The sequence below is a fragment of the Melanostigma gelatinosum genome (genome assembly GCF_949748355.1).
Source record: "Melanostigma gelatinosum genome assembly, chromosome: 3".
NCBI classification, from domain to species: Eukaryota; Metazoa; Chordata; class Actinopteri; order Perciformes; family Zoarcidae; genus Melanostigma; species Melanostigma gelatinosum.
The window spans coordinates 30,731,370-30,875,548 of NC_136636.1; the positions used below are offsets into that span (position 1 = coordinate 30,731,370).

General features: G+C 41.1%; 1 protein-coding gene across 4 annotated transcripts; it reads left to right on the forward strand.

Moving 5' to 3' along the window:
* The first annotated feature begins 2,814 nt into the window (after nt 1-2,814).
* Nucleotides 2,815-118,500, forward strand: LOC306775199 (dihydropyridine-sensitive L-type skeletal muscle calcium channel subunit alpha-1-like). 4 transcript variants are annotated; one of them, XM_079265502.1, is made up of 40 exons: nt 2,815-3,130; nt 3,382-3,487; nt 6,473-6,612; nt 8,633-8,775; nt 9,022-9,174; nt 13,487-13,692; nt 17,836-17,939; nt 18,088-18,233; nt 37,362-37,440; nt 38,194-38,354; nt 44,320-44,545; nt 45,773-45,980; nt 46,113-46,233; nt 46,358-46,472; nt 48,197-48,299; nt 48,391-48,460; nt 48,548-48,680; nt 56,246-56,375; nt 56,516-56,575; nt 57,676-57,782; nt 57,933-58,020; nt 58,118-58,225; nt 58,305-58,357; nt 59,932-60,078; nt 60,241-60,442; nt 62,964-63,122; nt 68,208-68,318; nt 72,673-72,756; nt 75,672-75,719; nt 76,747-76,773; nt 76,868-76,993; nt 77,075-77,140; nt 79,367-79,458; nt 85,065-85,224; nt 85,315-85,442; nt 95,754-95,850; nt 97,969-98,071; nt 100,325-100,426; nt 103,151-103,281; nt 117,897-118,500. In XM_079265502.1, exons 1-40 carry the CDS (start codon nt 2,943-2,945, stop codon nt 118,038-118,040), a joined length of 4,875 nt encoding a protein of 1,624 aa, XP_079121628.1. In that variant the 5' UTR covers nt 2,815-2,942; the 3' UTR covers nt 118,041-118,500. The 4 variants fall into 4 exon arrangements, with proteins under 4 accessions (XP_079121628.1, XP_079121629.1, XP_079121630.1 ...); XM_079265503.1 differs by lacking the exon at nt 117,897-118,500 and adding an exon at nt 112,762-112,892; XM_079265504.1 differs by lacking the exon at nt 58,118-58,225.
* Nucleotides 118,501-144,179: the final 25,679 nt, after the last annotated feature.

Below are 144,179 nucleotides of genomic sequence, written 5' to 3' on the forward strand. Positions count from 1 at the left end.
ATCCGCTGCGGATTGGTCCAACAAATGCCGCTTCAGTTTTGACGGCTTCATGCTTTCTTGTGCCAGAACCTCACAAAACACACTGAGGACAAAAGAGGGAAAAAACCTCAATCTAAGAAAATCCATGTCTCATGTGGTCGGTGTCGTACTTGTGTTTCACCATGCTCAATTAGCATGAAAACAAACTGTGTGGGTGTTATTCTATACTGTGAAATGGCGGGTGTCTACTAGCATTACAAGGCATTAACGCCAAATACTGTTAAGGAGTGTGAATAACTCCGCTGATAAAAAAATCTGCTTCAAAATAAAAGCACGAGATTATTATTAGGGCCCGAACACCGACGAAGTCGGGCGAAGGCCCTATTGTAATTCAAAGAATTATTATTATTATTCTGTTGCCTCTAAAATCACATTTTTCAGAGCTTTATCACACTCAAAAACTCCCCAAATTTGAGATTTTAAGGGTCGCATGCTCATGTATGACAAAATGGCGCCCCCTACAGTTTCACAGGCCACGGCCCTCACCCAACATGTCCGATTAACGTGAAATTTGACACACATATTCAGCTCCATCTGCTCTACAATCAATGGACTCCAACTTTTTAGCTCCGCCCATTCAGATTTCCACCATTTAAACTTTTGTGAAAAACACATTTTTGTAAACTGCTCCTAAACGCTGTGTTCGATTGCTACTACATTTGATGTGGATCAAATTTGGACAGTACAATCCAAAGACCTTCGTGATTAAAAGCTATCAAAAGCTTTACGTTTGGTGGAATCGCGTAGCCGTGGCGTGGCGGTCATTTTATGCAACTCCCATTAAACTACGTTTTCAGGCTTTGTATTTTAAGAAACTCCTCCTACAGAGTTTATGCGATCAACATCAAATTTGGTCAGGACAATTTAAAGACCTTTATGATGAATATTTTTCAAAATGGTGAGTTTTCATTGAACGACCTTGACGTGGCGTGCGCCCACTTCACTCCCATTTTGTGCCATTCGCTATGAAAGAGGGAGTTGTAACTCCAAGGTACATTGTCCAATCCACCCCAAGTTTCTTATGCATGATGCTTGTTCAGGCTTGAGCAAATTTCCGTGACAATATTTTCAAAAAGTCATAGCGCTACCTTCTGGCAAAAGGAAATGATACGTTTTATACTTTGATGTACTCCTCCTAGCCATTTATAACATAAATAACTCATATGGGGCTTTGCCTTTTCTATCAGAAATTGCCTTGACAGCGCCCCCTACTAATATTCAAAAGAGCAGCCCCAGCGGTACATTTCACCTAGATGTATGATATTTAGTCGGCACATGAATCACATGGAGACTTAAAAAAAGTCTCTTGAGAATATGCTCTAAATCAGGGGTCCCCAACTGGCGGACCGCGGTCCGGATGCTCTCGAAGAAGTTCACCAGGATCAGAGGAGACGTGTGGATTTTCTTCAGTCTCCTCAGGAAGAAGAGACGCTGGTGTGCCTTCTTGACCAGGGTTGAGGCGTTGAGGGTCCAAGAGAGGTCCTCTGAGATGTGGACACCCAGAAACCTAAAACTGGTGACACGCTAAACCTCCATTCCATTGATATGGAGGGTGGTGTGTGCAGCGTTTGGTCTTTCTGAAGTCCACAATAAGCTCCTTGGTCTTAAGGGCCAGGTTGTTGTTGGCACACCGACAGGTGCCGGACCTCTTCCCTGTAGGCCGACTCATCGTTGTTGTTGATGAGGCCCACCACCGTTGTGTCGTCTACAAACTTGATAATGGTATTGGAACCATGTACAGGCGTGCAGTCATAGGTGAACAGGGAGTAGAGTAGAGGACTCAGCACACTGTGGAACGCCAGTGTTCAGGGTGAGGGTAGAGGAGAGGGGATTGCCTAACCTAACATACTGGGGTCTGTTGGTTAGGAAATCCAGTATCCAGCTGCAGAGGGAGGTGTTGATGCCAAAGTCACCTAGTTTGGTGATCAGTTTGGAGGGGATGATGGTGTTGAATGCTGAACTTAAATCGATGAACAGCATTCTCAAATATGTTTACAGCAGCAAATTAGCCGCTTGTACTGAAGAATATCACACAATTATCTTAGTTTAGCTGGAGCTGTGAAGGTACGCTATCGGACAACAGGCAACAGGAAGTGAAAAAATATGCTTACGTCATCACAACTGCCCCTAAACAGGGTTCCACCAAAACTTTAAAGCTTTTTCAATTGAGCATTGCAAAGGTTTTAGGATTGTGCTGACCACATTTAAAGTCAATCTGGTGAAATCTCTAGCAGTAGTTTGTTAAATTACAGTGCCTGGAAATGGCAAGAAATGCCTGCAAACAGCAAATTAAATTCAAAATAGCTGCCTTCCTGTTGGGTTTACGGTATACCTCCAAGAGGCTTTTATAGAGAGTCTCCAAGTTACATCTGCCTACCAAATGTCATATATCTAGGTGAGATCCTCCAGAAAGGTTATGAAATCATATCATCTTTACAACTTCATAACATCTGACAAATCTGACACCATTAAGTCTGTGGTGGAAATACTTTTTGTGCCAAAAGGGATTTCTTAGTTGCAGTACCATGTTGTCCCATTTATAATTTATTTAAAAATATCCTATAGTCAGATTATATCTGTGCGAATGTCCTCTTTTGTCACCCCATGTTACAACAGCCATGCGCATTGTCTATATTTATTCTCTTGACCACACAGCTGCTCAGTAAACCAATCCCCTATAAGTAGAGGGGACAGCTGCCATTCCACAGATATAGACAGAGAAAGAGGGGGAGCTCAGTCAAACCATCAGACAGAGAGTGTGACAGAGATGATTGAGAAAAGTTGAGACGGGTTACGAATGAGGGGACAGAACTAGCCAACAGCTCTACTGCATTTTAAAAAGGACCTCTTGGAATACCACCTCCAAATCAAAGTAAACTTGGTGCAAATCTCTTGAAGCCACAATGGCAGACAGCAGCAGTCCCCCATTGTCATCCTACATCATGGATGAGGAAACTCTGAAGAGAAAACAAAAGGAGAAGCTAAAGAAGCTGATGTCGACAGGAGGCAACCCGAGGCCTGCACGTTCTCTCCTCTTCTTGACACTCAGGAATCCCATCCGCAAGGCATGCATCAGTATTGTGGAGTGGAAGTATCCTGCTGTCGTAAAGTGTCCCTATACATTACATTTTACAATGGCATTTGATGTAATTGTAGCTACCTTACACCATATTTACTTTCAGTAGTCATTAAATGGTATATGTTTGGAGTTCTAGTAACAGCACAGCTGTAGGTGTATGTGTGAGTGTGTGTCAAGGTGCTTGTTATTTAATTTGTGTAATGTGGGAAAATCTATGTGAGCTATGGTGATTAGCCTGGAAGCTTCCTATAAATCACCTTCAGACCTTTTGAAATCATCATCCTACTGGCCATCTTTGCCAACTGTGTGGCCCTGGCAGTGTACTTGCCCATGCCTGAGGAAGACAGCAACAACACCAACAGCAACTTGGTACGTCAGCATGCTTGTGTTAGTTTTTATAATATACTGTAGATGCTGATGGTGGTTTAGGCCAGTGGTTCTCAAAGTTGGTACCCTGGGGTGCATTGAGGACGGGCCATTACAAGGTTTCAATACATTGCAACATTTACATCATCTATGTTTTCTGTCACGTTTGCAAACAATCAAAATAGAAGAAAAGATCAATACATACAATTGACCACATTGGTAACTGTTTAATGCAGTAGAGTCTCAGCTGAAGACATGACAACTCGCAGTGACTGGTTGTCATAGAAACACCACACATTTTATTGCTCCGGAGTTTTTCAGGAGCTCAGCAGTCAGAAAAATAGTGAAGATAAGAGAGACGTCAACATTTACAGAACAATTTGAGGTGTAACTTTGCAGTAGTAATACAATGCAGTACATTTGATTAAACAGTGTAGAAGACTGGGCATGTAAACAAGCAGGGGAGCTTTAATCTGTCTGGGTAACAAGCACCATAACTTTAAAATGTCTCCACCAATGTCAAGGACTCGCTTTTCTATTCAATGATTTATGATCGACACAGAGAAGAAAGAAGGTTTTGAGATAGTTGAGCTATAATTGCTGCTCGACCCATCACAGCGCCATCGTACACTCCTCTCTTGAAAGACTACTGATGGCGAAGAAGACAATGTGGCGTCTATAATTAACATAGCCCTATATGTCTATGCAGCCCAGAAATACCAGGCTTAAAATCACAAAATGCAAGCTCAGTGCGCAGCAGGTAGGTTACCAGGCCACGACACTGCTGCCGAGACAGACGAGAGGAGTCCCTGCACCGTGGAAACTGAAAGAGAGGAGAGCACCGACTAGATACAACCTGTCAACACATCATGCTACAACTTTATTGCTGATTGCCGCAAAAAGAAGCTCGCTGGGTTCTCTTTTTCATGACAGTGTTTCCCATTAATTACATACACTCTAGGTGGGCCCGCCACAGTATCAACACTTCCTGGTTGGGGTCCACTCTCTGCATGGGACAAAAACAAATCCTGAAGACATTATGAGAAACTTTAAATTCAAATCCAGTTAAGGATCACCCATTTACCGTACAGTTTTGAGTCATTTTTAGGGCCCCATATTTCATAAATTGAACATTTCAAATAAATTCCAATTTAAGATTACCTAGCGAGTTTTGAATAATACAATTTGTATCTCCTGTTCCAAATGTTGATGTTTTTCATATCATACAATATTTTAGCCCTCCATGATTATACACGTTCATTCTCTGCCTTATGCTGTGTTCACACCAAACGAAAAGTTTGGTTGCTTTGCTAACTTTGTAGCTGCTCCATCAACACTCAAAATAACATCATATTGGTGTAAATATGACGGCAGCGTTATTGTTTTACAATGCGGTTTATACACACATTGATACACATAGTTTTGTCTGGCCTCTGTATAAATATGAGGTATCGTAGAGATCTGGGTGTCCACATATGGCTACAATATTTTTTTCCTCCATTTCTGATTCAAGAACGTCAATGATGACAGGATTAACATCTTAACGCTGAGAGGCTTTCGCGACACAGCGTCACATTATTTGTTGCTTGAGTTGAAATATTTGAACTACGCATTCGATTTTTCTTTCTTTGGATTCTTTTGTCCACTCGCGTCCATTTCGCTGCTTTGCATTGACTTTGTATGTAATCTCCTCACGCAAAATATTTGCTTTGCATTTGGTGTGACCACAGCATCAGACTACTTTTATTAAAAATAGCATTCAAGCTGCATTACATAATGTTTGTAATCTTATTTTACATTATAATACACTCAAGCAAAGTCCCTCAGTTTTGCCGTACAAACCTTATCTTGGTTCTGCTTTTCTGTGGCTGGAGACTAAGATTGAACTCAAATACTGTATAACGCCAATGCAGGCACCACAGTTCATGTCTCATTCAATATTTGGGAAGTTGAATGATGCCTAATTATAAAAAATATAACCTGTCAATAAAATAATATTATATATATATATATCTATATATATATATATATATAGATATCTATATATATATATATATATATATATATATATATATATATATATATATATATATATATATATATATATATATATATATATATCACGTGTGTATGGACGAAGACATCAATTTTGGTTGGTTATTACATAATGGACAGTATTATTACATTTTATTTTCAAAGAATTGCAGATCCCGCATTTTGTAACCACTGCAATATGTAATGATTGATCATTTATTACTTATTGTGTTTGGACCTTTTTGTTGAAGTTACACATTTCCAACAATGTCAACAAAAGCTGAACGTTGTAAAGTTGGCAACGATAGATCTGGTGTAGCTGTTGTATTGGACGACATGAGGTTGTACAGATGTACCCACTGAGGTTATAACTTGACATCAGAATTCCTACAAAACAACGAATGATCCACCAAGAAGAGAACGAACTACTATGAACGATTATTTTGCATTACAATGATTAATGAGCTAATTTGAATTAATTTGATTTGATTATACCCAAGGACAATGATACACGGACAACACTAGGCCTGTGTATCAGTGGAACTCCTGAAGGGCACTGTGTGTGTGCTGCGCCTTTAAAATAGACATTCACTGAATACCGTTGCTGAAATGGGAGAGGCCATGAAGCCTCTCAGTGGTGTGTGAGGTTGTAAGTGACATGAATAGACAGAAGTTGATAAACTCTGATAGAGAAACATGAGCAGGGAGGTGACTTCACTACTCAACCTACAGTGTAGGCCCTGAGTGAAAGCAACACCTTGACACTGACGCCTCATCAACACAGGCACAACAGGAGAAACAACTCGAGAACTTCTAACATGTTCAAAGAAATTACTGTCAGAAATTACTGTCAGAATACTGTCAGTAAATATAAGCAACCAATGTACTCAAACAAGTTATTTGAGACTACAAGTAACACAAATTCAAACAAAAGCCATTGTGTTTGTTTTGCAGGAAAGCCTGGAGTACATCTTCCTCATCATCTTCTCTATAGAATGCTTCCTGAAGATCGTTGCCTATGGATTTCTATTCCATACAGATGCTTACTTAAGAAACTGCTGGAACATTCTGGACTTTGTTTGTGTCTCCGTGGGGTAAGTGGATGCGTTCCTGTTGAGGGCATTGCGTTTGTAATGGAATGTTCTGAATGGCCACATTACTATATGCTGTTCATGTTGTGTCATTGCTTTGCAAAATAGTGGTGAAAAGGTAGTGATAGTGCTTGAGTCAGCTCATTCCAAGAGGGACGTGGGTTTGATGCTGACCCTGGTCCATACTGCCTGTGTTACATGTTCTGATGATGATTGAACCTTTGCAGCTGCATCTCTCAGATGAACCTCAGATAAGAAACAGACTCTTACTGCCTTCATCACATGATCTAGATATGCTTTGGTTCACTTAGCCGGGCTGTGATTGGGTGCTGGTGGTTTTTCACCGCTCAGCTTAACACAAGTATTTCACCACTATCAATAGATGAAAGCTCCCTGGTTTCTAGTGTACCACTCCTGAGACCATGTGTATCTAAATCCAACATGCCTGTAGGCTTCATGGACCTGAAAGAAAGCACAACTTATTGGATTATTTTTGACTCCAACAAATACTCAGATGAAACCTATTGTGCTGTTCATCATCGACTAGTTTGTGTCAACATTTAACACGGACATTTGTTTTAAAACGCTTTCAATATTTTTAGTAGTGGCACAAAACAGCATCTGTTGTGTTCCCATCCATCATTTTATATATAAATAAATAATTTAGCTGCACAGAATCAATTGTGAGTAAGATCTCAAAAACTCTTTATATGCCAGAGCTGTGAGAAAAGCTCTATATTATCTATGTTGTTTGTGAGAATGCCAAGAGGTAGCGCTCTGTGAGTCAATGTTCCAGTCGGGGTAGCCATGGAAAGCAAGAAGGGGAGTGAGGTGTGTGTGTGTGTTCAAGCACATGCACATGGGGGTCTAAAAGAGGAGGTGTGTCAATCTGATGAATGGGCCTGAATCTTTTGTGATGCACTACTAGTCACCATTTCATTTGTAGTGAGTGTGAATGTAACCTCTGTGAAGATGTCTCCTGGCTAAATGAATCTCTCGGGGCTGGTCAGGCTTGTGGTAACATCAGGTTTATTCCACATCTGCATTTACGACAAAGGACAACATGGAAGAATGGGTCATCTTGCGGACAACTGCGCATGCTCTGTCTTCAGTAAATCCTCCGTTACGTTCAGGATTACCCATAGTCCTTTGCGTCTAGATTACCTCATAGTCCTTTGGGGATATTCAGTGCAGGTACACATTTATAACAGCAGGTGGCAGACTTTTCCCATTTAGCGGGATTTAACCTGAACCTCTTCAACTATGTTACACGAACACCACACCCCACATTTCATGAACATTGTCTCAATGAATTGTGTGTTGCGATGCCTTGTGGACAAAGTCATGGAACCTTATGACAATAACATGAATTTCATGAACACAGCTGGAGGGTTCACTTTCTGTGTGTCAAGTAGAAACTATCCTCGAAAGATATGTTTACATTATTTTGTCTTTCCTAAAATAAAATTGGCTATTGAATTATCTATGCACATTATTCAAATCATAATCTGGATAGTTGGATAATAAATGTATGAACAGAGTATAAATGAATGCACGTGCAAATAATGTATCAATGAATTGATAACCTTGTTGCTACCAGCAGTAAATGGATAGATGCTTGTAGAAGCACACTCAGGATATGTGATGTTGTGTTTGCCATGTGAGAGGACATAAATCATGGAGACAAACTAGAGCACCGGCTGTGGTAACTGTGAACGTCATCACTCAGCATGGACACTTTAAGCTGTGAAAGACTAACAGCTGATCCAGTTGTGCCACACTCATCACGATCTGACGTCCCTTCAGATTACGCCTGAGAGAAAGGAACATGTCATTTTACTAAAAACAGGTTTTCCCCATTCCTTGCCTCTTTTCCTGCATCACTCACTCACATCTTCAGCAGGTAGGACAGAGATTAGAGGAAAGGGAACATGGATGCACCAGGAGAAACACCAGTTAATGAACATAGTCAGGAAGGAACGTTCTAAACAACCATCTGATATTTATGTTCGTATCCCTCTAGCTTGTTCAGTGTGCTTGTGGATGCCTTTAACCACATCAGTGGAGTGGAGGCTCCAGTGGGAGAAAAAGGTGGTGGCTTTGACATGAAGGCTCTGCGGGCGTTCAGAGTCCTGCGACCACTCCGACTGGTCTCTGGAGTCCCCAGTGAGTAATCAGATACTTTCAACCGCTGACATTATATCATTTCATCAAGCCTAACATAACTGTACCATCTTTTTTAAGTTATTCTAGTGGTAGTATTTATATTACTATTAGGAATAAAGCTTTATGTCAACATTCTACAGACGTGTGGCACTAACTTCACTCTCAGTTGTTAAACGTCGATGAACGATTGCTTGCTTGGAGAGAATGCTTTAGGAATACTGATCTGTTGTCCTGTTTCCCCTGAAGGCCTTCAAGTGGTGATGAACTCAATCCTGAAGTCCATGCTGCCTCTTTTTCACATCACCCTACTGGTCCTCTTCATGGTCACCATTTACTCCATTATGGGATTGGAGCTCTTCAAGTGCAAAATGCACAAGACCTGCTACTACACAGGCACAGGTAGAGTATGCAGCACAACAGTTATACATGGCTGTAATACTAAAGATAATACCATATTTAATGCACCAGTCTGATTGCTAGATTGAGGCCAATACTGACCTTATTTAACATGTGTTTGCAGATAAAGTCAGAATAAATGTCATTCTGACTTTACTTTACATTTCAGTCATTTAGCAGACGCTTTTAGCCAGAGCGACTTACAATTCAGATTCTATCACACGTAGGGTTGGGTACCGAAACTCTGTGCCAACATGGCACCGGTTCCTATACGTCCGGTATCTACCGGACCGAAACGCAACCCAGATTTCGGTGCTTCCTTTTGGTGCCTGAGCCGATTGAAATACTTTTTTTACACTACTCTGATGACTCCGTCCTGGCAGCAGGACTCGGTCCTCCGCTCCGCACTCACAGTATTATTACAACGGGGAACTTAGCGCTGTCGCTCATAAGCACAACAACACAGGCACGCCAAAGCTTCTTCTCCTCCTTTGAGACCAACTGGCGGTTGGAAAATGACGAATTGGCGCATTACCGCCACCAACTGGTAAAATAAAATAAGTCATGAGACGTGTCGTATTTTGCCAGAGAAGGAAAATATGCTCATATTTCTGCAAAATAATTGCTGAAGTTTGAAGCTGTAGTGTGTGTACAGAGTGTGTGTGTGTTTTGTATTTATTTATATTTATTTAAGTATACTGTAAACTGTTAACAGTTAACATATTGTTCATAGTTAAAAAGTTTGAACCTATAGTTTGAAGCCAAGTGTTTTGTATTTATTTATATTTATAGTATACTTTAAACAGTTAATATATTGTTCAATTTGAAGAAAAAAGTATCGGTTCAGGCACCGTTTCGGCACCGGTATCGTTTTAAAAGTATCGTTTTAGCACCAGTATCGGAAAAAACCCAAACGATACCCAACCCTAGTCACACGTAGGCTCAGCTATGGGAGCAGTTTTGGGTTCAGTGTCTTACTCAAGGACACATCGACATGCAACTAGTGGAGCCGGAGCCGGGGATCGAACCGCCGATCCTCTGATTTGAAGGACGGCCCTGCTCTCCACACAGTCGCTCCACTATGTGACATGTGGTGTCTTTGCTGTCCGAGGTAGCATACAATGGCAATCACTTGTTAGTTGTAGCATTACGTTACTTCTCACTACTTGAAGTGAGCCATTTTGTTACCAAATAGTGTTGTTTTACCAGAAGCCCGTTGTCTTCTTTGTGTCTGCTCTTTGCTGCTGAAGCGTAATGTAATGTTGATGGACATGTCTGATACTAATTCATCACTTCCAACATGTGCCTCACGAGAGCTTCATTTTGATGTTAAACTGAAATGCCTGTACGTAGGCCGACATAGAACGACTGGTTGGTGGCTGTAATTGTTCTTCGCCACACTGGACGCAATAAGAGATCCCTTCTAAAATCCAATCCAATGTAAGTGATGGGGACAACATCCACAGTTCTTCTTTATGTGGGTTTCTACCCCCATCGATACAATATAATTACTTTTTAAAGGGATCTCTTCACAGTCAGTAAGGAGAGGTGGAACGATCACATGCAGGTATGTGCAAGTGAGTAGTATATTAAAGTAGATTTCCGAAAACGCTGACTCAAAGATATGAAGTCAGTGGTAGGATGTTACTGGGCCATAAGTTCTGAAGTTTGACTCTGATTTTTGTTGCTGTCATACGTAAAAATATATATAAATACAGCTGTACGTATATGTACGTATACGTACATATACAAAGTTTCCCATGAACCTAGACTGTGGCGGGCAGTCAAAGTCTATTTTATGGACCGAATGAACCAAAAATATTTTACAATTCTCAACAGTGGGCTGTCTGTCTCTCTGCGTGCACTTTTCCTCTGTAGCATGTCAGCTTTACAGCAATGCTAGCCCGGACTGTGCTGCGGTTAGTGCTCGCTGAGCCCTCTCTCCCTGCGGGGAGCGACGGAGCCCTCTGTTCCCGCTGCAACTTGGCAACCCAATCAAACAGTCTTGAACACGGACCCCTTCACGTTCATCACTCTTGACTTTCATTCATATTCATACCACCTTTATGTTTTATTGATTTAGTTGTTTTCTAGAGCAGGGATTCCCAAAGTGGGGTGCGCGCACCCCTGGGGGTGCGCGAGCTGCCTCTAGGGGGTGCGCGAGAGGAAAAGTGTAATGGCGGTCTGATGGTGTAATAATATTAAATATTAAAAAAATATGTAGTTTTAATTTAAAAACTGTCAGGTGGGACATCTGAAGCTATCAGTCGTAAAAGAGGAGAGGGACAGAGAGAGAGAGAGGAATCGGAGGTGAGGGGAACGGAGAGGTGCGTTGGGGAGAGACCGGGAGAAGAAATCGAGTCAGAGGAAGATGAGACGGAGGAGACTGGGAAAAAAAGAGGAAATATGATGAAAAGTCTCTGTGTCTGGGCTTCACTTGGATTGGCAATGCAGATTCCCCAAAGCCACAGTGCGTGGTGTGCAGCGAGGTTCTGGCTAACAGTCTGAAGCTCTTATTTACGTCGCCACCTGAACACCAAGCATGCCAGTGCAAGTCAAAAGCCCCTTACATTGTTTATATCGAAATTGGAGGAGTTACAAAACAGCCAAAAACAACTGGAGTCTCATTCATGTGTGGGTCTATAAATGACGCACTACGGGCTTCATATCTGGTTACAGAATAGCGAGAAAGGGGCTACCGCACACAATCGCCGAAGACGTGAGCTTGCCAGCTGCCAGAGAGATGGTGGAATGTATGATTGGGGAGAAAGAAGCAAAAAAGTTGGACATGATCCCGGTGTCCAACAACACTGTGACGCACCGCATCGATGCTTTGTCCGAAGACATCCTGGCTACATTAGTCGCTCATTAATTGTAAATGAAATGTGATGCAATCTGCCTCTGAGCCTGTGCGTGTGTCCTCGCCATCCGTATTGCTCTTTAAAAGTGACGCCTTGTGTCACTGAAAGTTATTGAAACTTTGTTGCAGTGTTTCAGGGCGTTTTCACACCTTCAGTTCGTTTGCTTTGTTGCAGTTGCTCCTTTGTTCGGTTTGTGTTCACACTGCAACATTTAACAGCGGACTAAATCTTGTAAACAAATGCCACGCGCGAGCAAACTGTTCTCTCATTGGTCCGATTCTTATGCGGCTATGAAGGCTTAAATGGCTCTGTTGCTTCTTTTTTTTTTTTTTTTTATTAAGGGGGGGGGGGGGGGGGGTGCGCGAACCCGGTCGGGATGTAGAAGGGGGTGCGCGGCCTAAAAAGTTTGGGAACCGCTGTTCTAGAGCAACATGTAAAAATTCTGCTGCAAGTACAATTCCTGCATTCAAAATGTTACTTACATAAATACAACGTAAAAGTATACTCATAATAAAGAAAGGCCCGTTTAAAATTAAATATTTACTGTAAGCCTATAGTCACACATATATTTTATATTAAGAATTTGCAAAGTAGCCTGAATACTATTATTTTCAAATAAATGCAGTGAAGTTAACAGTTAAATATTTCCCTCTTGCAGTGAACTAAAATACTAAGAATAAAATGGAAACACTCAAGTAAAGTAGGTGACAGGTACATATATATATATACTGTATAAATATATCTTTTTTTTCTTAACTTAATCTAGAATTTGTAATCTTATTGACGATTGATTTGTAGCAAGTACATTTAAAAAAGTCAGTTTAGGTTTGTTTGGTTTACTAATACCGCGTGTTAGCAGAACGAACGAAATGCAGCACTGATTTATTTCAAAGTAAAATGTCAAAACACCCACAAGGTTGTTTAGCTGTGTCACATTGCCTCTACTGAGTTTCCTTTCTGCTACAAGCATGCTTCAGCAGATATGTTGCGCCGCATCCGTGCCCTGTGCATTTCGGCTGTCACTGTGCTATGCATTGAAAAATCCATGGAGCTGTTGTACTGGTACGGCCACCCTAAAAAATTAACAAATTGCCTGCATACAGGGTACTATAGGGTGTTGTTTGAGAGGTCACCATTAATACCATATGAGGAACTATGTGTGTTAAATGTATTCGACAAGTTGAACTGAGTGTTTGTTTGCCCTCAGGACACAGAACCATAGAGTCGAAAATGTGCAAAGATTAATGTGTATAAACAGCCGTTCTCATGGTTAAGAAGTAAGCTTCATATTTTCTCCCTCAAAAAAGTGTGCATCATACATTTTCATTTGAGAAATAAAGAGCACTTATATGAGACTTGTACTCTATATTGACAAATGTGGAAGTTGGCATTGGGGGAGAAAAAGGGAGACAGGTTCAACCAAACCTTCAACATTACCCTCCTCTGGCCTTCAGATATTATTGCTACAGCGGAGAATGAAAAGCCAGCTCCATGTGCCCAAGCAGGGAATGGTCGTCGTTGTACCATCAATGGCACAGAGTGTCGAACTGGCTGGCCAGGCCCAAACCATGGAATCACCCACTTTGACAACCTCGGCTTCTCCATGCTGACTGTCTACCAGTGTATCACCACACAGGGGTGGACTGATGTCCTCTACTGGGTAAGTTAATCGTCCAGTCTAAAGAAAACTGGTTCACACTCAAAGAAAGTTTCTGAAGTAGTCTTTTGAACTTCTTATTGAATGACAAGTTTGAATTAAAGCTGCAAGCAGCATTGATCGAGCCCTCGCAACTTCACGCATGTCGAGGGTACCGGCAGGACTCTAGTTGACCCGGCCATGCATTTCTGTTACCGTCATACACTGCGTGCATGAGTTAGATGATATTTCCTGCGTCGACCAGCAGCGTAGCAAGATCATGTTGTCATGTTTTAAGCCTCAAATTTTTGAGTGTACCTCTGATTCAATCATAAATGTTACGATCAGCTCCATCACCAAGAAGGCTCAGCAGAAGATGTACTTACTGAGGCAGCTGAAGAAATTCAACCTGCCAAAGACAATGATGGTGCATTTCTACACAGCCATCATTGAGTCCATCCTCTGCTCCTCCATCACGGTCTGGTACGCTGCAGCCACTGCCAAGGAGAAGGGCAGACTGCAGCGCATCATTCGCTCTGCTGAGAAGGTGATTGGCTGCAATCTGCCGTCCCTCCAGGACTTGTTTGCTTTAAGAACCCTGAAGCGAGCACGAAAGATTGTTGCTGACCCCTCTCACCCTGGACATGAACTGTTCGTGCCCCTTCCATCTGGCAGGAGGCTGAGGTCCATCAGAACTGTTGGGGATTTACCCTCGGGCAAATAGCCCACCTTATAATCTGACTCCAAAAGACTACACCTTCAGAAGGACCCCGCGCAGATCGTTTGATTGGAATTACATTTGATTAACTGAAGACGGTAGACGATCTATAAGTATTAACAATTTAATAAGTCAAGCATCAAAGCAACATAGATCTATGGTTTCACAAAACACAAGAATTGATTAAGTATCCCTAGCAACAGACAGAAAGTCGGAGCTCGGTCCACGCATCTCTCCTCTCAGTGTTTTGTGAGCCCCGTTCTATCATTTCCATGTTTCTTTATTCATTCTCATGAGGAGTTGACCTTGTCCTGCACAGGTACGAGTTATCTTCACACACACACACACACACGCCAGGGTTGGGGCCGCTGTGTGTGGGAGTCCAGTCGTTCTCAGGACAGCGAAGGTGCTGTTCCTGCAGGTTGCTACACAATATCTCACGGACTAACCCGCTTCACAACACATCTAGTTACGAGTTTAAGCTAAACTACCTGTGTGTCAGAGCGTCTTCTTTGTACGGGAAGCGCATGCGTGCCTCAACCCGGAGATTCAAACCTTTGCTCTATGACACACGCAACACTATTGCAAATGAGCACACACATAATACTTATACGTTTAATGCCTGTAAATACCGTCAGCATATTTCTACAGAACCAAGACCTCACGCCACATGAACAGTTTCTTCCCGTCCGCAGTCGGGCTCATTAACAGAGCCCGGGACCCCCACTGACTCCGTCATCCCCAGGACAAATTCCCACCGGTCACTCCCCTGCACATCCCTTCTATACTACACTTACATCTCTCTTGTTTATAGTCCTCTCATCTGTTCGTTGTTTATAGTCCTGTTATCTGTTCGTTTGTGCACTTTATTTTATATTTCCCTTTATTTTATATTTCACTTTATATTATATTTCATCCTTGCACTGATTGTTGTTGATTGTTAAATGTTTGCACCTCCCGTCACGCCAAATTCCTTGTATGTTCAACATACCATGGCAATAAACGGTTCTAATTCTGATTCTGAAAATGAATGTGTGTGAATGTGCTTCAGTGTTTGTAACATCTCTGGACAGATCATTTATACTAATGCCCACTGACATGGTTTGAGAACCACTTTTGCTCTCCAAGCATCTTAGTTTGCACACCTTTAGATCAGAGAAGTCTTTTTCTCATGGTGTGCCCACAAACCCTTTCAATAAGTTCAGTGTTTGGGCCGCTGTAATTATAGAATCCTGCATACGTCCGTGCTTACCATTAGGTGGCGCTATGACAATGAGTTCATATTGGCATGCAGAAGTCCTGAAGCCATGACAGTCAACAAGTTTGGGACAGTTTTGACAAAGTACAGTTGAGTTACAACAGCTTGATGGATGATGGTGAACCATGTAAAATGGCCATCACACCATATCCACGTCGTTCAATGAAACCTAAAGCTTTTAGTAACTTTTAATCGCTAAGGTCTTTAGCTTGTTCTGACCAAATTCCAAACTGATCGGATTAATTCCCGAGGAGGAGTTCGTAGTACAGCACCTGGCAATCGAAAAAAAACACGACAAATTCATACAAAATTCTAAATGGCTGACTTCCAGTTGGGTTTAGAGCATGGACCCCTTAGACTTTTTTTAAGTCTACATGTGATACATCTGCTTACCAAATTGTATACATCTAGGTGAAACGTACTGCGAGGGCTGCTTCGTTGACATTTTTTAGGGGGCGCTATTGAGCCGATTTGCCACTCTGAACCAATAAAATCATATTATATAACTACATTTTGGGCTTTAAATGTGTATGCCAAGTTTCCTTATGTTTCGAGCATTTTTAGCCTCTCAAAAGCACCTTCGATTTTCACGGCAACAGCAATCGACGAAACATCAAAAGCTTCATGAACTGGCATGATGAACTTCTTACATTTGTGTGGAACTAACTTGATGTTGATCTGATTAACCTACTAAGAGAAACAAGGCAAAGTATAAAGACTTTAACTTACTGTTACCAGTAGGTGGCGCTGTGACTATGTGAAATCTGGTAAAGATCTGATGATGTGGAGTCGAGTTACATCAGTTTATTCGTTCATGGCGAAGGATTGAAATTCGGCGAGCCGCCACGTCGCCGCCCTTCAGTAACTTCTTACAATCTTCACAATGAAGCGTTTATTTAACCGATCATTTTAACACACGTGATGTTATAAGGTCGCTTATTTTGTTTTAACATTTGTATCGATGATATTCGAGTGAGTTAAAACCCATCGGCACGCAATGAATCTTGGGATATACTGGGCCGCGAAGGATATATCAGTTGTGTCCTCCGAATCTGGGACCAGAAGGCTGCATTTGAAGGAGTCTTCGAAAACATGCGAAATGGGACAGCCTAGTCGCAGCGCTGTGACGTAACCGGTCTACGAATGCAGCCTCTGAAGGATGCAGCCCCTGAATTGAGACACACCTTGTGTAATACATGGACGTAGTCTCAGTAATTATCTGAATTGAGACAAAGCTGTAGTCTTGTTCGTCCGTAAAGTTGTAATCGAATAAAAAGAAAATAATGGTCAAGGCAAGGCAAGTTTATTTGTATAGCACATTTCAACAACAAGGTAATTCAAAGTGCTTCACATAAAACCATTAAAATCATCAAAACATAAGGCAAAAGAAAAGGAGATTTAAAAACATGAAGTAGACCGGTCCCAGATGACCTGAGGGGTCGGGATGGTTCATAAGGTAGCAGCAGATCAGAGATGTATTTTGGCCCTAAACCATTCAGTGCTTTGTAAACCAACAGCAGGATTTTAAAGTCAATTCTTTGTTGGACAGGAAGCCAGTGCAAAGACATCAGAACTGGAGTGATGTGGTCCACCCTCCTGGTCTTAGTGAGGACTCAAGCTGCAGCGTTCTGAATCAGCTGCAGCTTTCTGACGGACTTTTTACAGAGACCTGTAAACACACTGTTACAGTAGTCCAGTCTGCTGAAGATAAATGCGTGGACAAGTTTTTCCAAATCCTGTTGAGACATAAGTCCTCTAATCCTTGATATATTCTTCAGGTGATAGTAGGCTGATTTTGTAATTGTAATTGTCAAAATGAATCCAGCAAAGGTTATCCTTGGTTTTAGTCCCTAGTATGTGTCAAGCTCCAAAGACTAGATTCTACACTTCCACAGGGCAACACAGGAGTATTTTCTGTAATGCCTGATACATTCCCATGTTTTACCAACTCCACATTTCTGAGCTAACGCTAATGACATCATAATGACAAGCAGTTTTCGACTTTCCATGGTAATTGGCTAGCAGAGTGGTATGCTTGGCAAAACATGTCCTAGATCTTATATGTATGCACACAGATTAAACTAATATTGATATCCTGCAGAAACTGCAGTTTTCTTTTAATTGCTGGTTATTACCAAATTTAAGTTACACATTCTTTGATAAAGATATAAAAGTGTGCTTTGTCATACAGGTCAATGATGCTATAGGAATGGAATGGCCATGGATCTTTTTTACCACACTCATTCTGGTTGGCTCCTTCTTCGTGCTAAACCTCGTTCTGGGAGTGCTCAGTGGGTAAGAATACCCCAAACCGAACTACTTCCCATCAGTTCATTTATTTTACATAATCATGGTTTACTGTTCATTTAAGACTGTCATTTCTTCACACTGCTCAATGTGTTCTGTCTCTTTAGTTCATATTGTTTGTCTTGTTTCCAACTAGTGAGTTCACAAAGGAGCGAGAGAAGGCCAAGTCCCGAGGAGAGTTTCAGAAGCTGAGGGAAACCCAGCAGCTGGATGAGGACCTCAAGGGCTATATGGAGTGGATAACTCAGGCTGAGGTTATGGACAATGACCAGGAGGCACAGGGTAAGACACAAGGCACAGAACACAATGCCGGTTGAACATAATAGAAAAATTATACAGTATATAACATGCCAAGGAAATGCTTTATTTTGCAGCTGTCGGAAACATTACTAGCATTCAAGATATGCATAAACCCAGTAGATTAACGTTGCTGTAAATATAATTTTTTTTGTAGTGCCACTCTGGTTGACATTCACTAGATGGCAATTTTTCATTTTTTCTTTCAACTGCAGCAATATTCTTCAGTGCAGTTCTGACCCAAATATAATTTAGTGCTAACATTCACTGGAAATACTTCCTCTGCCTTTTATCCTCTGTGTCTATATGTGGTCAGGGAAGAAATGGGTAGTAGGTACTCACTAAGTAATTTAATCAGTTGGAGACAGCCTCAGTAGGGGTCCCGATGTTGATGGCCCACGTTTCAAATGGTTTGTGTCCGGGCTGTAAGGGGTAGACCATAATCTTTCCAGCTCGCTTCAGGACCCTGGAAGGATACAGGGCTTGTAGGACTGGAGGGATGGCAGATAGCTGCCACTAATTTTCTCAGAGGACCAAATTATATGCTTAAGTCTGCCCTAGTCCTTGGAAGTGGCAGCAATGTACCAGATGGTGATGGAGGAGGTGAAGTTGGACAGTGATTGACTTTGACAAGTTTAACTTCTGCTGCTACTTCAGCTTCTGCACTTCAGAAAGTATAATCTCTGCTGTGCATTCATGGTAAGGGAGCTGATGTTCAGCTCCTAGTTGAGGTCCTGGGTGATGGTGCCAAGGAATCAGAAGGAATGGGTGATGGAGGCGGGTGGGGCTGGGCTGTTTCTGAAATCCACAAACATCTCCACTGTCTTAAAAGCATTGAGCTCCAAGTAGTTTTGGTTGTACCTGTTCACCAAATGGTCAATCTCACACCCGTAGGTGGACTCATCTTTATCACAGATGAGTCCAATGAGGTGAGAGGTGAGAGACACATTTTTGGAAATCTGTGATGATGGTTAGAGAGTCTAAGGGTACATTCCAAGTCTCTAAATTGCACCCCCGTTTCCGTCATTTCCTTGCATCTTATTCCCTCCCACCAGGGATGTATGGAGAGACGTAAGGAAACCATGCAAGGGGAGAGGAAACGAGGAAATATGTTTCAACATAAATTGAACATTCTGTCCTTTGAAGCGTCACGTGAAGCGACCTCTGTTTCTGATTACGGCAGCACACAGGAGAAGTTTCCCTTCACGGTTTTCTGCAAGAAAGGGTTTGATTTTAACTCAAACCATGATATTTTTCTAAACCTAACCAAGTAGGTTTGTTGCTTTAATAATATATATTATACCGAGAGCCCCCTTTAAAAGGGGCTAGGGGGGGCGACAGAGTACACACATGTAGTACAATTCACTTTTGCGAAACAAATAAAATTATATTTTATGACATATCATATACCTATGTAACGAAGAAATTCTGGGCGAAACAACCATGGGTAAGCAGAGTACCCATTTTACTCACTCAAAACACAGTTATACACAAACTAATTCAATCAACTAGAAGATTTACCACAATATCACGTATTTTTCGCCACGAATCGGCGACCTATCCACTCCGTTTGCATATCCCAACACAACGCTGGCCACTATCATGGCCGATGCATCGATCAGAAAGCACGAGGATTCGACCGCGAATCCACCCATAGCTTCTAAATTCCTCTCCGTGAAACCATTAAAAAGTTACAGCCAGAAAGCCAACGAACAACAAACAACCAAACAAACAACGAAATTTAAACGCGTCGTACCTTGAGATGATTTTCTGGAAGAAAAGCGCTGGTAATTGACGGTAATCCGTTTCAGACATGTTCTCTCCGTGTTCCTTTGTGTGTGTGTGAGAAAATGGCGCATCTGGGTGCAAGTATGATGAAATGGTCGGCATTTTAGGCTTGGGGGTGGCTAGGGAGACCAGACGTCCGGATTTAGGCCGGACAGTCTGGATTTTCAATGCCCTGTCCGGCGTCCGGCGCGTATTTGTCCTCCTTTTTGGAGTTCCACTGGGCCTAAAGAGCCGCGCGATAGAATATTTTGCTGGAACGCAGTCTAACAAATGATTGGTTAAAAGCGTTGTCAAATAAATATCCGATAGGCTTAGGTTAGGTTCTAGCCCTATATCATTGGTTAAAAACGTAAACAAGGCTCCGTGTGCTGGCTACGTCACATCTACGCACTGAGGCCGACTGACAGCTGATCAACTATTTGGTGAGTACACTAGTCTTATGTTTTATTTCCCAAACAGACATACACTATGATGATGTTGTGTCAGTGGCATCCACTTGATATGATGCAGTTTGTTTGCTGTGTATTTAATTGAGCAAATATAGGCTACTAATTTCCTGTAGGAAGCTCTTAAGCCAAATTGATTTCTAATGCAGCATTTTGATTTTATGAATGGGCTCCATATCATATGAATATTCATTGGATTGAAAACAATACAGATTTTTTAATGCTGATAACAGTATTGTTGCTATGTTGTTATGTGTCCCTGCAGGAGATGAACAGGCCCAGGCGTGGGGGGGGCTTGGCGACCATGATGACCGAGGTGCTGTTGAGCTTCTGCTGAGGGTGAAGGTGGAGTTTGCTTGAATACAAGTGGACTGCTGCACACATACACGGATGAAGACACTGCACACAAGTCCCCAATAGACTGAATCACTTTAGAAATATTTTTTGGCTCAGTCTGCAGTTGTTTTTGGAATATATTTTTTCATGAGGATATTATGTACTGCCTTTTCTTAAGTATGTTAGTATTCCGTGTTACTGTGTTCTTTTATTCCACAGAAAAGCTGCACAAAGCTTTTCTGTGACCAACAAAGGTCCCAAGGCCAAAGTCCAGTCCTGTTTTCAGTGATAAAGTTTCTCTTACACTTTTAAGGTGACATTTCAGAAAAAAACCTGTCCCTATTGGAAATGCGTCTGTTTTTTTGCCCTATTGGCTTTGGTTGTCTCTTTTCGCGTCCTGAAATATGTCTCCAGCACGCCTCTGTCCATATGTGGCACAAAGCTCGGGTGTCGGATTACACAGGATTTACATTTGTTATACTGTGGTATTGCTACCCTGACTTCAGAAAAGGATCTGAATACCTCTTCCACTTCAACATTAATTATTTGTTTTACAGCAACCATCAGTTGAACAGATAACATTCAAACTGGTGCGTTCAAGGACAGACATTCTGCATCCCTCTTTCTACCACTTGATCTGCCGATGGACAAATGAGTCTGATGAAAAAAGACACTGCACACAAGTCCCCAACAGACTGAATCACTTTAGAAATTCTTTGCTTTTGAGCCGTTAAATGTTGGTTTTCTTTATGCTTTTAAAACATTCATTTATCTGTTGATTATTTATTATTTATGTGACCTGTGATTTAATTTGTACATTTTAAGTCCACAAATGTTATGCTTTGTGGCACTCAGCACAGTGGTCAGTGTTTGAACACCACAATGTATTGAATAAATACAAATACTGTGAACAAAGACTTTTTGACTCTTTAAGACAATTTTTTCCGATTCTGTTACACATACATCATGTAGCAATCACACAAAGTTGTATTGTAGAGGGGAGCATGCCAGAGTCCGATGCAATTATTCACAGCTTCACTAAATACCGCAGAGTGTCCTCCTTTTTGGTGTTGTGGATATGGTCACCCTAAGGATGGCGCAGCACGGTTTGGGATTTTTAGATGCTAAAAAGTATGTCAATCTACTCAAGAGCCCGCCTACTGCTTTCCTGGGTCTCCTCCTCATTGAACAAGGTGTCACATGCTGAAATCCGCCAATCACAGGCTTAGAAAGGGCAACATAGACACAGACAGAGACGAGAACATTCCATGGAGGAGAGATATGAGCACCCCCAGAGAGCTCAAAGTGGCTCAAAATGATGCCAAACTGCTGTATGAGGATGTATTGAATATTAGTAGTGATAAAACAAGAATATATAGTTATATAGTGTCTAAAATTAGAATAGCACAGCGCAACAGCTGGTACCAAAAATGAGAATTTGGCTTGACCCTGCCTGACCTCTCCGTACTCAAACCTCTATAACCTTGGCCTGCTTCACTCAATCAAAGTAAAATTAGTTTGTGGAGACTTCAAACATGTTGTGCTATGATTGTGGCGTATTTTTAGGCTTGGATCTGCATTATTTCAAATAAATAATATCAATAAAAGTGCTTTTTTTCAGGCGAACCTGAAAACTTTCAATTTGAGCTGTTCCATCTTCATTTAGTATTAACCAGCAACAAATACTAATGGTAACACTTGTGAGATTTGCCCAGATGTGTAAATATCAGTGTATAACATAAAAATTATTCAAATAGACCTTGTAGTTAGAGATCTACACTCTCTTTAGTGTGGGTATGCAATTTTCGAGCAGAGGCCTAAAAATAGGGCTCGGGTTTAAGAGGGAAAATACACGTAAATTGTGAGTAAAGTGTCTTTATTCTTTGATCGCTGGGTCACCATCATCACCTGAGTTACAGCATCATAGTGATGAAGAGTAGAGCTGGGTCACCTTCATCACCTCTGAGTTACAGCATCATAGTGATGAAGAGTAGAGCTGGGTCACCTTCATCACCTCTGAGTTACAGCATCATAGTGATGAAGAGTAGAGCTGGGTCACCTTCATCACCTGAGTTACAGCATCATAGTGATGAAGAGTAGAGCTGGGTCACCTTCATCACCTCTGAGTTACAGCATCATAGTGATGAAGAGTAGAGCTGGGTCACCTTCATCACCTCTGAGTTACAGCATCATAGTGATGAAGAGTAGAGCTGGGTCACCATCATCACCTGAGTTACAGCATCATAGTGATGAAGAGTAGAGCTGGGTCACCTTCATCACCTCTGAGTTACAGCATCATAGTGATGAAGAGTAGAGCTGGGTCACCTTCATCACCTCTGAGTCACAGCATCATAGTGATGAAGAGTAGAGCTGGGTCACCTTCATCACCTGAGTTACAGCATCATAGTGATGAAGAGTAGAGCTGGGTCACCTTCATCACCTCGGAGTTACAGCATCATAGTGATGAAGAGTAGAGCTGGGTCACCATCATCACCTGAGTCACAGCATCATAGTGATGAAGAGTAGAGCTGGGTCACCTTCATCACCTCTGAGTTACAGCATCATAGTGAAGAAGAGTAGAGCTGGGTCACCATCATCACCTGAGTCACAGCATCATAGTGATGAAGAGTAGAGCTGGGTCACCTTCATCACCTCTGAGTTACAGCATCATAGTGATGAAGAGTAGAGCTGGGTCACCATCATCACCTGAGTTACAGCATCATAGTGATGAAGAGTAGAGCTGGGTCACCTTCATCACCTGAGTTACAGCATCATAGTGATGAAGAGTAGAGCTGGGTCACCTTCATCACCTCTGAGTTACAGCATCATAGTGATGAAGAGTAGAGCTGGGTCACCTTCATCACCTCTGAGTTACAGCATCATAGTGATGAAGAGTAGAGCTGGGTCACCTTCATCACCTCTGAGTTACAGCATCATAGTGATGAAGAGTAGAGCTGGGTCACCTTCATCACCTGAGTTACAGCATCATAGTGATGAAGAGTAGAGCTGGGTCACCATCATCACCTGAGTTACAGCATCATAGTGATGAAGAGTAGAGCTGGGTCACCATCATCACCTCTGAGTTACAGCATCATAGTGATGAAGAGTAGAGCTGGGTCACCATCATCACCTCTGAGTTACAGCATCATAGTGATGAAGAGTAGAGCTGGGTCACCATCATCACCTCTGAGTTACAGCATCATAGTGATGAAGAGTAGAGCTGGGTCACCTTCATCACCTCTGAGTTACAGCATCATAGTGATGAAGAGTAGAGCTGGGTCACCATCATCACCTCTGAGTTACAGCATCATAGTGATGAAGAGTAGAGCTGGGTCACCTTCATCACCTCTGAGTTACAGCATCATAGTGATGAAGAGTAGAGCTGGGTCACCTTCATCACCTCTGAGTTACAGCATCATAGTGATGAAGAGTAGAGCTGGGTCACCATCATCACCTCTGAGTTACAGCATCATAGTGATGAAGAGTAGAGCTGGGTCACCATCATCACCTCTGAGTTACAGCATCATAGTGATGAAGAGTAGAGCTGGGTCACCTTCATCACCTGAGTTACAGCATCATAGTGATGAAGAGTAGAGCTGGGTCACCTTCATCACCTGAGTTACAGCATCATAGTGATGAAGAGTAGAGCTGGGTCACCTTCATCACCTCTGAGTTACAGCATCATAGTGATGAAGAGTAGAGCTGGGTCACCATCATCACCTCTGAGTTACAGCATCATAGTGATGAAGAGTAGAGCTGCATCATAGTGATGAAGAGTAGAGCTGGGTCACCATCATCACCTCTGAGTTACAGCATCATAGTGATGAAGAGTAGCGTTGGGTCACCTTCATCACCTCTGAGTTACAGCATCATAGTGATGAAGAGTAGATATGCATCATAGTGATGAAGAGTAGAGCTGCATCATAGTGATGAAGAGTAGAGCTGCATCATAGTGATGAAGAGTAGAGCAGCATCATAGTGATGAAGAGTAGAGCTGGGTCACCTTCATCACCTCTGAGTTACAGCATCATAGTGATGAAGAGTAGATATGCATCATAGTGATGAAGAGTAGAGCTGCATCATAGTGATGAAGAGTAGAGCTGCATCATAGTGATGAAGAGTAGAGCAGCATCATAGTGATGAAGAGTAGAGCTGGGTCACCTTCATCACCTCTGAGTTACAGCATCATAGTGATGAAGAGTAGAGCTGCATCATAGTGATGAAGAGTAGAGCTGCATCATAGTGATGAAGAGTAGAGCAGCATCATAGTGATGAAGAGTAGAGCTGGGTCACCATCATCACCTCTGAGTTACAGCATCATAGTGATGAAGAGTAGATATGCATCATAGTGATGAAGAGTAGAGCTGCATCATAGTGATGAAGAGTAGAGCTGCATCATAGTGATGAAGAGTAGAGCAGCATCATAGTGATGAAGAGTAGAGCTGGGTCACCTTCATCACCTCTGAGTTACAGCATCATATTGATGAAGAGTAGAGCTGGGTCACCTTCATCACCTGAGTTACAGCATCATAGTGATGAAGAGTAGAGCTGGGTCACCATCATCACCTGAGTTACAGCATCATAGTGATGAAGAGTAGAGATGGGTCACCTTCATCACCTGAGTTACAGCATCATAGTGATGAAGAGTAGAGCTGGGTCACCTTCATCACCTGAGTTACAGCATCATAGTGATGAAGAGTAGAGCTGGGTCACCTTCATCACCTCTGAGTCACAGCATCATAGTGATGAAGAGTAGAGCTGGGTCACCATCATCACCTCTGAGTCACAGCATCATAGTGATGAAGAGTAGAGCTGGGTCACCATCATCACCTCTGAGTCACAGCATCATAGTGATGAAGAGTAGAGCTGGGTCACCTTCATCACCTCTGAGTTACAGCATCATAGTGATGAAGAGTAGAGCTGGGTCACCTTCATCACCTCTGAGTTACAGCATCATAGTGATGAAGAGTAGAGCTGGGTCACCTTCATCACCTCTGAGTTACAGCATCATAGTGATGAAGAGTAGAGCTGGGTCACCATCATCACCTCTGAGTCACAGCATCATAGTGATGAAGAGTAGAGCTGGGTCACCTTCATCACCTGAGTTACAGCATCATAGTGATGAAGAGTAGAGCTGGGTCACCTTCATCACCTCTGAGTTACAGCATCATAGTGATGAAGAGTAGAGCTGGGTCACCTTCATCACCTCTGAGTCACAGCATCATAGTGATGAAGAGTAGAGCTGGGTCACCTTCATCACCTCTGAGTTACAGCATCATAGTGATGAAGAGTAGAGCTGGGTCACCTTCATCACCTCTGAGTTACAGCATCATAGTGATGAAGAGTAGCGTTGGGTCACCTTCATCACCTCTGAGTTACAGCATCATAGTGATGAAGAGTAGAGCTGGGTCACCATCATCACCTCTGAGTTACAGCATCATAGTGATGAAGAGTAGAGCTGGGTCACCTTCATCACCTCTGAGTTACAGCATCATAGTGATGAAGAGTAGAGCTGGGTCACCTTCCTCACCTCTGACTTACAGCATCATAGTGATGAAGAGTAGAGCTGGGTCACCTTCATCACCTCTGAGTTACAGCATCATAGTGATGAAGAGTAGAGCTGGGTCACCTTCATCACCTGAGTTACAGCATCATAGTGATGAAGAGTAGAGCTGGGTCACCTTCATCACCTCTGAGTTACAGCATCATAGTGATGAAGAGTAGAGCTGGGTCACCTTCATCACCTGAGTTACAGCATCATAGTGATGAAGAGTAGAGCTGGGTCACCTTCATCACCTGGGTTACAGCATCATAGTGATGAAGAGTAGAGCTGGGTCACCTTCATCACCTCTGAGTTACAGCATCATAGTGATGAAGAGTAGAGCTGGGTCACCTTCATCACCTCTGAGTTACAGCATCATAGTGATGAAGAGTAGAGCTGGGTCACCATCATCACCTGAGTCACAGCATCATAGTGATGAAGAGTAGAGCTGGGTCACCTTCATCACCTCTGAGTTACAGCATCATAGTGATGAAGAGTAGAGCTGGGTCACCTTCATCACCTCTGAGTTACAGCATCATAGTGATGAAGAGTAGAGCTGGGTCACCTTCATCACCTGAGTTACAGCATCATAGTGATGAAGAGTAGAGCTGGGTCACCTTCATCACCTCTGAGTTACAGCATCATAGTGATGAAGAGTAGAGCTGGGTCACCTTCATCACCTCTGAGTTACAGCATCATAGTGATGAAGAGTAGAGCTGGGTCACCTTCATCACCTGAGTTACAGCATCATAGTGATGAAGAGTAGAGCTGGGTCACCATCATCACCTCTGAGTTACAGCATCATAGTGATGAAGAGTAGAGCTGGGTCACCTTCATCACCTCTGAGTTACAGCATCATAGTGATGAAGAGTAGAGCTGGGTCACCTTCATCACCTCTGAGTTACAGCATCATAGTGATGAAGAGTAGAGCTTGGTCACCTTCATCACCTGAGTTACAGCATCATAGTGATGAAGAGTAGAGCTGGGTCACCTTCATCACCTCTGAGTTACAGCATCATAGTGATGAAGAGTAGAGCTGGGTCACCTTCATCACCTCTGAGTGACAGCATCATAGTGATGAAGAGTAGAGCTTGGTCACCTTCATCACCTGAGTTACAGCATCATAGTGATGAAGAGTAGAGCTGGGTCACCTTCATCACCTCTGAGTTACAGCATCATAGTGATGAAGAGTAGAGCTGGGTCACCTTCATCACCTCTGAGTGACAGCATCATAGTGATGAAGAGTAGAGCTTGGTCACCTTCATCACCTCTGAGTTACAGCATCATAGTGATGAAGAGTAGAGCTGGGTCACCTTCATCACCTCTGAGTGACAGCATCATAGTGATGAAGAGTAGAGCTTGGTCACCTTCATCACCTCTGAGTTACAGCATCATAGTGATGAAGAGTAGAGCTGGGTCACCTTCATCACCTCTGAGTTACAGCATCATAGTGATGAAGAGTAGAGCTGGGTCACCTTCATCACCTCTGAGTGACAGCATCATAGTAATGAAGAGTAGAGCTGGGTCACCTTCATCACCTGAGTTACAGCATCATAGTGATGAAGAGTAGAGCTGGGTCACCTTCATCACCTCTGAGTTACAGCATCATAGTGATGAAGAGTAGAGCTGGGTCACCTTCATCACCTCTGAGTCACAGCATCACAGTGATGAAGAGTAGAGCTGGGTCACCTTCATCACCTCTGAGTCACAGCATCACAGTGATGAAGAGTAGAGCTGGGTCAACTTCATCACCTCTGAGTTACAGCATCATAGTGATGAAGAGTAGAGCTGGGTCACCTTCATCACCTGAGTTACAGCATCATAGTGATGAAGAGTAGAGCTGGGTCATCTTCATCACCTCTGAGTTACAGCATCATAGTGATGAAGAGTAGAGCTGGGTCACCTTCATCACCTCTGAGTTACAGCATCATAGTGATGAAGAGTAGAGCTGGGTCACCTTCATCACCTGAGTTACAGCATCATAGTGATGAAGAGTAGAGCTGGGTCACCTTCATCACCTGAGTTACAGCATCATAGTGATGAAGAGTAGAGCTGGGTCACCATCATCACCTCTGAGTTACAGCATCATAGTGATGAAGAGTAGAGCTGGGTCACCATCATCACCTCTGAGTTACAGCATCATAGTGATGAAGAGTAGAGCTGGGTCACCTTCATCACCTCTGAGTTACAGCATCATAGTGATGAAGAGTAGAGCTGGGTCACCTTCATCACCTCTGAGTTACAGCATCATAGTGATGAAGAGTAGAGCTGGGTCACCTTCATCACCTCCGAGTTACAGCATCATAGTGATGAAGAGTAGAGCTGGGTCACCTTCATCACCTGAGTTACAGCATCATAGTGATGAAGAGTAGAGCTGGGTCACCATCATCACCTCTGAGTTACAGCATCATAGTGATGAAGAGTAGAGCTGGGTCACCTTCATCACCTCTGAGTTACAGCATCATAGTGATGAAGAGTAGAGCTGGGTCACCATCATCACCTCTGAGTTACAGCATCATAGTGATGAAGAGTAGAGCTGGGTCACCATCATCACCTCTGAGTTACAGCATCATAGTGATGAAGAGTAGAGCTGGGTCACCTTCATCACCTCCGAGTTACAGCATCATAGTGATGAAGAGTAGAGCTGGGTCACCTTCATCACCTGAGTTACAGCATCATAGTGATGAAGAGTAGAGCTGGGTCACCTTCATCACCTCTGAGTTACAGCATCACAGTGATGAAGAGTAGAGCTGGGTCACCTTCATCACCTCTGAGTTACAGCATCATAGTGATGAAGAGTAGAGCTGGGTCACCTTCATCACCTCCGAGTTACAGCATCATAGTGATGAAGAGTAGAGCTGGGTCACCTTCATCACCTGAGTTACAGCATCATAGTGATGAAGAGTAGAGCTGGGTCACCTTCATCACCTCTGAGTTACAGCATCATAGTGATGAAGAGTAGAGCTGGGTCACCTTCATCACCTCTGAGTTACAGCATCATAGTGATGAAGAGTAGAGCTGGGTCACCATCATCACCTCTGAGTTACAGCATCATAGTGATGAAGAGTAGAGCTGGGTCACCTTCATCACCTCTGAGTTACAGCATCACAGTGATGAAGAGTAGAGCTGGGTCACCTTCATCACCTCTGAGTTACAGCATCATAGTGATGAAGAGTAGAGCTGGGTCACCTTCATCACCTCCGAGTTACAGCATCATAGTGATGAAGAGTAGAGCTGGGTCACCTTCATCACCTGAGTTACAGCATCATAGTGATGAAGAGTAGAGCTGGGTCACCATCATCACCTCTGAGTTACAGCATCATAGTGATGAAGAGTAGAGCTGGGTCACCTTCATCACCTCTGAGTTACAGCATCATAGTGATGAAGAGTAGAGCTGGGTCACCATCATCACCTCTGAGTTACAGCATCATAGTGATGAAGTGTAGAGCTGGGTCACCTTCATCACCTCTGAGTTACAGCATCACAGTGATGAAGAGTAGAGCTGGGTCACCTTCATCACCTCTGAGTTACAGCATCATAGTGATGAAGAGTAGAGCTGGGTCACCATCATCACCTGAGTTACAGCATCATAGTGATGAAGAGTAGAGCTGGGTCACCTTCATCACCTCTGAGTGACAGCATCATAGTGATGAAGAGTAGAGCTGGGTCACCTTCATCACCTCTGAGTGACAGCATCATAGTGATGAAGAGTAGAGCTGGGTCACCTTCATCACCTCTGAGTGACAGCATCATAGTGATGAAGAGTAGAGCTGGGTCACCTTCATCACCTCTGAGTGACAGCATCATAGTGATGAAGAGTAGAGCTGGGTCACCTTCATCACCTCCGAGTTACAGCATCATAGTGATGAAGAGTAGAGCTGGGTCACCTTCATCACCTCCGAGTTAAAGCACCATAGTGATGAAGAGTAGAGCTGGGTCACCTTCATCACCTCTGAGTTACAGCATCACAGTGATGAAGAGTAGAGCTGGGTCACCTTCATCACCTCTGAGTTACAGCATCATAGTGATGAAGAGTAGAGCTGGGTCACCATCATCACCTGAGTTACAGCATCATAGTGATGAAGAGTAGAGCTGGGTCACCTTCATCACCTCTGAGTTACAGCATCATAGTGATGAAGAGTAGAGCTGGGTCACCTTCATCACCTGAGTTACAGGATCATAGTGATGAAGAGTAGAGCTGGGTCACCTTCATCACCTCTGAGTCACAGCATCATAGTGATGAAGAGTAGAGCTGGGTCACCTTCATCACCTCTGAGTCACAGCATCATAGTGATGAAGAGTAGAGCTGGGTCACCTTCATCACCTGAGTTACAGCATCATAGTGATGAAGAGTAGAGCTGGGTCACCTTCATCACCTCTGAGTTACAGCATCATAGTGATGAAGAGTAGAGCTGGGTCACCTTCATCACCTGAGTTACAGGATCATAGTGATGAAGAGTAGAGCTGGGTCACCTTCATCACCTCTGAGTCACAGCATCATAGTGATGAAGAGTAGAGCTGGGTCACCTTCATCACCTCTGAGTCACAGCATCATAGTGATGAAGAGTAGAGCTGGGTCACCTTCATCACCTGAGTTACAGCATCATAGTGATGAAGAGTAGAGCTGGGTCACCTTCATCACCTCTGAGTCACAGCATCATAGTGATGAAGAGTAGAGCTGGGTCACCTTCATCACCTGAGTTACAGCATCATAGTGATGAAGAGTAGAGCTGGGTCACCATCATCACCTCTGAGTTACAGCATCATAGTGATGAAGAGTAGAGCTGGGTCACCTTCATCACCTCTGAGTTACAGCATCATAGTGATGAAGAGTAGAGCTGGGTCACCATCATCACCTCTGAGTTACAGCATCATAGTGATGAAGAGTAGATATGCATCATAGTGATGAAGAGTAGAGCTGGGTCACCTTCATCACCTGAGTCACAGCATCATAGTGATGAAGAGTAGAGCTGGGTCACCTTCATCACCTGAGTTACAGCATCATAGTGATGAAGAGTAGAGCTGGGTCACCTTCATCACCTCTGAGTTACAGCATCATAGTGATGAAGAGTAGAGCTGGGTCACCATCATCACCTCTGAGTTACAGTATCATAGTGATGAAGAGTAGAGCTGGGTCACCTTCATCACCTCGGAGTTACAGCATCATAGTGATGATGAGTAGAGCTGGGTCACCTTCATCACCTGAGTTACAGCATCATAGTGATGAAGAGTAGAGCTGGGTCACCTTCATCACCTGAGTTACAGCATCATAGTGATGAAGAGTAGAGCTGGATCACCTTCATCACCTCTGAGTTACAGCATCATAGTGATGAAGAGTAGAGTTGGGTCACCTTCATCACCTCTGAGTTACAGCATCATAGTGATGAAGAGTAGAGCTGGGTCACCTTCATCACCTCCGAGTTACAGCATCACAGTGATGAAGAGTAGAGCTGGGTCACCATCATCACCTCTGAGTTACAGTATCATAGTGATGAAGAGTAGAGCTGGGTCACCTTCATCACCTCGGAGTTACAGCATCATAGTGATGATGAGTAGAGCTGGGTCACCTTCATCACCTGAGTTACAGCATCATAGTGATGAAGAGTAGAGCTGGGTCACCTTCATCACCTCTGAGTTACAGCATCACAGTGATGAAGAGTAGAGCTGGGTCACCTTCATCACCTCCGAGTTACAGCATCACAGTGATGAAGAGTAGAGCTGGGTCACCATCATCACCTCTGAGTTACAGCATCATAGTGATGAAGAGTAGAGCTGGGTCACCTTCATCACCTCGGAGTTACAGCATCATAGTGATGATGAGTAGAGCTGGGTCACCTTCATCACCTGAGTTACAGCATCATAGTGATGAAGAGTAGAGCTGGGTCACCTTCATCACCTGAGTTACAGCATCATAGTGATGAAGAGTAGAGCTGGGTCACCTTCATCACCTCTGAGTCACAGCATCATAGTGATGAAGAGTAGAGCTGGGTCACCTTCATCACCTCTGAGTTACAGCATCATAGTGATGAAGAGTAGAGCTGGGTCACCTTCATCACCTGAGTTACAGCATCATAGTGATGAAGAGTAGAGCTGGGTCACCTTCATCACCTGAGTTACAGCATCATAGTGATGAAGAGTAGAGCTGGGTCACCATCATCACCTCTGAGTTACAGCATCATAGTGATGAAGAGTAGAGCTGGGTCACCTTCATCACCTCTGAGTTACAGCATCATAGTGATGAAGAGTAGAGCTGGGTCACCATCATCACCTGAGTCACAGCATCATAGTGATGAAGAGTAGAGCTGGGTCACCTTCATCACCTGAGTTACAGCATCATAGTGATGAAGAGTAGAGCTGGGTCACCTTCATCACCTCTGAGTTACAGCATCATAGTGATGAAGAGTAGAGCTGGGTCACCTTCATCACCTCTGAGTTACAGCATCACAGTGATGAAGAGTAGAGCTGGGTCACCTTCATCACCTCTGAGTTACAGCATCATAGTGATGAAGAGTAGAGCTGGGTCACCATCATCACCTCTGAGTTACAGCATCATAGTGATGAAGAGTAGAGCTGGGTCACCTTCATCACCTCTGAGTGACAGCATCATAGTGATGAAGAGTAGAGCTGGGTCACCTTCATCACCTCCGAGTTACAGCATCATAGTGATGAAGAGTAGAGTTGGGTCACCTTCATCACCTCCGAGTTACAGCATCATAGTGATGAAGAGTAGAGCTGGGTCACCTTCATCACCTCTGAGTTACAGCATCATAGTGATGAAGAGTAGAGCTGGGTCACCTTCATCACCTGAGTTACAGCATCATAGTGATGAAGAGTAGAGCTGGGTCACCATCATCACCTGAGTTACAGCATCATAGTGATGAAGAGTAGAGCTGGGTCACCTTCATCACCTGAGTTACAGCATCATAGTGATGAAGAGTAGAGCTGGGTCACCATCATCACCTCTGAGTTACAGCATCATAGTGATGAAGAGTAGAGCTGGGTCACCTTCATCACCTGAGTTACAGCATCATAGTGATGAAGAGTAGAGCTGGGTCACCATCATCACCTCTGAGTTACAGCATCATAGTGATGAAGAGTAGAGCTGGGTCACCTTCATCACCTCTGAGTTACAGCATCATAGTGATGAAGAGTAGAGCTGGGTCACCTTCATCACCTCTGAGTTACAGCATCATAGTGATGAAGAGTAGAGCTGGGTCACCTTCATCACCTCTGAGTTACAGCATCATAGTGATGAAGAGTAGAGCTGGGTCACCTTCATCACCTCTGAGTTACAGCATCATAGTGATGAAGAGTAGAGCTGGGTCACCATCATCACCTGAGTTACAGCATCATAGTGATGAAGAGTAGAGCTCGGTCACCTTCATCACCTGAGTTACAGCATCATAGTGATGAAGAGTAGAGCTGGGTCACCTTCATCACCTCTGAGTCACAGCATCATAGTGATGAAGAGTAGAGCTGGGTCACCTTCATCACCTCCGAGTTACAGCATCATAGTGATGAAGAGTAGAGCTGGGTCACCTTCATCACCTCCGAGTTACAGCATCACAGTGATGAAGAGTAGAGCTGGGTCACCTTCATCACCTCTGAGTTACAGCATCATAGTAATGAAGAGTAGAGCTGGGTCACCTTCATCACCTGAGTTACAGCATCATAGTGATGAAGAGTAGAGCTGGGTCACCTTCATCACCTGAGTTACAGCATCATAGTGATGAAGAGTAGAGCTGGGTCACCATCATCACCTCTGAGTTACAGCATCATAGTGATGAAGAGTAGAGCTGGGTCACCTTCATCACCTGAGTTACAGCATCATAGTGATGAAGAGTAGAGCTGGGTCACCTTCATCACCTGAGTTACAGCATCATAGTGATGAAGAGTAGAGCTGGGTCACCTTCATCACCTGAGTTACAGCATCATAGTGATGAAGAGTAGAGCTGGGTCACCTTCATCACCTCTGAGTCACAGCATCATAGTGATGAAGAGTAGAGCTGGGTCACCTTCATCACCTCCGAGTTACAGCATCATAGTGATGAAGAGTAGAGCTGGGTCACCTTCATCACCTCCGAGTTACAGCATCACAGTGATGAAGAGTAGAGCTGGGTCACCTTCATCACCTCTGAGTTACAGCATCATAGTAATGAAGAGTAGAGCTGGGTCACCTTCATCACCTGAGTTACAGCATCATAGTGATGAAGAGTAGAGCTGGGTCACCTTCATCACCTGAGTTACAGCATCATAGTGATGAAGAGTAGAGCTGGGTCACCATCATCACCTCTGAGTTACAGCATCATAGTGATGAAGAGTAGAGCTGGGTCACCTTCATCACCTGAGTTACAGCATCATAGTGATGAAGAGTAGAGCTGGGTCACCTTCATCACCTGAGTTACAGCATCATAGTGATGAAGAGTAGAGCTGGGTCACCTTCATCACCTGAGTTACAGCATCATAGTGATGAAGAGTAGAGCTGGGTCACCTTCATCACCTCTGAGTTACAGCATCATAGTGATGAAGAGTAGAGCTGGGTCACCTTCATCACCTCTGAGTTACAGCATCATAGTGATGAAGAGTAGAGCTGCATCATAGTGATGAAGAGTAGAGCTGCATCATAGTGATGAAGAGTAGAGCTGGGTCACCTTCATCACCTCTGAGTTACAGCATCATAGTGATGAAGAGTAGAGCTGGGTCACCTTCATCACCTCTGAGTTACAGCATCATAGTGATGAAGAGTAGAGCTGGGTCACCTTCATCACCTCTGAGTTACAGCATCATAGTGATGAAGAGTAGAGCTGGGTCACCTTCATCACCTGAGTTACAGCATCATAGTGATGAAGAGTAGAGCTGGGTCACCTTCATCACCTGAGTTACAGCATCATAGTGATGAAGAGTAGAGCTGGGTCACCTTCATCACCTGAGTTACAGCATCATAGTGATGAAGAGTAGAGCTGGGTCACCTTCATCACCTCTGAGTTACAGCATCATAGTGATGAAGAGTAGAGCTGGGTCACCTTCATCACCTCTGAGTTACAGCATCATAGTGATGAAGAGTAGAGCTGCATCATAGTGATGAAGAGTAGAGCTGGGTCACCTTCATCACCTCTGAGTTACAGCATCATAGTGATGAAGAGTAGAGCTGGGTCATAGTGATGAAGAGTAGAGCTGCATCATAGTGATGAAGAGTAGAGCTGCATCATAGTGATGAAGAGTAGAGCTGGGTCATAGTGATGAAGAGTAGAGCTGGGTCACCTTCATCACCTCTGAGTTACAGCATCATAGTGATGAAGAGTAGAGCTGGGTCACCTTCATCACCTCTGAGTCACAGCATCATAGTGATGAAGAGTAGAGCTGGGTCACCTTCATCACCTGAGTTACAGCATCATAGTGATGAAGAGTAGAGCTGGGTCACCTTCATCACCTCTGAGTTACAGCATCATAGTGATGAAGAGTAGAGCTGGGTCACCTTCATCACCTCTGAGTTACAGCATCATAGTGATGAAGAGTAGAGCTGGGTCACCTTCATCACCTCTGAGTTACAGCATCATAGTGATGAAGAGTAGAGCTGGGTCACCTTCATCACCTCTGAGTTACAGCATCATAGTGATGAAGAGTAGAGCTGCATCATAGTGATGAAGAGTAGAGCTGCATCATAGTGATGAAGAGTAGAGCTGCATCATAGTGATGAAGAGTAGAGCTGGGTCATAGTGATGAAGAGTAGAGCTGCATCATGGTGATGAAGAGTAGAGCTGGGTCATAGTGATGAAGAGTAGAGCAGCATCATAGTGATGAAGAGTAGAGCTGCATCATAGTGATGAAGAGTAGAGCTGCATCATAGTGATGAAGAGTAGAGCTGCATCATAGTGATGAAGAGTAGAGCTGCATCATAGTGATGAAGAGTAGAGCAGCATCATAGTGATGAAGAGTAGTGCTGCATCATAGTGATGAAGAGTAGAGCTGCATCATAGTGATGAAGAGTAGAGCTGCATCATAGTGATGAAGAGTAGAGCTGCATCATATTGATGAAGAGTAGCGCTGCATCATTGTGATGAAGAGTAGAGCTGGGTCATAGTGATGAAGAGTAGAGCTGGGTCATAGTGATGAAGAGTAGAGCTGCATCATAGTGATGAAGAGTAGAGCTGCATCATAGTGATGAAGAGTAGAGCTGGGTCATAGTGATGAAGAGTAGAGCTGCATCATAGTGATGAAGAGTAGAGCTGCATCATAGTGATGAAGAGTAGAGCTGCATCATATTGATGAAGAGTAGCGCTGCATCATGGTGATGAAGAGTAGAGCTGGGTCATAGTGATGAAGAGTAGAGCAGCATCATAGTGATGAAGAGTAGAGCTGCATCATAGTGATGAAGAGTAGAGCTGCATCATAGTGATGAAGAGTAGAGCTGCATCATAGTGATGAAGAGTAGAGCTGCATCATAGTGATGAAGAGTAGAGCTGCATCATAGTGATGAAGAGTAGAGCTGCATCATAGTGATGAAGAGTAGAGCTGCATCATAGTGATGAAGAGTAGAGCTGCATCATAGTGATGAAGAGTAGAGCTGCATCATATTGATGAAGAGTAGCGCTGCATCATTGTGATGAAGAGTAGAGCTGGGTCATAGTGATGAAGAGTAGAGCTGCATCATAGTGATGAAGAGTAGAGCTGCATCATAGTGATGAAGAGTAGAGCTGGGTCATAGTGATGAAGAGTAGAGCTGCATCATAGTGATGAAGAGTAGCGCTGCATCACATGCTCTGACTGTGATGAAGACTCAACACACACATGTAGATGAACGTGTGAAACATGTTGTTCTGTTCACATCAGTGGAACGTTTCACACACTGAGCACAGATATAGAAGAGATAGAACTGGTAATAGAAAGCCAGTTACCTGACCTAAATATCATCTCCTGACAAAGACTAACATAGAATATGTAGACTGATCTTAACATGATCTAAAGACCTGTTCTGTGTGTGTGTTTGTCTCTTTTCATCAGGCCTGCTCAACACAGAACATGGATCAGAGACTGGAAGTGTCAACAAAATGGACACCATGCAGATGATCATCTATTACTAGTCAGTATTGCCTTGTTTAGCAGAATGTATTTATTCACATATTGTCAACATTTTAAAAGTCTTAGTATCATACTTTCGGAACTCCTTTTATTAAACTGAGTGTATTAACATGGACATGAGTATACTGGTTCTGATCGGGTTTCTGAAGGATCCAGTTTTTGTGTTTGAACATGCAAACATTATATCCTGATTTTACAAATCTGGATAAACCTCATCCTATTGTTGAGATCCCAGCATATGCTAGAAACCCAAATAATGGCAATAGCTCAAGCAAGAAAATGAGTTTCGTCTTATGTGGTTGACGACCCTTCATTTACTGGAAGTGACAGTGACTATGAGAAATATAGTTGTAAGAAATAGCTCAATGTGTAGTGTGTGTAACAGTGGATGGGCTCAGAGCCGACAGGTGTTGGCGATCGGAGCAGAAAAAGAATAAGGAGTAAAGGTATCAAGTGTAAATGTCCTTGAGTAAACCTTGCAGGTGGGCTTATCATCCACGGTCTGGAAGCTAAAGCAGGAAAGGTTAACATGGTCTGTATTTCCTCTCATCACCCATGCCCAATGCCATGCAGTAATCAGTAACCGGGATACTAGCATCATGTATACAGGGACGTGAATAACCTCATCTATGTGTTCCATAACAATAAAGAGGGGGTCATCAAAGTAATTTAAAAGTCATGCTCCTTTTTAGGGCCACTATGAAGACTCAGCATTCATCGGAATTCAACTTGTCTTTCTTTGTCTTTTGTGCAGTAAAATGGCTCGTAAGTGGAATCGTTGGTTACGCCGTAAATGCAGAGTGTATGTGAAGTCCAAACTGTTCTACTGGTGGGTGATCATGCTCGTCCTTCTTAATACGCTGGCCATTGCAACGGAACACCACAAACAGTCCCAGAGACTCACAAACTGGCAAGGTCAGCGCTTTATACACCTCTCATGCCTTCATGCATTTCATCCTGCATTTAGTACCAGATCATTTTCATCAATCAGCTTCATTTTAGTGAGAAATGACAAGTTTTACACTTTGATGTAGTCCTCCTAGCCATTTCACCAGATCAACCTCAAATTTTAGATCGAAAGCCTTAAGACATTGATAATAGTTCATCATAAATATTGTGAGTTTTTGGATAACTGTTGCCTTGGCAATGCTTTGTTCTCCATGAAAAAGCAAGCAGATTTTTCTGTGAGTTGGCACACTCAAAGACTCATGAAACTTTGTACATATGTCGTAGGTGATGAAATTAAAGATCTCATGTGGATTTCTGGCTTGGTCGTTATATATTGCCTCGATAGCGCCCCCTGCTAAATTTCAACAAAGCAGCCCCAGCGCCTCGTTTAACCTACATGTATGAAATCAGGTCGGCACATGTATCATATGGAGACTTAAAGAAAAGTCTCTTGGGACCATGCTCTAAAATCAACCAAAAGTCGGCCATTTAGATTTTTGTGTGAGTTTTCCCTTGATTTCTAGTCGCTATACTTTAACGAACTCCTCCGGACTTTGTCAGAGCCACTTCAAATTTGGACAATACAATCCAAAGACCTTCCTGATTAAAGGCTTTACGTTTGGTGGAATAGCGTAGCCGTGGCGTGGCGGTTATTTTATGCGACTCCCATTAAACTACGTTTTCAGGCTTTGTATTTTAACAAACTACAGAGTTTACGCGATCAACATCAAATTTGGTCAGGATGATTTAAAGTCGTTTATGAAGAAGACTTTTCAAAATGGTTAACAACCTTGACGTGGCATACGCCATCTTCGCTCCCATTTTGTGCCATTGGCTATGAAAGAGGGAGTTGTTGTAACTCCAAGGTACATTGTCCAATCCGCCCCAAGTTTCTTATGGATGATGCTAGTTCAGGCTTGAGCACATTTCCGTGACAATATTTTCACAAAGTCAAAGCGCCACCTTCTGGCAAAAGGAAACGACATGTTTTATACTTTGATGTACTCCTCCCAGCCATTTGACCTGATCAACCTCAAATTGTGTGAGGCAAGCCTTATGACATTGGTGATACTTCATGAATCTTTGTGAGTTTTTGTTAAAACATGTTGCCGTGGCAATGGATTATTCATCATAAAAAGGAAGCTGATTTTTCTGTGGCTTAGGATGATCAAATAGTCATGGAACTTTGCTCTTATGTCAAAGGTGATAAACATAAATAACTTGTATGGGGTTTTGCCTTTTCTATCAGAAATTGCCTTGACAGAGCCCCCTACTAATATTCAAAAGAGCAGCTCCAGCGGTACATTTCACCTAGATGTATGAAATTTAGGAGGCACATGTATCACATGGAGACTTAAAAAAAAGTATGTTGAGACTATGCTCTAACTTATACTGGAAGTCTGCAATTTAGATTTTAGTGTGAATTTTCCATTCATCTTTGACCATTTCTAGGCACTATACTTTAACGAACTCCTAGGGAATTTTGAGGATCCACTTCAAATTTGGTCAGTACAATCTAAAGAGCTTTGTGATTAAAAGTTCTCAAAAGCTTTACGTTTGATTGAATGGTGTTGCCGTGGTGTGGCGGCCATTTTACGTGACTCCCCATGAAACAGCAAGCTGATGTATCTCCACTGGACTTGTTCAAATCTGTCCCAAAGTTGCCATGCTTGATAACAGTCATGGCCTGAGGATGTCTACAAGCCAATTCTCCATCTAAGTCAAAGCGCCACCTAATGGCAAAAGGAAATCAGCATTATTTGACAAACAATATGTTGTTTGTCTGATGTTGTCTACACTTGATATAAGCAACATAATGGGAGGAGTTCGGGGAGGCCATGGGAAAGGACTTTCGGTTGGCCTCAAGGAGGTTCTGGCAAACCATCCGACGGCTCAGGAAGGGAAAGCAGGGCTTACCCCAGGCTGTTCTCAGCAGGTGGGGGGGGGGGGGCACTTTGAGGAACTCCTAAACCCGACCAACATGTCCTCTGCAGAGGAGGCAGCGCCTGTAGACCTAGGGGGAGGCTCACCCATATCCCTGGCAGAGGCCGCTGAGGTAGTTAAAAAGCTCCTTGGTGGCAAGGCGCCCGAGGTGGATGAGATCTGCCCTGAGATGCTGAAAGCGCTAGACATAGTTGGGCTGTCCTGGCTGACACGCCTCTTCAATGTCGCATGGGGGTCGGGATCAGAGCCCTTGGACTGGCAGACCGGGGTGGTGGTTCCCATCTTCAAAAAGGGGGACCGGAGAGTGTGATCGAATTACCGGGGTATCGCACTACTCAGCCTCCCGGGGAAAGCTTATGCCAGGGTGCTGGAAAGGACGCTCCGACTGTATGTCGAACCTCAGATCCAAGAGGAGCAATGCGGATTCCGTCCCGGCCGTGGAACAGTGGACCAGCTCTTTACCCTCGCAAGACTACTGGAGGGGTTCTGGGAGTTTGCCCAACCAGTCTACATGTGCTTTGTGGACTTGGAGAAGGCTTTCGACCGGGTCCCTCTGGGGTTCTTGTGGGGGGTGCTGCTGGAGTACGGGGTGCCGGACCCATTACAACGGGTTATCCGGTCTCTGTATGACTGCAGTAGGAGTTGTGTCCGCATTCTCGGCAATAAGTCAGACACGTTCCCGGTGGGTGTTGGCCTCCGCCAGGGCTGCCCTTTGAAGACCCAGAACACGCTGGAGGGATTATATCTCCCAGCTGGCCTGGGAACGCCTCGAGATCCCCCAGAATGAGCTGGAACATGTTGCCGGGGAGAGGGAAGTCTGGGTCAGCCAGTCTTGGCCTGCTGCAACCGCAACCCGACCACGGATAAGCGGACGAAAATGGATGGATGGAATGCATGTTGACACACGCTGTTTAGCGCCACAGTGGTTACAGGAAGTGGTGGACTATTTGCAAAACAGAATTTCCAGGGTCAAATACTCCAAGCAGGGAAAAAACATTGAACTCACGGCCACGTTGTCCAATGGCCGCAGACATTCTCGGCCGCGTAAGCTGAGGTCTCGCAAGTACCCCTAATGTACGCAAAGATGCGAGGGCCCGTTCATCGCTGCTTGCAGCTTTAATTCTTATTCTTATTCTCTTTCAAGGGGAAAAGGAGGTTCTTGGGATACTGGCACGGTTTAGCAATTTGGCACGCAAGCCTGTCGTGGCAAAAATAGCTGTCTGATTGGGGTGTCTAGCTGAGGTATGAACAATTGACTCTATAGCGCCCCTATTGAGTAGCCCCAACTTTCGGTTTCACCTACCTGTATGAAATTCGGTCGAACAAACATTAAATATCATGTTGCTTAAAACTGAAATAACTAAAATAACTAAAATATGCATTAAATGTAAAGATTTCAAAAACACCAGTCATGCAACAGCATGATCCGATAATGTATCTGACCCTTACAGAGTTTTGATAATAAAGTTTTGGATAAATCCCTTGAAAATATTCCACAGTAAGTGAGTTCATCTTTAAAAACTACTGATATTTGACAAAACTGACCTCAATCAGAATGTGCTAAGTTCCTCCATCCCTCAGCCCCTTTCTCAGTTCTCCCCTGTGTCCCCTTTGGAACTGCAGAACTTCACAACAGGAATGAGAAACTCCACCTGTATCCTGGATCCCATCCCATCAAACCTTGTGAAGGACTGTCTCCCAGCCATCTCACCACTCATCACAGTCATCATTAACTCCTCCCTCAGCTCCGGTTCAGTCCCCGACACACTTAAACTGGCTGCTGGGACCCCCATCCTCAAAAAACCTGGACTTGACCCCGACACCATGAGCAATTTCCGTCCCATTTCCAATCTTCCCTTTCTGTCAAAAATACTGGAACGCATTGTCGCCACACAACTTAAAGCCCACCTCATCTCCAACGAGCTGTTCGAGCCATTTCAATCCGGTTTCCGCTCACAGCACAGCACTGAAACAGCCCTCCTCAAAGTCACCAACGACCTCCTCTCTTCAGATGCTGGTCACCTCAACATTCTCATCCTCCTCGACCTCACTGCAGCTTTTGACACCATCAACCACAACATCCTTCTCTCCCGCCTCGAATCCTCCCTCAACATCACCGGAACTGCTCTCTCCTGGATTAAATCATATCTCACAAACAGACATCAGTTCATCAGCATCAACAACTGCACCTCCTCCATTGCTCCTCTGTCTCAAGGCGTCCCCCAGGGTTCGGTGCTTGGTCCTCTTCTGTTCATCCTCTACTTGCTACCTCTTGGTAACATCATCCGTCACCATGGACTTCACTTTCACTGTTACGCCGATGATGTCCAACTCTACATCTCCACAAAAGCCATCACCACTGCTACTCACTCCACTCTCACCAGCTGCCTCACTGACATTAAATCATGGATGCAAACCAACTTCATCAAACTGAACTGCGATAAATCTGACATGATCATCATCGGTCCCAAATCCCTCACTAAAACCTGTCACAAGCCTCACCATCGACAACTCCACTCCGTCTCCCTCCCCACACATCCGCAACCTCGGAGTCATGTTGGTCAGCAACCTCTCCTTTGAACCCCTCGTCAACCGATTCACCAGAACTGCCTTTTTCCACTTAAAAAAACATGGCCCGTCTCCGCCCATCACTCTCCTCATCTGCTGCTGAAACTCTGATCCACGCCTTCATCACCTCAAGAATTGACTACTGCAACAGCATTCTTCACGGCACATCATCCAAAGGCCTAAATAAACTCCAGTACATCCAGAACTCTGCTGCTCGCCTGCTCACCCAGATCCAACGGATGGAATACAAAATCCTTCTCACTCACAAAGCCCTCCACAATCAGGCCCCCTCCTACCTCACCGACCTGCTTCACCACCACACTCCATCCCGTCGGCTCCTCTGATGCCAACCTCCTGTCTCTTCCACTCAGGACCAAGCACCGGACATGGACAGAGCCTTCTCCATAGCTGCACCCTCCCTCTGGAACTCTCTCCCCAAACACATTCGAGACTGCACTGACCTTTCCACATTCAAATCACAAATCAAAACCCACTGAATCAGAACTGCTTTTAATGTGTGACCGATATTATGTACTTTTAAATTGTAGTGTATAGCTTTCTTTTATATGATTTTAATGTAAAGTGTCTTTGAGAATTATGAAAAGCGCTCAATAAATGAAATGTATTATTATTATTGAACTGAAAAGTAAATAATTTCCAATGCGGTTTTCATGCACTTAGTTTGAATTTAGACCCACATAACCATATAAATGACTGTAGGAGGTAATAGGAAAGCTGTAAGCGTTACCTGTTTTTTTCTACTGTTATATACTGCTGCTTTGTGTAGTACACTGGAAAGTTTGAAGGGGATTGGGGAATAGGACAGAAGGAGTTATGTGACACACAACACACAAACCGATCCCTAGTTACAGCAGTGTGATGTGTCATTTTAATCAACATCCCATATTTTCTGCTACTAATCTCATTTTCAGGTTGTTGCAACAGGTTGTGAACACTAATTCACTGTAAACAAGTTTTCATTTACTACAGTTTTTTACTTTAGTTTCTCGTAAATGTTGAAAGATGCAGCTGATTGAGTTTTTTCATTCATAACTGCAAAATTAAAAATAATGTAAGAGGAACCTAAATTGATTCAGTAAGGTGCTGTTTGTTCAATTTGATAAAGCACCATAAAAACTGTTTTTTGCATCGCGTTGCTTTGTTGCATCAGTTTTGAATTATTGATTGTATTTAAACAGTACATTGTTATTTTCTATAATATATAATTAATGCAATAGAAAATAAATCACTTTCTGAACTGTTTTCAAAGGCTAATTATTCAGATTAACTCCTAAACATATATAAAATGATTTATGTGGCACTCCAAACTCTTTGCAGACTGTTGATTCCTGATAGTCTTTTTCTATCATCTCTCATTTTGTCTATTGTCTTTTCTCTTCTTGACTCCAACCATCAACAGACAATGCCAATAAGCTGCTGCTGTCTATGTTTGCACTTGAGATGTTCATGAAGATGTATGCTCTCGGCCTGCCCTCTTACTTCATGTCCCTCTTCAATCGCTTTGACTGCTTTGTGGTGTCCACCGGCATTATGGAGCTCATCCTTGTCCACATGGGCGTCATGTCAGTCATGGGCATTTCTGTGCTGCGCTGCATACGCCTGCTCCGCCTGCTCAAAGTCACCAGGTGAGACAGCGATCAGCTGGTATGTGTAATGTGTATGTAGTTGTGTATGAAGTCTTCATCAGGAATATCTGATGGCAAAACATGTTTACCAACCCTGCTAATATCTCATTGCGCCTTACAATTTTGTCTTTCGCCCTTGAATGATCGATCATGATCTTGTTATTTGAGGTATTATGCTGCGTTCACACCGGTCGCGTTGATTTTTTGACGCACTGCAAAATCGCGTCCAACGCGCCGCGCCGCCAGTCGTGTTCACACCAAACGCCGCAAAATCGCGTAGCGCCGGAGAGGGGCCGTGGTTTATCGACTGGAAGCCGTTCACCTGGCCGCCATTTATTTCCGCTTTCAACCGTGAAAGGACAATTGCTGCTTTGTACGTGTTGTGGAAGTCCCTCAAACGTCGGAATGCCAAACGCCGTCATATCTGGTTCATAATATTGTTCAGAGGAGCTCCGTGGATTGTATCGAGCTGTATTCACTGTCTAGCAAGCCACCGGTCGCTGTTTACTACAGCTGTAGGAACACAAAATAAACTGATTTGGCTGTGATTCAACGGCAATAAACCGACAAAAAGGGACTCCGAAATAACTACGTAATGATGGTGATTTGTACTTGTCTTCTCCGACAAAAAGGGACTCCGAAATAACTACGTAATGATGCCGATTTGTACTTGTCTTCTCCGACAAAAAGGGACTCCGAAATAACTACGTAATGATACCGATTTGTAGGCTACTTGTCTTCTCAATTGAGCTCTGATGGATCGGTGCTAGGCTATGCTAACATCGTAGCAGCTCCACCAGCACTCAACAACGTCATGTAGACGTAAATACGGCAGCGTCTATTCATTGTTTCATGTTTCATGTATACACATAGTTTGGTCCGGTCTCTGTTGATATAAGGTATCGTAGAGCTCTGGGTGAACACAGACGGCTACAGGATTTATTTCCTGATTCAACAACGGCAGGAAGTCAGTGATGACGGGGGGAGCAACTCAACGCTGATAGGCTATCGCGCCACAGCGTCACGTGATTATTTCGCAGAAGTTGAAAAATTTCAACTCGCGCGTTGGCGATTTTGCGGCGTACAACGCAAAAACGCGTCCAACGCAAAAAACGCGTCCGCCGCGCCATCGCAAAATCGCGGCGCGCCAGTCTCATCGCGTTTGTGCATAGACTTTGTATGTAATCTCGACCGATGCAATTATTCAATTGATGTTGTGTGCCCTAGATACTGGACATCGCTCAGTAATCTGGTGGCTTCTCTCTTGAACTCGGTGCGTTCCATCGCCTGCTTGCTGCTGCTCCTCTTCCTCTTCATTGTCATATTCTCCCTGCTGGGTATGCAGGTGTTTGGAGGGAAGTTCAACTTCCCCAACCAACCCAAACCCCGCAGCACCTTTGACAGCTTTCCTCAGGCCCTCATCACTGTCTTTCAGGTACAATCAAAACCACTAAACATAAAATGTTGAAAAATATATATATATTTTTCAAAAACGAAGTTATTATATTTTGAAATATCTCACAATTACTTTGTACTCTTTATTATTGTTAAATGATATACGTTTCAGATCCTGACTGGTGAGGACTGGAATGCTGTCATGTACGATGGTATCATGGCTCATGGAGGACCCAGCATGCCTGGTATCCTAGTCAGCATCTACTTCATCATCCTCTTTGCCTGTGGAAATTGTATCCTTATCAAGTGTTTGTGTCTGTTCTGTGTGTGTGCCTTGAACCAACACTGAACTCCAACCATGACAACCACAATTTCAGTTCAATTACTGTAATAATCTTTGACTCCCCCCTCATTCAGTCATCCTTCTAAATGTCTTCCTGGCCATTGCTGTTGATAACTTGGCAGAGGCTGAGTCTCTGACTTTGGCACAAAAAGAGAAAGCAGAGGAGAAAATACGCAAGAAAGCTCTCAGGTAAGTCTTCCCAAATGTTCAAAATAAAACATTGTAGCTCATCAAAACCCTAACCCCTGATTTTTCAGATAGATGGAGCATGAGAAAAAGAGAGGGTGGTCTTTTCTCACACTTTGGGGGACACAGCAGGGATTGATATTTATGTTGAATAGCCATGATAATGTGTATTTTGTATTATATGCAAGCTTTAATTGGGAGAGTTAAAGCACTGTGGGTAGATATAATTGAAGTCTTTACCATTCCAACCATGAGGAGTCGCTACAGTCAGCACTGAAGAATCATACTTCGACTTTGTCAAAAGTCTTTATGTCCTACCTTATACTAAAAACATTTGACTCATTAGTCACTGTTAAGGATCCTTCATAAGAGCAAATCTTTGAAGATTCCCAACTCGGAAAACACTGGATGACTAAATTCACTGAATTTGAGTGAAAATGAATCACTTATTATTAGTGCTGGGCAACGATTAAAATATTTAATCGTGATTAATCGCATGAAGTTTTTGCGATTAATCGCGATTAATCGCATTGTTATGGCAAAGTTCAAGAATGAATTGAAAAGTAGTGTATTGCTCACTTTTATTTTAAAAGTACTGCTATATGAACAAAAGTGCAATAACATTTGGTTCATGAGATGCAGGTAGCATGTTTCATACTTAATGTGAATATAATTCATACTTTGTTGGCATCTTATTCTGAAAACCGGATGTTGGTCTGAAGAAACCGGATGTTGTCTCACGTTAATGTTTCCGCTAACTTTCAAAGTCCTTCGCTCGCTCCCGATCTGTGCGTTTAAATGCGTTTACGGTGAATGTCAGCGTAGAGGTGCACTAACATGTGAGTGTCTGCTGAGTTGACCACGGAGATCTGAGTGTCTGCTGACTTTACCGCAGCGATGTCCAGTAGTCTCCAGGGAGAGCAGCGGAAGTCGCCTTTTCTCTACGGCAACCCTGAAGGGACATCATATCTCCAATACAAAACGATAAACATGAGACAGTCTGTTACAATAATAATAAACTGACTATAGGATGTTTGCTGGCTTTTATCCCACTGTCATCCTCTTGTTGTTATGTCTATGTATTGTCTCTTGTCTTTCAATTAAAAAAATTTAAAAATAAATCAAATTATAATCATACATTTTAAAAAATGTGTTAATGCGCGATAAAATAATTGTCGGCGTTAATTAATTAATGCATTGACGCAAAATTATCGCGTTAACTTGCCCAGCACTACTTATTATATATTTTACATATATATATATATGTATTTTGGGTGCAATAATGTATTGTTAGGAGCCAGTTGAGTCCCACGGGGACATTAGGTTGACATTGGCCCCTCCACTCTGTCCGTGTATAAGGAAACAGTAGGAGGCCTTGGGTCAAAGCACCCACGAGCCACAGACCAATCAGCCCAGCTCTAGATCTGTGTTTGCTTACACAGAAAAGTTGTCAGATTTAATTGACTTAACTTGCATTGCAGGGCTACTTGCGTGTTCAACCTGCAGGTTCATTCAGTCTGGCATGGGATGACTTCAACCCTGTAGTAAATCATTTCTATTAAGCACACTCTTATCCATACTTCCTACAAGGACGATATACAATATGGTTTACAATTACAATATGTAACATATAATTGTGAACATAATGATTCAAGTTGTACAATTATTAAGTTTTCTTTCATCCCACAAGCTAACAACCAGTTGAATCAAACACTGTTCATTTAAAGGGCCAACATGCCTGACAAGGCGTCAGAGGAGAAAGCAAATCTGGCAAAGAAGCTAGCTGAGCAAAGGGCCAAGGGTGTGGAGGGCATCCCTACAACTGCCAAGGTGAGGCATCCAAGAGCATACATCAACAATGTAAATTAAACAATATCATATCCTTTCTTAACTTTCAATTCTTTTATTTTCAAACCTGCAGCTCAAAATCGACGAGTTTGAGTCCAATGTTAATGAGATCAAGGACCCTTTCCCTCCAGCAGACTTTCCTGGTAAATCTAAATGCCTCCATACTGTAATTAATCATACAATTGAGTGAGAGAGGTTTCTGCTAATACCTCACTCTTTCTGTTGGGTAGGTGATGATGAGGAAGAGGACCCTGAGATCCCAGAAAGCCCTAGACCTCGTCCAATGGCAGATCTGCAGTTGAAGGAGGAAGCGGTGCCGATGCCAGAAGCCAGCTCGTTTTTTATCTTCGGACCTCAGAACAAGTAAGATTCTGGTGGTTGTTGAGGTGGATAATAAATAAAACTAGAAAATGCATTTCCTGCTGAAAATGCATTGGAATGCTGAAATTTGAAATTAATTGCAAAAACATTGCTGAAAATAGATATCCAATTTTTAAAAAATTGCAAAAAGCTTAATAATTCAAAACGTTTAAAGATTCCAACTATGAAAAGTCATATCACCCCTATCCTGAAAGAGCTGAACATTTTGATGTTCTAATGGTTTCTGTGGCTTAAAAAATTTCATCAGTGGTGATATTTGTAGTAGTAGAAGTTGTAGTAGAAGTATTATTCGTAGAAGTATTCGTAGCATTAGAATAAGTACTAGTAGTAGCAGTAGTGATATTTGTAGTTGTAGTAGAAGTATTATTAGTCGTAGAAGTATTAGTAATTTGAAGAAGTTGTAGAAGACATAGTATCAGCAGTCATAGTAATAGCTGTAGTATTGGTCGTAGTATTTGATATAACAGTAGCAGTAGTAGAAGTAGTAGTAGTAGTAGTAATAGTAATGGCAGTAGAAGAAGTAGCAGTAGTAGTACTAGTAGGCATCGTACCAATAGCTGTAGTAGTATTACTACTTTTAGTAGCATGAATAGCAGTAGTAGTAGCAGTTGTCGTATATGTAATAGTAGTAGTGGTAGTAATAGCAGTCGTGGTTGTAATAATATAGATGGTAGCAGTAATAGCAGGAGCAGTAGTAGTAATAGTAGTAACAGCAAACATTGTAGTAGAAGTAGTAGTAGTAGTAGCAGTAGTAGTGATACTATATTAGCAGCAGCAGTAGTAGTTGTCGCAGTATTAGTAAGAGCATTAATAAGAGCCAAATTTTGAGCTTGTTTAAATACAGTTGATCCATGGGGCTTTTATTTTGAAAGGGTGGTGCTGGGTTGGGGGAGAGAGGGGGGGAGGAGACATAATCATCATGTTTGACACATAAACAGAGGTTATTAAATGACAGGCTTCATCACAAGCATTTCAATTAGAATTCACTCTTTGAGGCTTTTATTTTGAAATGGGGTGTGTGGGGGGGGGGGGGTCCTCTAAAAGTCTCTAAGACCTGAATGACTGTATGAGAGAGAGAGAGAGAGAGAGAGAGAGAGAGAGAGGGGCTCTGATATCTCTGGCAAACTTTCTCATTTGGAGATTGTCCGATGTTTTATCTTTTACAGTTTACATGACTGTTGTCCTGCTCTGCCATGTCTTTCCTCGTCTCTCCCTCTTGTGTCGCGGTGTGTGTAAATGTCACTCGAATCAGGAAACTTAGCAGAATACTCATGTCTGATTGGCCAAGATGCAACACGTAACAGCTGCAACAAATCATGTGTGTGTGGCTTTTATTTTAAAATGGGGTGTGTGTGTGGGGGGGGGGGGGGGGTGGAGGAGGGGGGAAAGACCTCTAAAGATCCCTAAGACCTGAATGACTGTATGAGAGACACAGAGAGAGAGAGAGAGAGAGAGAGAGAGAGAGGAGTGTATGTGCGCGTGTGTCTGTGTGTTTATCAACATCACTAATTGGCTCAATCGCAAACACCTGTGTGCCTGAAGCCATTTCATGGAGATAAAACAGGGAAACACCTCTCAAACAAATCATCAAAACTCCCATAACCGTAGCTCCTATTGCTCCGATATTAATAATTGAGGGGAAGGATGAGTTGAAGAACAGATCCTGTAAAAATTGTGTCTGTAGTGTAAAAAATGTGGCTTAACTGGCGATCTAGAAATAGGGTACCGTGTTCTGTGGAAGATGTTTTTGAAGCAAAATATAACATTGGTCTCTATGGAGCAGAAAGTTGGTTTTCCTCTCAATTAACGGCTTCCGTGTCAAATGTGGAAATCTGTGGGATTCCACAGTAATTTTTCTACGACAAGGACAATATTAGCTACTTCTACATCCAGAAATGATGCATGAAGAGTGAAGATTGTGGACACAGTGGCAAAATACAAATGTTTTTTTCACAAGAATCTCAAGCTGCTCTTCACTCTAGCGGTGACATCACGCACTCTAAGCTGCGCAATACATACCCATTATAAAGTCAGAAAAGGGCTGAAAAATCATAAAAGTTAAATTGCTGCAGTTCAAAAAGTTTAAAAGATATCAAAAAGCTGTTGGCAATAGTTGAGGGTTTTCTCAACATTTGAAAGTTGAAATGGTGTCTGTAGCTGAAAGTATGAGGAAGTTGAAGGATTTGAAAGTTGAAGAATATTTTATACTTTTCTTTATACCTCCTAGCCAGGTGACCTGATGAGTTTCAAATTTGGTAAGGATAGCCTTAAAACATTGATGATGCATCATCATGAATATTGTGAGTTTTTGTCGCATGGTGTTGCCATGGCAACGCATCGTTCACCATGAAAAAGGAAGCTGATGGTTTAGTATGTTGGGATGCTCAAAATGTCATGAAACTTTGTACATGTGTCGTAGGTCATAGGAAGACATAGTGTATATGTTTTTGTTGGCTTGGCCGTTTTAAATTGCCTCTATAGCGCCCCCTACAATATTTCAAAAGGGCAGCCCCAGCGCTACATTCCAACTACATGTATGAAAGTTGGTAGCCAGATGTATCCTGTGGAGGCTTACAAATAAGTCTCTTGGAACCATGCTCTAAACCTGACCGGAAGTCGGCCATTTTGATTTATGTGTCATTTTTCCATCGATTTTGGCCTATTTCTAGTCGCTATACTTTAACGAACTCCTCCTAGGGACTTCATCAGATCCACTTTACATTTTGTCAGTACCATGTCAAGACCGTTGTGATTAAAAGTTATCAAAAGCTTTACGTTTGACTGAATCGTTTAGCCGTAGCGGGCGGCTACTTTACGTGATTCCCCATGAAAAAATCTGATGTAACTCAGTTGGACTTGTTCCAAACGGTCCCAAACTTCACATGCTTGATAACACTCATGGCCTGAGGATGTATACAAGCTTATTTTCACTAGTACTCACAGCGCCACCTGCTGGCGAAAGGAAATCTGCGTTTTCTGACAAACAGCATCCAATTTATGTGACTTTTACACTATGTGGTTTACACTTCATACAGCGCAACATGATGCACACGTTCTGTAGCGCCAGGCAGAGGATACAGGAAGCATCAGACTATTTGCAAAGCATAATTTCCAGCATGAGGCGGTCCACGCAGGATTAAAAACGTCACACTCGCGGTATATTTGTGTCTTTATTACGCAAACAAAAAAAAAGTTTTAAAAGCAAAAAAAAGTTTTAAAAGCAAATATATAAACTGAGAATAATTTATTTGTTAGTTTTGCTGATGAAACTAGAATTTTTGGTTAAAAAAAATAAAAGCTTTGGTTTTGAATCCAAAAGCTTTGAAACCAAAAGTTTTGAAGCCAAAAGCTTTGGAACCAAAAGTTTTGAAACCAAAGCTTTGAATCCAAAAGCTTTGGAACCAAACGTTTTGAAGCCAAAAGCTGAGTTGGGTGTAGTGGGCGGGGCATACGCTTCTGAATGTGCCAGGAGTTTCTATTGGTCGGTTTGACTTTGCTCTCTGTATCTGCTTCCACTGTAAACACTGCCTATGTCCCAATCCAGCAACTGCATCCTTCGGGGGAACCAGCCTTCGCGGTCCACGTCGGCCGTGTCCTTTGAGGACCACGAAGGCTGGACCGAGCGGTCTCCGAAATGAGACGGCCTATGCTACAGAGGATTTCCTGTTTGCGTCACCAGCCCCCCCCCCCCAATCCCCTTGCTGCTCCCGTGCCTAGAATGCCTGCTCAGGATTATACTGTGTATATACAAATAAACTGTCAAGGTTTTAGTTTTAATCTGTTTTTCAATCATATATTCAATAATTCATTATTTTTGTTAATGTAGTTTTTCTAAATTAACAATCAGTTAATTATTCAATCAGTTGATATGTTAACTCATTTCCAATGATTTATAGTTCTTATAAATAAAATGTATTTATCAATAACTGTTTTATTTCATTCACACATATATATTTATTTCTCTCTCAATCTTTCTAGTAGAGAAAAGAGCCTGGATACTTGCAATCCTAAGGCAGAGGACAGTTAACAAAAACAGCAGCAAAACAAATATCAGCAAACATGTTTATTAACTTGCAGTAACACTTATTTCATATTTTTTCTATAAGTTGTTGCTTTTTTTGCTTGCAAGGCAATCACCCAGGGGAGGGTGACTGCCAAAATTGTCCAAATCACATTGAGAAAATGATTGACAAATTTTACACAGCAGAATATACACATTCATAAAGAAATTCTTTACATGGATGTCTTATTTCAATTTAAATAAAATAAAGAAAAAGGTGACAGTCACAACTGTCATCTGTGTGACAGCAACACATCAGAAGTGTATTGTCCTCTCTACTGGTTGTCCTATTAGTAAAGGCTTTATATAGGAGTAGAGCTAATGTAACTGTAACCTTAAGTATAGGATGGTCAAATGGCGATATTACAAATGGACTAATGTCTTAATTCAAAGCTACGGTTGCTGAATGTTTGTCCCTGGTGAAGAGGCCGTCATTCTTCCCCCTCAGCTTGATGAACTGAGCCGTTTGCTCCTGGCTCCCTAAAACAAAACAAAATGCAGAGTTAGTTTTATTTCACACCACAAAACAAAGGGTGCAAAATACTCAAATTCAGTTTATCCTTGTAATTAATCTCGTTTGTAACGTTACCGGACTTAAAGTGATATTCCAGGTTCACAACCTGAGCTCCTGTTGGTCCGTTTAAGGACATAATATGAAGTATAAATGATCTGTAAAATCGTCACAATCTCAGTAAGATATGATTCAACCTCTGAAGTTTCAAAGTGAAGGCAAAACAAGTTACTTTACAAGGCTTAACTATGGACGGATACAGGCAGACGAGCCACCGCTAACGTTAGTTAGCTTGCCAGCTAACGTCAGCTAGCTTGTCAGCTACAAATGTCACGTAACTTAACCAATTATTTTAACAAACGTGATGTTATAGCTCCCGATAAGGGAGTAACGTCAGCCCACTGTGGGCCCACTGTGGGCCCACTGTGGGCTAACGTTACGTGCACTTTGCCTGAGACATGGCTATGTTAGCTTGTCTGCTAACGTTAGCTAGCTTGTCAGCTAATGCTAGCTGACTGAGAAAGCAGAGCTTCATGTCAACACAGCAGCCCTCCATGTCGTTCCTTAAAAAAAGAGACACTAACAACATGAAAACAAAGTGAAGTGCTGCTACATATAAAATAATTTTGACAAAAGAGAGCAGTATAACGTCAACTTACCTCCATGTCACTGTAACCTCCCGTCTGTGTTTAGATGAAGCAGATACCGACAGACAAGTCAAACCGACCAATAGAAACTCCTGATACATTCAGCAGCGTATGCCCCGCCCACTACATCCAATTCAGCTTTTGGCTTTCCAAAACTTTTGGTTTCAAAGCTTTTGGATTCAAAACCAAAGCTTTTATTTTTTAACCAAAAATTCTAGTTTCATAAGCAAAACTAACAAATAAATTGTTCTCAGTTTATATATTTGCTTTTAAAACTTTTTTTTGCTTTTAAAACTTTTTTTGTTTGTTTGCATAATAAAGACACAAATATACCTTCATAGAATTCCACCTTTGAGATGTGGACCGATTCTGTCAACAGCAACAAGCTATCTGTGCTGTTTTGGCAGAAAACAGAAAGAAGTGGCATCTGATGCCAAAAGATTCTGATGTAGCAAATTTAGAGACTGTTCGAGAGATACTTGACCCGATAAGTGACCTGACTGATGCGCTAAGTGGAGAAAAGGTACCCACACTGTCCTCTGTGCTGCCTCTGAAATGGAAGTTATTTTCCTGTCTGGAGAAGAGGGATGCAGAACGCGTCATTGCAGGTGACATGAAAGACCAAATAAAATCAGACTTTGCCTCAAGATATGAAGACACAAAGCTGAACATTGTCCTTAATACAGCAACATATCTGGATCCTAGGTTCAAGGACACTTTTGTTGCAATGGAGGAAGAAGTGAAGGAACATCTTTTGCAAAAATGTCATGAAGCCTCAGTACAGCCAGTGGAGCAGGTCCAAACAGGAGAGCAGCATCAGCAGCAAGAGGAAGGTCAAGGAGGGACAAACAAAAGGAAAACTGATCTAAAAAGTCTGCTGTCAACCATCAAATCTGAAAAGAAGGGGTCAGAAGAGGCTAGTGACCCCTTGCAACCAGCTGACCAACTGATAAGTGAATTCCTGCAGGACAAACACATGAAAGAAATAAGTGCCACTGAAGATGCTTTGACCTGGTGGAAGATCCACTCAGCCACTCTGCCAAATCGTGCTTGTTTTGCCAGACAGTACTTCTGGACAGTCCATTCCTGTCACAAGCTGTGCATCAGAAAGAGTGTTTAGCACATCAGGCATTCTCTGCAGTCCTCGGCGTTCCAGGCTGAGTGAAGAGCATGTTGACAGGCAAAGAACCTTCAACTGGCAAAAGAACTGTCCAGAAAATGAGACAATGCACATTATCGTCAGAAAGGTTACATTTTCCATGTGCATGACTACTGTCAGCAAGTCCAACTTCTTTTTTTATTTTTTTAGAACATGTTCAGTAGCTAACTAGTCCATCACAAAATACATTTCAGTTCATTTACTGTGTTAGTGTTGCTGTTGGTGTGTAAATAGTTTGACAAGTGTGTAAATAGTTGTAATAAGTGCATAAACAAGTGCAATAGTTGCAAGTTGCAACAAGTGTGAATATTCACAATTCTGCCAGACACACAGACTAGCGTAAGCAGGATTCTATAATGACAGCGGTCCAAACACTGAACTTATTGAAAGGGTTTGTGGGCACACCATGAGAAAAAGACTTCTCTGATCTAAATATGTGCAAACTAAGATGTTTGGAGAGCACAAATTGGATAAAAAAGGTTTCCAAATCCCGCTTGTACGTGGAGTTGAATTAATAGTAAATTTTATTGTTTTTGTTTGTTTTGGAGCCAGGCCGTAATGTAAAGTAATTTCATGAAATGTGAAGTTTGCTTAATAAAATCAAACTGCACCCAGACTAAGTTATATGATAGATTATTCTCCATTTGCTCACCCTTTGGCTCAAACTTATGTCTTTACGAAAATATGTTTTTTTTCCACATGGAACTATACATTCTCCTATTTCTCCTCGACTCTTCCAGCTCTGAGTCACTCAGCAGTGATTGTCAGAGCTGCCTGCACAAACAAACGACCTGCATTTACTTTGACAGTCTGTTGTGTGACTAACACTGAAGCGTGTTCACACACATTCAGTTTGTTGTCGATTTTTACAGGGTGACAGTTATGATTGTATTTGGAGGTAGACTCAAAACATTCAAGGCTTAAGACCTGGCAACATGACCTGGCTACGCCAATGGTCAACACAGGAAATATCGTTTAACTCGTGCACGCAGTGTATGATGGTCACAGAAATGCATGACCAGAGTCCTGCTAGTTCCCTCGAAGTGCGTGAATATGCGAGGGCCCGATCGATGCTGCGTGCAGCTTTAATTTAACTTAATTGTTCCTGATGAAGTTTTTGAAATGTATCCTTGCCTGCTGGAGGAATTTCACAAGTTCTTTCTATTTCAGGTTCCGGAAGCTCTGCCATCGTATTATCAATGCAACTACTTTCACCAACATCATCCTCCTCTTCATCCTACTGTCATCTATTTCTTTAGCTGCTGAGGATCCCATCGACCCCATGTCCTTCAGGAACCAGGTGACAAGTGCATGTCTGTCCCACTGTAATTGAAATGTTTAAATTGCATTGCCATTGAACAATTACAATTTCCATTCACATTGCCAGCAGTAAGTATAGATATGATATTGTTATTGATATAACAAATGTGACATTTTTAGGTGTTGGCCTCTGCTGATATAGTCTTCACTTCCGTGTTCACAGCGGAAATTGTGCTCAAGGTAATTACATGTACTGAAGTTAATGTTGTTGATACAGATGGGTGACAAATGAACAAAAATAACCAAAGAGGTGTGGAGAAACAATGAATCATGACGCTTCATTACAGGTCATGAAGGTTCACTGAATGATTATGAAAATGATGTTAAACATATGCTATGGACTTCACAGTCACTTGATCTCAACCAAAATTAACTAAACGTACTCCTTTGGAAGAATGGTGTTCATCACTCCAATAAAGTTCCAGACTCTAAGGGTAGAGACGCTTGCTTTTTGACCATGTGTTTGCGTCAGGTATGCGTCACCTTAACTGCTGACTACGTACACAACCATATGGACGCAGGATAGGCACACAAACACGTAGTTAGCAGCACTACATGTTGCGGTTTCCTTTCATTTGTCACTCACATGTATATTATTATGTAATGAAATCTTGATTCACCAACCATAGAAATCCTTGTATTACAAATTACTGAAGAATATAACAGGCCTTACCAAATTTGCATCCAAAGTCACTGTACTAGAGGAACACAGAAGGTGTGAGGCTAAAGGAGATGAGTGAGAGTCAGGGTGGGAGCCACCATGACACCCATCTTCAGATGGATTTGATTGGTACTAAATTATTTTAACAATGTCATCCATATTTTTCAGATAGACATATATTCCAACTGAGAACGAGCAGATTGTAACTGATTGTCACAGCTGCAGAGCTGGCGCTACTTCTGTTCTCTTGCAAGCAGTGTGTCATGACTTTTCTTTCACATAGATGAAGCATTTATGGATGAATCAAGCCACATATGACCAGGTAGAATCAGTGAATATCTGTTTCATGTTTACCAATTCAAGTTATTGTTTGACATTTATTAATTCAATTTCAATAAATGAATGCACCATCAAGCAATTAAGAGTTGAAGAGGCACCATGAAAGATTTATAGCAATTTCATATTCATTTGAATTGATTTACCTCAGTCTCTTCGGACGCCTCGTATTTTCCATCTCTGGTAATATTTAGTTCGGCTTTCTCCCCTATTTAATATTTATAAGCTATATGTAGCACTACGGTTGTGGTGTTCATAATGGATAACAAGTATTCTTTTTCAGATGACAACATATGGTGCAATTCTTCACGAAGGGTCTTTCTGTCGGAACTCTTTCAACATCTTGGATCTTCTGGTGGTCAGTGTATCTCTCCTCTCAATGGGCATGGAGTAAGTGGAGACTGACCTCTCTCTCATGCAAAGAGCTCAATCTTTGTCTTGTTGCCATATGCCATGACCACGCCAGTCGAATAAACATCACTGTATTGCCGGAGAGTGAACATCCAGTAAATACAGTGTGCCTTGGTTTGTGTCCTCTAGATCCAGTGCCATCTCTGTGGTGAAGATTCTCCGGGTGTTAAGGGTACTCCGACCCCTGAGGGCCATCAACAGAGCAAAGGGACTCAAGGTATGAGTTGTCTATTGATAAAGTTGCAGTTTTGAATGGCCTAATTTTGAATTAATACTGGCCTGACGTATCATTTGTATCATCTCTGTCTTTGTAGCATGTCGTCCAGTGTGTGTTTGTTGCTGTCAAGACCATTGGAAATATTGTACTGGTAACCATGCTACTGGACTTCATGTTTGCCTGCATTGGGGTCCAACTTTTCAAAGTGAGAAGACAAAGAAATATGATGGAAAATTGTTGTTTAGCACTGTATTTGTATAAAGACACTTTTTTTGTCTTCCCAGGGCAAGTTCTATGCCTGCACAGATCCTGACAAAATGACTGAGGAAACATGCAAGTAAGCACTTTAATGTGTTATTAGAAGAGTGATGCTGCGTAATACTTCTCTGTGCTTCAGTTTTTAATATTTGGAATGTTCTGTATAAAAACTGTTCAAAGGAAAACACAATTCAAAGTGCTTTTAACTGAATCTTACTAAATTAGATAAAACATTTAGTGAACACGAAACATTTGACAAAATAATTTGTCATTTTAATTAAGGTCCTCTCAATAGCTTTTCTCAGGGCTTTTAACCACATCTAAGGTTTTCATCAGTGGATGGAATCTTTGCAATTGACATAAATTAGGTTTATGATTTCCAATCAAGCCTGATAAGTGTATCCATATTCTTTGGAATGGATTTTTAGGACCATGTCCCTCATGAAGCCTTACAGCAGGGATTCCCAAAGTGTGGTGTGCGCGAGAGGAAAAATGTAATGGTGGTCTAATGGTGTAATAATTAATATTGAATATAATTTAAAAAAAGTCAGTTACAGAATAGCAAGAAAGGGGCTACCGCACACAATCGCCGAAGACGTGTGCTCGCATCTGTATTGCTCTTTAAAAGTGACGCCTTGTGTCACTGAAAGTTATTGAAACTTTGTTGCAGTGTTTCAGGGCGTTTTCACACCTTCAGTTCGTTTGCTTTGTTCTGATTCAGCGATTAATATGATACAATGTTGCAGTTGCCCCTTTGTTCGGTTTGTGTTCACACTGCAACATTTAACAGCGGATTAAATCTTGTAAACAAACGCCACGCGCGAGCAAACTGTTCTCTCATTGGTCAGATTTCTATGCGGCTATAAACAGGCTCTGTTGCTTTTTTTTTTAAGGTGGGGGGGATTGGGGGTGCGTGAACCCGGTTGGGATGTAGAAGGGGGTGCGTGGCCTAAAACGTTTGGGAACCGCTGCCTTACAGCATCAAAATTACACTTCATGGTATATTATTTTTAGTCGTTGAATCTGGACAGATTCTGTCCAATTAGGTGTCTTGTGTGAGCAGAATCTTTGTTATGTTGCTTTGAATTTGATATGAATTAGATATATGACTTGATTATTATACCAAACACCTCTAATGCAGATTTTCAGATTGAACTATGGATTGATTAATGTCATTAGGTGCATTACAGTATCTCGTAGTATATTCTTGACTACCCAACTAATCATATGAACCATAACAACTGCCATCACACTCTCCTAGCGTTAAAGGTGAAGTCCAAATCTAATGATATGCAGTTTAATATTGCATAAGACAAAGACAAGCAGCAAAGCCTGAATCTGGAACTAGGAACTGACTCGGAAAAGTCATCATCTCATCGTGTGCAAGGGTTATTCTTAGCCAAAACATAAATTCATCTTAACAAATTGATATATTTTAATTGCTCTATCCATTTTATGCCACCAAGTACATATCACAGTCATTTAATTGGTAATATCATTAGGAATTAATTTTATAGTATTGATAAATACTTTGGCCAGTATGATGGTGAAACAGGTATTAAGTAATTTCATGTGGTAGTAAAAATGTACCCTGGAGAAATGCTAATGTTTGTAATCTTAACTGTGTCTTTCCACTCACGCACTTTGACTCAGAGGCTGCTATATAAAGTACCAGGAAGGAGCACTTCATGAAGTGGAGGTCCTTAAGAGGGAATGGACCAACTCAGAACTAAACTTTGACAACATCCTCAATGGCATGCTGGCTCTTTTCACCATTTCTACCTTTGAAGGATGGCCAAAGTGAGTCATGATCTGTTCTGTGCAAATTGAAAGGTGTCTATTCATTTCAGGATTGATAGTTCAGAATTCAGCAGCATCTACCCATTGTATATGTAGTTTAGTTTACGGTACATCTGCAATCCACTCTTCATTGATTTGGACTATTTTTCATTATCTTCCTAGGATACTATATAAAGCCATTGATTCAAACTTAGAGGATAAAGGCCCAATGTACAACAACCGAGTGGCCATCTCAATCTTCTTTATCGTCTACCTTATCCTTATCGCCTTCTTCATGATGAATATATTTGTGGGCTTCGTCATCGTCACTTTCCAGGAGCAAGGAGAGCAGGAGTATAAGGACTGCGAACTGGACAAAAACCAGGTAAGCCTCTGATGAAAGTGACTGGAAATGAAAATTAAACTGATGTTGTGTTTCGCATGCAACAAAAACCATAGCATAAAGTCTCAAAGCAGCCCACCAAAAAATGCTATAACTGCTGCCTGCAGTGTTACTCATGCAGACACTGCTACATGCAGAACTACTTGTTGCAACTTATTTGGAAATTATATTTCTGGGGATTTCCTTGAGCTTTTCACAACAGGCTGTAAAACTGAAAAGCAGGGTTGATGATAGATAGATAGATAGACTTTATTTCAGACTCAGGGTCCATAGAGACAAATACATAAAAAGACAGACACAAACAATAAAAGTACGGAGGCCTAGCAATGCCTTACAAAGAGACAGCTGTACCAATGTCTCCACAGCTGAGTGAGCTACTAAACCTTATGTTGGTTAAAACAAGTATGATCCCATTTACAGAGTCATTCAGTCGACAGATGAATTTGTACATGAGATTTCTTAAAACAGTTTGGAAAGTGTTGACTCGTGCAGCCACAAACATTTCACTGGCACTACTCCATCTCGGTCTCTTTAAAAGTATTCTCATGGCGTCATTGTACGCTACTTGAAGTCTCTGTAAGCTCTTTATTCTGTAGTTTGACCACAAGTGTGCAGTAGAGTGGAGTACAATATGCTCTGAACAGAGACATCTTCACTCCATCTGTACACACACCAGACTAACGTGAGACTGTTTGCTTGGGCATACATCATACCACATTGCCTGGAAATGTCGTTATCATCGGTCATGTGTTCTGTTAAATAATGACCAAGATATTTTACTTCTGACGAACTGATGAGTTAGTCTCCGGTTCGTTTTTTCCTCGTCCAGTTGATCAGTACCGATCCACAGACCCAACAGCAGTGGCTCAATGCTGACGCCGTCTTTGTCGGGGGTAGCTCAGTCAAAGAGGGCAAATGGGTCGTTGCCGGGCCACTTTAGCCGGGCCTTGTGCATGTCCTCGCTGAGCGTGGTCATACTGTGTCCCCTCACCCGATATGTAGTCACACACTACTTAGCAATGCTTCACACAGATCACATGTGTCAAACTCAAGGCCTGCGGGCCGAATCCGGCCCGCCACGTCATTTTATGTGGCCCGCGAATCCGCCAGCAAAATTTTTTTATTTTTATTTTTTGGAAAAATAATTAAAAGTTAGACTTGAAAATAAGAGTATCCCCAAGGTCGAAATTATGAGATAGAAAGTTGAAATTATGAGATAGTATGTTGTCTGTGTACCGACATTAAAACCATCACAACAGGTGGACAAGAGAGGCAACAGCCCGTAAAGAGGGTTTCCAACAATTGAAAAAGGTCGACAAATAATCCCAAAATGTCCACGAAGAGAAAGATTGATGCAGAGGGATGAAAATGTAATGAAAGATGGGAAAGTGAATACATGTTTGTGCTTCAAGGAGAACAACGGGTCTGTCTTCTGTGTTATGAGGCGTGTCGGTGATGAAGGATACAATTCACGTCGGCATTTTGACACCAAACACAGAGCTAAATTTAGCCTCCAAGAAAAACATCAAACTGTCCAAGAATTAAAAGGCAGACTGCAATCACAGCAGAATATATTCACACAGCTACAGCCCAGTGCATGCTGAAGGTATGTGAGCAGAGCTCCGACCAGATACAGACTTTTACAAATGTCAGTTTGTGAAGAAACACCATCGCAGACCGAGTTGATGAACTAGCAGCAATCTAACAACACAGCTAGCTAAGAGACGAGCAGGTACTTGTGTTTGTAATGAACTGTTGATGAACGCACAGACAACACGGATACATCATCTATCATGTTCATCAGACCTGACTCTCAGTGAGCAGCTCTTGGATGTAGCTGCATGCACAGGACGACGACAGGGAGGAACATTAGTGATGCAGAGAGGTGAACAAACAGCTTTGAACAAAGTTAATGTAATAACTTGTGTTTGATATTTTTCTTTGTTATTTTCTTTAATAGTTTGATCTTTGATAGAGTCATGTGGGTTTCTGAACCCTCAATTAAAATGATTTATGTTATAATGACAGAAATGTGCTTAAATATCATTTTTCATTTATAGAACTGCATGTACAATATGTTTACACTTGAATAAACAATAATCAAATGCAGAGAGTTATTTAACAATATGTTAGGGAGAAGTTAGTTATACAGTCTTACAGTTACAACCGGCCCTTTGAGGGAAACATGATGCTGATGTGGCCCAGAGTGGAGATGAGTTTGACAGCCCTGGCACAGATGTTCACCCTCACTAGGGAGGCTCGTAGCAGAATTTGAGAGTGGACTTGCTCTTTCAGGGATCTGATTGTAATAACAATGTTCATGAGTTCTTTGCCAAAAGAGTTGTTTGTCGAAAATAAATCTAATATCATCTATAGCAGCAGTATTGTTGTTAGTTTCAACTGTCTGACATTGCTATTGCCCTCTCCTTCATCCTAATGTGACATGTTTTTACTTCGTTTAAGCTCAGCATCTCCTTCACCCTCTTCTTTTTAACCCCTCCAGCGCCAGTGTGTGCAGTATGCTCTTAAAGCCAGACCTCTGCGATGTTATATTCCCAAGAACCCCTACCAGTATCAGGTGTGGTACATCGTCACCTCCTGCTACTTTGAGTACCTTATGTTCCTCCTTATTATGCTCAACACCATGTGTCTGGGAATGCAGGTATGAATAAAACACATTTCACATACATATAACACACTTTTTGCCTATCTGTCTGTTTGTCTGTCTTCTGGTGAGGTTCAAAAATTGTGGTGTGGCAACATATTTATCATGTTGCTGATAGAGTCGAGTGAGAGTAGAGAGAAGTTCAGGTTTTATGCTCTCCTGTTTAGTAATAACATATAATTTCTCAGGATATAATCTGAGACCCGGGCCTGTTTTAAGCCCAGATGTGTAGATCTCTTATGTCATTAGCATCTTTAAAATTATTCTGCTATGATGATTTCAATGTGTAGACAACGGAACTGTCCCCTTCAAAATACATGTGTGGAATGATCAGGAATGGTGTGCGATGACTTTTCTGCGAGATTCGCCTCACAGTTTGGTGAAAATGGCAAGAAACTGTACAGAATGTCTCCATAGAAAAGAATAATAAATCATGGTGAACAGTGCTCAAACCCACTAAACATGGCCAGGATGTCACAGTGAGTGTGCATTTGACGGAATGTTCAGGTTAGAGTGGTGACATCACAACTAGAGTGAAGAGCAGCTGTAAAGCGGAGAAATCCTTAAACTTGTTCTGACTTGTTTCAGGCTACATCCACACTAATACGTTTTCATTTAAAACCAGGGGTCTAAAACAAAAACGATCTTCGTCCAGGCGTTTCAGCATCATTTCCGGAATTATTTCTGTCCATACTAGCAAGCCTGAAAACGAATATCAAATGACTATTCAAGTACACTGGCATGCGGCTGCCGGTGTAAACAGGAAATAGATTGATTGCTTCGTTACAACAAATACAAGAGTATTATAGTAGTCTTTAATAATGAAAGGTTGTGCTTGATACTTACGATCTACCTCTAAATTTTTTGTAAGAAACAAATTTCCTAGAAAGTTAGAAGTTTTCGTCCTCCTCAAAGCCGCAAACTGACTTCAAACGTTCGTAGGGCCAGTGGTGTATAAAGTACTCAAAAGCCATACTTGAGTAAAAGTAAAGATACCTTACTGGAAAACTACTCAAGTAAAAGTAAAAAGTCACCTATTAGAATACTACTTGAGTAAAAGTCTTAAAGTATCTGATATTTATTGTACTTAAGTACAAAAGTACTTAAGTATCAAAAGTAATTTTCTGATATTAAATGTACATCATAACCTGAACATTAAATGAACATCATAACCTGTTCATTGGAAGTAAAAGTACAAGTAAATGCTGTTAATAAAAAAGCAAAGGGTCAGAATTGTGAGAATTATGAAGTTTATTCTTTTAAGTGCTGTGGCACCATGACCAAGGACATGGAGCTGTGTTGAACATAATTGGGTTGGCTGTGATCCATTCAGGAGCAACAATGTTCAACATAATATATTGTCAGTGGTGTATAGTAACGAAGTATAAATACTTCGTTACTGTACTTAAGTAGTTTTTTTGGGTATCTGTACTTTACTTTACAACTTATATTTCTGTTTACTTTTACTTTTACTTCACTACATTTTGCAAAGAAAACTGATACTTTTACTCCGATACATTTCCCCTGAAACCTTCGTTACTCGCTACAAAATCAAATCTATCTTTCGGAAAAAATGAATCATGAGAGCAGCGTCGGAGACTGTGGTGGAACACAGACTGCAAGCAAGCAGGTTTGGTGAATCAGTGGTCCTAGCAGCAAGTTAAATCATTGGTTAGTCACGTTAATGCACAATTGCAAACAAGTGCTCTCAAAGCCGCGGTGTTTTGATTCCCAGTGATGCCAGGATGCTACATGCTATAAGCTAGCGGGCGACTACCTGAGTAGAATTCCACTCTACGATGATGGAAGCACCTGCTACTCCCGCAACAAACGACGGTGGTGACGAAGACCAACACCCGTGGATCGCTAGCGAGTTAGTGAGCTGAGGAAGTGTTGACAGTTGTGCAGCACTAGTTGGCTAACGTTAGCTGTAGCTAGCCACCACACCATAGGATTGATGGGAGCCGAGAGAGCGCAGCGTTAGCATTAGCGTTAGCATTAGCGTTAGCATTAGGGAAATCCTTTGCAGCAGTGTGCAAGCTGTCTGTGACGCTGAACACACCTCTACCTGCCTCAGCGGCCTGTGAAAGGCTATTTAGCATCGCAGGACTAGTCTTCAGCCCAAGAAGAGCGAGACTGAATTCTCACCATTTTGAAAACCAACTTCTTTTGAAGATGAACAGGACATTTTTCAGTTTCAAGTAATGACTGGGTTACTTTCGGTGCTGCTTTAGTATTGATCATGTTTTGATATTTGAGTCATTTTGTGAATGATCAGATGGAGTTATGATGGTAGCAGTCGCCCAATTGCAGATTCAGCTTGAGCAAAACCTTTATTGTGTTCAAATCAGCCCATAGGAGTTTACAAGGCAGGCGTCCTTTCTCTAAACACTGACCTGATGCATCAAGTGGATATGTTTTGCTGAACATAATATTATGCATTGGTCCTCTACATCCTCTAGTCGGAATGAGCATACTTATAAACGCACTGTTACAACTCCTTCATAGTGTCATATTGCTTTTCGGAGAATTATGATGATAAGTTCATCGTAGATGCAAAAGTATACTTATGTACAATATATTATGTTGAACATTGTTGCTCCTGAATGGATCACAGCCAACCCAATTATTGTCAACACAGCTCCTTGTCCTTGGTCATGGTGCCACAGCACTTAAAAGAATAAACTTCATAATTCTCAAAATTCTGACCCTTTGCTTTTTTATTAACAGCATTTACTTGTACTTTTACTTTCAATGAACAGGTTATGATGTTCATTTAATGTTCAGGTTATGATGTACATTTAATATCAGAAAATTACTTTTGATACTTAAGTACTTTTGTACTTAAGTACAATAAATATCAGATACTTTATGACTTTTACTCAAGTAGTATTCTAATAGGTGACTTTTTACTTTTACTTGAGTAGTTTTCCAGTAAGGTATCTTTACTTTTACTCAAGTATGGTTTTTGAGTACTTTATACACCACTGTATATTGTACATAAGTGTACTTTTGCATCTACTATGAACTTATCATCATAATTCTCCAAAAAGCAATATGACACTATGAAGGAGTTGTAACAGTGCGTTTATAAGTATGCTCATTCTGACTAGAGGATGTAGAGGGCCAATGCATAATATTATGTTCAGCAAAACATATCCACTTGATGCATCAGGTCAGTGTTTAGAGAAAGGACACCTGCCTTGTAAACTCCTATGGGCCTGATTTGAACACAATAGGCAAAGGTGTTGCTCAAGATGAATCTGCAATTGGGCGACTGCTACCATCATAACTCCATCTGATCATCCACAACATGACTCAAATATCAAAACATGATCAATACTAAAGCAGCAACACAGTCATTACTTGAAACTGAAAAATGTCCTGTTCATCTTCAAAAGAAGTTGGTTTTCAAAATTGCGAGAATTCAGCCTCGCTCTTCTTGGGCTGAAGACTCGTCCCGCGATGCTAAATAGCCTTTCACAGGCCGCTGAGGCAGGTAGAGGTGTGTTCAGCGTCACAGACAGCTTGCACACAGCTGCGAAGGATTTCACTAATGCTGCGCTCTCGCGGCTCCTGTCAATCCGTGTATATAGCTACAGCTAACGTTAGCCAACTAGTGCTGCACAACTGTCAACACTTCCTCAGCTCACTAACTCGCTCGCGATCAACTGGTGTTGGTCTTCGTCACCACCGTTGTTTGTTGCGGGAGTAGCAGGTGCTTCCATTTCTTCTTCCATCATGAAATCAGTCATCGTAGAGTGGAATTCTACTCAGGTAGTCGCCCGCTAGCTTATAGCATGTAGCATCCTGGGCATCACTGGGAATCAAAACACCGCGGCTTTGAGAGCACTTGTTTGCAATTGTGCATTAACGTGATTAACCAATGATTTAACTTGCTGCTAGGACCACTGGTTCACCAAACCTGCTTGCTTGCAGTCTGTGTTCCACCACAGTCCCCGACACTGCTCTCGTGATTCATTTTTTTCTGAAGATAGATTTGATTTTGTAGCGAGTAACGAAGGTTTCAGGGGAAATGTATCGGAGTAAAAGTATCAGTTTTCTTTGCAAAATGTAGTGAAGTAAAAGTAAAAGTAAACAGAAATATAAGTAGTAAAGTAAAGTACAGATACCCAAAAAAACTACTTAAGTACAGTAACGAAGTATTTCTACTTCGTTACTATACACCACTGCGTAGGGCTAATACACTGGTATACTGGACACGCCGCTTGCTAATGGCTCCAATAACAGCTGCTTCCTCCGCATGTCGGCAGAAGTAGAATCATAAAATGCAGAATTTAACTGCACAACAGCTGCTGGTATAGACAAAAAGGTCAGAAACACCTGAAATCAGTTATCGATGTTAAATTAACCACTGGTAGTCGATCAATAATCAAGGATGTTGTTGTTTGTATCCACTAAACCAGACTGAAAATAAAGAAAATCTAAAACGATTGAATCACAGTCTATGGACGGAGCTGGATAGTTTTCGGAACCTGGTCAGAGCTGGCCAATACGATTGGCAAGTCTGTGTTCGAGGGGCTGGACTGAGCGAAGGGTGAATCAGACCTAACTAACAGATCATGCTAGAGTTGAATTATGTATCTTTGACTTTACACTGATACTAATGGCAGAGTATAAAGTCACAATGTACAATGTGTGTCTGTCTGTTAGTGTGAATGACAGAGGTTGGGGAGGGGTGGAGTAAATAATTCTGTTACCTTCGAATCACAGCTACAGACTCAACAATAGAGGCTGCCATTCATTGTGAACCTCTAAATAGCAGCCTGGGACCTCTCCACACAACTTCTAGCTTCAACAAAGCTATGTAAAAGCACTTGAAACAAATGTTGGAAAAGCCAAACGACGTGCGAAACAGCATCCCCAATCAACACAGGTTTGACTGGGGATGCTATCAGGACAGCTCCAGGCTGGTGAGAGGCAACAAAGCCCAATCTACTTGAAGTCCAAACATGTGAACAGGGCGTAATAGACTTTCGGAAAAAGCTATCATAGAAGTAGAATAACTCTGTCTGACTTTATACTTTTGCAGTTGTCGATGTGTTTCTTTTTAACCCACAGCACTGTAACCAGTCAGACCACGTAACTCACCTGTCCGACATGCTGAACGTGATTTTCACTGTGCTCTTCACTGTGGAGATGGTTCTTAAACTTATGGCTTTCAAAGCCAAGGTGAGTCAAAATTCAACTTATTACATTTTCCAGAAAAAAAATGTTAAGGGCTGACTCTGTGAGAGTGCATTTACCAAAACAGATCAACTATGGTCAGAATACTCCTGCTGTTCCATTTTTATTATTTTTATTTGTTTTGTATTGCCGGAAATTCCAAATTTGCCTCAGAGGGCTTTTCCATCTGACATGGATTCTTCATGTTCATATCTTCATCTTCGAGGAGTCATTCAAACAGTGGTGGGCCGTCAGGGCCTGCAAGGCCTTCTCTGCTGGTCTAAACAGAATCACAAAGTTATAGCTATTTTATAATTTTATATTTTTTCATAAATACACTACATCATTTTTTTCCCCCATTATCTTATTGCACAGCTCCTGTCTTCCTCAGTTGCTCTGCAGCTTGTTTTAAGTAGAGCTTTTATCCAATCAGATCTCACCTCTGTGTCTCTAGGTAGAACATGTGCAGTTTAAGTGAATGGAGACGATATTGTTGATTGTCATCGTGTTCAACCAATCAGATCTTTAGTTTGACATGTTGGGCGTATTCTTTGACATGTCAGAGCTGCTAGCCGGCCTATACGTGATTGGTCAGTGGGCTAGCCTGACATGTTGGGAGGTGACAATCCCAACATCTGCTGCTTCTGTCGAGCGGACATTTTCAGCCCTCAAAGCCAACTCGGCGACTTTCTCACAGAATCTGGCGACTTTCCGAACTCTCATGGCGACTTTTTTTGTCAAAAGCTACTAGCGACAAATTAGCGACTTGTTCTGGTGTTGTTGGAGACTTTTCTGGTGTTTTGACTCTGACGTTAAAGCACGTACGTTCTGCACTGTGGTCCTATGTATCTTTTTCTTGCTAACTAGCAACCAAAAGCATACAATGTATGTTTAGGCTGGCTAGTAGTTGGTAATTAAATACAGTAGACCTGAATTCATCTTTCTACTTGTGCTACCTCTGCTACCTTTCGGCTCAGCTCCGTGTTCACCACAATGGTCCAGTACAGCATCTGCATCACTGCTAACACCGCACAAAGCCGCCCTGAGGTCCTGAGGCAACCTGGATTTAGTTGACATCACATATAACTTAAACATACCATTTTTGTGTACACTGAAAAATATTGAGAGAGAGAGAGATGCACAGCAACAACAGCTATACTTTTAATATAATTTGGACTAATAATAATAAAAGTGGTGGATATAATGGAAAGATAATAGTATTAGCGGTAATAACTGGTAATCTTAGCTACAGTGGAAAGAATAGAATGATATCACAATATTAGTGCTGGGCAACAATTAAAATATTTAATCGCATGGATTTTTTGAGATTAATCGCATTGTTATGGCAAAGTTCAATAATGGATTATACAGTAGTGTATTGCGCACTTTTATTTTAAAGTACTGCTATATGAACAAAAGGGCAATAACATTTGGTTCACGAGATGCAGGAAGCATGTTTTATACTTAATGTGAATATAATTCATACTTTGTTGGCATCTTATTCTGAAAACCGGATGTTGGTCTGAAGAAACCGGATGTTGTCTCACATTAATGTTTCCGCTAACTTTCAAAGTCCTTCGCTCGCTCCAGATCTGTGCGTTTAAATGCGTTTACGGTGAATGTCAGCATATAGGTGCACTAACATGTGAGTGTCTGCTGAGTTGACCAGACAACCCTGGCAACCTGAAGGGACATCATATCTCCAATACAAAACCATAAACATGAGACAGTCTGACTATAGGATGTTTGCTGGCTTTTATCCCACTGTTCTTGTCATCCTCTTGTTGTTATGTATATGTATTGTCTCTTGTCTTTCAATAAAAAAAAATTAAAAAAATGATAATTACAATAAATAAATAAAAATGCGATAAAATAATTGTCTGCGTTAATTAATGAATGCGTTAACGCGAAATGAACGCATTTTGCCCAGCACTAAATATTAATTATATAGAAATATGACAATAGTGATTATAATGATACTATTGAAGAAAAACATCATAAACTTTGAATTGAACTGAACTCATTTGGGCTCACACATAAACAGTTAATATAACGTGTTATGTAACACACATTTGGTTCTCACAAAACGTTCGTGGGAAAGGATGATCGGCGCCAGACAAACGATAATAAATCTCTCGTAAAAAGTACCAAAACATTTCCGTACTTGGAGCGGTGTCCTATCAGAGGACAAGAGGTCAAAATAGCATAACATGTCCTAATTAGGAGTCCAGATGTGTCCTGTTTTGATTCAACAAACTGGTTTGATTGATGGAACACAGCAAAAGAGGCGTGCATTTAGACTATAAAAGTGATCTCAAATCTATCTCAGTACTACTCCATCCTCCCAGCTCCCCCCTCAGTCCCTTGTCAACTGCCTGTATGAAATAAAAACCTGGATGTCATCAAATCTCCTCAAACTCAACACCAAGAAGACAGAGCTCATGATTGTGGCACCCAAGGCGCTGCTCCGGAAGGTTGGTGACTTCATCCTCGTGGTTGACGGCTGCTCCATCTCCCCATCTCCTGAAGTCCGCAACCTGGGTGTCATCCTGGACTCCACCCTTTCCTTCGAGTCCCACATCAAGTCCGTCACCAAAACTGCCTTTTTCCATCTCAGGAACATTGCCAGACTCCGACCGTCACTCTCGGAGTCTGTTGCTGAAACCCTGGTCCATGCGTTTGTCACCTCCCGCTTGGACTACTGCAATGGTGTCCTGTTCGGGGTACCCAACAAAACCCTGGACAGGCTCCAGTATGTACAAAACTCTGCTGCCAGGGTTCTCACGCACACAAAGCCCTGGCAGCACATCACCCCCACCCTCATCAACCTCCACTGGCTCCCGGTCAAGTCCCGCATCTCATACAAGATCCTCCTCCTCACCTACAAGTCCCTCCATGCCCTGCCCCCCAGTACCTATCGGACCTCCTCCGCCCACATGCCCCTCCCCGGAACCTGCGGTCTTCAGACTCTGGCCTGCTTACCACCGCCCGCACCAAACTGCGAACCTTCGGGGACAGAGCTTTCAGTGTGGCAGCCCCCACCCTCTGGAACTCTCTCCCTGCGGTGATCCGCAACATCTCCACTCTGGACGCCTTCAAAAGGGCCCTCAAGTCCCATCTGTTCGCCAAGGCTTTCGGCCCCTAGTTTACTTGTTTTGTTTTTCTGACTGTTTGTCTAAACTGTTTTTGTTACTCTTGTAAAGCGGCCTTGGGTCCCCTGAAAGGCGCTATATAAATTAAAGTTATTATTATTATTATTATCTGAGGACAGTAAGATTTAGAATCTGTTTCGATATGCCAAGTTCGTGTGATGTTGACGAATATGCATTAAAACAATTCCAGCTGGTTGCAAATCCAGTTCGCCGCCTTTTCTCGTCATTTTGCCATAACAATACTAGCAGTGGGTGTCAGGCAGGGTAACAGCAGCAGGTATAACCACCATCCAAAGAAACCTGCAAGGTGAGATCGGCACATCTGGGTGAGGCAGTCAAGGATGTGTTTCTATTCACTCCTTGTCTTTCCTCGTCTCATACACAACTCTCTGTTGCTGTTGTAGCTGACCAGGTCATCCAGCTCTGGCGTTTCATTTGGCTTACTTATGACTGTCTCACCCGTTAACCAGCTTGTGGCGCTAACCTCAGAAAATGTTGCCAAAGGCCTACAACTAAAACTTTCTGGGCACCAGTGAACCTTGGTTTTGCATTATGTGCATCAATCTACACCATGTATTCTATTCTATTTCATGGTGCGTTTCTGCGTCAAGTGATACAAACTGCATTAAGGTCAGTAACTTGTGAGGAGTATAGTTAGGAATAATATTTGCTTTCATAATGGAGTGCCTGGACATTGCTTGGTTGACAATAATTTGGATGCACACTTTTATGAGAAAAGCGGTACACAATGATCATAAGTGAGCATATCTATGTTCCCAGGGTCAAGCTGAAGATCCTCTACAGAACACATTAAGGGGACCTTTCAAAGATCGTATGCTATCAGCAATGCTTCATCCCAAGGTCAAATGTTCAGTTTCCCTGGGTGGAAAACATTCTCCTATTTCGCACAGTGCTACGAATGTTACACTCCTTAAAAGCTACACCTTCAAATTTGTGGGCAAGACAGTTTTCTTTACTGTGGACATTGATATCTTCTCAAAAACTAAATGGAATATTAACCATTCAAACTGCATTTGGAACTTCCATCTCCCTGTTTTACAATTTGAACTGCGAAAATATACCAATGTCCTGCAATAAGGACTCTGGAAACACAGGCATTACCCTGTGGGCACTCATGCATCATGATGACTGATATCATGGCGAGTGACATTCCAAGACACACATCCACTTGTGTTTTTTTCTCAAAGGGTTATTTTGGAGACCCCTGGAACGTATTTGACTTCGTCATCGTCATTGGAAGTGTTGTGGACGTGATGCTGAGCGAAGTTGATGTGAGTACCATTACCTTACTCTCTTTCGTTCTGTGGCTCAGTGATAGAGCAGGTTGTCTTTCATTCAGAAGATCGGTGTTTCGATTCCCGGCTCAGCTAGTCCATGTCGATGTGTCCTTGGGCAAGACTCTTAACCCCAAATTGCTCCCGAGGACTGTGCCATCGGTGGGTGAATGGGTGAATGACATGTAGCGTTAGAGCGTAGCATTTACTATTTACACACATACCAAACACACACTTTGATAATATGTTCACATATTTAAACTGACAGAATATAAATACTAAACAAACACAATAGCTTATTACACATTTGGGGGCATTGCATTGACCGAACAATAATTTACTGGTACCTTAACCTAATCTAATCTTAAATATAAGCTGTACATACTCAGCCCCTTTTTAACTCATTGGTTGATGCAAGGAAGCCAGATTTAGCGAGAGAAAATGTCCCCATTGTTACTCCTACAATGTTCCCTAAATGTGGCCAGTGACAGAAAAGCTCAAATGTAAGCACATTTTTACAGTACTCATTTTGTAGCAGCCATTCAAACAGCAAGTGCTAACTTTAGCTCACTGATATATGACACAACATATCTGAAGTCAAAATAAAAAAATGAAGTTACATTACATTTCACAAATTTAACACTGCACACAAACATTATAATGATGTATGGATACCATTCTTTGAAACACATAAAACAAAGTACAATGTTTGTGCCTTTTTGGAGTTATGCTTTCTTTTAGTGCTGCAGTAATTAATGTTATAGCAAATAGTATAAAATTGAGAAAAGTAAAAACAATATTTATATAACAATATAATAATACATAGTTTATACATGGATCACATTAGAGTGTTTAAGCTTTCGTGTTAGGGCAGATTGTATCAATAGTTAAGTATCTACATTTTTGAAAAACACAACAACAGCAATGATTCTCTAATACATGTCGACTTTTAATGGAATTTTACTTTCATGTAATCTTATACTTTGAACTTTTCATCGAACGCTACCATGAGGTCACGCATTTTGGTTTTGAGCAAAATATCTTGACTATTGTGTAGCTGTTTAATTTGCTACAGATATTAAAGAATCCAAGAGAATACATTCTAATCATTTTGGTCCAGTTGCAGCAGCTCAACACACTGCAAACACAGAAATGTGCTGCAAGTAGCACACTACACAACAAAAACAAAGTCCTTCGCTCGCTCCCGATCTGTGCCGTTTATGTCAGCATAGAGGTGCACTAACATGTAAGTGTCTGCTGAGTTGACCAGCGATGCCCAGTAGTCTCCAGGGAGAGCAGCAGCTGGTGCAGCTTCTCTCTTTATTTTTTTGTTGTTTTTTAAGGAGTATTGTTATTTTTTTTCCCATCTCAAAAGGCTCAAAGACACACACACACACACAACTAACTATAGGATGTTTGCTGGCTTTTATCCCACTGTTCTTGTCATCCTCTTGTTGTTATGTATTGTCTTGTCTTTCAATTCATAAAATAATAATACATTTAAAAAATGCGTTAACGTGCGATAAAATAATTGTCGGCGTTAATTAATTAATGTGTTAACGCGATTATTATATATATATATATCAGTGTGATTAGCCTGAAAAATATCCCAAAAATAGACACAAAACAACCGTCCATATATTAATTGAAACTGGTGGTTTTAACGGAGCACAGTGCTGCGGCTTTGACAACTGTCACTCCAGAAGCGAACCCTGAGCCTATAACTATCTGACAGATATACAGGAAAAACTATTGTCTTTGCCTCATATGAAATTATATAAACATTTGAAAATGATTGTTCTAAAATCATCAATTATGGAGGAAAATACATCTGAGAAGATTATCACAGGCAGTCTATGTGGTGTTGTCCTATCATAAAGAAGATCATTAAATCAAAATAATTTGGGAGATAGAGAATGAGCTGAAAAGATTAAAGTCAAACCATTTGAATCAAGATCAGATCTAACAGTACGCTGTATAAACTGGGAAGGCTGCTAAAAACTGCCAGATTCGTTGGAATGCATTTCTCTTAATGTTTGTGTTTTCTCCTTTGTATGTGTTTTTATCATAAAAAGTTGCCACTATGTTGCCTGAAAAAGTTGAAGACAGGGAACTTAGAATTCGAAAAGGATTGGAGAGAAATTAGAATTCACTCCCATGCAGTCCATGCCATCGAACCTCTGTTCATATACCTGCCTGACCAAACAAACACAAAACATGACAAAACAAACATGATACAAAAGTACTTGGTTAGGTTTAAGCAACACAACTACTTGTTTCACTGTGGACACAACCAGCTGTCTCCTGGTGAGAGGTCTGTGCTTTTTGACCTATCCAACACCAGACCTCCTTCCCCATGTCAACATCAAAAGAAAACGTAATTCACGACAAAATATGTTTCAGAAACTCATTTCACAACGTAGTTTTGTTGTATAGGAACGTTATTCTTAGGCCAGTCACACCCACATCACAAAGCTGTGGTGTTGAATGTGTGTAGTTTACGGTATGCTGAATGGATGAAGATCTTAACTTGTATTTATATCATTGTGCGTGTCTCAAATATACGAAATAGTATTGTGTATATTTGGTTTTGAATGAATTGAGCAAGAGTTTTGCTCAACACCACAATAACTAGCGCTCTACTCTTCCACACTCCGGAGGTCTCTCAAGACAGTTGACCTTCTTTGCATCCATATCCAGGACATATTTCTGAGAAGCACTTTATGCAGTGTTGGTAATTCATAATGTAGTATAATTGAAATGAAAATAGTTGAATTGCACCAGTTAGTTATTTGGCAGTCTTCAGAATGCATACAGTAAATCTTGATAATACATGCATATGTGTCCATATATTTTTATGAATGGTGACATTAAGGTTTTTCTTCTCTGCTGTCCATGTTTCCCTCCGACAGGCAGCACTTGCCTCCTCTGGAGGACTTTACTGTCTCCATGGCTGCACTGTAACTATTCAATTGCTTCAGTTTTGCATGAAATTCATGTTGCATGCATTTGTCTGAACAAGTGTTATACTGACAATGGTCTTTAAAAGCCAGGGCCCCTTTCCCAAAAGCATGGTAAGGCTAAGACAATCAGTAAATACATTTTACTAGCCTTCTTAATAGTGCATACCAGACTGGGATCATATCGATGGCCTCTCGACATGGTGACGACTGGTGAACAACAGGGAAAATAAGGACTCAATGGCATGACCAGAACACAGGATAAAGTGTAGGTAAAAACATCTTTACTTGTCAGCAGAAGTTCGGTACATGGGTAGGCAGTCAGAACAGACAAACAAATCAGGCGGGGATCAGGCAAAAACAGGGTCGAGGAAAAACAGGCGGCGATATCAACAACCAGGAACATAACACTATGAAATCGCTGGAGCGCTTGACACAGAGAACAAAGACGAATAGGCACAGAGATGGGGTAAATACTCACATGCTCACATGCACTAAAAGGCCCGCGGCCGGCCAGCTATGTGAACAAATCAAGGAGAAGCTCTGATAACAGCGCACACAGAGGGAGAGAGACTTCACTCTGTGTACAAGTAGACAGCTGATGTTAAGAAGCTCAAAACTGTGTGCAAGTGCCTTTGCTTTTAAGTACTGCTTTGGGAAATGAGTGTCAAGATTTAAAACCGTTGATAGAAATTTCCATCAGGGACCATGATGTCCTGGACTTTGTCGTATATGCTTGTATTGTGCATGAATTACACTGTTATCCTTTAATTGACGGGCCACTGGAGCTAATTCTTTCTGGTTTTGGCTAAGCACCAACAATACATGCATGTTGAATATATTCTGTTGTTTGAACAATCTCAGACAAAAGCATTGTTCTGCCTCTCATGCAAAAGTTTCCTTTATGAAATGATCAGATGCATTGATACTAAAGTTTGAAATGTGAGCAAAAGAACGAAGTATGAACCAAAACGTGTTTGTGAAAGCCATTTGTCAGAAGTAGCAAAACACATGTTTGTTTCTGCAGGCAGTGGATCCCATGCAAGCAATTGCGGTGAGTTGCTTTAATTTTTCTTGAATTCAAGTTTTGTGGAATTTAGGAGTTGGCACTATGTGATGTACAATTTGTTCTCTGTTTCTCTGAAAAGTCATCTGAGAACATGAGCGTGTCAGTAACATTCTTCAGACTGTTTCGTGTCATGCGTCTCGTGAAACTTTTGAATCGCTCTGAGGGGATACGGAATCTTCTGTGGACCTTCATCAAATCCCTTCAGGTCAGTACCATCTCAGCAAAATTCAGACTGTGGTTTAGCATTAACATGTCTCTCTGACTGCCATTGTTCATTGTGTTGCAGGCTCTTCCCTATGTGGGCCTGCTTATTCTCATGCTGTTCTTTATATATGCTGTGGTTGGAATGCAGGTACACACACATACACACACACACACACACACCACCCATTATTGTTAATTATATTATGGCCACTGAGTATTTTCAATTCTGATCGGCTGGATGGTGTGGATTAGTAACCAGACACCTATGACATACTGTAAGTATTTGATTGCCGTTTGCTATTGTTTGAAACAAAGGTGATGATATTGCAACCCTAGTTCTATAAGCACAGGCGGAGCCCTACACTGGACTCTATATCAGTACTATTGTCATCCAATCACGAGCACGCATTTGCCCTCAAAAAATGTGCATAAGTGTCAATCCAGATGTGCCTAACCAAATATGTGCGGACTCCACAGTATAGAAGGCAGCACACACCACTGTCTGTTGACTGCTGTGCTGCAGTTGATTGGCTGAGCTGCATCACGTGATGTGATTTACACAGCATTGGTCGGTGTGTTTCCTGCACCGCTGAACAAGTGCCGTGAAGGCTGAAAAAGCTGCGCCGGTTAAAATAGAAGCGCTCTGTCAAAATAAAATCAGTTTTAGGTCCTGAGTCCAGATACAACATCGTCTCGTTTCGGATCCGGACCACGGTCCACCTATTAGTGACCCCTGCTGTAGTAGAATGCAGCAGTTTTGTCTATTCTTGACATTGTTAGCAATCAGTACATTTCTCTTCCCCTCCCACTTTCTAAACTCATATTTTATGACGAGAAAAATAAAATGTCATCAGAATTAGTTATAAGTGTGAATTAAAAAAAGATTTCTGCCTTTTTTTCAATTAAATATGACATTTTGTTTCCATGTATAAGCATGCTCAATTAGATACTGAAGACAATCTTTCTGGTTTTGTTGCTAAAACTAGGTGGAAGCAATTATAGAAAAAAGCAAAGGAGAACCAACGACAGTCTTTAGGGTGGCCCTCCATATTTATGCAAAGTTGAATGCTTGTAGATATTGTCAGAGCAGAAACACTACAGCTGCTCTGCTAACATGCTAACAGACAGTCGTCAGTGTTCAAAGTTTAAAAAAAAAAGACTATAATATCAGAGCTCTCCTTCAGAATGAGACTTGTGGTCGCAGGTTTTATTCCTCCAGAATCTCCAGCTCTCTTCCGTTACGTCTTCAGCTGCGTCCTGGACTACGTTGACCAATAACAACACGTTATCCCCACATGGCACACCTATAGTCCCCACGGATGTAGAAGGGCTGTGATTGGCCTGTCCAAATCCAGGACATGTAATGCCGTGTTCACACCAAACGTTGCGCGAATTCATCGCGCCGCATATTCGCCGGGGACCATTTCTGTACATTCTCGCGAATCGCGCCGGAGAGGGGGCGTGGCTTATCGCCCTGAAAGCTGTTCAACTGTCCGCCATTAACCATGGAAAAAATAACCTATTTCTGCTTAGTACGTGTTGTGGAAGTCACAGATATCCCGGGAAACTAAACGCCGTCGTGTATGGGTTCATAATATTGTTCAGAGGAGCTCCGTGGATTTCATCGAGCTGTATTCACTGTGTCTAGCAAGCCACACGTCGCTGTTTACTACAGCTGTATGAACACAAAATAAACCGACAAAAAGGGACTCCGAAATAACTGCGTAATGATGCAGATTTGTAGGTTACTGGTCTTCTCAATGGAGCTCTGATGGATCGGTGCTAGGCTATGTTAACATTGTAGCAGCTCCACCAGCACTCAATAACGTCATGTAGACGTAAATATGGCAGCGTCTGTTCATTGTTTGTACCGTATGGTTTACACACACATGTATACACATAGTTTGGTCCGGTCTCTGTTGATATGAGGTATCGTAGAGCTCTGGGTGAACACAGACGGCTACAGGATTTATTTCCTGATTCAACAACGGCAGGAAGTCAGTGATGACGGGGGGAGCAACTCAACGCTGATAGGCTATCGCACCGGGGCATAACGCGAATATTTCGCCGAAGTTGAAAAATTTCAACTCACGCGTTTGGGCCGAATTCGCGTCCATCGCGCCAGTCTCATCGCATCTGTGCATAGACTTTGTATGTAATCTACTTGCGCGAATAATTCGCACCGCGTTTGGTGTGAACGCAGCATAAGGGGCGAAGCTGGCGTTCCCAATGCCGTTCTTTAAAAAACATTGCATTTAGTAATCCCTAGACATTCAGTCAGCGGAGATGTTGGATTGCCTGGTATCACGCAAAGCCAGTGTAAACCGGGATACCCAATGCAGGTGCTATTAATAACATTTCTTTTTTTCTGCAGATATTTGGTAAAATTGCATTGGTTGATGGCACATACATCAACAGGAACAATAACTTCCAGACATTCCCACAGGCTGTGCTGCTGTTATTCAGGTTGGTGGTCTGTCCACAACTAGTACTATTCAATTCAGAGAATGTTGTGAAAAGTTAAATGACTTGTCATAGATTTAACCTTTTAATGCTCTCACCCAGGACAGAGCAACAGCATGCATGTAATTACATTTCATACTACATTTGGGTATAAAGAAAATAAAAAATCCACACTACCACACACAGACACACACTCAACTGATCACGCAGTTTTTCATTCTAATTATACACTTTTATGGGAGGTGGGAATGTCACGGTCACAGATTGTCACTTGTGCTTGGATGCCAAGCTCAAAATGGCGTGTCTTATCTAATAAAAACCTTTCAGAAGGCAAACCCAAGAGATTTAGGTTGAGGATGTGGCTCAGTGGGTAAAGCAGGTTGCTCTTAAATGCAAAGTTGGCAGTTCAATTCTCAGCTCCTACTGTTTGCATGTCCAAGTGTCCTTGAGCAAACCCCACACTGCAGCCCACTGCTTAGTATACATTAATGCAGAGGTCAAATTTGAGCTGAGAGTTTTCTGAAACCACAATGAGCTAATGCACGGATCGTGACACAAGCGAAGGACAGTACTTTAAACAGGCATCAAGTAAGACCTCTTGTTTATTTACCAACGAAGGCAATGAAGGCATTCAATGTAGTCACACAGTAGTCATTAAATCTCCTCGACATGACAGCAAAACATAATACCACGTTCGCCGTGAAATATAAATGGGAATATGGATAAGCTTTAAGTAAAACTGACTTTTGGTTTGTCAGGGGTTTTGTTACTTCAGCTAATGCAGCTAATTTGTCTTTAGTTGTAGATAAGCATATTAACTCTGGAACTGGGAAAGGTACCTAAGACCATTGTCTACTACTATTCTTTTCTCTGGTCTGAGTCAATGTCACCACACGGTGCCTTTGAGACTTCCCCATTTCCAAAAGAAAAAGCTGAGATTCTCCATAGAACTTCATATTCATTGTATTAAGTAGATGTTATGCTGTTAGAAATGCATGTTGGTCAAGCTCCAACACTTTTAAAAAATGAACTGCAAGCAGATAATGTACATGCAAACAGCTAAATATGTCCACCCTGTCATGGACAAATTCAAAGTAGAGTAAATACATTGTAATTACATAGTGATTATAAAATGTTCATTTTCAGAAAGCTATTTAGTCCCTTTCGCAACAATATATTTTAGTTAATGGGAAAAGTATTTGGATAATAATGAAATCATGGCAAACTATTTGTTTCGCTATAAAATCCGAGAGAGTTGCACTTTCTTTTCTAAATAAAATCTAACAACAAAGATATCTGGTCAAACTTTCAAACAATACTATTTGGCCCTCATTTGTTTATAAAGGAATCACACAAAAGGTTTTGCTAACGTGTGACAATAATTTGTTTATTTGCATAAAACATGAAAATGACAGGGTGGACACGTTGTGAAATGTCATTCAATGGCCTTATAAATTCAATAAATCTAAATGAAATTATGTACAAAAACATGTCAGAGGTCCTTTTCCCATGTAGGGGGAAATTACCAGTTGAACAGACTGAACAAACGCACTGAATAAAGCCATTAATGTGGCCTTCTAGTTAAGCTCTACATACTTCTGCACAGTAAAAGTCAAACATTCAACTGTAGAACATGAAGACAAACATTTTTAAGTGGCGAACGGTTGATATAAAAAAAACAGCATGTTACAGAGGCGTCTCCAAACAGTCTCTCCCTTTCTGCAGAGACATGGCTCAATTCTGCAGTTGCTGTTCCACATATGTCCAAGCAGACGCTTCAATCTGTACAGAGCGCTTGTTCAGAGCCTGTGGTTCTGGTATTAGGCAAAGTATCTTCCAGTCATGGTACCAACCGATGTCCTCCCGGAGACTTGGCCAATGGAACTTGTTTATGCCATTGCGGTGCATACATTAACCTTTACACTGTGCCCTTCTGCATCCACGATGACACCTGGGTATGCTTTATTGTCGTAATTAACGACGCACCACTCTCCGATGTGCTTTACATCAATCATTTCTAGTCTCCTAGGGTTATCTGGTGTCTTTCCACATGTTGGGGACTCATCAGATGAAACAGGAACATCTGCTAGAGTGACCTCTTGAAGGTTAAAGCAGGGGCAGTCCAAAACACCTTCCTCCCTTTTGAAATGTCTCGTTATTTCATCTGGCCGGGTGTCAGACTGATAGCTTGGTGGATTCTCATTGTGCCTTTCACAGCAGCTATTGCAGGTACCTCCGTCTTTGATTCAATATCCCTCTCTGGGACGACGAACAGCTCGACAGATGTGTCCAGGCTTTTCAGCTTGTCATACAAGCTCTGGGCATCAGGGATGTCTCCTCCATGGGCCACAATCCGGTCTGCTGACCTCTTGAGGGCCCCACTCACACAGTCTGGTGCACCCTTCCCATGACTAGCCTCAATGAAATTCCACGTTATTTCTTTGAAGCCATACTTGTAGGGTCCCGTTGAGAGGTAGAAGAAATTTCCCTTTTGTCGATACTGGGTTGCAGGCCCGTCGCTGAAAAAATGAAGTATGCTGATTTGAGGGTGTCGTTCTCTCACTACCTTCATAACTGGATCAAGGTGGGCCCAGATGGCCACAAGGTCGTGTCTTCTGGAGGGTGATATGGAGCAGAAGGTGTGCGGCGCTTGTTCACCAGCGGTGTAGAGCACTCCAGTGTGCAGTCTAACCTGCTGACGCTAAAATCTATATGCAAGACGGACTCGTTGTGCGTCAGGCTCCTCCTGAGCTCTCTGTATGCATCAAACTGCCATGTACTTAATGTTGAAGACATGGTGCCTAAAATGGAGAAGCCTCTCCTGGAAATCTGTGTTAAGGTCATGCTCCGTTGTTATCTCCCTTTTCACTGTGATTGTTGACACCTTCTCATCCTTCGTGATCTTCTCCGTCATCCACTGCGATAAACAAATGTTCTCTTCCCCAGGAGTTTTCAGCATCGGGTGACAAGTTAGGAGGCATTCACTGCACTCACCGTAAGCACAAACCTTGGCTTTCGGGTCGCACATGGTTGCTTCAGACATTTCCTCAATGTTTGTTGAGGACAGCAACCCATGGCTCTGCAAGGCATTGGCCATGAATTGCAATTTCTCATGTTTTTTGCAGACGTGTCACGGTCAGAGGAAGAGGGGGTTACCACCCAAAAGGGTCTTAGACGGCAAAAGGAGGTGTATCACACGTGGCCAATGTGCTCAGAGAGAAACCTCCTATGCAAGATCTTCATTGTATCAGTAAGCAACTTCTGCTGCATCTTTTTCTTCAGCCGTGTGACTGTTTGTTTGCGGCCAGTCGTCATTCGACTATCATCATCTCGTAGAAAAAACGATGTACGTTCTTCCTAATCTCATTTCGACTGACGCACCTCCTCCCACGGTAGGTAAGATCCACAGGATACTTTGCTCTCTTCTTAGAGTAGCCAAAAGCAGTCTGGGCATGGTTTTGGAGCTTGTACTTCATCAGAATGTTTCCACTGACCACTTTTGATATCAACTGCTTCTCTCTGTTTGTTTTTGCATTTTTATATTTTCTTCTAATACCTTCAACCAGGGATGTATGGAAAAGAAGAGCTCTTTTGATGGGTGAATTCACTTTTAGACATCCCAAAAAAGCATTGACTTCTGCACGTGGTGATTTGGACGCACTTTCTTTCTTGGCCCTATGGAACCTCTTCTTATATTTTTCAGTTTTAGTTTTCTCTTTTGCGAGCTGTGCCTCCAATATTTCTATCAGATTTTTCATTTTCCTCTTCGAACTCCTTCAAATGCTTTCCCCTTGACACCGTTGCCTGACACACAAAATATTTGTAAGGATTTTTAGTAAGATTTTAGCGAGTTTGTTATCAGTATGTCATTTTATGGGGACATAAATAGTTGATAATTGTCCTTCAAATAAATCTAAACTTTCTAATAAGTCTCATCAGCTAATCTTCCAATGATCTAACCTGGAGGGCCCTGGCTAAGGCTGATTTTCTGGAGTTTCAGGAGCTGCAGGGGAGTTGGGTGGTGTCTCTGACTGTAGCAAAGCACTGGCCCTGTTTCTGGCTCGACTTTTTGCCTCTCCATTTCTTTCTTTTTTCCCTCTTCTCTCTCTCACTGAGCTCATTGACACCCTTCTTCTTTCCAGTCTCTCTGTCTTTATTCTATTTGTCCCTCTCTTTTTCAAGGTACTTTCTTCTTCTGTCCGGGTCAGCATCACGATGTTCCCGATATCTCCTTGCTATCTCAGCAACTTTTGAGCTCATTCCTTGAAAAGACAATTCAAAATGTTCCCTTACACACTTTAATTGGCGGTCCAGGTAAACTAGGCTTGCCTTATCAAACTAGGCTTGCTGATACCGATATCGCCAAAGAAGTCCATATTGTCCTATACTAGCATGTACTGTTATAAAATGTGTGTAATAACTGTTGTAATATGTGTAACATCATCAGCATGTGGCATAAACAACACACATTTCCTTCCTGTCATGAACCATGTCCACCCTGTCATGGAAGGTTTGCTGACAGGGTGGACATTTTTGGCTAATGTTAGCATTTAATGAGAACATGGTGGACCTTCAGTTAGCAACATGATTCAGTTAGCAAGGTGACTGTACTGTTTAACAAACATATTTCGAATTTCTGAAAGGTATTTATATTAATTAATATTTCACTATGACAGAGTAGACATGTTAAGCTTGACAACATCCAACTACACACATAATATGATGAAAATTACGAAATACAAGTGTAAATATTTACTTTGCAACTACCCTCCAATGAAGAAAAACAAAATGGTGGTAGTAATGTCACTGAAAACATCAGAGGGTTTCTTAAAGGGCAGGGTGGACAGCAATTTCTGCAATTTAGCAATGACTAATCTTCTCTTTCTGCTTAGGAATCAACTACTGCGTTAGATAAACATAAAATATTTTAAAGTTATCAAAAAGTAATGTAAAAACAAATGGTGTCATAATACATTTTTTCCAAAAGTCATCACATACATATACAATAAAATACTTTTAGAACTAAATGACTTGCTTATCTATGTTTTGGTGCATCCTCAGTATGATTTTGTTCTTGGTGTTTTCTACAAAGCATCACTGACTTTCATTGAAACACCAAACAAATGTATATTTCCTGTACACTATAATGTGGACACACTTTCAGCCAACATTGCACCACCACAAGTGATCTGCATGATTGTGCCTTATTGTGTCTTGTGTGTCCACAAAAATCATACCAAAATGTTAAATACATGCTCATATGCATGGTTGCCAATATATGATGAATTAGAATAGTGACTGCATTATTAAGTCAGTACTTGCAGGAGAAATCTCAGTTTTAAATTGTAGAAATTGACTTTTAGAAATGATATTAACACTCTGTAAATGTAATAATGCTGGTACAGTTTTACTCAAAATGAAATCAGAGCTGTCATGCTAATCATAAACTTACTAATTAAGTAGCACAAAATGAAATCCCTTTCCTAAAGCAAACGCTTAACAAGAAAGCAATGTCAGCATGAGTACTGTTGTATTGACCGATTTGCTTTTCAGTGCAAGTATCAGGTCAGAGATGTGATGGGAGACATTTTGATATCTCGGTTGTGCAGATGTGCTACAGGGGAGGCATGGCACGAAGTGATGCTAGCTTGTATGTACGGGAAGATATGTGACCCCAAGTCGGACTACTTGCCTGGGGAAGAGTTCACCTGTGGATCCAACTTTGCCATCATCTACTTCATGAGTTTCTACATGCTCTGTGCCTTTTTGGTAAAATAACACACGTTCACAATTGTATTGTTTCGATACTGTACATCACTGCTCCTGGGTTATTCTTTTCATTGATGCTGTCCTTCACAGATCATCAACCTATTTGTGGCTGTCATCATGGATAACTTTGACTACTTGACACGTGATTGGTCCATCCTTGGCCCCCAACACTTGGATGAGTTCAAGAAAATATGGGCAGAATATGATCCTGAGGCAACGTGAGTGTTTTTACATTGCAGTCATTTAGCAGACGCCTTTATCCAAAGCGACTTACAATAAGTGTATTCAACATAGGTATTCAAGAGAACTACTAGTCTCCCGAAGTCTTAAGTGCATCTCCTTGTTTACACAAGCATCTAAGAGCATAAACCAGAGCATAAACCAGAGCAAAAGTACGGTGCAGAAACAAACTAATATGAATACAATAAGTGCTAATAAAATTCAATAAGTGCTCAGTGGAAGGCTCTGGGTAGTACTTCTTGAAGAAGTGAGTTTTCAGCCTGCGGCGAAAGATGGGCATCTGCTGTCCTGATGTCAGTGGGGAGTTCATTCCACCACTGTGGGACAGAAAACAGCCGCGACCGGGTCGATCGGCCGCAGGGACCTCTGAGCGACGGGGCAACCGGTCTCCCTGAGGCAGCAGAGCGAAGAGTTCGGGCGGGGGTGTAGGGCTTGACCATGGCCTGGAGATAGGAAGGAGCGGTTCATTTCACTGCCCTGTAGGCTAGCACCAGAGTCTCACACTGGATGCTCTTACAGGGAGCCAGTGTAGAGAATGGAGAAGGGAAGTTGTGTGGGAGAACTTGGGGCGATTGAACACCAGACGAGCTGCAGCTTTCTGGACAAGCTCCAGAGGTTGATGGCCGACGCCGGAGCTCCGGCAAGTAGAGCGTTGCAGTAGTCCAGGCGGGAGATGACAAGAGCCTGGATGAGCACCTGCGCCGTCTCGTCAGGGAGGAAGGGGCGAATCCTCCTGATGTGTTTGTGTCTGTATGGGTCTGCTTCTAAGAGGAGAATGGCAGAGGTCTGGTAATTCTCAGGAATCAGGAAATAAATCCTGTAGCCGTCTGTGTTCACCCAGAGCTCTACGATACCTCATATCAACAGAGACCGGACCAAACTATGTGTATGCATGTGTGTGTGTAAACCATACGGTACAAACAATGAATAGACGCTGCCGTATTTACGTCTACGTGACGTTATTGAGTGCTGGTGGAGCTGCTACGATGTTAGCATAGCCTAGCACCGATCCATCAGAGCTCCATTGAGAAGACAAGTAGCCTACAAATCGGCATCATTACGTAGTTATTTCGGAGTCCCTTTTTGTCGGAGAAGACAAGTACAAATCGGCATCATTACGTAGTTATTCCGGAGTCCCTTTTTGTCGGAGAAGACAAGTACAAATCGGCATCATTACGTAGTTATTTCGGAGTCCCTTTTTGTCGGTTTATTGCCGTTGAATCACAGCCAAATCAGTTTATTTTGTGTTCCTACAGCTGTAGTAAACAGCGACCGGTGGCTTGCTAGACACAGTGAATACAGCTCGATACAATCCACGGAGCTCCTCTGAACAATATTATGAACCAGACATGACGGCGTTTGGCATTCCGATGTTTGAGGGACTTCCACAACACGTACAAAGCAGCAATTGTCCTTATTCCTTTCACGATTGACAGCGGAAAGAAATGGCGGCCAGATGGAGGCTTCCAGGACGATAAACCACGCCCCCTCTCCGGCGCTACGAGATTTTGCGGCGTCTGGTGTGAACACGACCGGCGGCGCGTTGGACGCGATTGTGCAGTGCGTTGGACGCTTTTTTGCAGTGCGTCAAAAAAATCAACGCGACCGGTGTGAACACGGCATAAGGGAGCAGGAGAGGCTTTAATTGTGACTTGATTGGAGATGGGAAGCAGCTGTGTGAGCAGGTGAAAGAGTTGACTGATGATTAATGGAAAAGTACTGAATAGGACTGGGTGACTATGCATGCAGAATTGTTGCAGTAGTAGGGTCCTTTGAGCTCTTTAAAATATGATGGTGCCTTACCATTTAGGGCTTTCTAGTTGAGAAGGATTTTAAATTATGTTCTGGATTTTACAAGGATCCAAAGCAGACAAGCTTATAAACTGTTGATTCAACCAAGACAGCTTGAAAAGATGGGTCCGTTATTAACATAAGCCATTAATTTCGCCATCAACCATGGAAGAAATAACCTATATTTCTGCTAAGTAATTGTTCTGGAAGTGCAAAATACCTCAGGAAACTAAACGCCTTCTTGTCTGGGTTTATAACATCATCCGGAGGACCTCTGTGGATTTTATCGAGGTGTACTCACTGTGTCTAGCAAGCCACATGTCAGCTGGTTTACTCCAGCTGTTACGAACACAAAATATACAGATTTTGCTGCGATTTAGCTGCAATAAACGGACAAAAGGGGATGCCGAAATAACAACGTAATGATGCCAATTTGTAAGAAGTTTGAATTCATGTTTTGTTCACTCTCTACACAAGACGACAAGCAAATAACTTTTAAAATACTTGTTTTCTCAATGGAGCTCAGATCGATCAGTGCTATTCTATGCTAACCATGTAGCAGCTCCATCAACACGTAAATACGGTAGCGTATTTTCTTTCATTTCATTCATTGTTTGTGTGTGTGTGTGTGTGTGTGTGTATATATGTATATATGTATACATATATATATATATATATATATATATATATATATATATATATATATATATATATATATATATATACACACACATATATATATATACATATATATATATATATATATATATATATATATATATACACACATATATATATATACACACATATATATATATATATATATATATATATATATACACACACATATATATATATACACACATATATGTGTGCGTGCGTGCGTGCGTGTGTGTGTGTGTACGTACACTAATATGAGGTATCGTAGAGCTCTGGGTGCCCACCTACGGTTACAATATGTTTTTCCTGATTCAACAAAGTCAGGATGTCAGTGATGACAGGAGGAGCATCTCAACGCTGATAGGCTATTGTGCTGCAGCATGACACGTTTCTTTCGCCCGAGTTGAAAATTTTTAATTTGCGTCATCGCGATTGATGCAAATTTGTATGTAATCTACTTGCGCGAATAATTTGCGCTGCATTTGGTGTGAACACGGCATTACAGCAGCTCACACATCTTCTTGCATTGCTTGCACACTGCTGTATTTCACCCAGCAGGTATGGACGTTTTTTATTGGTCATGTTTTGAGAGTGTTTGTAATTTGTGGAAAGTAAATGTCCCTAATGACTTGGTACAGCTGGCAGGCAGTTCAAAATTGCAGCTCAGTTTCCACCTCATGTTGTGTGCAGTATGTTTAGTCTGTCCTCTTTAGAAGCCTAGTACAGCCAAGACTGTACTTAGTGTTGGCTTAGTCAATGTGGTCAGATATTCTGCCACTGTGTTTCTGGTAGATTCTCTCCAATGTGTCAAGTAGTTTTCGTTTGTTTTCTTTTCTTATCATTTGGTTAAGTCGTATAGGGTGTACCTGGTGTTTGTGAATAGAGTGCAGTGTCTAAATTTGGTGTTTGTCCCATCAAGTTGAATATTGGTTGGCAAGTTAACGCCTGACCTCACTGGTATGAAAGGAAATAGGTTATTTATCAGAGTCCAATTTTTGAAGCCAGATTTTAATTGGGATTTTCAACATTTTTTTTAAAAATTTTATTTGTACAGGGACAGTTCACATTAATCGACAGCACACATTAATAAAAACATGACTGTAAATGTGACAGTGTTAGCTAAAAAAGCTAATTTTCAACCGTTGTCCCTGGGCACGGTGTTAGAAGCCGCTAAAAACATTTAAACATTTAAAAACTGTTTAAAAAGACAACAACACAAAAACAAGCAAACAGATCTGTGCAATACAATCCTGCAGACACAGGATCAAACATGACAGACAAGCAGGCAGGCAGACAGACAGACAGGCAGACAGGCAGACAGACAGGCAGACAGGCAGACAGACAGACAGGCAGGCTACATACGGACATGGCAGGCATGAGACTGTTAGTGCTGACACACCTGGTTGTTAATGAGCCAGGCTTTGAGGTTGTGTGTGAAGAACCTGTATGTGGTGCTCTGTCTTATGTGTGATGGGAGAGTGTTCCAGGTGACGGAAGCTGTGACAGAGTATGATAGCTGGCTAAACTTGCTTCTCCTACCTGGGACCACTAGGTCCCCGCGAGCTGTTGCTCTGGTTAGTCTGCTATTGGTCTTTTGTGTTATAAAAGTGCTCAACGGGGGAGGTGCAAGGCCATTAAGAATTTTAAAGGTTAAGCAGCTGTTATGGAATTTGACAAGACTATCCCAACACAGAAGATGGTATTTGGGCAAGATGTTGCAAATGTGGTAGTGTCTGGGCTTGATGTCAAGTACCTTGATAGCCTGCTTATAGACGGACTGTAGGGGCTTCAGGGTTGTGTTGTGAGTGTGTGACCAGGTGGTTAGAGAGTAAGTGATATGAGGGAGGATCATTGCATGAAAGTACAGTTTAGCAGCTTCAGTTGTGAGGTTGTTGCGTATGTATCTGAAATTATGTAGACTAAACTTGACCGTTGCCATTACATGCTTCACTTGTTTTTTGTATGTGAGTGTGGAGTCAAGAATGATCCCCAGATATTTGTAGTTAGGGACCACCTGAAGCTGTTCACCAGATATGTACACAGGATGCTCTGTTGTAATATTATTCACCCTCTTTGAGAAAAACATGCAGACTGTTTTTTTCACATTGAGATGTAAGCAAGAGTCTGACAGCCACTTAGTGACATGGACCATTTCTTCAGTGAGTTTGTCTGCTGCCTGTTTGATGTTGGGTGCATGTACAAAAATGACTGTGTCGTCAGCGTACATCTGTATATCCACCCGTGCACATACTGATGGCAGATCATTAATGTACATGCTGAAAAGAAGAGGACCTAGCACAGAGCCCTGTGGAACACCGACACTGTAATTGAGGATGGGGGATGAAACACTGTTGATCTGTACACACTGCGTTCTATTGTCCAGGTAGGATTTGAACCAGCATAGTGTGTCAGGAGAAAAATTAAATTTGGCCAATTTTGTAATTAATATGGAATGATTTACTGTATCGAAGGCTTTCTTTAGGTCTAGAAACACTGCTCCCACCACTCCCCCTTTATCTAGCTTGGCTTTAACCTGTTCTGTAAAGAAGCAGTTGGCTGTTGCAGTAGAATGCTGGGCTCTAAAGCCAAACTGCATGGGGTGGAGTCTGAAGGGACTGCTATTGAGGTGAGCAATTACTTGTTGTGCTACACACCTCTCGGCTACCTTAGAGAAAGTGGGGAGAATGCTTATTGGCCTGTAGTTATTTACATGGGTTCTATCACCTGCCTTAAAGATGGGTGTAATTATAGCTGGCTTCCACACCCTAGGGAAAGCATTCTGTTCAAAAGACAGATTAACTAATTTAGTGATGGGATATAACAGTGACTCCTTCATATTCTTAAGAAACATGGTGTCTAGTCCGAATACATCTAAGGCTTTAGAGTTTCTAAGTGAATCTATCACCTTCAGCACATCAGTTTCAGAAATGGGTCTTAGGCTGAAGACTGGTTGAGTAAAGTCTGTGGAGGGGAGAATGGTGGGCCCATTGTTTGCATTCTGTGTGAGAGACTTAACGGTATCTACAAAGTAAGAATTAAAGGCGGTGGCGATCTCCTCCTGGTCACGTGTTAAGTTGCCATTTAAGTTAACCTGGATTTGATCTTCTGAGTTGTCACCAGTTTTCCCTGCCAGCAGCTTAATATTGTTCCAAATTATTTTAGGGTTGCCCTTTGCTTCACTTAATATTTGGATAAAAAAGTTAGCTTTTGCCTTCCTGATTTCTTTTGTGACCTTGTTTCTAAGCATAACAAATCTGTGTCTATCAACAGTTAGTTTGGAACTGAGGGCTGATTTAAGTGCCCTATCCCGTTCTTTCATGATCTTCCAGATGTCACCCTTTATCCATGGCAGAGATGTTTTTTGCCCATGTTTTGGTTTTGAGACCTTCTGGAATCTACCTTTTATGGACTGGATGGTGGAGATCATGACCTGACTGTCTTCCTCAACATTAAGATTTTTCAGATTATATATCCAATTAATCTCTTTGATAGTGTTCTCAAATTCAGTGATGTTACCCCTAGGTATTCTGGGACGCTGTGGCTTTCTGTTTGTGGTAAAATTAAAACGGTGTATAGTGAGTTTCCGGGCTATGAGTGTCAGATTGTGATCAGAGAGACCTGTCACCATGTTGAATGATTTAGTGATCCTTTCTGGTTTATTACTGAATACAAGATCAATCTGTGACTGGGTTGTGGAGGTGATCCTAGTAGGGCCTTTGATCAGCTGAGTTAAATCAAAAGCATCAACAACCTGCTTTAAGGGTTTCCTGACGGATTTGTTCTCCCAGTTGATGTTGAAATCACCCATTATTATGACCTCCTTTTCAAGATTACATCCTTTTAGCATAGATTGAATTTGCTCAAAGAAAATGCTTTTGGCAGTGGGTGGTCGATAGATTCCAATAAGGGTGAGAGACATTTGGGGAGACAATATCACATTCAAACCAATACATTCAAGATCGTTTTCACATGGTAAGTGAATCTGATTACATTGAATGGTATCTTTGATGTAAAACATTATTCCTCCATACCTATTTTCGGATCTATCCTTTCTAAATACATTATATCTAGATATGTTAACAGCAGCCGGGGGGGAGTTACTATGTAGCCAGGTCTCAGAGAGGCATAAATAGTGCAAATTAGAATGCTCAAGTAGATGTTTTATTTGATCACTTTTGGGGATGAGACTGCGGATATTCAGATGTCCTCCGAAAAGTCCTTTGGGTTTGGCGTGAGTGTCCCAAATTATTTTAGCATGGTTTACTGTACGGAGAAAACTGTGTTTTCTGAGTTTCAGAATCGCTGGGTTTAGACTTTTGCGCGCAGCGGGTCTTGTTGCAGCGTCGCGATCATTCAGCCTGCAGCGCGACATCGAGGCAGTGGAACAGGACTCACCCAGCCCGCCGTTACCCCCCAGCCGAGTAGAGCCGAGGTGCGCGACGTGACGTTCCTTTTGATGGAGTAAAAAGCCATTCTTGCCAGGTTGTTCACAGTATAGTTGAAGTTTACTTTGGTGCTGATGTTTGGACCGAGGTAGATATAGTTTGTTGTGTAGTCTAGTGCAACGTATCAAGAAATTATCATATTTGTTGATGTACTCCTGCTTTGGTTGGAGAAGAGCATCAGATCATCTGATTTCAGTGTCTAAAGCACATGTGTGAAACTCAAGACCCGCGGGCTGAATCTGGCCCACCACGTCATTTCATGTGGCCCGCAAATATGCCAGCAGAAAAGAAAAGTTAGACTTGAAAATAAAAATATCCCCATGGTTGAAATTATGAGCTAGAAAGTCATAATTATGAGCTAGAAAGTCGAAATTCTAAGATACTTAAACACAGTCATAGAAGCAGCTCTTTGGCTGGTTACTGTACATTTTACACAGAAATGTATTGTGACTACATTGAAGACTACTTTAAACGTGACTTTACAACAGATGAAATACTTCACGTTATGGGATTGTACAGAGCAAACGCACCCTTGAAAGGATTTTCAGCAAGAAGCATCTCTGGCGTAGAAAGAATAAAACCAATGTGGCTGAGGTGGCAACCGTCATTGAACAGCAACTGGAAACATCTGGTCAGTGTCATGGTTCCAGATGGATGCACCAAAAGTGCCATGGGGATATTTTTATTATCAAGTCAAATTTTTCATATTTCTTTGTAATTTTTGAAAAATACTGTTCAGTTGAACGAACCATTATCTCCTCTCGGCCGTTATTTTTTTTTTTTTTTTGACTTTTTGAGTTTGATAAAGAGAATTACCCGAGTTGCCCAGTAGAAGAATAAAACGTGACCTTTTTCTGGAACCTTTGATTTTTGCCTATTTCTGTTAATTACTTGCACCACCCTAGCCTGCCATATTGACTTCTCATGACATTACAGTATGTGTTCTACTTTTTTAAAATAAATTATTAGATACTCTGCCAAACCTTCAATTTTAGAGGAAGCTCTAGTGGCCAGATATTTTTCATAATCAACAGCTATAACCGGTCACACATCCAGTTGTACAGAATGTCTACAACTGTCAGTGTAGCGGGAGTAATACTAATGTGATGAAAAAGTGATTGAGTGTAACCCTTGTATGGTGTTCTGGTCTGTGGGACCCATTTTCATTTTTCATCAAAACAAAAATAATATGATTCATTATTTTTTCAAACTCAGACTTATTGGCCTTGGCTCATTATCTGCGAAGAACATATATCAGACAAAATTTTCATCGACCGCACACCGTAACCCCCCCCTACACATTTATATTACATACAGGGTGTTCGGGTCCACTGGACCCGGGCTGATAAAAGTGTGGAAATTGTAGGTCCTGTGTACCTTCAATCTGTCCTCATGTCTGGGCCTGCTGTAAGTGTGTGTGTGTGCGTGTGTGCGCGCGCACACACACACAGTGGACATAACATCACATGCGACAATTTTTTTACATCGTACAAGCTGGGACAGGAGCTCCTAAAGAAGAAGCTGACCATGGTGGGAACGATGAGAAAAAACAGGTCTGAGCTCCCTCCTCAATTGCTGCCTACAAAGAACAGGCCTATCAACTCGTCCAAGTGTGTCTACACGGCTGACACGTCCCTGGTATCCTATGTGCCAAAGAAAACCAAGAATGTGGTTCTCATGAGCACACTGCACAGGGATGGAAGATTCTGTGGCCTGGAGCATCAGAAACCAGAGATAATCATGGACTACAATGCCACAAAAGGAGGGGTGGACAACATGGACAAGCTGGTGTCTGCCTACAGCTGCAAGAGGAGGACCCTACGCTGGCCACTGGTGATTTTCTTTGACATACTGTACATCTCGACGTACAACACCTTTGTCATCTGGATGGCATTGAACCCAGAGTGGAACAGAGGGAAGCTCCAGAGGAGACGCCTCTTTCTCGAGGAACTTGGAAAGACACTGGTGAAACCACAAATCCTGAGAAGATGCATGTTCCGAGAACCTCAGCCTCTGCAGCCACCGTGAGGAGGATTCAGGAGGACAATGCTGGTGCCCCATCCACCCAACCTACAGAACCACCATCTGCAGAGCCTGAGGTAAGTGTGTGATGCTGTTGCAGTATATGTTTAACACTCATACCTTGCGAGACAGAGGTTTTAGTAAAATTCATGATCTTTTCATCATTCTAGGTTGCGGCCGGCAGCAACAAAAAGAAACGCTGCGAAGTGTGTGGACCCAAGACGGACAGAAAGACGCAATATACATGCATCAAGTGCAAGAAGTAGATATGCAACACACACACACAGTAAAACTCTGCCACTCATGTGTTGAATAGGCTGGTGTTGTATAGGCTGGTATGAAAAGGCAATGTGTTCAACAATGTACTGTGTGTAAACTGTGTGTTGTGCTATGTAAAATGACCTGATTACTAATGAAATTCAACTAAATAAAAGTCAATAGTGATGAACAACCTTGCTTCATTTGTAAATTTGTTGAATTTTGTCCACTCATATCTTGATTATAATTGATTTTCTTGATTTTATCAAAAAAAACAAACGAGTAGCACTTTAATTCGTAAATGTGTTATAACAAAGTTAAAGGGCAACTATCAACCATATTTGCTGTTTATATTGCTTCTAATTGGGATGAAGAAAACATCTGTTGAGTATTTTAACATGAAATTGTTTGATTGTGTTGAATTAAAAACTCAAAAATACAGCGGGTCCAACAAACCCACACACCTGCTGAGTAACAAAAAAACACCATACAAGGGTTAAGAACTACTGCCACTTGTAATTTTGACCAATGAGTTAATTTCAATATACTTCAATGAAACCCTTTCAAATTATCTTATTGTCTTTCAAAAATGGAGGAGCATCCTCCACCTCTATAAACCAGCTTCCTCTGGTTGGTCGATTAACTATATATGCAGCCATTCCTCATATTCTCCACTATTCGCTGATATTTTACAGAAATATTCATGTTTCTCTACAGATGGATGTTTTGTAGGACTTAAGGTGCAACATGTAAAATATGGCCACATGCATCAAACAAATAAGGGGCATCATTTCTCCTCTGCTACTGGATCCATACTATTTGAATTTACACATCTAAATTTCATCAGTTATTTGCAAACTTATAATCTCCATGTGAGGCGTCGGACTACATTGTGTTTGCAGTGCCATAAACTGAGGGCAGTACTGCTCATGTACATATTGATAGTTTATTTACTCTATTAAATCCAAAGTGTATATTGTATTTTAATTTTGTCCTCCCCGCCACCAGGAGACTACTTTGCAAGGAGGAGAGTATACCGCAGCTCTGGGAGACGGACGGACTGTCTGTATGTGTGTTAGTATAAAATCCTTTATTTTATATTTTGTCTTACAGGGGGCGTATTAAGCACCTTGATGTGGTAACACTGCTACGAAGAATACCTCCTCCTCTGGGTTTTGGCAAGTTTTGTCCACACCGTATCGCCTGCAAGGTGAGAAAACAATGTTTAGCCTGATGTCAGGTGTCACATGGCAATCCTAATGTAATCAAGTGTTTTGCTCTTCAGTGAAATGGTGGTGAGTTTGTAATAAACCTCTGTGTGGTTCTTACAGTTCCAATGTACTAAGGACAGAAATAAATCACACACCCTTTGTTTTTAAAAGCAGAGGAGATAATGCTCTATTTGAACAAAGGCAATGTCTTGTAGATTTTTAAAAGTATATATTTATTGAAATGCTTTCGAACTTGCCACTGGTAAGCACCTGTTCATTTGGTCAATGACTTAAGGCAGCTCAGGGTAGTCTATTTTTATTTTAACAGGGCATGGTGAGAATATTGCTATGTTTTGTTGTTGTTTTTTCATTCTTTTTCATATATATTTTGTGATTGGACAGTTGATCTTTTTTTTCTTGCACCTTCCCCTAGAAACTAATTTCTAATTGTCACAATGGGAAACAGTTCGGTTATTAAAGACAAAAGACTAAGATTGCAATTTAATTGTATTGTATTTCACTGAACTTTTCTCCTTGATTTGGTTTTATTTTGGGGGCATTTTATCAACAAATTGCATGACAACAGCACAAAAGTACTCATCAGTTGAACTGGGCAGTGTGTACTGTAAAACTCATGGAGTAAACTGTTGTTGATGATTGGAAATAACAGTTTTGGAATTGTAGATCATGTAAAATGTGTTGCACACATATTGATGCAAATTTTCTATTGGAAGGAACAAAGTCCTTCGATGCTGATTGTTTTTTTACTTGGTGTCTATGAATCCAGTTTGAGATATATCATAAGAATAGCAACGTTTGGATGTATTACATGAAACAAAGGTCATGAATAAGCCACCGGCAAAGGCACACTTAATTTTGCATTTCCTATCATGAGATATTAGGACAGGCTTCAGGCCGTGCAGAATGAAGAGCTTAGTGCATGATACAAAGGGCAAAGTTTTGTCCAATTGAGCATGAACAAAAGGTTTTTACAATCTCAGTTGTTTACCTTCTTCAAATGTCCACTTTAAAACATAATGGAACCAGGCCATTTCCCCCAAATCACAGACATGTGGATTGCTTCATCCCAATTAACATGTGAGAGCAACTCCCAGCTATCAGTCGGACTGGAAAGTGACTTGCCCTACAAAAATGAGCCACACACAGCAATTGATAATTATATCTAGAAGATTTTATTGCTCAAAACATCAGACTCTATATTAATAAACATTAGAATAACAATAGGCCCTCTGCTCTGACTATGTCAGTGCTCAGGCCCTAATAATAAGAATAATAAACATTAGAATAACAACAGGTCCTCCGGTCAGACTACGTCAGTGCTCTGGCCCTAATAATATTAATCAACATTAGAGGAACAATCGGTCCAACTACGTCGGCACAAACAGGTTAGAAGAGAGAAGCAAAAAAGTTGGACGTGATCCCGGTGTCCAACAACACTGTGTCGCACCGCATCGATGCTTTGTCCGAAGACATCCTGTCGACGTTGGTCGCGTGAAGAACAGTGAGTTTTACTCTCTGCAAGTAGACGAGCCTACAGATGTGGCCAATCTGGCCAATCTTCTGGTGTACGTCCGTTACCTTTTCGAAGGCACGGTGCAGAATGATTTTTTTGTCTTTTTTATCTTGTAAACAAATGCCACGCGCGAGCAAACTGTTCTCTCATTGGTCCGATTTTTATGGCTATAAATATGCTCTTGCTTTTTTTTTTAAGGTGTGTGGGGTGGGGGGGATTGGGGGTGCGTGAACCCGGTCGGGATGTAGAAGGGGGTGCGTGGCCTAAAAGGTTTGGGAACCGCTGGTCTAGACTGAAATCTTTAGCTTCGGGTATGTTTTGGAATGTATTTTTGCACAGAATGACGACTGAATTTTTTATATTTGAATGACCAGGACAATTATAACAGCAAGCAAAACCTTTTTCAGTGTACATATAGGCCTCTATTGTTTTAAGACAATGCCTGATTGACTGAAAACAAACTGAAGATGCATTTATCAAAATCAATGAATATTTTAAAGCACTGTTTCTCATTTGCAAATTGAAAAATCAAATATGAGTGACATTTCGGCATTATCTTGCTTGTGTGTGTTTATTTTAACAGCGGTTGGTCTCCATGAACATGCCTCTCAACAGTGATGGAACAGTCACCTTCAACGCCACACTGTTTGCCCTGGTTCGAACTGCACTGAAAATAAAGACAGAAGGTTTGTGTTCTCAATACGTAATGTGTATCACATATTATGTCACAAATTTTTTGTGAATATGGGTTGGAAATGGAGCAAACTCATTTCCAAACAATGGTGCGACGATTCATGCGTCATCAGATTAACCTGCTCGGGGCTCAAGGGTAAAAATGAGCGAGTTCCGATCAACTCACAGACACCATCTTAACTATTGGGCTTAACTACTTCTAGTAATAAAGCAAAGTCTTTATTTGAAGAAGAAGAAACATTCCTTTATTAGTCCCACAGTGGGGAAATTATTCTCTGCATTTGACCCATCCCTGTATATGTAGGGAGCAGTGGGCTGCCAATGACAGGCGCCCGGGGAGCAGTTAGGGGTACAGTGTCTTGCTCAGGGATACTTCGACACAGGACACGGTGCAGCCGAGGATCAAACCGGTGACCTTTCGGTTGGCGGACAACCCGCTCTACCCAGTAAGCCACAGTCGCCCCCCCGTTAGTAACGGTTATTTTTTATAATAACAATGCATCAAATGACAATGTGAGAACAATGTGAACCTATAGAGAACAAGAAGGGGAAGACCTCAAACAAGGCCATGCCCTTTCATATTAATGAAAGTGAAAAATAATTTGTGTATCCGACCTGTGATTGGAATCCGCCCCACAACTGTATGGATTATTCCTTGGCCAATTCCATCAAGTTTCATGGGAATTAGGCCAGTCGTTTTTTGATAATCCTTTCGACAAACTAACAAACAAACCAAACTGAGATTTGGTGGAGCTAATTATCAGCTGAACCTGCAGCTCCTCTCAGCTTCATAGAGCTTTATTGTGACTTTCAGCTCATTTTGTAGCTGTCCAGTCTACCGTTTTTGGCCACAGGAGGCAGCTGTTCTGTCCAGAAGTTCTAAAAACTGATTGTACACCTGCTCGGCAGCAAACAACAGAAGGCCCAGGTAGTGACTAGCTGGTGAACATAGTGAAGCATTGTGCAGCTGAAGGAGTTAGTGGAGACTAAATGAAATGATATTGCTCCACAACTGTGTGTAAAAAACTAACGGTGGCACCGTATCAGTTTAAAAAGTGATGATAAGTCAATGTTTTGATCATAACATGTTTCTGCTGCCCCCAAGTAGGAAAATCATCAGTTATATCAGGTATTAGACCCTTGTGTCAGTAGATATTGTGCTTAATTGTGTAATTTCCATGAAGTCCTAAATCTCTTTAGGGCTGCGTGATAATCCAGTCTCGTCTTCAAGGTGGCAATCTGGCAGAAGATGCAGATAACATTGTAGCAGTGTGTGTTTACTCCAGCGTGAATGTGGCCTCTCATTTGCGCTGAATTACAGCAGTGTATTGGCTGTGATGATAATTTGTCTGTTTTAAGAATATTCAACCCACTCTTTCCTGTTATGTGGCTAAATCACAGTCCGTGCCTTAACTTTGACACCAAATAAGAACGGTCACGAATTCCCCTTCATATTAGTTTATTTTCATCCTGTCTGCTTATTTGACTAACTCTCCTGTCATTTCAGATCCTACCATGCACACCCAATCATCTCTCATTCCCCTCACCTGGTCCTCCACACCCATCTCACCTGCAGCCCATTCCCTCATTAGCCCTCACTATTTAGGTCCCTTCACTTGCACTTGTTCTCTGCCAGATTGTCTTGCGTGTCTCTGCCAAGCTCTCCAGTGTTATATATATATATATATATATATATATATCGTACTATTCTGATCTGCCTGTTCCGACCCTGTCTGCCTGTTTTCTCGACCTTGGATTTTTGCCTGCCCCTTGTTGGATTTGTTTGCCTGTTGGACTGACCTCCCGGTGTTGACCCTGCCTTTACCAAGTAAAGAAACCTATACCTGAATCTTGTCTCAGAGTTGTGCTTTTGGGTTCTAGTATCTGTAATCCTTACAAAGAACAATAGAAACTCCATGTTGAGTAGTTATATAAATAAAGTACCATTTGTATTATAACACATTACAAAGACAAGACAAAGGTGGATTAAATCAGGAGGTAGTCAACTCTACCAGACTATGTATTTTATATAAGAATATTATGAAGGGTTGAAAATGAGAAAGTAAGTGATTTAAAGTAGTTGTGTGTGACCACTACTGGAAAATGTAATTGAACTAGTAAGTTTGCCTCATTGAGCAAAATTTACTCCGGTTATTGGGGGATTTCAAATGTGCAATTCAAATGTTGCTGGTCTTGAATTTCAGTAATGTACTTTGTCTCATTATTATGTTTCTTCTATTGGTCAGGTAATTTTGAACAAGCCAACGAGGAGCTGAGGGGAATTATCAAGAAGATCTGGAAGCGCACCAGTATGAAACTTCTGGATCAAGTCATCCCACCTATAGGAGGTCAGCTTGCATGAAGGTTAAGAAAGAAAAGGCAGTCATCAGGAAGCATCCATACATTTTTGCAGGTTTTTGTCACTGATTTCATTTTCATTTGAAACCATAGTGGAGCATCTTAGTTTGATGCTCTGGTATACCCTGTGTGTTAAGTGACACCAAGCGTCATTATGTGACGAGTTGGGATGAGAACGTGGTAAAATACACTCTCTCTCCCCCCCCCCCCCCCCCCATGGTGTCTACATGAGCTCACTGGAAGGCCTACTGGGATGACTGGTTGTGATAAAGACTGGAGATTAACGGGGTGGATGAGGGTTGCATTACTTGGACATTGAAATGATAGCTGACAGCCACAGAGAAAGGAACAGATTTTTTCATTTTTATTGCATCTTCAGCTCTGGAGAAAACATCATGGGCTTCCTTCCAACATTCTACCAATGAGTACAACATAATGTATGTTTGCGCGTGGTCGCAGATATTTATGGCCACTTCTGCCGGTACCCCCGAGACACGGGAAGGTGCGAGGGCCCGTACATCGCTGCTTGCAGCTTTAATGTTTTACTTAGTTTACATATTTTAGGTCCAACCATGATGTTTTTCTAAACCAACTAAATTGTTCATTAATTGGGTTGAATAAACCTAAGCTAACCTAAGTGTTTTAGTTTGAATTCATTTGAGACCCTAGTGGAGCGACAGAGTTTGATGCAGGGGCTGTTTCATGTTTTTATTTCTTATTTTGTGTCAAGGTCTTAAATTTGTTTCATTTCCTTTTATTTTTTACACTGTTTTCATTTTATATTTGGGTGTTAATATATTTTCTTCCTCAGCAGCTCCAGTCAAATAGTTTCTGGCAAAATTCAATTAGTTTGACGGAAATAGTGAATTCAATTCAATTAAATGAATTTTTGTACAGCCCAAAATCACAAATTACAAATTTCCCTCAGAGAGATTTACAATATGTACACATTTGACATCCTCTTGTCCCGAGACCCTCACATCGGAACAGGAAAAACTCCCCAAAAAACCACTTTAACGGGGAGAAAAAAGGAAGAAACCTGTGGGAGAGCAACAGAGGAGGGATCCCTCTCCCAGGATGGACAGAAGTGCAATGATGTCATGTGTAGAACAGGATAGTGAATTACAACACAATGAATGCCCTTAGTCAGCTGATTGAGTTGGAAGCTGAAACAAACAGAGAGATTGTAAATAAATAGAATCAGCATGTAGAAAGTCCGCCTTCCTGACTGACAGCCGTGTTCCTGTATGGTGACAAAATGGGACAAAATTTGAGTATAGTAAGTATTGATCTTGCTGGGCTAGTTAACGCGTTATTATCGCGTTAACGCAGAGGTCTTCAACAGGGGGTCTGCGAAATCTTTGGTTGATGAGAAAAAAGATTATTTTTTTTCCTCTAAACATGAATGTGTCCATTATTTTAATAGTTCAGTATTGTATGAAAGATAACGGGTATCTTTATGCATGGCAGTGGTACTAATAGGCCATCACTCATTTTTTGTTTCCACATTTAAAATGAAAACATCAGTTTGAATATCTTGTATGCATGATTATCATGCAATTGACAGACAATGTTGATATTGGCATTGGTATCAGCTGACAAGGTATGTTTATCAATGGCAGTAGCACGGCCTCCCTACTCACTGTACCTTACACATGTTTAAAATGAAAACATGAATATATGAACCTGTGTATTATTTGAACAGCTTAGTATTGAATGCACAATAAAGAGGTATGTTTAAACATGGTACTAGGCCCATTTAACATAAAACACAATTTTATACTATATATATAGTCCGGGGTCCCTGCTCCATCTCTATCAGTTTGGGGGTCCTTGGCCTGAAAAACGTTGAAGACCCCTGCGTTAACGCATTAATTCATTAACACCGACAATTATTTTATCAGCCGTTAACGCAGTTCTTTTCAATTTTTAAGCAGACATTTTTAACACCAGAATCGGCCGACCGCGAGCGGTAAATGGCTGTTTGTGTGGCGTCTCTACCGTCTTCCTGTTTCCTTCACCTACATTCCCCTGGGTCCTAAGTCCTTCCATGTACAGCTTCTTATCGCCCTCTATGTACCAACGTACATTCATAACAAATACCACACACATAACAAACATACAAACATGACGTAGATAGGTTTGCAGTTTTCAAGGTGTATATTTCAGATTGCATCTCTTACACACAAGTTAAAGTTGTCAACACCGGCTGAATATCTATTATCAGAATCATTATAACTGTTATAACTGCTACTGTGTAAAGGGAATACTGCTGTTAATAAGAACCTGATGTGTTTACAAACCAAATGTTATTGCACTTTTGTTCATATAGCAGTACCTGTTAATTAAAAGTCCACAATACACTACTTTTGAATTCATTATTGAATTTTGCGCACAACAACCGATTAATCGCACATGTCAAAACATTTTTTCTCCAATTCTATATTTCTTAAGTTACTAAACAATTATTAGATCTTGGGATGAGTTCCCATTTTTCACTCGAATTGAAATTATTCAGTTTGCAAACACTGATTTCAAATTTGCAATAGTGCCAGATATACAACTCAATCTGCTTTCTGTCAATATTACACACCTCAATACTTCAAAGACGAGCCTGATGAGTTGTTATGAAATGGCCACAGTACAGGTGATTAACCCTTTAAAAAAATGTAATAGCTTTTCGACACTGAACAATCATTTCTGTGTTTTAACAGATGATGAGGTGACAGTGGGAAAATTCTACGCTACTTTCCTAATCCAGGATTATTTCAGGAAAATGAAGAAAAGACAGGAAGAGTACTATGGCTACCGGCCCACCAATAAATCTGCTACTCATGAGATACAGGTAAGTAGTTAATGGTATATGAAGTGTAGTTAATTAATGTAATGTATTCAATGAATGTGGTTGCAATTAAAATTAAAGCTGTGAGCAGACATGAACGGGCCTTCGCCCCCTCCCGCACGTCGGGGGTGCCGGCGTGACTCCGGCCTGCGTGGCCGAGAATGTCCGCGACCATCGGAGAACGCGCCCACAGGTCCAACATTTTTATCCTGAGTGGACAGCGTGACGTTGGACATTATGCTTTGCAAATAGTGCACCGCATCCTGTATCCGCTGTGTGGCACTACAGAACATGCACAAACATGCCTTATGTAGCTCTATATCAAGTGTAAACCATATTGTGTAAAAATCATGTAAATCGGATGCTGTTTGTCACAAAACAGTTTACTTTCGCCAGTAGGTGGCACTATGCGTATTAGTGAAGATGAGCTTGTAGACATCCTCAGGCCATGAGTGTTTATCAAGCATAAGAAGTTTGGGACCAGTCCAGTGGAGTTATATCAGCTTTTTTCATGGGGAATCACGTAAAGTAGCTACGGCTACGCCATTCCACCAAACAAAGCTTTTAATAATTTTGATTCACACAGGTCTTGAGATGGAACTGACTAAATTTGAAGAGAAATCACACAAATTCCCTAGGAGGAGTTTGTTAAAGTATAGCAACTACAAATTGGCAAAAATCGATCGAAAATGTCGAAAACAAAAATCTAAATGTCCGACTTCCGGTACGGTTTAGAGCAGGGGTTCTTAACCTTTTTGACCTCGGGGCCCAACTTTTCAAGTACAAAGTGTCCCGGGGCCCACTCTGACTATATGCATCAAAAGTGTCAGACAACCTGTAGGTCATACAGAAACAGAGCAGTGGGCCTTTGGACTCAGTAAAAATTGAAGATTTTTGTCCGCATAAAATAAAAAAGTATCTTTCAGTATAAATAACTGCCGGTGGCTGTATCTGTACAGGTAAAGGACAGTATAGGGCTGTAACTACACTATCAGTGAACAACTGCCTCAAATTTGAAGAAGATTGGACAAAGTATGACCATTCTACAGTGTTTCTTCATGAAGAGATCCAGGCGGAGCTCTAAAAGGACATTTGGAGACCCAAATGGACACATGGTACCCAAATGATATTCTGACACACTAAAGGTGTTTCTCCCTTTATATTGTGATTTTATATTATTTTCCTTTTATTTTTAGCCTTTGCAAATTGCAAAAACTATGTATATATGGTCGAAGACATGGTGTGTGAGTAGCGGACTTGCTGTGCTTATTGGCTGCGACCGAGCGCACGAACGAGAATGAGAATAGCTCAGTTACGCAAACGTTGGTTGACGGCTTATGGAAGAGGAGGATAAGGTTTGTACTATAAGTACTAGCGGTTTCTGAAGGCACTAGCTCCATGGTAACATCCGCTAGCACGTCGTCGGGTCTGTAATGTGTCTTTTTCCGTCGAAATGCTGCAAGATACGACTTGCAGCGGTTATGGCGACTTTGGACAGTGTGTGTGTGGGCTCCTTTTGTGGAGAAACCATAAGAAATGAAAGAAAATCGATGATTTCTTTGCAAAGAAGAGGATTTTGGGCATGCTGGGATACCAAACACGGACATGTTTTGTGACGTATTTGCGCAAACAAGCCGTAGGAACGGAAGGGGAGGGGATCGAGGATGCCGGTGTTGAACAGGCAAAACCCTTGTTAAATAAATGAGATGATAGAATGTGATGATCACAAAGACATTTATTATCATGTGTATGTAAACCTGCATACACAACAAGAAGCCCAACAGACTTTCCCACGAGCGTTGGATGTTTCGTCGCTTGGTGTCGCTTTATTTTTGAAGGCTCCAGTGCTTCGTTTGATAGCATTAGCTCACATTCCACACACTGAGCCCTCGGCTCTGCCTCGTTGCCTCCGTTCACAAAGCCGTACTTAAGAAAGTCAGGGTTGTACTTGCGCACACATTTAGACTTTTGGGGGGTATGGCACCACTGTCTTCATTTTTTATTTTTAATAACTTATCCATAACTTTCGCTACAGGCTAGCGGCTAGCTGAGTGTCTTCTTCTGCTTATTGCAGCTTGTTAAACAACTGACTGACGCATTACCACCACCAGGTGGTGGGAAGCTGTATTGTAACTGAGCGTCTCATGGATAACAGTGATATCTCTGGTGTCTTCAATTGATAACCTATGCAGTCCCGCGGCCCTCACGGCGCACAGGTGCAAAACTGAAAGTGTTTCGCGGCCCTCTAGGTGGCGCTATGGCCCTATGGTTAAGAATCACTGATCTAGTGGATAGATTGTCTGTTGCATCCAATGGAACACCCCTCTACTCACCCCTCCCTTTGCAAGTGTGTCAAAGAACTATGGAGGTAACATATGAACATGAAAGGCGCTCTTAAGCTTAGGTTTGGAGTGTCCGCTCTGGGCTACTGTAGAAACATGTCGCTGCAACATGGTGGAGTCATAGAAGAGCAACCGCTCCCTATTGTTATTCTAATGTTTATTAGGGCCCGAGCACCGACGTAGTCGGAGCGGAGGACCTATTGTTTTTCTAATGTTGATTATTATTATCGTACCTGTTTCGTCGCAAAAAGGAGGTGCTTGGGATACTGGAAAGTTGTCGAAATTTGGCACGCAAGCCAGAATTTGCGAAAATTACAGTCTGATTGGGGTGTCCAGTATGAAATATTGGATAGCGCCCCCCCTATTGAGTAGCCCCAACATTGGGTTTCACCTAGCTCAGGGGTCAGCAACCTGCGGCTCGGGAGCCGCATGCGGCTCTTCAGCCCCTCTGTTGCGGCTCTCTTGAGTCTACATCCTAATACGTTTTTGTTTTAAACGTTTTCTAAATGAGTGGTCCCCAACCGGGCCACGGACCGCTACCGGGCCGTGGATCATTTGGTACCGGGCCGCACAGAAAGAATAAATATATTATTTACGTTGTATTGATTATCAGAGTCTGAAAGAAGTTTTATTTTGAAAATTGACCGGATTCTCTCGCAATTTCATCCGCCTGTGCCTCTTGACACATGTCAAGACGCTCGTCTCGCTCACGTGATATGTTACCTCAAAAATTAAGCCCGCAAAACTAGCGAAAATTTGTAAAAAACCTTTGGAGAGCGTCTTTGCAAAGGGGGAAAGGCCACTAAGGAGACAGAAGAAGAGCTACAACTTCCAAGAAAAATAAAGCTTCATTTAACAGACAATATCAGGAGTCTGATTAAATATCAGGAGTAATTCTGACGCGCCAAGCCCGCTCTGCAGAACATGTGGTGACAGAGGAAGATGAGCTGCTGGAGATTGTAGACAACAACTCTGCTGGTGTTTGAATTAAAATCAAGGCTGAATATCCTGAGATCGCCACTAAAGCACTGAAAACCCTGCTTCCACTTCACACATCCTCTTTGTGAAGCGGGATGTTCTGCAGTGATGGCAATCAAAACAAAACTGAGTCGACTGGACATCAGTAACAGACTTCGGGTGTCATTGTCTCCCATTAACCCAGATGGACAGTCTCGTTGCAGAGAAACAAGCACAGGGCTCCCACTGATTCAGCGTTATTGTGAGTTGTATTTATTTAAGCATTTTATATTTGTTTTCATGCCGGTCATATTTTATTTTGTCGTGTTTTTCCGCCACACCTTGAAGGCCGGTCCGTGAAAATATTGTCTTACATGAAACCGGACCGTAGTAGTGCCACCTACTGGTAACAGTCAGTTAAAGTCTTTATACTTTGGCTCGTTTCTCCTAGTAGGTAAATCAAATCAATATCAAATTAGTTCCACACAAATATAACAAGTTCATAATGCCAGTTTATAAAGCTTTTGATGTTTTGTCGAACGTCGTTGCGACGCAGTCTTTGCCGTGAAAAACGAAGGTAATTTTGAGAGGCTAGAAATGCTCGAAACATAAGCAGACTTGGCATACACATTTAAAGCCCAAAATGTAGTTATATAACATGATTTTATTGGTTTAGAGTGGCAAATCGGCTCAATAGCGCCGCCTACAAAATTTCGACGAAGCAGCCCTCGCAGTACGTTTCAGATAGATTTACAAAAGTTGGTCGGCACATGTATCACATGTGGACTTAAAATAAAGTCTCTTGGGACTATGCTCTAAACCCAACCGGAAGTCAGCCATTTTGAATTTGTTATGAATTTTTAGTCTAGTTTTTGTCATTTCCAGGCACTGTACTTTAACGAACTCCTCCTCGGGAAATAATTGAATCAACTTCAAATTTGGTCAGTACAACCTAAAGATCTTTGTGATGAAAAGTTACTCAAAGCTTGTTGTTTCGTGAAAAGCCGTTGCCGTTAAGCTGTTTTTGAGGGGCTAAAAATGCTCAAAACATAACCAAAATTAAATAATAAATTCAAAATCCTGAATGTAGTTATCTAATGTGATTTTAATGATTCAAAGTGTCAAGTTGACTCAATAGTGCCCCCTACAATATTTCGACGATGCAGCCCTCGCAGTACGTTTCACCTAGATGTAGACCTAAAAAAAAGTCGTAGGGGTCTAAGCTCTAAACCCAACCGTAAGTCAGCCATTTTGAATTTTGTATGCATTTCAACGTGTGCAGTGTACGTCGCCCTCCGCTTATCGCCCGACCTGCAACCCCGAGCCCTTCTATTTGAGGACGCTGATTGGCTTAATAATAATTTATATCTTTAATCAGCAATTGGCTAAACTGCTTCATAGACCCGCCTCTTTTGGGCCAAAACGATTTGGCCCCCCTAGCTGCGCGTTCTCAGACGTGTCGTGCACACAGGCGGAGAGCACGAGCAGACGAACACACGGGGAGAGGACGAGCAGGAAAAGCATATATTTTGCGCAGACATCATATTTTACACACATTACTGGGTACATTCCATAGTTCAAAAACACAAATATTGACAATTTGTATAATTTATGATTGTTAAATTTGTTTGTTTTTTTGGTGTGGCTCATGGTGGGGCCCCATGGCCCTCTATTGACCAGCCGCCACTGAATCTAAAGTTACAGAAGAGCTTAAAATAAAAACAGTGTTAAATTAAAGTGTTCAAGTAAAAGCAAATGGCACTACTGTTTTGTTAACTTTCATGTAAGTCCAAATACAATCAGCAGGACACTGCAAGGAGTTGAACCCCATCCCAGTAAACTGACAGTCTGTTATGTTACAAACACTGAAGCACATTCACACACATTCATTTTCTTAATGATCTTTAAATCAGGGGTCTCAAACTCATTTTCACTCCAGGCCACATCAGCATCATGGTCGCCCACAAAGGGCCGGTTGTCAATGTAACTACTCGTAACATATTGTTAAATAACTCTGCATTTGATTATTGTTTATTCAAGTGTAAAAATATTGTACATTCAGTTATATAAATGTAAAAATATATTTAAGCACATTTGTTATAACTTAAATCCTTTTAATTTAGAGTTAATAAACCCACATTACTCTATCAAAGATCGAAGTATTGAAGAAAATAGCAAAGACAAATATCAAACAAGTTATTACAATAACTTTGTTCAAAGCTTAAAATCCTTTCAAGGGTGCGTTTGCACAATCCCACATGAAGTATTTCATGTGTTTTAAAGCCACGTTTAAAGTAGTCTTCAATGTACTCACAATACATTTCCATTTCAAATGTACAGTAACCAGCCAATGAGCTGCTTCTATCACTGTGTTTAAGTATCTCATAATTTTGAGTTTCTATTTCATAATTTTGACTTTTAATCTCATCATTTTGACTTTCAATGTCATCGTTTAGACTTTTTTACTTTTTTTTGCTGGCGGAATCGCGGGCCACATAAAATGACGTGGCGGGCCGCGAGTTTGAGGCCCTTCTTTAAAGGCTTACATTAATGATTGTATCGGCGGTACACTCAAAACATTTGAGGCTTAAGACCTGGCAACATGATCTTGCTACGCTGCTGGTCTACGCAGCAAATATCTCACTCGTGCACGCAGAGTGTGACAGAAATTCATGGCCGCGTCACCCAGAGTCCTGCCAGTACCAGGAAATACCATTTAACTCGTGCGTGACGGTCACAGAAATGCATGGCCAGAGTCCTGCTAGTACCCTCGACGTGCGTGAAGTTGCGAGGGCCCGATCAATGCTGCTCGCAGCTTTAATTAAGAACTGTATCTCGGGATTCTATAAGTATAGGCGCAGCCCTCAAGGACCTATCGCTATTGGATCTAGAAAAAGGAAAGGTGGAGAGATACAGCCAGATGCCAAATGAGCAGCAAGATGGTATGAGCTGCAGCAGAGGTCTGCACTGATGAGAGCTGTCTGTAGCGAGCAGTGGCTTGGTCTCTGCTCCACTTCAACGAATGTGGTGAGGTTGAATTCCAAAGGAGGGACAGGAGGAAAACCACGATCTGTGAAGTCCTCCACCTTGGTAATGAGAACATGCATGGAATCAGGAGCCTTCGGCCATCCGGGCTCCACCGAAGCCCCCAACTAGTTTTTGACAATTGCAGGGAACCAAGGCCATACTGCGTCGCTACAGGTGTAACAGGCCAAATGAACCCCGCCCAGATTAAACCTGGGTATACTTTGGCCCAGGGGGTGTAAAATAGCCTAGGCCATACTATACCCCTCCAGGCCAGAATATACCCCAGGGGATAAACTGTCCTAGGCCAAACTATACCCGGGGGTGGAAAATAGCCTAGGTGTCACAGGGTGTGGTAGAGCACTCAAAGTCAGAGTAGCGTGAAGCAGGTGTTTATTAAATACAAATAGGATTCGTTACCATAACACAACAGGGAGTCCGAGCACAATGATCTGGCAGTGAGTGACTGAGAGGCAGGGGTTTAAATAGTGGCTAGAACAGGTGAGGAGAGTTGTGCTGATGAGGGAGTGCTTGATTAGTGATCAGGGGCAGGTGAAGGGAGTTAGACTGGTGCTGAGGCTATATAAGCCCCGCTTAATGCAAGCAGAGGAGTATAGTTTGCTGAGGCGAGGTGGGATAGCTGCTTCCTCTAACACCAAACTCGACCATGGAAGACCAACTGTATGACCACATTTTGAGATTCTACACTGCAACACAACAAAAGTATCCCCAGTGTATCTACGATCTACCTCCAGAGAAACATGTAAATGGTAAGTCCCAGTTCAGACAAACACCTAAGCCATATCGAGCAGAAGGAGGGATTCTTTACCATGGGGAAAAGGAGGTTCTCACTAAAAGTCGCCTGCCAAATGTCCTGAAGGCCTGCCATGACAACCCAATTACTGGTGGCCATTTTGGCAGAGATAAAACGTTAGCCAAAATCTCTGACAGTTATTACTGGAGGGGAATGAAGAACGACGTTCACCGATGTCAGAGCTTGTCAAAAATGTTTTGTCATAAATCCCAAAATCAGCAAGGAGGCTCCACCACTCAACAGTATACCAGTGCCTGGAAAAGTATGGAGCTTAGTCGGGATTGATATGATCGGTCCCCTTCAGGAAACATCAAACGGCAACAAATATATAGTTGCTGCCACTGATGATTTCTCCAAGTGGACTGAAGCAGCAGCTGTTCCAGAGTGCCAAGTCAGTAGCAAATTTGCCGCCTTGGCTGTATGGACACTCTGATCAGCGACCAGGGACGAGAGATTGTGAACTTGATCATCGACAACCTAATGGAGCATTTTCAAACAGATCACCACATTTCATCTGCCTACCACCCACAAACAAATGGCCAACGGGAACGTGACAATCGAACACTCAAATAATCTCTTAGTAAGCTTGTCAATGACCAAAGAAACAACTGGGACCAGTACATCTCTGGTGTTCTGTTTGCCTATCACACATCTGTGCATGCCTCAACCAAGTGCACTCCATTTGAGGTCATGTATGGACAGAAGGCCAAGCTTCCTATGGACCTCAAACCCTCAGAAGATGACACTGTGGACTCCATGCCCCTTTCAGATGATGCCAATCCTGATGTGCTGGATACACTGACAACCATTCATAAAAAGCTCCACTCAACCGTCAGTACCAACATCCACTCTGCCCAGGAACACCAGAAAGCGTGTCTTTGATCGCTGACACAAAAGCAAAAAAGAAATCACTGCTGGCTCCATCGTTTATATCAAGAATCGGCGCCGTATTAATCGTATGGGTTCAAAGATGGAACCACGTTGGATTGGACCCTACTTAGTTGTGGAATCCTTGACCAAGGGACGAGTAAAACTTAAGAACAATAAAACTGACAAGATACTGAGGAACACCTACCATGCCAGCAACCTTAAGATTTACCAGGATGAAGAGGCTTCTCCACCATCCCAGTCCCCTGATGATTCTCCCAGTAACTCTGCCAACGACAGCCCAACGCAAAATAAACTCAAAATACCACGTGAAGAACCAGACAATGATGACATCTACATCTCACAGAAACACAAGCAGACCAAGACTTTCAAGTTCAGGAAGGAAGTATCTGAGCACCACTCTTGGACTTACGTTTGGTAAGGTTGTGTACTATGGACGCACAAAGGACCCTGGACAACCACGGTGTACATATCAAACCAAAGGTGATGGGAACTGCTACTTCCGGGCCATCAGCTACATCCTGACGGGATCAGAGGACAACCACTCCCTTCTCAGAGATAAAGTCGTCCACCACATGAACAGTGACTTGACGAAAATTCTACAGGACTACTTGAACCAAAATGTGAATGAATATGTGAACAACTCTGGCATCTCTTGTGATGGAGTCTGGGCAACTGATGCAGAGATCATGGCCACAGCGAATCTGTTGAGTTGTAACATCGTTATCCACACAGAAGTCGGTGACTCCATGGATTGGTTGACCTATCCTACAAGCTTCAATCTGCAGTCAACAGAACATGCACTTTATCTTGAAAACAAGCATGATCATTTTGATGTTATCAGTGTTTAACTTTGAACATTTATATTGTAACAAGGACTTGCTAGTCTTAGAAGTTTTTTTTCTGTTTTTCTGGTTGAAGTAATAAAAGTGTTTTAGAGTTTTAAGATTTAAGTCAGTTAGCTTTCTCACTTAACTTACCTGACAAAGCTGAACCCCCAATAAAATGTTGAAAAATTAAGTAATTCTTGTGTATATCACTCAACACTACTGATATCATGGGGGTATAATCTGGCCTGAGGGGTATGAATTAGCCTAGGCCAATTTATACCCCGGAGTATAAATTGGCCTAGGCCCCTTTAACCCCAGGTATAGTCCAGACTGGGGGTATACTATGGCCTGTTACACCGGCCACCTGAGGTGTGGAGAATTCCCCGATCATGTCATCCGGGGGAGCAGACACTTGTGCTAGTGGAATGGTCAGGTCCCTGTATGCCACCAAAGTCCTCCAAGCGGCCGCATAGTGGGTCTCCCACTGGCATCTGCTCCCGCGGCTGGGGAAAGAGGGCTATGGGAGACCCAAATGGAGATCCATGTATGGAGCAGGCAGAGTAGTTCGAATACAGCCATACATCCTCAGCAGTCACAGCCAAATCGTCTACTTTCCACTGCTTCTCAGCCTGGGAATGCGAGGGCAGTGAGAGCCACGTCGCAGTGAGAGCCACGTCGCCGTGATGATACACAGTCTGTGCAGAGATGGACACCTCTACTGGACGACATCTTTGTTGCTTCTCTCATAGGTTGTTCTTAATCAAATACTGGCGATGAAAGATGGACCTGATTACGGGTCTTATCTCAGGCCCACTGTAAAATGTTTTTTACATTATCTGGTTGGAGTAAACGGTTTATTTTGTGACGAGAAATGTAGAATAAAATATGTTTGATGAAATATCACAATTTTAAGCTTCGTTTAGGCAGCTTTTCTGATCAAAGCATTCTTCACACATGATGTGGTCAAGGACCGTCGGAAAGATGAAAATGTGCCAATAGTGACAGTTTTTACAGCTTCTGGCTATGATAAACAATGTAGTTTTGTTGATTCTTCAAAGAAAACATTCGTTTTGGGGATCAGAGGGTTAAAAGTTTTCTCAGTGCTGCACATGCGCGCATGGGATAAACCCAATTGCGATAGTTCTTAGAGGGCGGAGCCTTTACAAAATACAACTCACAGATGACCATCCTGTCTGTTCAAAGAGGGGGGAGCGATGCCCTCCTCACTTCTATCTTATCCAGGAAACTGGTTTGTGCTTCGATGTTGAGTTACAAATACTCAATATTATATTATATTAATTCTGCAAAAGAAGGTTGGATGAAATAAACAAGATAGTAGTTAAGGTGGGAGTGGTTTGCTGTTTGCTTTCTTCTACACTGGACGTTGACGCTGAAGGGTGATCTCCATAACCCTGCCCCTACTGGCTAGCATGTCTATGAAGATGGGGAGAGCGGGCCGGCTCAAGGGGTCATGATGAGAGGACATGCAGCCGACCTGAGATGCAAGAACTTGAAGAAGCTCCTTTGCTTCACTTGGGTTCTAATATGCTTCAACTGTGATTAATAACTTTGAATTCTACAATGCCAGATCTCTCCCTTGCGGCTCTGCCTCTTGCACTGGCCTTGTGTTCATGACCCCGTCGACTACGGCCATCCTGTGGTCTGATGTGCTGTCCAGTCTCAACCTGCACCTCAACATGCACCAATGTGATGCAGATTTGTTCCAGCAACTATTGAGAGAAAAAGATGGTGAAAAATGTTGACCCCTGCAGCAACAAAGGACATCGCGCTGAGAGAGAAAGAAATGGAGACAGTGAAAAATGGTTCAAGTCGTACCTCCACAAAGAACACCAATTAGGTCCAGTTCCCAGAGAAAGTCGAATCAACTGACCCCAGAGCGAGAGATGGAAGAATGCGATCCAAAGAAACTACTATCATCCAACAAGATCCAAGATGCAAAGATGTCCGAAGAGAAACTGCGGCCACATCATACAGCTTAATCTCCCATCTGCCCATCAGAACCGTCAGGTGAAAACCATACATTTCCAGTTTGATGTTTTAAAAAAAAAGACTGAGGTAATAATTAATAAGCTAACCTCAGATAGATGAATGTTAATAAGGCGAAGCTCTTAAGTAGGATCTTCCTTAAACATAACTGATATGAAATGGTAACACAATTTCCCTGGTGCTTTTTAAACTCTCAACCGCTGAACTGTGCATTCATCTTTCGAACTAAATTCAATTAATGAATGTCAAATGACAAATTTAATTGATAATCATAAATCAATGATATGATATTCTACCTGGTCACATGCAATCCTTTTCATTTATATGTCGTTAATTGTTATTCATTGTACTCATCATCATATTCTTAATTCATTCCATTCATTTTATCGCAGATTAGTTATGTAGTTAGTCCAAATATAATTTAAATTATAAAGAACCAGATCACTTTATTTGTGTGTATGACATAATAATTCACTGTACACCATGACAAGAACTCAGTAGCAACCCTGAGATTGGAACTTAATTGATTAAGACTGTATAAACTGTTTAAGTTTCCCCTGTTTTTTCCAAATTGGGTGGTGTGCTAAATTTAATCCAATGTTAAATTTGATCCCAAGCAGTACACACAAACACTGAGTGAAGCTGGGGAACTCAATTCTCTTGAAAGGCCTCCCAACTCAGGCGAACAGCATAGCAGTGTCAGTGCGGAATGTCATGTCCTCATGGGTAAACTTTTGTGTGCAAAGAATTTTACCATTACTCAGAAAGTTTAGTGAGAAACAGTATAAAAAATGGTGTTGGATAAAGTCTACTGCTGATGACGACTACAGTTATCTACTGAGGGTAAATTTTAGGCTGGGTTCAGGTCAAGGTAAGGAAATCAAATGTATGTGGAAATTGATTTTGACACTGGCTAAACAACTGCTTACTCACCTCTGTCTGATCGGCTATGTCTGCAAGTAAAAGTTGTTGAATTCCAAAATTGTAAAAAGTTACAAAAATCTAATAAAAAAATGTCTGACATGTTTCATCACAATATTTATAATGATAAATATGTCTCTCTTTGAAAAGTACTCAAAGGCTCCTTACATGTAAAAAAAAAAACAGTATAAGCAATAACAATAAAAGCAAACAAATAACATAACAGTTAATTAAAGACAATAACATTACATTAATGTATTACAGGCTAAAAGCAGATTCAACAAATAGGGGAGTTTTGGGTGCAGTTTTGAAAGAGGGTTGTGAGGGAGAATATCTGAGATCTTCCAGAGAAAGGGGTCAGCAATGGAAAAGGCACTCCCCCCCCAGGTCCGTTGCTTGGACATTGTAAGAGGGCTGAGGAGGTTGCGTGTGGAGGGTGTTGTTGCAGAAGAAGGTAGGAAGATGCTAGGTTGTAGAGGGCTTTGTATGTGATGAGGGGAATCTTGAACTGGATTCTTTGATGAATGGGGAGCCAGTGTAGGTTTTGACTGAAGTGATGTGATCTCTGGTGCGGGAGTGTGAGAGCAGACAGGCAGCTGAGTTCTGGATGTATTGTAGTTTGTTGATGAGTAGTCCAGTCGAGAGGTGATGAAGGCGTGGATGAGTGTTTCATTGGCTGAGAAGGAGGGGGAGGAGCGTAAAGAAACAAGCAATGCTTTTTTTGATGAAAGAAGGCATTTTTTGTGATGTGATTGACAGTTCGAAAGAGAGGGTTCGATCAACAATGACACCAAGGTTGCAGATGTGTGTGGAAGCAGGTACAGTAGAGCCATCGATGCATTGTGGCATACTTTGTTGTGTGATTTAGGGCAGGTGTTTTGTTGCTGTTGATTTTGATAAAATAAGCTTGCATCCAGGTTTTTATATCTGTGAGGGAGTTTGTGAGGGTTGAGTGGGTGGTGAAAGTGATGGGCTTAGGGGACACCTTTCAGAGGATGGGGCTGTGATAGAGTTGGATTAAGTAATACTGATGAATTAGTGGCGGTCGGAGAGGTATGATTTGAGCCTCGAGATGGCCGTGACAGTAATGTGGAGGGAGGACTCAAGGCGGGAGAGGAGGATGGAGGAGTTAATAGTTTCAAAGGCAGCACTGAGGTCAAGTAGGAATAAGATGTTATGGGAGTGTTCATCGGAGGAGATCGTTGGTGACTTTGATTAGGGCCGTTTCTGTGGATGGGATCTGAATATAGATTGAAATGGTTCATAGAGTTGGTTGGAGTCCAGGTGGGTTCTGAGTTGGGAGGCCACAGTGCATTCCAGTATTTTAGACAGAAAAGGGAGATTGGAGATTTGTCTGTAGTTGTTGGGTACGTCAGGGTCAAGACCAGGCTTTTTGAGGATAGATGTAATAGATGCAAGTTTGAGGGTGGGAGGGCCAGTGTAAGTAGGCAGGGAGGAGTTAATTACAGAGGTTGAGTGGGTGGAGGGGGTGGGGTCCAGGGCGCGAGTTGAAGTCTTCATCCCAGACAGTGATTTATTGAGTTCTGAAGGGGACCTCATGAACTTGGTAGGGTGGACATACATATTGTCATCCATGTCCGCCCAAATAATATGCTGAGGGCATGTCCCTCAGATGGCCTAATATCAAATTCAGAAGCATTGAGATTGTTTGGGATCCTTAATTTGCAATAAATGCAGCCCAGATTATTATGGCATAGATTCAAATGTAGCAGATTTGTCAGCTAAGCATTTATTTAGTGAAATTTTCCAAGATTAGTTATGCTGTTTACCAAATTCCTACCTTAATTATAATAAGTAACATAAAATATTAAAATTGGTGTTGCTTCGTTTTAGGATGCAGGAGGGAAAATTAGTCATCCTCAACATTTTTTTGTGTTATGTTTCAGAATGATGAAGAAAGTTGAGAACAATTGAATGATGCATATAGCTGCAGTAAATAGGAAAACATCCCACCCGGGGAGGATGCCCCTGGACCCCCATAGATTTGAGCTCCAATTATTAATTATTGACCTATAGACCAGTGGTTCTCAACTGGTCTGGCTGCGGGACCCACCATCACCCCTTAATGACAAGCCGTGACCCAAATTTTATATATATATATTATTCTCATTTTTCAAATTTACTGGATGGATTATAAATAATACATGGAAATACATAAGTAAATGTTCTTCTCATTTCAAGTAAAATAACAGCTGGATTAAAAACTAAATTACGTAACAGAATTCATTTAAAAAAAATTACCTTCACTGAATTTCCCTGCAGCTTTGAATTCAGTTCATTCAGGGTGTAGTGACAAAGCCACAATATTATATTTTGCTCATCTTCTACAAAGAGAAATTAGTGTTGGTAGAATTCACTGATATGAGTCTGTCCAGTCAGAGTCTAATTACTCTGGTCTCTCTGTCCATTTTTCTCTTTTGAAGATTGTCCTGTGATTTCCCTGTCACAGCTCACACTTCAACAGTCCTGCTCTGCTGTCTATAACCTCGTGTCTCCCCGTGTGTCACGGTGTGTGTACATCTCACTCAAGTCAGGAAACTTGCCCGAATACCCATATTTGATTGGCTGAGCTGCATTACGTGATGTGATTCACACCGCATTGGTCGGTGTGTTTCCTGCACCGCTGAACAAGTGCCGTAAATGCTGGAATAATTCCGCTGCATAAAAACTGCCCTTCAAAATAAAATAAAAATTGACACTGAAAACGGGTCCGCGACCCACCAGTTCAGAATCACTGCTATAGATGATAGTGCCACCTGAAGGGGTTTCATTTTTGTTTTCTGCACTAACTATACCTTTATCTGTGTCCATCAGGCAGGGTTGAGGAATATTGAGGAGGTGGCCCCAGAGCTCCATAGAGCCATCTCTGGAGACCTCGTGACTGAAGAAGAGATGGACAGAGCTCCTGACGAAGCTGCAGAGGAGGTCATCTTCAGGGTAACAGGGATGGCAAGATGAGTGGATAGGACGATGGGATTTGGGGAGGAAGTATGGAAGGAATTATATAGTGTTTTACCAACAGCCTCATTCGTCTTCAGTCAAACAGGACTCTAGGAAAGCCTATCTGAAAACAATGACAAACTGCTATTGGATGTTGAAAGTATACTTCTTCAAGGAATTGAATTGCACCACACCCATCTCTAATTTCCTTCCTACTGCATTGTAATATTTAGAAACTGCAAATCTTGTTTCAAAACATCAATGAAAAAAAAATGTAGGCATGTTGTGGCACTAGTGTGCACTATAAAAAAATGAGTGCATTTGTATTGTCCTGTTTTAGAAACACCATGTTAGGAGATGTCTTAACCATGCTGTAATAAAACCTGTAATGCTACATCTCTAGGCCAGCCACTCAAGGTAGTCCTATCTTTCCAATTACTGTCATTTTTTCTGAATAAAAAGAATTAAGAGTTGCCAACTATTAGTCAGTCACATTTTTACAGCTTTAGTCAAGTGAGCAATGATCATTCCTGAACAAGCATGATGCATATCTCACATATATATGTATGTATCTATATATGTATATATATATATATATATATATATATATATGTATGTATATATATGTATGTATACATATGTATATATATGTACGTATATATGTACATATATATATGTCTGAATGCTTATGTGTAATTTTTGTATTAGTACCTGTGACAAATGTGTAAACTATGAATATATCTATCTATGAATGTATGTTCTCTAAAACAGACATGGTAGTCTTTTTGGAAACCACTCGGAACCTTTCACTGTGGAGAGTGAGCTAACCAATACCATCCAGGCCAGGCCACTAGCCAGCGCCCTCTGCAGATGGCAAGAGTCATCAACGACAATATAAATATCACCAACAGCAACATAGGTCACAGGTATGTGTTCATTAACGAGCAAACAAATACACTATACATCAATTTGAACCATTCACCCCATTCTTTCATCTATTATCATTGCATCTACATTGTCAGACATGATGTCTATATGTACACATAATGTCGACAATTATGGCGACTGTGGGTCAGTGGTAGAACAGTCATCCTTCAATCAGAGGATTGGTGGTTCGATCCCCGGCTCTGCTAGTCCATGTCGATGTGTCCATGGGCAAGACACTTAACCCCAAATTGCTCCCGTAGCTGTGCCTACTGTCTGTGAATGTTGTATGAATGTTAATTAGAGTCCTGAAGGGCAGGTGGCACCTTACATGGTACCGACTGTCATCAGTGTATGAATAGGTGTAAATGAAATTTAGGATGAATCTTATTTATATACAATTTGGAGACAAAGACACATTTTAATAGATGTAAAGGTGGTCAAATTTATATTATCACTTCATAAGGCTTCATACAAACACAGATAGCACACTGGGGGGGAAAAAGTGACACTTGTTTGGGCGGGGCATACGCTGCTGAATGAGCCAGGAGTTTATATTGGTGGGTTCGATTTGGCTCTTGGTATCTGCTTCCACTGTAAAGATGGACGGGAGGTTACTGTGATGCGCGACATGGAGGTAAGTTGACATTATACTGCTGTTTTGTCAAAATTATTTTAAATGTAGCAGCACTTCACTTTGTTTTCATGTTGTTCGTGTCGTAGAGTCTCTTTTTTTAGAGAACGACATGGAGGGCTGCTGTGTTGACATGAAGCCTCACTGAAAACCAAGCTCATAGGATTTATTTAAAATTGTGTCATACATGCGTAGCTAACAAAGTCATGCCTCAGGCAAAGTGCATGTAACGTTAGCCCACAGTGCGCTAACATTACTCCCTTACCGGGAGCTTTAACATCACGTTTGTTAAAATCATCGGTTAAGTTACGTGACATTTGTAGCTGACAAGCTAGCTAGCTAACGTTAGCTGTCAAGCTAACGAACTGTAGCAGAAGGGAGCTTTAACCACTTGCAGGGCCTCGTGTCCCTTTTAATTACAAGGCCAACACTAGCCAATCACAATGGGCGGGCATCATATAAATGCGACGGGGATTCCCTTAGCTCCCTCCTGACGTCAAACGCGTGTCCCGCTTCCGGTCTGCCGGACATCCGCCGCTGTGCAGGTATGCAAGAATGCGGCAGCATTGTTTCTCCCGATCATACTGTTCTGGCGTTATATTGGCTTTCATTATTTTGTAGACTATCTCTGGGGCTCCCCTCGTCCTGTACAGGTGATTCACCTGTGGATCTGTCGGTGAGTCTTCTGGAGCAGACGAATATTGCCTGATCGGTAAGGTGACTTTATTCTGTTAGTTTATATCCTTTGGTGTTAATTATTATTCTATTAATTCTATGTCATCCCGTATCGCAGGGAACTTTTGGTTGGGTTCGAGCGGAACGCCGGCAGAAAGCGGTTCCAGCTAACTCGGCTTACATTCAAGGACACCGGTGTTTTGCCTATGGCCGTGTTCGACTAACGGCTTTGGCCTACTGGGTTCGTCTACCCTGACCTGCGCTGTGTCGCCTACAGCAGTGATTTTTAACCACTGTGCCGCAGCACATCAGTGTGCCGTGAGAGATCGCCAGGTGTGCCGTGGGAAAATGTCCAATTTCACTTAATCAGTCCAAAAAAAACATAATTTAGTTGCCGCAAATAATTAGCCATTGTTGAGCGTCTGAGCCTGCAATATAGTGGCTGGCCTAGTAATTAAATACTCTTCCTTGCCAGTGGGTGGCAGTAGGTAGCGCAATAATGACCTTGTTCATTTAAGATAGAATTAAATGATGCGCGGGAGAGGTTGTAGTGAACGGCAATGGAGAAATATTTCAAAAAGAAAACTGTAGACTCTGATCTGGGCCCTGGGCAACCTTCTGACCCAGATGAAAAGCCCAGTACGAGTGGTGGTACAAAAAAGAAAAAACTGTGAGCTCGAGGCAATACAGCGAAAGCTATCTTTCGTTGGGATTCACTTTCACCGGGGATCCGACTGCACCGACTCCGTTATGCTTGGTGTATGGGGGAAAACTTTCAAACAGTGCCATGGTCCCAAGCAAGCTGAAACGTCATCTCCTGACGAAACACCTGTCAATCAACAACAAGAACAGGGACTGTTTTCTTTGACTGTGCTCACAAACTGAGAAACAGGAAACTTTGATGAGGAAAACCACAAATGTGTCTGAGAAAGCTCTCAAAGCTAGCTACTTAGTAGCTGAACTGGTGGCCAAATCAAAAAGCCCACACACTGTGGCAGAGACATGAATACTACCTGCCTGCAAAGCCATTGTGAACGAGATGCTCGGCCCTGACGCGGTTAACGAAGTAGCTAAAGTCCCGCTCTCAGATAACACAATTGCCAGACGTATTGGTGACATGTCTGCAGACATTGAAAGTGTTGTTTTGGAAAAGATACGCATCAGTGTGAAATTTGCACTGCAACTTGATGAGTCTACGGACATCAGTGGACATGCTCAACTCTTGGCCAATGTGCGTTTTGTGGATGGAGACGCCATCAGAGACAACTTCCTATTTTGCAAAGCATTGCCAGAAAAAACAACAGGAGAGGAAATTTTTCGGGTCACATCAGAATATCTTGGACAAGGAGGACTTCAGTGGGAAAACTGCACGAGTGTCTGCACTGATGGAGCAGCAGCCATGGTGGCGCGCATCAAAGGCTTTGTTAGCAGAGTGAAAGAGAAACACATATGTTCTTGTTACGCACTGTTTTTTGCACCGCGAGGCGCTCGTTGCCAAGACTTTACCAGCATACCGAGCTCCTGTGTTGAATGATGTCGTACGCATGGCTAACTTTGTAAAGACAAGACCTCTGAAAAGCCGCATATTTGCATCTTTAGGAATTAGGAAAAAAACACACCTTTGTGTCAAAGAACAAAAAAAAACACCTTTTTATTATTAGCATACAAAAGTGTGCTTTTACATGTACACTCATATTGAATAAACCTTTTCTTGTGTGTTTCACAGCAATGGCATTTTCATCCCCGTCAAAATTCTAAACAGATGACCCCAAAACCAAGTCACTGATGCAGGCCTGTCAACTACTTACCGTAAGTTCAACTGCTCTTACTTATACAACATAATTATTAAAGATACCTTCTATCATATTGTTGTCATTTCCTTACATTCTGCTGTGTTTGCTCTATTTCCTAACAGTATACCTGTGGAGATGCTTCAGTTGTCAGAACTAAACTGTATGCTACATGCCTACACACATGTGGTAACGTCACAACGCACATGGTTAACCAGGACAAAGAGAAGTACAAACTGGAAAGACAAGTCAGATACCTCCGCAAGCAGCTGGAAAAGGCAAACCAGGACAACAAAAAACTGCAAACTAAACTGGATGAACCGAACGCAGCGAAGGCCAGGTCTCCAGATGGTAACTATTATCCTACCTGCTGTTCACTATACTCATTACATAATTACAAACTTCTTTTATATACACTTGATACTAAGCCTACACGCAGGAAACATATTTGACAATCTGCTTACTTGTGCTTCTCAGACATCCCAGATGAAGAGATGTTGGCTGTCGCCATAGACACTGAGCGCCTCTCTCCTCCTCTTCTTCACCTCCATCTGTATGCATTGATGTCCCATTAATGCTCATTACTAACTTTACTTCTTCCCCGGAGTATTTGTGCTTTCTCGCCTCACAGGATGACCGCAGTTTTATCTGGACACTGGTTCTTCAACCAGCCATGGCCCTGCTGACACCTACTACGATCTTCATTATTCACATTAGTAATCCTATTACCGATACCATTCATTTTTCCTGTTTTTCCTGAGCCGATGTGAGGGTCCCGGGACAAGAGGATGTCAAATGTGTACATATTGGAAAGCCCTCTGAGGCAAATTTGTGATTTTGGGCTATACAAAAATAAATTGAAGACACAAGCCAGATGTTAGTGTCCAGTAGGCTTCCTGAGCACAACAAACACTTATTTCATACCTTATTATCCACTCTCATATCTTCTTTCATCTACTCACGCTTTCTTCAAACTGCAATTAACACAATAAAAATGTTCAATAAAGTTAAAGAAACAGGGAAACTCACATATCACGGAAAGTATCTGTATCATGCTGTCATTAGGTCTTTTACTGGGATGTGTGGTTATTTTATTTCTGCTATGCCCACCATCGCCAGCAGAGGGCGCTCTAGGCAGTATACTGAGCATCAGTAGCCAACGTAAGTAGAGCAGAAGAAAGTCGTCAGTACTAATGAGCTGTGTCGTCAAAAGAGAAAGCGGCTTCTCAACTGACCTGATAAATATCCTATATTTACAGGTAAACTGACTTTAAACAGAAACATGTTAGATAACATCTGTATTCACTTGAGAAGCCTTAGTAACTGTAAAATGCAGACATTTGATTGTAGTCGGTAATGAGTTTTTTTCGCGCTTCTATTAAAATGAGCGGAGCTCATTGAAATAATTCTGCTGACTAATGCTAATCTAAAAGACAGTCCGGTTGTATGAGAGCTGAAGTTAGTTATATATATTTATATATATATATATATGATTTGAGGGAATGGTTATAGTAACGTAGTTAAGGAATGAGCCAGTGTCAGGCTGGAGAGCTAGTTAGCTACATGTACTGCTGTTTGAGTGCTAATCGCTGCTAGCATGCTAACGTATTAGCTTATATTATTAATACTACATGCTATCCCTCCAAAGCCATGGAGTTCATGTTAAATGTTATTGATGGCTGGTTCTTTAGCTATTTTTGCAATGTTTTCAGCAGAAGTGACATTTGTTCTTGAACACTACCTGCATGGTTTTAGTGTCTTTTGCTTCTGGCAATGGGTAGTTTGACACAAGTTTAGTCTCACTGAAGAAAAAAGTTTTTATTTCAACCTCAATATTTTTGTTGCCTGCCGACAGATGACTATATCTGGTTGTGTTCACGCAGGAACATGTCTAAAGTCCGAATGCTGAGATCTTCAATCAACCAGCGACCAACTGCGGCTGCTGAGGAGATCTTTGGTCTGTTTGAAAGAACCATAGCGGAGTACGAGGAGGAACTTTCTCGATCAAAAGAGGAGAACGAGCATCAACAGAGACGACTGGACGCTGTTCTCATCCCTCAGCTCCGGTTACACAGAGCAGGTTGGTTCACTGTTTATTCTCTCAGCTTCTTCATGACAGAAGATATTTACACGTTGTTCTCTTTGAACGTGGATTTTGCAGCTTGTTGAATTCTAAAATGATTCATATGTTCATGGTCACATGAGAGTTTATTAAACATATTATCTGGGTCCATTGCTACAATGGAAAGGGGGTGCAGCGTATGGCGGTGAAAGTTTGAATCCGAGCACTGACTATAACATCCAGCTGTTATCACAACACTAATGTACAAGATCATCACAGAACACTGCTCCCTAAAATATATCAGTTTATATACTCAACAATACTGATCATAAGTCAATAATATACATCAACAAACAAACAATTACTGCAAGCATACTACCTAAAGGCAACAAACAATCGTGTGTGTGTGTGTGTGTGTGTAGGAGGGGGTGGAGGGGTTCAACCTTGACCTATAGGTTCTAGGGGGGGGGGGAAACCGATACAGCATAGTATCGTGATATTTTGCGTGGCGATATTGTATCGATACACGGAAGCCAAGTATCGATCTTTTATTATATAAACTATAAACTTTTTGGGAGCCTACTAGAAAAATCAAATCAATTGCTTTTTGAGTCCACTAGATGGTGCTGAGTTGTTTTCTGGTGAGGTCAGCAGAGGTGCCAGGTCAGCGTGATTGCTAGGAAGTTGGTCAAAAAAAAGATGGAGACATCGGAGAAAGAAATCAGAAATGCACCATCCGCGTTTAAATCAGACGTCTGGACTTATTTTGGATTTTTTAACAAGGAAGGGAAGAAGGACATGAATATGACACATGGATATGACACATGGATATGACACATTGATATGACACATGGATATGACACATTGATATGACACATGGATATGACACATGGATATAACACATTGATGTGACACATTGATGTGACACATGATATGACACATTGATATGACACATTGATATGACACATTGATATGACACATTGATATGACACATGGATGTGACACATTGATGTGACACATTGATGTGACACATGGATGTGACACATTGATATGACACATTGATGTGACACATGGATGTGACACATGGATGTGACACATGGATATGACACATGGATGTGACACATGGATATGACACATGGATGTGACACATTGATGTGACACATGGATATGACACATGGATATGACACATTGATGTGACACATTGATGTGACACATGGATATGACACATGAATATGACACATTGATGTGACACATGGATATGACACATGGATGTGACACATTGATATGACACATTGATGTGACACATGGATATGACACATGAATATGACACATTGATGTGACACATGGATATGACACATGGATGTGACACATTGATGTGACACATGGATATAACACATTGATATGACACATGGATATGACACATGAATATGACACATGGATGTGACACATGGATATGACACATGGATATGACATGAATATGACACATGGATATGACACATGGATATGACATGAATATGACACATGGATATGACACATTGATGTGACACATTGATGTGACACATGGATATGACACATGAATATGACACATTGATGTGACACATGGATATGACACATGGATGTGACACATTGATGTGACACATGGATATGACACATGGATGTGACACATTGATGTGACACATGGATATAACACATTGATATGACACATGGATATGACACATGAATATGACACATTGATGTGACACATGGATATGACACATGGATGTGACACATTGATGTGACACATTGATGTGACACATGGATATGACACATGAATATGACACATGAATATGACACATTGATGTGACACATTGATGTGACACATGGATGTGACACATGGATGTGACACATTGATGTGACACATGGATGTGACACATGGATGTGACACATTGATGTGACACATTTATGTGACACATTGATGTGACACATTGATGTGACACATGGATATAACACATTGATATGACACATGAATATGACACATTGATGTGACACATGGATATGACACATGGATGTGACACATTGATGTGACACATTGATGTGACATGGATATGACACATGGCTATGACACATGAATGTGACACATTGATGTGACACATTGATGTGACACATGGATGTGACACATGGATGTGACACATTGATGTGACACATGGATGTGACACATGGATGTGACACATGGATGTGACACATTGATGTGACACATTGATGTGACACATGGATGTGACACATGGATATGACACATGGATATGACAGATGAATATGACACATTGATGTGACACATTGATGTGACACATGGATGTGACACATGGATGTGACACATGGCTATGACACATGAATATGACACATTGATGTGACACATTGATGTGACACATGGATGTGACACATGGATGTGACACATGGATGTGACACATGGATGTGACACATGGATGTGACACATGGATGTGACACATGGATATGACACATTGATATGACACATGAATATGACACATGGATATGACACATGGATATGACATGAATATGACACATGGATATGACACATGGATATGACATGAATATGACACATGGATATGACACATGGATATGACACATGGATATGACACATTGATATGACACATGAATATGACACATGGATATGACACATGGATATGACACATGGATATGACATGAATATGACACATGAATATGACACATGGATATGACACATGGATATGACACATGGATATGACACATGGATATGACACATTGATATGACACATTGATATGACATGAATATGACACATTGATATGACACATTGATATGACATGAATATGACACATTGATATGACACATTGATATGACATGAATATGACACATGGATATGACACATTGATATGACACATGGATATGACATGAATATGACACATGGATATGACACATTGATATGACACATGGATATGACACATTGATATGACACATGGATATGACACATGGATATGACATGAATATGACACATGCATATGACACATGGATATGACATGAATATGACACATGGATATGACACATGGATATGACACATGAATATGACACATTGATATGACACATGGATATGACACATGGATATGACACATGGATATGACACATGAATATGACACATGGACATGACACATGGATATGACATGAATATGACACATGGATATGACACATGGATATGACATGAATATGACACATGGATATGACACATTGATATGACACATGGATGTGACACATTGATGTGACACATGGATATGACACATGGATATGACACATTGATATGACACATTGATATGACATGAATATGACACATTGATATGACACATGGATATGACACATGGATATGACACATTGATATGACACATGGATATGACATGAATATGACATATGGATATGACACATTGATATGACACATTGAAGTGACACATGGATATGACACATTGATATGACACATGAATATGACACATTGATAAGACACATGGATATGACACATGAATATGACACATTGATATGACACATGAATATGACACATTGATATGACACATGGATATGACACATGGATATGACACATGGATATGACACATTGATGTGACACATGGATATGACACATTGATATGACACATGAATATGACACATGAATATGACACATTGATATGACACATGGATATGACACATTGATATGACACATGGATATGACATGAATATGACATATGGATATGACACACTGATATGACACATGAATATGACACATTGATATGACACATGAATATGACACATGGATATGACACATGGATATGACACATGGATATGACACATTGATGTGACACATGGATGTGACACATGGCTATGACACATGGCTATGACACATGGCTATGACACATGAATATGACACATTGATGTGACACATTGATGTGACACATGGATGTGACACATTGATGTGACACATTGATGTGACATGAATATGACACATTGATATGACACATGGATATGACACATTGATGTGACACATTGATGTGACACATGGATATAACACATTGATATGACACATGAATATGACACATTGATATGACACATGAATATGACACATTGATGTGACACATGGATATGACACATGGATGTGACACATTGATGTGACACATTGATGTGACATGGATATGACACATGGCTATGACACATGAATATGACACATTGATGTGACACATGGATGTGACACATGGATGTGACACATGGATGTGACACATTGATGTGACACATGGATGTGACACATGGATGTGACACATGGATGTGACACATGGATATGACACATGGATATGACAGATGAATATGACACATTGATGTGACACATTGATGTGACACATGGATGTGACACATGGATGTGACACATGGATGTGACACATGGATATGACACATGGATATGACAGATGAATATGACACATGGATGTGACACATGGATGTGACACATGGATGTGACACATGGCTATGACACATAAATATGACACATTGATGTGACACATGGATATGACACATGGATGTGACACATTGATGTGACACATTGATATGACACATGGATGTGACACATTGATGTGACACATGGATGTGACACATGGATATGACACATTGATATGACACATGAATATGACACATGGATATGACACATGGATATGACATGAATATGACACATGGATATGACACATGGATATGACATGAATATGACACATGAATATGACACATGGATATGACACATGGATATGACACATGGATATGACACATGGATATGACACATTGATATGACACATGAATATGACACATGGATATGACACATGGATATGACACATGGATATGACACATGGATATGACATGAATATGACACATGAATGTGACACATGGATGTGACACATGGATGTGACACATGGATGTGACACATGGATGTGACACATGGATGTGACACATGGATGTGACACATGGATATAACACATTGATATGACACATGGATATGACACATGAATATGACACATGGATGTGACACATGGATGTGACACATTGATGTGACACATGGATGTGACACATGGCTGTGACACATGGATGTGACACATGGATGTGACACATGGATGTGACACATGGATGTGACACATGGATGTGACACATTGATGTGACACATGGATATGATTCATGGATGTGACACATTGATGTGACACATGGATATAACACATGGATATGACACATGGATATGACACATTGATATGACACATGAATATGACACATGGATATGACACATGGATATGACACATGGATATGACACATGGATATGACATGAATATGACACATGAATGTGACACATGGATGTGACACATGGATGTGACACATGGATGTGACACATGGATGTGACACATGAATGTGACACATGAATATGACACATTGATGTGACACATGGATATGACACATGGATGTGACACATTGATGTGACACATTGATGTGACACATGGATATGACACATGGATGTGACACATTGATGTGACACATGGATGTGACACATGGATATGACATGAATATGACACATGAATATGACACATGGATATGACACATGGATATGACACATGGATATGACACATGGATATGACACATTGATATGACACATTGATATGACATGAATATGACACATTGATATGACACATTGATATGACATGAATATGACACATTGATATGACACATTGATATGACATGAATATGACACATGGATATGACACATTGATATGACACATGGATATGACATGAATATGACACATGGATATGACACATTGATATGACACATGGATATGACACATTGATATGACACATGGATATGACACATGGATATGACATGAATATGACACATGCATATGACACATGGATATGACACATGGATATGACATGAATATGACACATGGATATGACACATGGATATGACACATTGATATGACACATTGATATGACACATGGATATGACACATGGATATGACACATGGATATGACACATGGATATGACACATGAATATGACACATGGATATGACACATGGATATGACACATGGATATGACACATTGATATGACACATGGATATGACATGAATATGACATATGGATATGACACATTGATATGACACATTGATGTGACACATGGATATGACACATTGATATGACACATGAATATGACACATTGATAAGACACATGGATATGACACATGAATATGACACATTGATATGACACATGGATATGACACATGGATATGACACATGGATATGACACATGGATATGACACATTGATGTGACACATGGATATGACACATTGATATGACACATGAATATGACACATTGATATGACACATGGATATGACACATTGATATGACACATGGATATGACATGAATATGACATATGGATATGACACATGAATATGACACATGAATATGACACATTGATATGACACATGAATATGACACATGGATATGACACATGGATATGACACATGGATATGACACATGGATATGACACATTGATATGACACATGAATATGACACATGGATATGACACATGGATATGACACATGGATATGACACATGGATATGACATGAATATGACACATGGATATGACACATGGATATGACACATTGATATGACACATTGATGTGACACATGGATGTGACACATTGATGTGACACATTTATGTGACACATTGATGTGACACATTGATGTGACACATGGATATAACACATTGATATGACACATGAATATGACACATTGATGTGACACATGGATATGACACATGGATGTGACACATTGATGTGACACATTGATGTGACATGGATATGACACATGGCTATGACACATGAATATGACACATTGATGTGACACATTGATGTGACACATGGATGTGACACATTGATGTGACACATTGATGTGACACATTGATGTGACACATGGATGTGACACATGGATGTGACACATTGATGTGACACATGGATGTGACACATGGATGTGACACATGGATATGACAGATGAATATGACACATTGATGTGACACATGGATGTGACACATGGATGTGACACATGGATGTGACACATGGATATGACACATGGATATGACAGATGAATATGACACATTGATGTGACACATGGATGTGACACATGGATGTGACACATGGCTATGACACATAAATATGACACATTGATGTGACACATGGATATGACACATGGATGTGACACATTGATGTGACACATTGATATGACACATGGATGTGACACATTGATGTGACACATGGATGTGACACATGGATATGACACATTGATATGACACATGAATATGACACATGGATATGACACATGGATATGACATGAATATGACACATGGATATGACACATGGATATGACACATGGATATGACACATGAATATGACACATGGATATGACACATGGATATGACACATGGATATGACACATTGATATGACACATGAATATGACACATGGATATGACACATGGATATGACACATGGATATGACACATGGATATGACACATGGATATGACATGAATATGACACATGAATATGACACATGGATGTGACACATTGATGTGACACATGGATGTGACACATGGATGTGACACATTGATGTGACACATGGATGTGACACATTGATGTGACACATGGATGTGACACATGGATGTGACACATTGATGTGACACATGGATGTGACACATGGATGTGACACATGGATGTGACACATGGCTGTGACACATTGATGTGACACATGGATATGACACATGGATGTGACACATTGATGTGACACATTGATGTGACACATGGATATGATTCATGGATGTGACACATTGATGTGACACATGGATATAACACATTGATATGACACATGGATATGACACATGAATATGACACATTGATGTGACACATGGATGTGACACATGGATGTGACACATTGATGTGACACATTGATGTGACACATGGATATGACACATGGATATGACACATGGATATGACATGAATATGACACATGGATATGACACATGGATATGACATGAATATGACACATGAATATGACACATGGATATGACACATGGATATGACACATGGATATGACACATTGATATGACACATGAATATGACACATGGATATGACACATGGATATGACACATGGATATGACATGAATATGACACATGAATATGACACATGGATGTGACACATTGATGTGACACATGGATGTGACACATGGATGTGACACATGGATGTGACACATGGATGTGACACATTGATGTGACACATGGATGTGACACATGGATGTGACACATGGATGTGACACATGGATGTGACACATGGATGTGACACATTGATGTGACACATGGATGTGACACATGGCTATGACACATTGATGTGACACATTGATGTGACACATGGATGTGACACATTGATGTGACACATTGATGTGACACATGGATATGATTCATGGATGTGACACATTGATGTGACACATGGATATAACACATTGATATGACACATGGATATGACACATGAATATGACACATTGATGTGACACATGGATGTGACACATGGATGTGACACATTGATGTGACACATTGATGTGACACATTGATGTGACACATGGATATGACACATGGCTATGACACATGAATATGACACATTGATGTGACACATTGATGTGACACATGGATGTGACACATTGATGTGACACATGGATGTGACACATGGATGTGACACATGGATGTGACACATGGATGTGACACATGGATGTGACACATTGATGTGACACATGGATATAACACATTGATATGACACATGAATATGACACATTGATGTGACACATGGATATGACACATGGATGTGACACATTGATGTGACACATTGATGTGACACATTGATGTGACACATTGATGTGACACATTGATGTGACACATGGATATGACACATGGCTATGACACATGCATATGACACATTGATGTGACACATGGATGTGACACATGGATGTGACACATGGATGTGACACATTGATGTGACACATTGATGTGACACATTGATGTGACACATGGATGTGACACATGGATGTGACACATTGATGTGACACATGGATGTGACACATGGATATGACAGATGAATATGACACATTGATGTGACACATGGATGTGACACATGGATGTGACACATGAATATGACACATGAATATGACACATTGATGTGACACATGGATATGATACATGGATGTGACACATTGATGTGACACATTGATGTGACACATGGATATGACACATGGATGTGACACATTGATGTGACACATGGATGTGACACATGGATATGACACATTGATATGACACATGAATATGACACATGGATATGCCACATGGATATGACATGAATATGACACATGGATATGACACATGGATATGACACATGGATATGACACATGGATATGACACATTGATATGACACATGGATATGACACATGGATATGACATGAATATGACACATGAATATGACACATGGATATGACACATGGATATGACACATGGATATGACACATGGATATGACACATTGATATGACACATTGATATGACATGAATATGACACATTGATATGACACATTGATATGACATGAATATGACACATTGATATGACACATTGATATGACACATTGATATGACATGAATATGACACATGGATATGACACATTGATATGACACATGGATATGACATGAATATGACACATGGATATGACACATTGATATGACACATGGATATGACACATTGATATGACACATGGATATGACACATGGATATGACATGAATATGACACATGCATATGACACATGGATATGACACATGGATATGACATGAATATGACACATGGATATGACACATGGATATGACACATTGATATGACACATTGATATGACACATTGATATGACACATGGATATGACACATGGATATGACACATGGATATGACACATGGATATGACACATGAATATGACACATGGATATGACACATGGATATGACATGAATATGACACATGGATATGACACATGGATATGACATGAATATGACACATGGATATGACACATGGATATGACACATTGATGTGACACATGGATGTGACACATGGATATGACACATGGATATGACACATGGATATGACACATGGATATGACACATTGATATGACACATTGATATGACATGAATATGACACATTGATATGACACATGGATATGACACATGGATATGACACATTGATATGACACATGGATATGACACATGAATATGACACATGGATATGACACATGGATATGACATGAATATGACACATGGATATGACACATGGATATGACACATTGATATGACACATTGATATGACATGAATATGACACATTGATATGACACATGGATATGACACATGGATATGACACATTGATATGACACATGGATATGACATGAATATGACATATGGATATGACACATTGATATGACACATTGATGTGACACATGGATATGACACATTGATATGACACATGAATATGACACATTGATAAGACACATGGATATGACACATGAATATGACACATTGATATGACACATGGATATGACACATGGATATGACACATGGATATGACACATGGATATGACACATTGATGTGACACATGGATATGACACATTGATATGACACATGAATATGACACATGAATATGACACATTGATATGACACATGGATATGACACATTGATATGACACATGGATATGACATGAATATGACATATGGATATGACACACTGATATGACACATGAATATGACACATGAATATGACACATTGATATGACACATGAATATGACACATGGATATGACACATGGATATGACACATGGATATGACACATGGATATGACACATTGATATGACACATGAATATGACACATGGATATGACACATGGATATGACACATGGATATGACACATGGATATGACACATGGATATGACACATGGATATGACATGAATATGACACATGGATATGACACATGGATATGACACATGGATATGACACATGGATATGACACATTGATATGACACATTGATATGACATGAATATGGCACATTGATATGACACATTGATATGACATGAATATGACACATTGATATGACACATTGATATGACATGAATATGACACATGGATATGACACATTGATATGACACATGGATATGACATGAATATGACACATGGATATGACACATTGATATGACACATGGATATGACACATTGATATGACACATGGATATGACACATGGATATGACATGAATATGACACATGCATATGACACATGGATATGACACATGGATATGACATGAATATGACACATGGATATGACACATGGATATGACACATGAATATGACACATTGATATGACACATGGATATGACACATGGATATGACACATGGATATGACACATGGATATGACACATGAATATGACACATGGATATGACACATGGATATGACATGAATATGACACATGGATATGACACATGGATATGACATGAATATGACACATGGATATGACACATTGATGTGACACATTGATGTGACACATGGATATGACACGTGGATATGACACATGGATATGACACATTGATATGACACATTGATATGACATGAATATGACACATTGATATGACACATGGATATGACACATGGATATGACACATTGATATGACACATGGATATGACATGAATATGACATATGGAAATGACACATTGATATGACACATTGATGTGACACATGGATATGACACATTGATATGACACATGAATATGACACATTGATAAGACACATGGATATGACACATGAATATGACACATTGATATGACACATGAATATGACACATTGATATGACACATGGATATGACACATGGATATGACACATGAATATGACACATTGATATGACACATTGATATGACACATGGATATGACACATGGATATGACACATGGATATGACACATGGATATGACACATGGATATGACATGAATATGACACATGGATATGACACATGGATATGACATGAATATGACACATGGATATGACACATGGATATGACACATGGATATGACACATGGATATGACACATGGATATGACACATGGATATGACATGAATATGACACATGGATATGACACATGGATATGACACATGGATATGACACATTGATATGACACATTGATATGACATGAATATGACACATTGATATGACACATGGATATGACACATGGATATGACACATTGATATGACACATGGATATGACATGAATATGACATATGGATATGACACATTGATATGACACATTGATGTGACACATGGATATGACACATTGATATGACACATGAATATGACACATTGATAAGACACATGGATATGACACATGAATATGACACATTGATATGACACATGAATATGACACATTGATATGACACATGGATATGACACATGGATATGACACATGGATATGACACATGGATATGACACATTGATGTGACACATGGATATGACACATTGATATGACACATGAATATGACACATGAATATGACACATTGATATGACACATGGATATGACACATTGATATGACACATGGATATGACATGAATATGACATATGGATATGACACACTGATATGACACATGAATATGACACATTGATATGACACATGGATATGACACATTGATATGACACATTGATATGACACATGGATATGACACATGGATATGACATGGATATGACACATTGATATGACACATTGATATGACACATGGATATGACACATTGATATGACACATGGATATGACACATTGATATGACATGAATATGACACATTGATATGACACACTGATATGACACATGAATATGACACATTGATATGACACATGGATATGACACATTGATATGACACATTGATATGACACATTGATATGACACATGGATATGACACATTGATATGACACATTGATATGACATGAATATGACACATTGATATGACACATTGATATGACATGGATATGACACATTGATATGACATGAATATGACACATTGATATGACACATTGATATGACACATTGATATGACATGAATATGACACATTGATATGACACACTGATATGACACATTGATATGACATGAATATGACACATGGATATGACACATTGATATGACACATTGATATGACATGGATATAACACATTGATATGACACATTGATATGACATGAATATGACACATTGATATGACACATGGATATGACACATTGATGTGACACATTGATATGACACATTGCTATGACATGAATATGACACATTGATATGACACATTGATGTGACACATTGATATGACACATGGATATGACACATGGATATGACACATTGATATGACACATTGATATGACACATGGATATGACACATGGATATGACACATTGATGTGACACATGGATATGACACATTGATATGACACATTGATATGACATGAATATGACACATGGATGTGACACATTGATGTGACACATGGATATGACACATGGCTATGACACATGAATATGACACATTGATATGACACATGGATATGACACATGGATATGACACATGGATATGACACATGGATATGACACATTGATATGACACATGGATATGGCACATTGATATGACACATGGATATGACACATGGATATGACACATGGATATGACACATGGATATGACACATGGATATGACACATGGATATGACATGAATATGACATATGGATATGACACACTGATATGACACATGAATATGACACATTGATATGACACATGGATATGACACATTGATATGACACATGGATATGACACATGGATATGACATGGATATGACACATTGATATGACACATTGATATGACACATGGATATGACACATTGATATGACACATGGATATGACACATTGATATGACATGAATATGACACATTGATATGACACACTGATATGACACATGAATATGACACATTGATATGACACATGGATATGACACATTGATATGACACATGGATATGACACATTGATATGACACATTGATATGACATGAATATGACACATTGATATGACACATTGATATGACATGGATATGACACATTGATATGACATGAATATGACACATTGATATGACACATTGATATGACATGAATATGACACATTGATATGACACACTGATATGACACATTGATATGACATGAATATGACACATGGATATGACACATTGATATGACACATTGATATGACATGGATATGACACATTGATATGACACATTGATATGACATGAATATGACACATTGATATGACACATGGATATGACACATTGATGTGACACATTGATATGACACATTGATATGACATGAATATGACACATTGATATGACACATTGATGTGACACATTGATATGACACATGGATATGACACATGGATATGACACATTGATATGACACATTGATATGACACATGGATATGACACATGGATATGACACATTGATATGACACATTGATGTGACACATGGATATGACACATTGATATGACACATTGATATGACACATGGATATGACACATTGATATGACACATTGATATGACATGAATATGACACATGGATATGACACATTGATATGACACATTGATATGACATGAATATGACACATGGATATGACACATTGATATGACACATTGATATGACACATGGATATGACACATGGATATGACACATTGATATGACACATGGATATGACATGAATATGACACATGGATATGACACATGGATATGACACATGGATATGACACATTGATGTGACACATGAATATGACACATTGATGTGACACATTGATGTGACACATTGATGTGACACATGGATGTGACACATGGATGTGACACATGGATGTGACACATGGATGTGACACATGGATGTGACACATGGATGTGACACATGGATGTGACACATGGATGTGACACATGGATGTGACACATGGATGTGACACATTGATGTGACACATGGATATGATTCATGGATGTGACACATTGATGTGACACATGGATATAACACATTGATATGACACATGGATATGACACATGAATATGACACATTGATGTGACACATGGATGTGACACATTGATGTGACACATTGATATGACACATGGCTATGACACATGAATATGACACATTGATGTGACACATTGATGTGACACATGGATGTGACACATGGATGTGACACATTGATGTGACACATTGATGTGACACATTGATGTGACACATTGATGTGACACATGGATGTGACACATGGATGTGACACATTGATGTGACACATGGATATAACACATTGATATGACACATGAATATGACACATTGATGTGACACATGGATATGACACATTGATGTGACACATTGATGTGACACATTGATGTGACACATGGATATGACACATGGCTATGACACATGCATATGACACATTGATGTGACACATTGATGTGACACATGGATGTGACACATGGATGTGACACATGGATGTGACACATGGATGTGACACATGGATGTGACACATGGATGTGACACATGGATGTGACACATTGATGTGACACATTGATGTGACACATGGATATGACACATGGATATGACAGATGAATATGACACATTGATGTGACACATGGATGTGACACATGGATGTGACACATGAATGTGACACATGAATGTGACACATGGATGTGACACATGGATGTGACACATGGATGTGACACATTGATGTGACACATGGATATGACACATGGATGTGACACATTGATGTGACACATGGATGTGACACATGGATATGACACATTGATATGACACATGAATATGACACATGGATATGACACATGGATATGACACATGGATATGACACATGGATATGACACATGGATATGACACATGGATATGACATGAATATGACACATGGATATGACACATGGATATGACACATGGATATGACACATTGATATGACACATGGATATGACACATGGATATGACATGAATATGACACATGAATATGACACATGGATATGACACATGGATATGACACATGGATATGACACATGGATATGACACATTGATATGACACATTGATATGACATGAATATGACACATTGATATGACACATTGATATGACATGAATATGACACATGGATATGACACATTGATATGACACATGGATATGACATGAATATGACACATGGATATGACACATTGATATGACACATGGATATGACACATTGATATGACACATGGATATGACACATGGATATGACATGAATATGACACATGCATATGACACATGGATATGACACATGGATATGACATGAATATGACACATGGATATGACACATGGATATGACACATGAATATGACACATTGATATGACACATTGATATGACACATGGATATGACACATGGATATGACACATGGATATGACACATGGATATGACACATGAATATGACACATGGATATGACACATGGATATGACATGAATATGACACATGGATATGACACATGGATATGACATGAATATGACACATGGATATGACACATGGATATGACACATTGATGTGACACATTGATGTGACACATGGATATGACACATGGATATGACACATGGATATGACACATGGATATGACACATTGATATGACACATTGATATGACATGAATATGACACATTGATATGACACATGGATATGACACATGGATATGACACATTGATATGACACATGGATATGACACATGAATATGACACATGGATATGACACATGGATATGACATGAATATGACACATGGATATGACACATGGATATGACATGAATATGACACATGGATATGACACATTGATATGACACATTGATGTGACACATTGATGTGACACATGGATATGACACATGGATATGACACATGGATATGACACATGGATATGACACATGGATATGACACATTGATATGACATGAATATGACACATTGATATGACACATGGATATGACACATGGATATGACACATTGATATGACACATGGATATGACATGAATATGACATATGGATATGACACATTGATATGACACATTGATGTGACACATGGATATGACACATTGATATGACACATGAATATGACACATTGATAAGACACATGGATATGACACATGAATATGACACATTGATATGACACATGGATATGACACATGGATATGACACATGGATATGACACATGGATATGACACATTGATGTGACACATGGATATGACACATTGATATGATACATGAATATGACACATGAATATGACACATTGATATGACACATGGATATGACACATTGATATGACACATGGATATGACATGAATATGACATATGGATATGACACACTGATATGACACATGAATATGACACATGAATATGACACATTGATATGACACATGAATATGACACATGGATATGACACATGGATATGACACATGGATATGACACATGGATATGACACATTGATATGACACATGAATATGACACATGGATATGACACATGGATATGACACATGGATATGACACATGGATATGACACATGGATATGACACATGGATATGACATGAATATGACACATGGATATGACACATGGATATGACACATTGATATGACACATGAATATGACACATGGATATGACACATGGATATGACACATGGATATGACATGAATATGACACATGAATATGACACATGGATATGACACATGGATATGACACATGGATATGACACATTGATATGACACATTGATATGACATGAATATGGCACATTGATATGACACATTGATATGACATGAATATGACACATTGATATGACACATTGATATGACATGAATATGACACATGGATATGACACATTGATATGACACATGGATATGACATGAATATGACACATGGATATGACACATTGATATGACACATGGATATGACACATTGATATGACACATGGATATGACACATGGATATGACATGATTATGACACATGCATATGACACATGGATATGACACATGGATATGACATGAATATGACACATGGATATGACACATGGATATGACACATGAATATGACACATTGATATGACACATTGATATGACACATGGATATGACACATGGATATGACACATGGATATGACACATGGATATGACACATTGATATGACACATTGATATGACACATGGATATGACACATGGATATGACACATGAATATGACACATGGATATGACACATGGATATGACATGAATATGACACATGGATATGACACATGGATATGACATGAATATGACACATGGATATGACACATTGATATGACACATGGATATGACACATTGATATGACACATTGATATGACATGAATATGACACATTGATATGACACATGGATATGACACATGGATATGACACATTGATATGACACATGGATATGACATGAATATGACATATGGAAATGACACATTGATATGACATGAATATGACACATTGATATGACACACTGATATGACACATGAATATGACACATTGATATGACACATGGATATGACACATTGATATGACACATTGATATGACACATTGATATGACACATGGATATAACACATTGATATGACACATTGATATGACATGAATATGACACATTGATATGACACATTGATATGACATGGATATGACACATTGATATGACATGAATATGACACATTGATATGACACATTGATATGACACATTGATATGACATGAATATGACACATTGATATGACACACTGATATGACACATTGATATGACATGAATATGACACATGGATATGACACATTGATATGACACATTGATATGACATGGATATGACACATTGATATGACACATTGATATGACATGAATATGACACATTGATATGACACATGGATATGACACATTGATGTGACACATTGATATGACACATTGCTATGACATGAATATGACACATTGATATGACACATTGATGTGACACATTGATATGACACATGGATATGACACATGGATATGACACATTGATATGACACATTGATATGACACATGGATATGACACATGGATATGACACATTGATATGACACATTGATGTGACACATGGATATGACACATTGATATGACACATTGATATGACATGAATATGACACATGGATATGACACATTGATATGACACATTGATATGACATGAATATGACACATGGATATGACAAATTGATATGACACATTGATATGACACATGGATATGACACATGGATATGACACATTGATATGACACATGGATATGACATGAATATGACACATGGATATGACACATTGATATGACACATTGATATGACACATTGATGTGACACATTGATATGACACATGAATATGACACATTGATATGACACATGGATATGACATGAATATGACACATGGATATGACACATTGATATGACACATGGATATGACACATGGATATGACACATTGATATGACACATGGATATAACACATTGATATGACACATTGATATGACACATGAATATGACACATGGATATGACACATGGATATGACACATGGATATGACACATGGATATGACACATGGATATGACACATGGATGTGACACATGGATGTGACACATGGATATGACACATGGATATGACACATCCATGTGACACATGGATATGACACATGGATATGACACATGGATATGACACATCCATGTGACACATGGATATGACACATGGATATGACACATCCATGTGACACATGGATATGACACATGGATATGACACATGGATATGACACATCCATGTGACACATGGATATGACACATGGATATGACACATGGATATGACACATCCATGTGACACATTGATATGACACATGGATAT

Coding starts and splice junctions, on each gene's coding strand:
- LOC306775199 (XM_079265502.1), top strand. CDS start 2,943: ATGGCAGACAGCAGCAGTCCCCCATTGTCATCCTACATCATGGATGAG. Junction 68,319..72,672: donor TTATGGCTTTCAAAGCCAAG/GTGAGTCAAAAT, acceptor TTTTTCTCAAAG/GGTTATTTTGGAGACCCCTG. Junction 98,072..100,324: donor ACTGAAAATAAAGACAGAAG/GTTTGTGTTCTC, acceptor TCTATTGGTCAG/GTAATTTTGAACAAGCCAAC.